Source organism: Mirounga leonina, unplaced genomic scaffold, assembly GCF_011800145.1.
Source record: "Mirounga leonina isolate KUSES-001 unplaced genomic scaffold, KU_Mleo_1.0 Mir_109, whole genome shotgun sequence".
In the NCBI taxonomy this organism is placed as follows: domain Eukaryota; kingdom Metazoa; phylum Chordata; class Mammalia; order Carnivora; family Phocidae; genus Mirounga; species Mirounga leonina.
Window position 1 is genome coordinate 29,452 of NW_023270244.1, and position 144,179 is coordinate 173,630.

General features: G+C 37.9%; 2 protein-coding genes across 4 annotated transcripts; one reads left to right on the top strand and one right to left on the bottom strand.

Moving 5' to 3' along the window:
• Positions 1-48,039: 48,039 nt before the first annotated feature.
• Positions 48,040-92,769, bottom strand: LOC118019865 (inositol polyphosphate multikinase). Of its 2 annotated transcripts, none has more exons than XM_035019466.1 (6): positions 92,260-92,769; positions 78,668-78,753; positions 72,731-72,827; positions 63,759-63,877; positions 52,263-52,344; positions 48,040-50,370 (listed from the first exon to the last, which is right to left on the bottom strand). In XM_035019466.1, exons 1-6 carry the CDS (start codon positions 92,447-92,449, stop codon positions 49,748-49,750), a joined length of 1,197 nt encoding a protein of 398 aa, XP_034875357.1. In that variant the 5' UTR covers positions 92,450-92,769; the 3' UTR covers positions 48,040-49,747. The 2 variants fall into 2 exon arrangements, with proteins under 2 accessions (XP_034875357.1, XP_034875349.1); XM_035019458.1 differs by having other exon boundaries at positions 48,042-50,370; positions 63,705-63,877.
• A 1,132-nt stretch (positions 92,770-93,901) lies between these two features.
• Positions 93,902-112,586, top strand: LOC118019873 (CDGSH iron-sulfur domain-containing protein 1). 2 transcript variants are annotated; one of them, XM_035019491.1, is made up of 3 exons: positions 93,902-94,103; positions 100,904-101,109; positions 109,961-112,586. In XM_035019491.1, exons 1-3 carry the CDS (start codon positions 94,079-94,081, stop codon positions 110,048-110,050), a joined length of 321 nt encoding a protein of 106 aa, XP_034875382.1. In that variant the 5' UTR covers positions 93,902-94,078; the 3' UTR covers positions 110,051-112,586. The 2 variants fall into 2 exon arrangements, with proteins under 2 accessions (XP_034875382.1, XP_034875372.1); XM_035019481.1 differs by lacking the exon at positions 93,902-94,103 and adding an exon at positions 99,891-99,985.
• Positions 112,587-144,179: the final 31,593 nt, after the last annotated feature.

Below are 144,179 nucleotides of genomic sequence, written 5' to 3' on the forward strand. Positions count from 1 at the left end.
ATTTAAAAACACCAGCTGCCTCTATTTAGCTGCATATAAGATAACACAAACAGGAAGAACTCAAAAGAATTGGCCAGTTTGCAATTTGAGTCATACCAGATTCAAACCTAATATTGTGTTTGATAAAACTTTTGAGGGTCCTGCGATGGGATGAGCATATGTTTCAAATGGAAGAAGCATGAATAATTCTTGTCTCTTGTGGACTTGTGGTATATTATTTTACTGACTTCAATTTTCACTCCTTCCTATAACTATGCTCTTTGTCATGCAAATTTCAGTACCTTCCCACTCTGACTCTGGGCTTGGTCATGTGACTTTCTTTGACACTATATGGTTGAAATGCCAGCATGCCAGTTCTAGCTTAGCCTTCTAAAGATTTTGTTTAATGCACTTGCTCTCCTTCAACTTTGCCATCACCACAGGAAAGTCATGCCCAGGTTAGTTCACTGGCCCCCTGAGAAGCATAAAGTCATATAGTTTAGAGCCAACATAAAAACACATAAATGAATTAGATAAACCACATGAGTGAGTGAGAAGGCCAGCCAAGATCATCCACATTTAGCCTAGATCAGCAGAACACCTCAGAAGTATGAAAAATATGTTTGTTAAATATCATTGAGATTTTGTGGTTGACTAATAGATAGCCATTTTGTAGCAATAGCTAACTGATGAAAGGAGTATCCTGAGAGTTTAGAGAAACCTTCTGTAAATTCTGAGAAACTAACCAATTGTAATGCTCCAGGCATGTGCAGTGCACAACTACCAAGTTTGTGCATTTGAAAGCAACTCCCCTTCCCTATTTTTGACTGTTGATTTGCTGATGTGCTTGAAATTTTACCATTTAGGCTAAGGCACTGCCTTCCTATAGTCTGCTACTAAAATAAAAATACCCCATGAAAATTGTAATATATTAAGCCATTATTGACAAGTACTGCACATCCATTTATCAGATAACCCAGTTGGAAGAAGGATTATACAGAGTTTGGTCATGGGCAAATGGGTAAGCCAGGAAGAGTTGGTCAGTGGTGGAGAGGTGGGCAGAAGCTAAAAATAAATACTGCTTTTCACAGTTTTGTCTTAAGAACTACCTGTCTTAGGGGGTTAATTTAATGAATCAAATAGTATTAAATATAATGATGTTTACATAATATAATTTAAAGCATTGTTATATATATTTCATTTTATAGACTATGAAACCGAGTTCTAGCAATCTATAAAGACTGGTAAGGAACAATCAAATTACTGATGCACTGGAAAGTATGATGAGTCATTGGCTTGAAAAATGATGAATTATTGAAATCTATATCTGAAACTAATGATGTATTATATGTTAGCTAATTCAATTTAAAATTTTTAAAAAAGGAATTGGTTTGGATTTGAACACAGCAACGTTGTCCCTTGTTCTCCAGGATATGGCTGCAACATAAATTTGTAGTATTTATTTTATTTTATTTTATTTTATTTTATTTTATTTCTTACTAAATTTTACTCTTCTCTTATTTTGGGGGGCACTGCCAGTGTTTTGTTTTTCTTAACTGTTCAACAATCTATTATCTGGGTGTCTGCTTATTAGCTCAGATCAGAAATGATGTTGTACTCAGTTTGCTCATGGTATGAGACATGAGGTGCTCTGACTGACCCTGCCTTACTTGATCAGTCAAATAAGATGTCATGAGAACTGTTGCCCTTCTGGTATGTCCACTGTCCAGGAGTCTTGCTATCTTAAGCCAAAGATCAAGTTAAGGTGCTCCTTGTGGTTTTCTAGATCTTTATAAGGTTATCCTTCAACCTCTCTGAGCAGAGGCAAATGACTGAGCTGTGTATAAAATAAGAATCACTGGGGTACCTTGGTGGCTCAGTTGTTAAGCGTCTGCCTTCAGCTCAGGTCATGATTCCAGGGTCCTGGGATTGAGCCCCGCATCAGGCTCCCTACTCAGAGGGAAGCCTGCTTCTCCCTTTCCTTCTGCCCTTCCCCTGCTTGAGGTCTCTGTCTGTCAAATAAATAAATAAAATCTTAATAAAATAAAATAAGAATCACAAACATTGACAAAATAGACAGTGTTTCTTCCCCCAACAAATTCTATTTTCTTTTCCTTCTAGGATAATATTAAAGAATACTTGAATTTTACCCACACTGTTTTTTCAGTCATCCACTGGTGAAGTCCCTTTCCTTGAATAATTTATACATCAGCAATAGGGACTACATTCATGGTTTGCTCATGGTTAAGCTCCATGAATATGACCTTAGATAATATTCAGAATATTCTTCATTATTTTGAGTGTGAAGGGACAGAAATAAAAAACGATATTATATCAGTGGAATTTGAGATCATTATAAGCAAGTGTTATCTGTGGATGAAGCTAGCTACAGTCTTCCCAAGGGGAAGAGTTAAGCTTTCCCATTTAACACCAATGAATTTACCATATTTTATATGGTTTTACACGCAGATGTGCATATGTACATGCAGTTTATTCAAGAGTACAATTTTGATAATTTGTCCTTGGCATCCTCCCTTTCCCCAGAATTTTCTTTCTCTAGAAGACAGTTCTGCAACCCAGCGGCCATCTGATAGTAGTAGGAATGTATTTGGGGAATAACTAATTGTGATGTTCTAGCCAAGTTTGTTTTGGATACAAAGGCATTTAACAAAATGATACAGAAATTTCATTGAAACAAAGTACCTATAGATATTTCGCACAAATTGTGACTGAAAAAGTGAGGGGATAGAGAAACATCTATCATACAAGTGGATATCAAAAGAAAGCCAGAGTAGCAATACTGATTTTGGATAAATTAAGCTTTGAAACAAAGACTGTAACAAGAAGCAAAGAAAAACAGTGTGTGATAATAAAGAGGACAATCCAAAAAGAAGATATAACAATTGTATTTGTGCACCCAACATAGGAGCACCCAAATACATAAAACAGTTAATAACTAGCATAAAGGAAACTTACTTCAATGGACAGAATACTTAAACAGAAAATCAACAAGGAAAAATTACTTTGAATGACCAACTGGAAGAGATGGATTTTACAGATATGTTCAGAACATTCCATCTTAAAAACAGCAGAATACACATTCTTTTCTTTTCTTTTTAGTTTCTTTTAAAAAAAATTTTTTTATTAATATGTTATGTTAGTCACCATACAACACATCATTGGTTTTTGATGTGGTGATCCATGATCCATTGTTTTCGTATAACACCCAGTGCTCCATACAGTACGTGCCCTTCTTAATACCCATCACCGGACTAACCAATCCCCCCCCCCCCAAAACCCTGTTTGTTTCTCAGAGTCCATAGTCTCTCATGGTTCATGCCTCCCTCCAATTCCCCCCTCCCCATTTTTTCCTTCCTTCTCCTAATGTCCTCCATGTTATTCCTTATGTTCCACAAATAAGTGAAACCATATGATAATTGACTTTCTCTGCTTGACTTATTTCACTTAGCATAATCTCCTCCAGACCCAGCCATGTTGATGTAAAAGTTGGGTATTCATCTTTTCTGATGGCTGAGTGATATTCCATTGTATATATGGACCACATCTTCTTTATCCATTCATCTGTTGAAGGGCATCGCAGCTCTTTCCACAGTTTGGCTATTGCAGACATTGCTGTTATGAACAGTGGGGTGCATATGGCCTTTCTTTTCACTACATCCATGTCTTTGGGGTAAATACCCAGGAGTGCAATTGCTGGGTCATAGGGTAGCTCTATTTTTAAATTTTTGAGGAACCTCCACACTGTTTTCCAAAGTGGCTGTACCAACTTGCATTCCCACCAACAGTGTAAGAGGGTTCCCCTTTCTCCACAACCTCTCCAACATTTGTTGTTTTTCCCCCTGTCCATTTTTGCCATTCTAACAGGTGTAAGGTGGTATCTCAGTGTGGTTTGGATTTGGATTTCCCTGATGGCTAATGATGATGAACATTTTTTCATGTGTCTGTTAGCCATTTGTATGTCTTCTTCAAAGAAGTGTCTGTTCATCTCTTCTGCCCACTTTTTGACTTGATTATTTGTTTTTTGGGTGTTGAGTTTGAGAAGTTCTTTATAGATCTTGGATACCAGCCCTTTACCTGTAGTGTCATTTACAAATATCTTCTCCCATTCTGTGGGTTGCCTCTATTGTTTTGTTGACTGTTTCCTTTGCTGTGCAGAAGCTTTTTATCTTGATGAAGTCCCAAAAGTTCATTTTTGCTTTTGTTTCACTAGCTTTTGGAGATGTATCTTGAAAGAAGTTGCTGTGGCCGATGTCAAAGAGGTTACTGCCTATGTTCTCCTCTAGGATTTTGATGGATTCCTGTCTCACATTGAGGTCTTTCATCCACTTTGAGTTTATCTTTGTGAATGGTGTTAGAGAATGGTCGAGTTTCATTCTTCTGCATGTGGCTGTCCAATTTTCCCAGCACCGTTTATTGAAGAGACTGTCTTTTTTCCATTGCATATTTTTTCCTGCTTTGTCAAAGATTATTTGACCATAGAGTTGAGGGTCCACATCTGGGCTCTCCATTCTTTTCCATTGGTCTATATGTCTGTTTTTGTGCCAGTACCATGCTGTCTTGGTGATCACTGCTTTGTATTATAGCTTGAAATCAGGCAACGTGATGCCCCCAACTTTTTCTTTTTCAACATTTCCTTGGAGATTCGGGCTCTTTTCTGATTACATACAAATTTTAGGATTGTTTGTTCCAGCACTTTGAAAAATGTCATTGGAATTTTGATCGGGATGGCATTGAAGGTATAGATTGCTCTGGGTAGCATAGACATTTTAACAATGTTTATTCTTCCGATCCATGAGTATGGAATATTTTTCCATCTTTTTGTGTCTTCTTCAATTTCTTTCGTGAGTGTTTTGTAGTTCCTAGAGTATAGATCCTTTACCTCTTTGGTTAGGTTTATTCCGAGGTATCTTATGGTTTTTGGTGTTATTGTGAATGGAATCGTTTCTCTAATTTCTCTTTCTAGAGTTGCATTGTTAGCGTATAAGAAAGCAACTGATTTCTGTGCATTGATTTTGTATCCTGCCACATTACTGAATTGCTGGATGAGTTCTAGTAATTTGGGGTGGAGTTTTTTGGGTTTTCTCCATAAAGTATCATGTCATCTGCGAAAAGAGAGAGTTTGACTTCTTCTTTGCAAATTTGAATACCTTTTATTTCTTTTTGTTGTCTGATTGCTGTTGCTAGGAATTCTAGTACTATGTTGAACAATAGTGGCGAGAGTGGGCATCCTTGACATGTTCCTGATCTTAAGGGAAAGGCTCTCAGCTTTTCCCCATTGAGGATGATATTCGCTGTGGGTTTTTTATAGATGGATTTTATGAACTTGAGGAATGTTCCCTCTATCCCTATACTCTGGAGAGCTTTAATCAGGAAAGGATGTTGTATTTTGTCAAATGCTTTTTCTGCATCAATTGAGAGTTCTTCTCCCTCCTCTTATTAATGTGTTCTATCACATTGATTGATTTGCGAATGTTGAACCACCCTTGCATCCCGGAGATAAATCCCACTTGGTCGTGGTGGATGATCCTTTTAATGTATTGTTGGATCCTATTAGCTAGGATTTTGTTGAGGATTTTGGAATCCATATTCATCAGGGATATCGGTCTGAAATATATCCTTTTTGATGGGGTCTTTGCCTGGTTTGGGGATTAAGGTAATGCTGGCCTCATAGAATGAGTTTGGAAGTTTTCCTTCTGTTTCTATTTTTTGAAACAGCTTCAGGAGAAGAGGTATTATTTCTTCTTTGAATGTTTGGTAGAATTCCCCAGGGAATCCATCAGGCCCTGGACTCTTGTGTTTTGGGAGGTTTTTGATCACTGCTTCATTCTCGTTACTGGTTATTGGCCTATTCAGGTTGTCAATTTCTTCCTGTTTCAGTCTTGGCAGCTTATAGGTTTCGAGGAAGGCCTCCATTTCATCCAGATTGCTCAGTTTATTGGCATATAGTTGTTGATAATAATTTCTAATAATTGTTTCTATTTCCTTGGTGTTAGTCGTGATCTCTCCCCTTTGATTCATAATTTTATTATTTTGGGTCCTTTCTCTTTTCTTTTGGGTAAGTCTGGCCAGTGGTTTATCGATCTTATTAATTCTTTCAAAGAACCAACTTCTAGTTTCATTGATCTGATCTACTGTGATTCTGGTTTCTAATTCATTGATTTCTGCTCTAATTTTAATTATTTCTCTTCTAATGTGTGGCTTAGGCGTCGTTTGTTGCTTTTTCTCTAGTTCTTTAAGGTGTAGAGTAAGTTGGTGAATTCGGGATTTTTCTATTTTTTTGAGTGAGGCTTGGATGGCTATGTATTTCCCCCTTAGGACCGCCTTTGCAGTATCCCATAGGTTTTGGACCGATGTGTTTTCGTTCTCATTGATTTCCATGAATTGTTTAAGTTGTTCTTTGATTTCTTGGTTGACCCAAACATTCTTGAGCAGAGTGGTCTTTAGCTTCCAAGTATTTGAATTTCTTCCAAATTTTTTCTTGTGATTGAGTTCCAGTTTTAGAGCATTGTGGTCTGAGAATATGCAGGGAATAATCTCAATCTTTTGGCATCAGTTGAGACCTGTGACCCAGTATATGGTCTATTCTGGAGAAAGTTCCATGTGCGCTCGAGAAGAATGAGTATTCTGTTGTTTTAGGGTGGAATGTTCTGTAAATATCTATGAGGTCTATCTGGTCCAATGTATCATTCAAAGCTCTTGTTTCCTTGTTGATTTTCTGCTTAGATGATCTGTCCATTGCTGAGAGTGGAGTATTGAGGTCTCCTACAATTAATGTATTGTTATCAATATGACTCTTTATTTTGGTTAACAGTTGGCTTATGTAGATGGTTGCTCCCATGTTGGGGGCATAGATATTTACAATTGTTAGATCTTCTTGTTGGATAGACCCTTTAAGAATGATATAGTGTCCTTCTGTGTCTCTTATTACAGACTTTAGTTTAAAATCTAATTTGTCTGATATAAGAATTGCTTGCTACCCCAGCTTTCTTTTGAGGTCCGCTGGCATGGAAGATGGATCTCCATCCCTTCACTTTCAGTCTGGATGTCTCTTTAGGTTCCAAATGAGTCTCTTGTAGACAGCATATGGATGGGTCCTGTCTTTTTATCCAATCTGCAACCCTGTGCCGTTTTATGGGAGCGTTTAGGCCATTCACGTTGAGAGTGATTATTGAAAGATATGAATTAATTGTCATCATGTTGCCTGTGAAGACGTTGTTTTTATAGATTGTCCCTGTAAATTTCTGTTGTAGATCACTCTTGGGGTCTTTCTCCTTTTATAGAACCCCCCTTAATATTTCTTGCAGGGCTGGCTTAGTGGTCACATATTCTTTCAACTTCTGCTGGTGGTGGAAGCTCTGCATCTCTCCATCCATTCTAAATGAAAGCCTTGCCGGATAAAGTATTCTTGGCTGCATGTTCTTCTCATTTAGTATCCTGAATATGTCTTGCCAGGCCTTTCTGGCTTGCCAGGTCTCTGTGGATAGGTCTGACGTTATTCTGATGTTCCTCCCTCTGTACGTAAGGAATCTCTTCCCCCTAACTGCCCTTAAGATGGTTGCCGTGGTTCTAAGATTTGCAAGTTTTACTATTACATGCCGGGGTGTTGGCCTGTTTTCCTTGATCTTAGGAGGGGTCCTCTCTGCCTCTAGGACTCGAATGTTTGTGTGATTCCCCAGATTAGGGAAGTTCTCAGCTACGATTTGCTCAAATACATCTTCTAGCCCTCTCTCTCTCTCCACTCCCTCTGGGATTCCAATGATTCTGACATTGGAACGCCTCATGGTGTCACTTATTTCTCTGATTCTATTTTCATGGATTCTGAGTTGTTTTTCCCTGGCCTCCTCTTTTCCCTTTTTATCTATTATACTGTCTTCCAGATCGCTTATTCTCTCTTCTGTCTCAGTTACCCTAGCTGTTAGATTATCTAGATTGGATTGGATCTCATTGATAGCATTTTTAAGTTCTGCCAATTCACCTTTTATTTCTGCCCTTAGAGACTCTATGTTGCCATTAATTGGTTTCTCCATTCTAGCCATTGTCTTCACAATTGCTAGCCTGAATTCCATCTCCGACATCTTGGTTATATCTGCATCCATTTGTAAATCTGCAGCATGTCATAATCTCTGAGTCTTTTCTGTTTTGGGGGCTCCTCCTCCTAGTCATTCTGTTGATGGGTGTTTGAGGGAATGTATAGAATCCAAATTATTGACCAGAACCCAAGCAAGATGCACCTGTTTTCTTGGGACCTTAGGGTTGCTGGCCTCTTGTTTTCCTGGCCTGTCTTCTGGGGGAGGGGCCTGCCACACTGTTACTCAGGCAACCCTGTTTGGGCGGAGTTGCCTTGCTCCCCTGTAGCGGGGGATGGGCTCAGTGGGAATCAGTTTTGGGGGCTTTTGTTCTCTGGCGCCTTTCCCTGGTGACTTTCCATGTCACTTCCATGAGTCAGAGCAGAAGAGACGGTTTCCATCCCTCTGCTTCAGAGCAAAGAGATCGCAGTCTGTTCTTCAGTGAGCTCTCCAGGCCACACCGCCTCCGTTTCTGTCCGTGCTGCTATAAACTGCATCATCCTGGGTTGTGCGCCCCTCTGCAGTGCCCCCAGTCCTGCCTCCAGGCTAGGGCACCTCTCTGCCCTTTGTGCTTCTAAAACCACCAGCCGCACCCAGGTCGCGTGCGCAACCCCACCGCTCCGGGTTTCCACCGCGGGGGCTGCAGTTTGCAGGCGCCACCCTGCTGCTCCAGGTTTCCACCCCAGGTGCTGCCCTAAAGTCCTTTCCCTGCTGCTACCGGTCTGCGAGTCTGTGCCTGTCCGCAGCGCTGGAGGCTGTCACTCACCTGTGGTGTAGGCTCCCTCCCACTGCCATTTATCCTCCGATATCTGCCCGCAGAATCACGGCTCCCCGCTTCGTACCTCAAAACCAACCGCCTGCGATATTCTGTTTGTAGAGATCCAGATCTTCTTACATCTCAGGCTGTTTTCATGGGTGTTCAGAGTGGTCTGGTAGATATCCAGCTCAATTCCGGGGACCAGTTGAAATAGGGTCCCCTACTCCTCCACCATCTTTCTCCCCCTCTACACATTCTTTTCAAGTGCACACAGAACATTCTCCAGAATAGATCACAAATTAGCCCACAAAACCAGGCTCAACAAATTCAAGATCAAAGTCAACCTATGGATCTTTTCTGACCACAACACTATGAAACTAGAAGTCAACCACATGAAAAATTCTGGAAAGACAACAAATACATGGAGCTTAAACAATATGCTACTAAAAATGAATGGCTCAGGGGTGCCTGGGTGGCTCAGTCATTGGGCGTCTGCCTTCAGCTCAGATCATCATCCTAGGGTCCTCAGATCTAGCCCTGTGTTGGGCTCCCTGCTCTGCCGGGAGCCTGCTTCTTCCTCTCCCACTCCCCCTGTTTGTGTTCCCTCTCTTGTTTTGTCTCTCTCTGTCAAATAAATAAAATCTTAAAAAAAAAGAATGGCTCAACCAGGAAATCAAACAAGGAAATAAAAAAATACATGGAGAGGAGGGAGTAAAGATGGTGAAGTAGGAGGACCCAAAGTTTGGTCCCTGGAATTCAGCTAGATAGTTATCAAATCATCCTGAATACGTGAAAAATCAATTGGAGATCTGAGAAAAGAAATACTGCAATTCTCCAAACAGAAAAGCAACCACTTTTTGGAAGGTAGCAAGTGGGGAGACTTGAATCCAGGGTGATATAACAGAGGATATGGCAGAAGGAAGGGAGCCTGCTTAAGGAGGCTCCTGCAAAGTATTATAAGCAGCAGAGTGCAGAATCAGAACTTTTAGAAGTCTGCTACAGTGGGGGGCAATCCTGGCTTAAAGGTGATCAGGTAGTGAGCTGGGTGGAATCCCAGGTGGGACAGCATGGTCTCAGGATCCCCTGGGTCATCAGAAGAATGGGGGTGCCTCAGTGTGACAAAGTTCCCAGACATAGGAGCAGGGAAGCCAGCTGAAAACAGAGAGTCTAGGTTCCGGCTTTCTGCTTGGTGTTCCCATAAACTGTGAACTGCTACAAAGTCATGCAACTGTTTTCCTGGCAAGGGTCCAATAAAAGGCAGAAGCATGTTGGGGTCCCCCTCCCTCCCTCTGGAGCAACAGTGCAGGTCTGAGCCACAGGAGTCCATAGATTTGGGAGTTTTAAAACTCATGTGCCTGAGATTAAAAACATTCAGCCACAGGCCAGGTGAATACAGAGTTCTGACAGAAACCAAGGAGATGAGTGATGGACTGCTTTTCTCTAAGGGCTCACTGAAGAGTGGGGGGTACCACCGTTCAGCTCCTGGGCTAGAGAGTAGGGTGTCGCCATTTTCATCCCACCCATACATGCTGAGAACCTTCAGAGAGCAAAACAGCACCACATAGTGGAATCCAGAGCTGCTTACACTGAACCCAGCCCCCTGGCAAGGGAGGTGCATTTCCACTAGAGCAAAGGCACCTGAGAATCAACACAACAGACCCTTCCCCCAGAAGACCAGCAGGAACAACTGACTCTCACCAAGTTTACTGATCACAGACGGCTGCAAAGCTTCAACAGCTGGGGAAAACAGTATATAGCGTTCTTTGTTTTTTATTCTTTAGTCTTTTGGTATTATTTTTTCAGTTATTTTCTTACTTTTTCAGTTCTTTTTTACTCTTTTTAAATTTTTATTTATATATACATTATATATTTTTTACATTTTGCTTCCTTTCATTGTATTTTATTTTTATGTATATATATGTATGTATATGTATATACATGTTTCTTTCTTACATTTTAGAATCTAGTTTTTTTTTAACAAGCAGACCAAAACACACCCATGATCTCGTTTTTTGTTTTGTTTTGTTTTATTTCTTGTTTATTTTTTCATGTTTTGCATTTTTTTTCTGGTTTGTTCTGTTTTTGTTTTTTTTTTTTCTGTTTTCTGTTGTCATTGTTGTTTTTACTCCTTTCTTATATTCTTTTCTGTACAAAATGACAAAATGAAGAAATTCACCCCAAAACAAAGAACAGGAGTTAGTACTCACTGACAGGGATTTCTTTTTTTTTTTTTAAATAAAGACTTATTTATTTATTTGAGAGAGAGAGAGAACACACAAGCAGGGAGGAGGGGCAGAGGGAGAGGGAGTAGACCCCCTGCCAAAGAGGGAGCCCAATGCTGGGCTCGATCCCAGGACCCTGGGATCATGACCTGAGCTAAAGGCAGATGCCCAACCGACTGGGCCACCCAGGCACCCCCACTGACAGGGATTTAATCAACACAGACATACGTAAGATGTCTGAACTAGAATTTAAAACAATGATTATAAGGATACTAGCTGGGCTTGAAAAAAAGCATAGAAGACACTAGTGAATCCCTTATTGTAGAAATAAAGGAAATAAAATATAGTCAGGTCAAAATTAAAAATGCTATTACCAAGATGCAGTCCCAAATGGAGGCTATAAAAACAAGAATAGATGAGGCAGAAGAGCCAGTGATATAGAAGATAAAATGATGAAAAATAAGGAAGCTGAAAAGAAGAGAGAAAGAGGGAGGAGGAGCAAGATGGTGGAGGAGTAGGAGACCTAAATTTCGTCTGGTCCCAGGAATTCAGCTGGATAGGGATCAAACCATTCTGACCACCTATGACAGGAGATCAAAGAAAAGAATAGCAGCAACTCTCTGAACAGAAAAGCGAACACTTTCTGGAAAGTAGGACGTGCGGAGAAGTGAATCCAAGGTGATATTCGGGAGGATAGACGGCACTGGAGGGGGCCTCCGTTGGCCGCTTCTGGCAAGTGATAGAGCCGTGGAGCACAAAATCGGAACTTTTATTTTATTTTATTTTTTTAAAAAGATTTTATTTATTTATTTGAGAGAGAGAGAATGAGAGACAGAGAACACAAGAGGGAAGAGGGTTAGAGGGAGAAGCAGACCCCCCGCTGAGCAGGGAGCCCGACGTGGGACTTGATCCCAGGACTCGAGGATCATGACCTGAGCCAAAGGCAGTTGCTTAACGAACTGAGCCACCCAGGCGCCCCACAAAATCGGAACTTTTAGAAGTCGGCTCCACTGAGGGACGTCACTCCAGTGGCTAAGCAGGGGGTGGAACACTCGCTGGGACAGTGTGGTCTCAGGACCCTCGGGGTCACAGAAAGACCTGGGGTGCCTGAGTGTGGCAGAGCTCCCAGGTATCAGAGCAGGGAAGCCGGCTGCAGAGACAGAGCCGAGGCCCGGGCTCTCAGCTAGGGGTTGCCATAAACTGTGATTCGCAGCACAGTTGGGCCACTGTTCTTCCAGCAGGGTCCCAACAAGTGGCAGATCCTGGGAGACTCCCCTCCCTCCCCCAGGAGGAGTGGTGTGGGAGTGCACCGCAGGGATCTGCTGGGTTTGGAGACTCCACACGGGGTCATGAGCCAGAGATAGAAATGCTCAGTCACAGGCTGGGTGAGCACGGAATGTGGACGGAGACTGGGGAGATGGGAGTGATTGACTGCTTTTGTCTGGGGGCTCACTGAGGAGTGGAGCCCCGAGTTCTCAGCTCCTCTGGGCAGAGATTGGGAAGCTGCCATTTTCACTCTTGTCCTCCAAAGCTGTACAGAAAGCTTGTAGGGAACAAAAGCTCCCAAGAGCAAACCCGAGCAGATTACTTAGCCCGGCCCAGCAAGGTGGGGCAATTCCGCCTCTGGCAAAGACATTTGGGAACCATGGCAACAGGCCCCTCCCCCAGAAGATCAGCGAGAACAGCCAGCCAAGACCAAATTTACTGATCAATGAGAACGGCAGAACGCCAGCACTAGGGGAATACTGCACATAAAATTCATGGCTTTCCGCCCCCCCCCCAAATCTTTAGTCCTTCTAAGTTAATTTTTTAAATTTTCTTTACTTTTTTCTTTTTCTTTTTTTTAGTTGAATTTTCTTCTTTCCTTTTTTTTAAAATTTTATTTTATTATGTTATGTTAGTCACCATACAATACATCACCAGTTTTTGATGCAGTGATTCTTTCCTTTTTCAACCAACATCTTATCAATTCCTTTTTAAAAATCTTTTTAATTTTCATTTTTACAGTCATATTCTATCCCTTCATTGTATTTAACGTTATTTTTTTTGTATATATATATAAGTTTTTCTTTCTTTAAAATTTTGGGATACAGTTTCTTTTTTTTTTTTTTTTAAAGATTTTATTTATTTATTTGACAGAGAGACACAGTGAGAGAGGGAACACAAGCAGGGGGAGTGGGAGAGGGAGAAGCAGGCTTCCCGCCGAGCAGGGAGCCCGATGTGGGGCTCGATCCCAGGACCCTGGGATCATGACCTGAGCCGAAGGCAGACGCTTAACGACTGAGCCACCCAGGCGCCCCTGGGATACAGTTTCTTCTAACAGACCAAAATATACCCTAAATCTGGTGTATGGCTTTGTTCTAGTCTCCCACCTGATCACATTCTCTCCTTTTTTTTTGTTTTTTTAATTTTTCTTCTTTCTTTTTTGACCAACTTCTTATCAATTCCTTCTTTAAAATCTTTTTAAATTTTCATTTTTACAGTCATATTCCATCCCTTCATTGTATTTACCCTTATTTTTGTATATATATAAGTTTTTCTTTAAAATTTTGGGAGGCAGTTTCTTCTAACAGACCAAAATACACCCAAAATTGAGTGTGTGGTTCTGTTCTATTCACCAGCTTGATCATACTTTTTTTTTCTTCTTTTTTCTTTCCCCCCTGGTTTCAGGTCTCTTCTGATTTGTTTAGTGTATATTTTCTGGGGTCATTGGTATCATCTTAGCATTTTGTTCTCTCATTCATCTATTCTTCTCTGGACAAAATGACAAAATGGAAAAACTCGCCTCAAAAAAAAAAAAAAAAAGAACAAGAGGCAGTACTGACTGCCAGGGACCTAATCAATACAGACATTAGTAAGATGTCACAACTAGAGTTCAGAATGACAATAATAAAGATACTAGCTGGGCTTGAAAAAAGCATAGAAGATACTAGAGAATCCCTTTCTGGAGAAATAAAATCTAACCAAGTGAAAATCAAAAAGGCTATTAATGAGGTGCACTAAAAAAATGGAGGCTCTAACTGCTAGAATAAATGAGGCAGAAGAGCCAATTAGTGATATAGAAGACCAAATGATGGAGAATAAAGAACCTGAGAAAAAGAGATAAACAACTACTGGATCATGAGGGGAGAATTCGAGAGATAAGTGATACCATAAAGTGAAAAAACATTAGAATAATTGGGATCCCAGAAGAAGAAAGGGGCAGAAGGTATATTGGAGCAAATTATAGCAGAGAACTTCCCTAATTTGGGGAAGGAAACAGGCATCAAAATCCAGGAGGCACAGAGAAAACCCCTCCAAATCAATAAAAATAAGTCAACACCCTGATATCTTACAAATCTCAGAGACAAAGAGAAAATTCTGGAAGCAGCTCAGGACAAGAGGTCTGTAACCTACATTGTTAGAAACATTAGATTGACAACAGACCTATCCACAGAGCCCTGGCAGACCAGAAAGGACTGGCATGATACATTCAGGACCCTAAACAAGAAAAATATGCAGTCAAGAATACTATATCCAGCTAGGCTGTCACTGAAAATAGAAGGAGAGATAAAAAGCTTCCAGGACATGGGGAGCCTGGGTGGCTCAGTAGTTAAGAGTATGCCTTTGGTTCAGGTCATGATCCCGGGGTCCTGGGATCGAGCCCCGCATTGGGCTCCCTCCTCCGCAGGAGGCCTGCTTCTCCATCTCCCACTCCCCCTGCTTGTGTTCCTTCTCTCGCTATCTCTCTCTCTGTCAAATAAATAAATAAAATCTTTAAAAAAAAAAAGCTTCCAGGACAAACAAAAACTAGAAGAATTTGTGATCACCAAACCAGCCCTACAAGAAATATTGAAAGGGGTCCTCTAAGCAAAGAGAGAGCCTAAAAGCAACATAGACCAGAAAGGAACACAGACAATATAGAGTAACAGTCACCTTACAGGCAATACAATGGCACTAAATTCATATCTTTCAATAGTTACCCTGAATGTAAATGGGCTAAATGCCCCAATCAAAAGACACAGGGTATCAGATTGGATAAAAAAAAAAAGACCCATCAATACGCTGTCTGCAAGAGACTCATTTTAGACCCAAAGACACCTCCAGATTGAAAGTGAGGGGGTGGAAAGCCATTTACCATGCTAATGGACATCAAAAGAAAGCTAGGGTGGCAATCCTTATATCAGACAAATTAGATTTTAAACCAAACACTATAATAAGAGATGAGGAAGGACACTATATCCTACTTAAAGGGTCTATCCCACAAGAAGATCTTACAATTTAAAATATTTATGCTCCTAACATGGGAGCAGCCAATTATATCAAAATCAAAGAAACACATAGACAATAAATCAATAATAGTAGGGGACTTTAACACCCCCCTCACTGAAATGGACAGATCATCTAAGCAGAAGATCAACAAGGAAATAGACTTTAAATGACACACTGGACCAGATGGATTTCACAGATATATTCAGAACATTCCATACCAAAGCAACAGAATACACATTCTTCTCTAGTGCCCATGGAACATTCTCCAGAATAGATCACATCCTGGATCACAAATCAGGTCTCAACTGGTACCAAAAGACGGATCATTCCCTGCATATTTTCAGACCACAATGCTTTGAAACTAGAACTCAATCACAAGAGGAAAGTCGGAAAGAACCCAAATACATGGAGGCTAAAGAGCATCCTACTAAAGAATGAATGGGTCAACCAGGAAAGTAAAGAAGAATTGAAAAAAATTCATGGAAACAAATGAAAATGAAAACACAGCTGTTCAAAATCTTTGGGAGACAGCAAAGGTTGTCCTAAGAGGAGAGTATATAGCAGTACAAGCCTTTCTCAAGAAACAAGAAAGGTCTCAAATACACAACCTAACCCTACATCAAAAGGAGCTGGAGAAAGAACAGCAAATAAAGCCTAAACCCAGCAGGAGAAGAGAAATAATAAAGATCAGAGCAGAAATCAATGAAAAGAACAGTAGAACAGAGCAACAAAACTAGGAGGTGGTTCTTTGAAAGAATTAATAAGATTGATAAACCCCTGGCCAGACTTATCAAAAAGAAAAGAGAAATGACCCAAATCAACAAAATCATGAATGAAAGAGGAGAGATCACAACCAACACCAAAGAAATACAAACAATTATAAGAACATATTATGAACAACTATATGCCAACAAATTAGACAATGTGGAAGAAATGGATGCATTCCTAGAGACGTATAAACTACCAAAACTGAACCAGGAAGAAATAGAAAACCGGAACAGACCCATAACTAGAAAAGAAATTGAAGCAGTAATAAAAAATTTCCCAACAAACAAGAGCCCAGAGCCAGATGGCCTCGAAGGGGGAATTCTACCAAACATTTAAAGAAGAATTAATACCTATTTTTCTGAAACTATTCCAAAAAACAGAATGGAAGGAAAACTTCCAAACTCATTTTATGAGGCTAGCATTACCTTGATCCCACCAGACAAAGACTCCATCAAATAGGAGAATTATAGGCCAATATCCTTGATGAACATGGATGCAAAAATTCTCACCAAAATACTAGCCAATAAGATCCAACAGTACATTAAAAGGATTATTCACCACGACCAAGTGGGATTTATTCCTGCGCTGCAAGGGTGGTTCAACATACACAAATCAATCAATGTGATACAATACATTAATAAAAGAAAGAACAAGAACCATATGATACTCTCAATAGATGCAGAAAAAAAACATTTGACAAAGTACAGCATCTTTTCTTGATTAAAACTCTTCACAGTGTAGGGATAAAGGGAACCTACCTCAATATCATAAAATCCATCTAAGAAAAACCCACAGTGAATATCATTCTCAATGGGGAAAAACTGAGAGTTTCCCCCCTAAGATCAGGAACATGGCAGGGATGTCCATTGTCACCACGGCTATTCAGCATAGTACTAGGAGTCCTAGCCTCAGCAATCAGAAAACAAAAAGAAATAAAAGGCGTCTGCATCAGCAAAGAAGTCAAACCCTCACTCTTTGCAGATGAAATGATACTTTATGTGGAAAACCCAAAAGACTCCACCTCAAAACTGCTAGAACTCATACAGGAATTCAGTAAAGTGGCAGGATATAAAATCAGTGCACAGTAATCAGTGGCACTTCTATACACCAACAACAAGACAGAAGAAAGAGAAATTAAGGAGTTGATCCCATGTACAATTGCACCCCAAACCATAAGATACCTAGGAATAAATCTAACCAAGGAAGTAGAGAATCTGTACTCAGAAAACTATAGAATACTCATGAAAGAAATTGAGGAAGATATAAAGAAATGGAAAAACATCCATGCTCATGGATTGGAAGAACAAATATTGTGAAAATGTCTATGCTACCTAGAGCAATCTACACATTAAAAGCAATCCCTACCAAAATACCATGAACTTTTTTCAAAGAAATAGAACAAATAATCCTAAAATTTGTACAGAACCAGAAAAGACCCCAAATAGCCAGAGGAATGTTGAAAAAGAAAAGCAAAGCTGGTGGCATCACAATGCTGGACTTCATGCTCTATTACAAAGCTGTAATCATGAGGATAGCATGGTACTGGCACAAAAACAGACACATAGATCAATGGAACAGAATAGAGAGCCCAGAAATGGACCCTCCACTCTATGGTCAACTAATCTTCGACAAAGCAGGAAAGAATGTCCAATGGAAAAAAGACAGCCTCTTCAACAAATGGTGTTGGGAACATTGGACAGCCACATGCAGAAGAATGAAATTGGACCATTTCCTTACACCACACACAAAAATAAACTCAAAATGGATGAAAGACCTAAATGTGAAACAAGAATCCATCAAAATCCTTGAGGAGAACACAGGCAGCAACCTCTTCGACCTGAGCCTCAGCAACTTCTTCTTAGACACATCTCCAAAGGCAAGGGAAGCAAGGGCAAAAAGGAACTATTGGGACTTCATCCAGATAAAAAGCTTTTGCACAGCAAAGGAAACAGTCAACAAAACCAAAAGACAACCAACAGGATGGGAGAAGATATTTGCAAATGACACATCAGACAAAGGGCTAGTATCCAAAATTTATAAAGAACTTATCAAACTCAACACCCAAAGAACAAATAATCCAATCAAGAAGTGGGCAGAAGACATGAACAGACATTTCTGCAAAGAAGACGTCCAAATGGCCAACAGACACATGAGAAAGTGCTCAAGGGGCACCTGCGTGGCTCAGTCGTTAAGCATCTGCCTTAGGCTCAGGTCATGGTCCCAGGGTCCTGGGATTGAGCCCCACATCAGGCTCCCTGCTCAGCGGGGAACCTGCTTCTCCCTCTCCCACTCCCCCTGCTTGTGCTCTCTCTCTCGCTCGCTGTGTCTCTCTTTGTCAAATAAATAAATAAAATCTTAAAAAAAAAAGTGTTCAACATCACTGGGCATCAGGTGAATACAAATCAAAACCTCAATGAGATACCACCTCACACCAGTCAGAATGGCTAAAATTAACAAGTCAGGATACGACAGATGTTGGCAGGGATGCGGAGAAAGGGGAACTCTCCTACACTGTTGGTGGGAATGCAAGCTGGTGCAGCCACTCTGGAAAACAGTATGGAGGTTCCTCAAAAAGTTGAAAAGAGAGCTACCCTACAACCCAGCAATTGCACTACTGGGTATTTACCCCAAAGATACAAATGTAGTGATCTGAAGGGGCACATGCACCCCAATGTTTATAGCAGCAATGTCCACAATAGCCAAACTATGGAAAGAGCCTAGATGTCCATCAACAGATGAACAGATAAAGAAGACATGGTACACACACACATACACACACACACGCACACTGGAATATTATGCAGCCATCAAAAAATGAAATCTTGCCATTTGCAATAATGTGGTTGGAACTAGAGGGTATTATGCTAAGCCAAATAAGTCAATCATAGAAAGACAATTATCATATGATCTCACTGGTACGTGGAACTTGAGAAACAAGGCAGAGGATCATAGGGGAAGTGAGGGAAAAATGAAGCAAAACGAAACCAGAGAGGGAGACAAACCATAAGAGACTCTTAATTTCAGGAAACAAAGTGAGGGTTGCTGGACTGGAGGGGGTGGGGTGGGAGGGATAGGGTGGCTGGGTGATGGACATTGGGGAGGGTATGTGCTATGGTGAGTGCTGTGAATTGTGGAGGACTGACCACAGACCTGTACCCCTGAAACAAATAATACATTATATGTTTAAAAAAAAGAAGAAGAAGAAGAGAGAAAGAAAACTACTGGATCATGAAGGGAGACTTAGAGAACTCAGCAATTCCATAAGGCAAAATAATATCTGAGCTATAGGGGTTCTAGAAGATGGAGAGTGGGGGACGGGGGAGAAGTTTTATTTGAACAAATTATAGCTGAGAACTTCCCTAATCTCGGGAAGGAAACAGGCATTCAAGTCCAGGAGGCTCAGAAAATCCCCCTCAAAATCAACAAAAATAGGTCAACACCTTGACATATAATACTTGCAAATTTCAGAGATAAAGAGAAAATTGTGAAAGCAGCTTGGGCCAAGAGGTCTTTAACCTACAAAGGTAAACAAATAAGGCTGGAGCAGACCTAGTCACAGAGACCAGGCAGGCCAGAATGGACTGGCATGATATATTCAATGTGCTAAATGGGAAAAATATGCAGCCAAGAATACTTTATCCCGCAAGGCTGTCATTCTGAATAGAAGGAGAGATAGAGTTTTCATAACAAACAAAAACTAAACAAATTTGTGGCTATTAAACCAACCCTGTAAGAAATATTAAAGGGGATCCTTTTAGCAGAGAGAGAGCCCCAAAATAACAAAGACCAGAAAGGAACAGACACAATCTACAGGAACAGTGAATTTACAGGTACTACTTGGAACTAAATTCATATCTTTCAATTAGCACTCTGAATGTAAATGGACTAAATGCTCCAGTCAAAAGACATAGGGTATCAGAATGAATAAAAAAAAAACAAGACCCATCAATATGCTGCTTACAAAAGACTTATTTTATTTTATTATTATTATTTTTTTTTTTACAAGAGATTCATTTTAGACCCAAAGACACCTCCAGATTGAAAGTGAAGGGGTAGAAAACCATTTATCATGCTAATGGACATCAAAAGAAAGCTGGGGTGGCACTCCTTACTTATATACATATATATTTTAAAAGACTTTTTTATTTGACAGAGAGAGAGAAAGTACAAGCAGGGGGAGCAGCAGGCAGAGGGAGAGGGAGAGGGAGAAGCAGGCTCCCTGCTTAGTAGGGAGCCCAATGTGGGGCTCGATCCCACAACCTTGGGATCATGACCTGAACTGAAGGCAGATGCTTAACTGACTGAGCCACCCAGGTGCCACTCAAATTATATTTTAAACCAAAGACTGTAATAAGAGATGAAGAAGGAAAGGACACTATATCAAAACGAAAAGGTCTATCCAACAAGAAGTTCTAACAATTGTAAATATTTATGCCCCTAAATTGGGAGCAGCCAAAAAATACACTAGTCAATAACAAAATTAAAGAAACACATTCATAACAATACAATTATAATGGGGGACTTTAACAACCCACTAATAGCAATAGACAGATCATTTAAGCAGAAGATCAACAAGGAAACAAGGACTTTGAATGACACACTGGACCAGATGGACTTCACAAATACATTCAGAGCATTTCATCCTAAAGCAACAGAATATACATTCTTCTTGAGTGAACATGGAACTTTCTCCAGAATAGGTCACATACTGGGTCACAAATCAGGTCTCAAGTAGTACAAAAAGATGGAGATTATACCATGAATATTTTCAGACCACAATGCTTTAAAACTTGAAGTCAACCACAAGAAAAAATTTGGAAGGACCACAAATCCACAGACATTAAAGAATATCCTATTACAGAGTGAATGGGTCAACCAGGAAATTAAAGAAGAATAAAAAAAATACATGGAAGCAAATGAAAATGAAAACATGACAGTTTTCCCTAAACTGTCTTTGGGATACAGCAAAGGCAGTCCTAAGAGGGAAATATATAGCAATACAAGCCTTTCTCAAGAAACAAGAAAAGTCTCAAATACACAAGCTAACTGTACACTTAAAGGAGCTGGAGAAAGAACAGCAAATAAAGCCTAGAACCAGCAGGATAAGAGAAATAATAAAGATAAGAGCAAAATTCAATGTTATAGAAATAAAACAGCAGCAACAACAGTAGAACAGATCAACAAAAGTAGGAGCTGGTTCTTTGACAGAATGAAAATCGAAAAACCCTTAGCCAGACTTAGCCAAAAGAAAAGAGAAAGGACCCAAATAAATAAAATCATGAATGAAAGAGGAGAGATCACAACCAACACTGAAGAAATACAAACAATTATAAAAACATATTATGGGTGACTATATGCCAACAAATTAGGCAATCTGGAAGAAATGTATGCATTCCTGGAAACTTATAAGCTACCAAAACTGAAACAAGAAGAAATACAAAACCTGAAGAGATCCATAACCAGCAAAGAAATTAAAGCAGTAATCAAAAATCTCTGAACAAAGAATAGTCCAGGGCCAGATGGCCTCCCAGCAGAATTATACCAAACATTTAAAGAATTAATACGTATTCTTCTGAAACTGTTTCAAAAAATAGACATGGATGGAAAACTTCCAAACTCATTCTATGAGGCCAGCATTACCTTGATCCTAAAGCCAGAGACCTCATCAAAAAGGAGAATTACAGACCAATATCCCTGACAAACATTAAAAGGATTACTCACCACATCCTCGGCTGCAAGGGTGGTTCAACATCTGCAAATTTATCAATGTGATACACTACATTAATAAAAGAAAGGACAAGAACCATATGATCCTCTCAATAGATGCAGAAAAAGCATTGACAAAATACAGCATTCTTTCTTGATAAAAACTCTCCACCATGTAGGGATGGAGGGAACATACCTCAATATCATAAAAGCCATATACTGAAAGCCTACAGTGAATATCATTCTCAACAGGGAAAAACTGAGAGCTTTTCCTCTAAGGTCAAGAACATGTTGTTCAACATAATACTAGAAGTCCTAGCCTCAGCAATCAGATAAAAAAAAAAGAAATAAAATGCAACCAAATTGGCAAAGAAGAAATCAAACTCACTCTTTGTGGACAACATGGTACTCTATGTAGAAAACCCAAAGACTTCAAACAAAAATTGGTAGAACTGATACAGGAATTCAGCAAAGTTGCAGGATACAAAATCAATGCACAGAAATCAGTTGTATTTCTATAGACTAACAATGAGACAGAAGAAAGAGAAATCAAGGAATCAATACCATTTACAACTGCACCAAAAACCATAAGACACCAAGGAATAAACATAACTAAAGAGGTAAAGGATCTGTACTCTGAAAACTATAAAACACTTATGAAAGAAATTGAGGAAGACACAAAGAACTGGAAAAATATTTGTGCTCATGGACTGGAAGAAATATTGTTAAAATGTCTATGCTACCCAGAGCAATCTACACATCCAATACAATCCTTATCCAAATACCATCAATATTTTTCACAGAGCTAGAACAAATAATCCTAAAATTTGTATGGAACCAGAAGAGACTAGCCAAAGGAATGTTGAAAAACAAAACCAAAGCTGGAGACATCACAATTCCATACTTCAAGCTATATTACAAAGCTGTCATCATCAAGACAGTATAGTACTGGCACAAAAACAGACAGATCAATGGAATAGAATAGAGAACCCAGAAATGGACCCTCAACTCTATAGTCAGGTAACCTTCAACAAAGCAGGAAAAATGTCTAATGGAAAAAAGACAGTGACTTCAATAAATGGTATAGGGAAAATTGGACAGCCACATGCAGCAGAACGAATGGAACCACTTTCTAACACCATACACAAAAATAAACTCAAAATGGTTGAAAGACCTCTATGTGAGACAGGAATCCATCAGAATCCTTGAGGAGAACACAGGCAGCAACTTCTTCAACCTTGATCAGATTAACTTCTTGCTAGACACATCTCCAAAGGCAAGGGAAACAAAAGCAAAAATGAACTATTGAGACTTCATCAGGATAAAAAGCTTTTGCACAGCAAAGGAAATAGTCAACAAAACTAAAAGACAACCTACAGAATGGGAGAAGATATTTGCAAATGATATATCAGATAAAGGGCTAGTATCAAAAATCTATAAAGAATTTATCAAACTCAACACCCAAAAAACAAAAAGTCCAGTCAAGAAATGCACAGAAGACATGAACAGATATTTCTTCAAATAAGACATACAAATGGCCAACAGACACATGAAAAAATGTTCAACATCATTCAGCATCAGGGAAATATAAATCAAAACCACAATGAGATACCACCTCCCACCAGTCAAAATGGCTAAAATTAACAAGACAGGAAACAACAATGTTGGCGAGGATGCAGAGAAAGGGGAACCCTCTTACACTGTTGATGGGAATACAAACTGATGCAGCCACTCTGGAGAAAAGTGTGGAGGTTCCTCAAAAAGTTAAAAATAGAGCAACCTTAGGACCTAACAATTGCACTACTAGGTATTTATCTAGAGGATATAAATATAGTGATTTGAAGGGGCACATGCACCCCAATGTTTATAGCAGTAATGTCCACAACAGCCAAAATATGGAAAGAGCCGAGATGTCTTTATCCATGTGTGTGCGCACACACACACACACACAGTGGAATATTACTTAGCCGTCAAAAAGAATGACATCTTGCCATTTGCAATGACGTGGATGGTACTAGAGGGTGTTATGCTAAGCAAAATAAGTAAATCAGAGAAAGACAAATACCATATATTTCATTCATATGTGGAATTTAAGAAACAAGGCAGATGAACATAGAGCAAGGGAAGGAAAATTAAATAAGATGAAAAGAGAGAGGCAAACAGTAAGAGACACTGAATTCTAGGAAACAAACTGAGGGTTGCTGGAGGGGAGGTGGGTGGGAGGTGGGGTAATTGGGTGATGGGCATTAAGGAGGGCACTTGATGTAATGAGCTCTGGATGTTATATGCAACTGATGATTCACTAAATTCTACCCTGGAAACTAATAATACAGTATACATTAACTAAATTGAATTTAAATAAAAATTTTGTTTAAATAAAAGTAAATAAATAAAAGAATCACCAGTATCCTGAGTTTTCCAAACAATCTTACCCTCGTGCATGATGGTGGTTTCAGAACCAAGGACAGCACCTGCACCCCACCTCTCCTATACTGTATTTTATTTTCTAATTTCCTGTCTTTTCCTGTCTATTTTCTATCTACACCTGTAGGAGCGGTGTGATCAGATTTAGCCAGCCACATATCAAGCTACACCACTCTAATAATACTACCAGTACAATAATAGTAGCAATACCTTACATTTAGAGCTTAATATATGCTATGCATATATTGTTTAATTTAATTCCCATAACAACCCTATAAGGTATTTTTATTATCCCCAGTATATAGTTGAGAAATTCAGGACAAAGATGTCAAGTGGCTTTACCAAGGTCACATGGATAGTAAAAATCAGAGCCAGAACTGGAATCTAAATTAGGTATTTATTATTATTCAATTTGACATCTCTAATTACATAACTCTTTGCCAAAACTATTGTTATCCTGAATAATTTTTTATAATAAAGCACTGTTTTCTAGTAATACTATCAGAAATATGTGCCTTTCACTATAATAACACTGATGATCATTATTTAATTAATCTTGGGACATTGAGGCCCCATGGAGTTCCCAGCAAGGAGTCATACTGAGAGGCAGTAGCAGGTGCTCCCTAGTTAGCCACTACCTTCAGTCTTAACCTGTGAGTGATGCAGTTACTGCTACCAATAGGGAGGAATTAAGAAAGGGAATAGTCATGGAAAATTACTGTTTTTCAGGGACTTTGGTCATTTTTGCAATACGTTGAAATTTGATATTCACTTTTGAAATTAGGGCTTAGTTTTTTCAACTATAAATACATACTCAAGAGAAAAATAAAATCAAAGGAAAAATTAACTCATTTTCAAATGCCTAAGTATAACCACTCTTTCTATTTTTGTGTATTTCTCTGTAGCCTTTTCTTTATAAAGTTAATTTTATCAATTCAGGGAGTAAGTGGGTTAGGATCCTGGCCCTCGACATCCCTGCTCAAACAAAACTGGTAAGGGGTACCCGGGTGGCTCAGTAGTTAGGCGTCTGCTTTCGGCTCAGGTCATGATCCCGGGGTCCTGGGATCGAGCCCTGCATTGGGCTCCCTGCTCGGCGGGAGGCCTGCTTCCCCATCTCCCACTCCCCCTGCTTGTGTTCTCTCTCTCGCTGTCTCTCTCTTCGTCAAATAAATAAATAAAATCTTAAAAAAACAAAAACAACAACAACAACAAAAAACCCAAACTGGGAAGCATTTATCAACTAAACCTACTGGGGCCCCAACTAAACTCTCATTCAAAGAAAAGATATCTCGTTAGTTTTTAAAATTAAATTTCAAAAAATTTATCTAGTAAGGATTTTAGATAAGATTATGGATATTTTGAGTTGAGTTTCAATTATAAACCACAAACATTTGTAGCTGATGTAGTAATCCCATTGAAGGAATCTCAAATCTGAGGATTTCCCGAACTTCAATATCAACTTGCTATCTACATAAACACCACTAGGTGGTACTAGGTGATTTTCCTTTTTAATTCAAGTAGTAAAGGTGTGTGTGTGTGTGTGTTCCTACCTCAGGCCTGTTAAAAACAGTGAAAAAAGTGCAAATTGGCTTGAGGAACAGTTTGGGGGTAATGGAAAATTCTAAAACTGGATTGTAGTGATGGCTCACAAATTTAAATCTCAAATTTACTAACAAGTCTTGAATTATACCTCAATAAAATGTAAAAGGATAAAAATTTTTTTCCATACATAGTATATCTTGATAGCATTCATATACATTGTCTATATATTCATGAGAAAGCTCTCTGCTTAGCAGCAAGTTAAAATTTTAAATTCATTTATATAATGTGAACATATTCCCACGATGGTACTTTTAACTCCTTTAATCTGCATCCTTTCGAAACTGCCTAACAACATCAGAAAACCATCATAATTCTGCAAATAACTAACCTGTATAATTAAATACATATTTAAAATCTCCATTCCTGTGTTATATTGTACACTAAATAGAGACTATTCAATTTTTAGTTCTGGCCTTTTAACTTCTTTGTTTCTTTTTATTTATTTATTTATTTTTAGATTTTATTTTATTTATTTTAGAGAGAGAGTATGCATGTGAGCTTTGGGTAGGGAGGAGCAGAGGGAGAGGGAGAGAAAGTGTTAAGCAGACTCCATACTGAGCGCAGAGCTGACATGGGGCTCAATCTCACAACCTGAGCCCAAACCAAGTCAGTCCCTTAAAAAACTGTGCCACTTAGGTGCCCCTCTCTATTTCTTTTTAAGTTGTATTTATTATTTTTCTTAGTAATCTCTATACCCAACCTGGGGCTCAAACTCATGACCCTGAGATCAAGAGTCCCATGTTCCTCTTACTGAGACAGCCAGTTGCCCCTGGCCTTTTAACATCTTTAACATGCAGAATATCTCCATGAAGAATAAAGTTCATGAACACACATTTTTAATTTGGACAGTATTTTCAGCATTTGATTGTAGGTGTTTTTTTTCTACAAGTCAGTACATGGTATAGCATATTCTTACTAATCCAGACATCCCTTATCAGAGAACTTAGAGATTTGGGAAGTAAGCAAATCTAGTGTGGTAGTTAAGCACCTTGGCCTCTTAGATCTAGGTTGAACTTCTTGTAATAAAATCTGAACATTGATAAGTTGCTTAACCTCTATAGGCCTTTTCCTAGTCTATAAATTTGAAATAAATTTTTGGGGGAACATGGAAAAGATGGTGGAGGAGTAGGGGACCCTATATCAACTGGCCCCCTGAATTTAGTTGGATGTCTACCAAACCATTCTGAACACCCACAAAATCAGCCTGAGACCTAAGAATTTATATCTGGATCTTTACAAGCAGAAAATCTCCGGGGGTCTCAAGGTATGAAGCAGGGAGCCATGATTCTGCATGCATGTATCCGAAGATAAACAGAAGGGGGAGGGAGCCGCCATAAGCTGGTGCCAGGAAGGTGAAATAACACAGGAGCAAAAAAGTGTCCTGCACTGGGGACCGGGCACAGACTCGCAGAACAGTAGGGGCAGGGAAAGGACTTTAGTGCAGCCCCCAGACAGGATCCAGGAGCTCTAGGTACACTCGTGCGTGGAAGCGAACTGGGGGAAGCTCGCAGTTTTAGAAGCACGATGGGCAGAGATGCCAGGCCCTGGGTTCCACCCCTGGGAGTGTTACTGTGGGGTGCACAACCGGAGAGGCTGTGGTTTTTAGCAGCACAGACAGAAATGGAGGCAGTGTGGCCTGGAGATCTCAGTGAAGAGCAGACTGCAATTTCTCTGTTCTGAGACAGAGGTTTGGATAAGGTCACTTCTGCTCTTACTCTCGAAAGAGACACAGAAAGCCACCAGGGAAAGCTGTCAGAGAATGAAAGCCCCCCAAAAATGGTTTTCACTGAGCCCACCCCCACCACAGGGGCAGGGGAACTCTGCCCAAACAGGGTTGCCTGAGTAACAGCGTGGCAGGCCCCTCCCCCAGAGGAAAGGCTGGAAGAATGAGAGGAAGACAACCTAAGGTCCCTATAAAACAGGTGCATCTTGCTTGGGTCGTGGTTAATACTTTGGAATTCTGTACATTCCCTCAACACCCCCCCCCGCCCCCGGCCCAACAGAATGACTAAGAGGAGGAACCCCAAACAAAGAAAAGAATCAGATACTGTGCCCTCTGCCACAGACCTAATGGATATAGATATAAGCAAGATGTCAGAAATGGACTTCAGAGTAACAATTATGAAGACAATATGTAGGCTTGAGAAAAATATTAGTGGCAATGTAGAATCTCTAAGGGCAGAAATGAGATCTAATCAGGCCACTTAAAAATGCTATGAATGAAATGCAGTCTAAACTGGATACTCTGACTGCCAGGGTAAACAAAACAGAAGAATGAATTAGTGAGCTAGAAAGTAAGATGATAGAAAAGAAGGAAATCGAGGAGGCATGGGAAAAACAGATTAAAGCCCAAGGGATCAGACTGGGAGAGATTAATGATGCAATGAAATGTTCCAATATCAGAATTATTGGATGCCTGAGGAGGTGGAGAGAGAGAGAGGTCTAGAAGATATATTTGAGCAAATTGTAGCTGAGAACTTCCCTAATCTAGGGAAGGAAACAAGCATTTGTGTCCAAGAGGCAGAGAGGACCCCTCCCAAGGTCAAGGAGAACAGACTGGTGCCCCGACATATAATTGCACAATTCACAAATCTTAGATCCAAGGAAACAATCTTGAAAGCAGCTAGGGGGAAGAGATTTCTTATGTACAGAGGGAGGAACATCAGAATAACATCAGACCTAGGACGCCTGGGTGGCTCAGTCAGTTAAGCGTCTACCTTCAGCTCAGGTCATGATCCCAGGGTCCTGGGATCAAGTCCCACATAGGGCTCCCTGCTCAGTGGGGAGCCTGCTTCTCCCTCTGCCTCTGCCCCTCCCCCTGCTTGTACTCGCTCACGTGCTCTCTCTCTCTCTGACAAATAAATAAATAAATAAATAAATAAATAAAATCTTAAAAAAAAAAAAAAAAGAATAACGTCAAACTTATCCACAGAGACCTGGTAAGCCAGAAAGGGTTGACAAGACATATTCAGGGTACTAAGTGAGAAGAACATGCAGCCAAGGATATCTTATCCAGCAAGGCTGTCATTCAGAATGGATGGAGAGACAAGGAGTTTCCAAGACTGGCAGAAACTGAAAGACTATGTGACCAGCAAGCTGGCCCTGCAAGAAATATTAAGGGGGGTTCTATAAAAGAAGGAAGACCCCCAAGAGTAATGTAGACCAGAAATTTACAGAGGACTTCACGGGCAACAGGATGGCAATAAAATCATGTCTTTCAATAATCACGCTCAACATGAATGGCCTAAGTGCTCCCATGAAATGGCACAGGGTTGCCGATTGGGTAAAAAGACAGGACCCATCCATATGCTGTCTACAAGTGACTCATTTTGAACCTAAAGATACATCCAGACTGAAAGTGTGGGGATGGAGAATCATTTTTCATGCCAACAGACCTCAAAAGGAAGCTGGGGTAGCAATTCTTGTATCAGACAAATTAGATTTTAAGCTAAAGACTGTAGTAAGAGATACAGAAGGACACTATATCATTCAGGAAGATCTAACAATGGTAAACATCTATGCCCCCCAACATGGGAGCAACCAACTACATAAGCCAACTGTTAACCAAAATAAAGAAACATATTGATAATAATACTTTAACAGTGGGATTTCCTCAACACTCCACTCTCAGCAACAGACAGATCATCTAAGCAGAAAATCAACAAAGAAACAAGAGCTTTGAATGACACACTGGACCAGATGGACTTCATAGATATATACAGAACATTCCACCCTAAAACAACAGAATACTCATTCTTCTCAAATGCACGTGGAACTTTCTCCAGAATAGACCACATACTGGGTCACAAATCAGGTCTCAACTGATACCAAAAGATTGAGATTATTGCCTGCATATTCTCAGACCACAATGCTTTGAAACTGGAACTCAATCACAAGAAAAAAGTTGTAAGGAATTCAAACACTTGGAAGCTAAAGACCATCCTGCTTAAGAATGTTTGGGTCAACCAGGAAATTAAAGAACTTAAACAATTCATGGTAACCAATGAGAGTGAAAACACATCGGTCCAAAACTTATGGGATACTGCAACGGCAGTCCTAGAGGGAAATACACAGCCATCCAAGCCTTACTCAAAATAATAGAAAAATCTCGAATACATAAGCTAACGTTACACCTTAAAGAACTGGAGAAAGAACAACAAATAAAGCTTAACCCAAGCAGGAAAGGAGAAATAATTAAGACTAGAGCAGAGATCAATGAATTAGAAACCAGAAATACAGTAGAGCAGATCAGTGAAACTAGAAGCTGGTTCTTTGAAAAAGTTAATAAGATTGATAAACCACTGGCCAGACTTACCCAAAAGAAAAGAGAAAGTACCCAAATTAATAAAATCATGAATGAAAGGGGAGAGATCACGACTAACACCAGGAAATAGAAACAATTATCAGAAATTATTATCAACAACTATATGCCAATAAATTAAGCAACCTGGAAGAAATGGATGCCTTCTTGGAAACCTATAAACTACCAAGACTGAAACAAGAAATTGACAATCTGAATAGACCAATAACCAGTAATGAGTTTGAAGCAGTGATCAAAAACCTCCCAAAACACAAGAGTCCAGGGCCTGATGGATTCCCTGGGGAATTCTTCCAAACATTTAAAGAAGAAATAATACCTATTCTCCTGAAGCTGTTTCAAAAACTAGAAACAGAAGGAAAACTTCCAAACTCGTTCTATGAGGCCAGCATTACCTTGACCCCCAAACCAGGCAAGGACCCCATCCAAAAGGAGAATTACAGACCAATACCCCTGATGAATATGGATGCCAAAATTCTCAACAAGATCCTGGCCAATAGGATCCAAGAGTACATTAAAAGGATTATCCATCATGACCAGGTGGGATTTATTCCTGGGATGCAAGGGTGGTTCAACATTCGCAAATCAATCAATGTGATAGAATACATTAATAAGAGAAGAGACAAGAACCATATTATCCTCTCAATTGATGCAGAAAAAGCATTTGACAAAATACAGCATCCTTTCCTGATTAAAACGCTTCTGAGTATAGGGATAGAGGGAACATTATTCACTTGAATAAAAACCATCTATGAATGAAAGAATGAAAGCCCAGAGTAAACATAATTCTCAATGGGGAAAAGCTGAGAGCCTTTCCCTTAAGATCAGGAACATGACAAGGATGCCCACTCTAGCCACTATTGTTAACATAGTACTAGAAGTCCTAGCATCAGGAACCAGACAACAAAAAGTAATAAAATGTATTCAAATTGGCAAAGAAGAAGTCAAAGTCTCTCTCTTTGCAGACGACATGATACTTTATGTGGAAAACCCAAAAGACTCCACCCCCAAATTACTAGAACTCATACAGCTATTCAGTAATGTGGCAGGATACAAAATCAATGCACAGAAATCAGTTGCTTTTCTATACAGTAACAGTGTAACTGTAGAAAGAGAAATTAGGGAATCGATTCCATTTACAACAGCACCAAAAACCATAAGATACCTAGGAATAAACCTAACCAAAGAGATAAAGGATGTATGCTCTGGAAACTACAGAACAGTCATGAAAGAAATTGAAGAAGACACAAAAAGATGGAAAAATATTCCATGTTCATGGATTGGAAGAATAAACATCATTAAAATGTCTGTGCTGCCCAGAGCAATCTATACTTTCATGCCATCCCAATCAAAATACCAATGGCATTTTTCAAAGTGCTGGAACAAACAATCCTAAAATTTGTATGGAACCAGAAAACACCCCAAATCACCAAGGAAATGTTGAAAAAGAAAAACAAAGCTGGGGGCATCACGTTGCCTGATTTTAAGCTATATTAAAAGCTGTGATCACCAAGACAGCATGGTACTGGCACAAAAACACATAGATCAAGAGCCCAGATGTGGACCCTCAACTATATGGTCAAGTAATCTTTGGTAAAGCAGGAAAAAATATCCAGTGAAAAAAAGACAGTCTCTTCAATAAATGGTGCTGGAAAAATTGGACAGCTATATACAGAAGAATGAAACTCCACCATTCTCTTATACCATACACAAAGATAAACTCAAAATGGATGAAAGATCTCAATGTGAGACAGGAATTCATCAAAATCCTAGAGGAGAACATAGGCAGTAACCTCTTTGACATCGGCCACAGCAACTTCTTTCAAGACACGTTTCCAAAGGCAAGGGAAACAGAAGCAAAAATGAACTTTTGGAACTTCATCAAGATAAAAAGCTTCTGCACAGCAAAGAAAACAGTCAACAAAACTAAGAAGCAACCCACAGAATGGGAGAAGATATTTGCAAATGACACTACAGATAAAGGGCTGATATCCAAGATCTATAAAGAACTCAAACTCAACACCCAAAAAACAAACAATCAAGTCAAAAAATGGTCAGAACACATGAACTGACACTTCTCCAAAGAAGACATACAAATGGCTAACAGACACATGAAAAAAATGTTCAACATCACTAGCCATCAGGGAAATTCAAATCAAAACCACATTGAGATAACACCTTACATCAGTTAGAATGGCAAAGATTAACAAGGCAGGAAACAACAAATGTTGGCAAGGAAGTGGAGAAAGGGGAACCCTCTTACACTGTTGGTGGGAATGCAAGTTGGTACAGCCACTTTGGAAAACAGTATGGAGGTTCCTCAAAAAGTTAAAAATAGAGCTACCCTATGACCCAGCAATTGCACTACTAGTGTTTATGCCAAAGATACAGATGTAGTGAAAAGAAGGGGCACATGCACCCAATGTCCATAGCAGTAATGTCCACATAGCTGAACTGTGGAAGGAGCTGAGATGCCCTTCAATAGATAAATGGATAAAGAAGATGTGGTCCCTATATACAATGGAATATTACTCAGCCATCAGAAAAGATGAATACCCATCATTTGCAGCGACATGAATGGAACTGGAGGGGATTATGCTAAGTGAAATAAGTCAAGCAGAGAAAGACAATTATCATATGGTTTCACTCATATGTGGAACATAAGGAATAGCATGGAGGACATTAAGAGATGGAAGGGAAAACTGAAGGGGGTTAACCAGAGAGGGAGACAAGCCGTGAGAGACTATGAACTCTGGGAAACCGACTGAGGGTTTAAGAGGGGAGGGGGGTGGGTTGGCCTGGTGATGGGTTTTGAGGGCACGTATTGCAATGAGCACTTGGGTGTTATACGCAAACGATGAATCATGGAATACTACATCAAAAACTAATGAAGTACTGTATGGTGACTAACGTAACATAATAAAAAATTAAAAGAAAGAAATTTTTCTTATAAAGATTTTGTGAGGTTTAAATAGGTTTGTCATTGCAACATAAAGGAGGAAAATGGTACTAAAATCATTTGAGTTAAACTAAATCTATGTTCTTCTATTTACAGATAGTGCTAGGAAAGAGGGAAAAAAAGACTAGTGACTATAGTAACTATTTTTATTTTTATTTTTTTATTTTTATTTTTTTTAAAGATTTTATTTATTTATTTGACAGAGAGAGAGATAGCTAGAGCAGGAACACAAGCGGGGGGAGTGGGAGAGGGAGAGGCAGGCTTCCTGCTGAGCAGGGAGCCCGATGTGGGACTCGATCCCAGGACCCCAGGATCATGACCTGAGCCGAAGGCAGACGCTTAACAACTGAGCCACCCAGGCGCCCGTAACTATTTATTTTTAATAAATTCCAGGAGATGGTGTGGAGTAAAGGGCAACTTAAGGCAGGAATATTTAATATTCTATTCTGTTTGCGTTACTGCAACGTAGCCAAGTTTTCAATTCCCCAGCCTTCCCTAGCCTGCTATACAAATGCCTTGTGTGAGTAGTTTGAGAGTAAATCAAGAAAAAAGAGCTGAGTCCCACTCCTGGCTTTGTATGGAGCAGAAAGAGCAGTTGTGGAGACAAGATGAAATACTTGGCGGAATACACACTTAGGGCTAGTTCCTATTAAGCACAAGCCCTGGAGAAGTATATTGAACTTCCTATAGGATGTGGGATAGATTGTTCTAACCAATCATGCTTAGACCCCAAACTAAAAGAATTGAGTTTAAATGGTTATAATATGTAAATTACTTAGTGCAGTGGCTGATATAAACACTCTCATTCTGTGTGTGTGTGTGTATGTATATATAAATACACACACACACAGTTGAGCATAACTATTCATGGATTCCATATTTGCAAATTCACCTACTCAGTAAAATTTACTGTAGCCTCAAATCAATATTCATGTCATTTTTGCAATCATTTGTGGACATGCAGAGTAGCAAAAAATTTGAGTTGCCTGATGCACACATTCCCAGCTGAAGTTGAACAAGGTAGTACTCTGCCTTCATTTCAGTTCTCATATTATAAATGTCTTTTTTGTATTTTATTTTGTGCTATGTCTTTGTATTTTTGTGCCTTTTTTTTGTAATATCATTGTTTAAATGGCCCTTGAGCAGGGCTGAACTGCTATCTAGTGTACCTGAGAAGAAGGCTGTGATGTGTCTGACAAAGAAAATACATGTATTAGATAAGCTTTGTTCAGGGATGAGTTATAGTGCTATTGGCCATGATTTTGATGTTAATGAATCAAATATACATATATATATATATATACACACACACATATATATTATATATATATTTAAATATATATTAAGATGTCTTTAAACAGAAACACACATTAAGATACTGCCACACAATCCTGACACTAACCACTCAGAGTTTAGCATCACACTGCACAGGTTAAAGGACAGTCACCAATAAGACCATTTTTACTTCAGACTTCAGCCACAAGTTTGAGTGCGTATACATGGATATCACCTTAAAAAACTCCACGGAGAGAGTATGACTATAAGCCAGGTCACAGTGATGCATTTGACATCACTGGAGGGCTGTGAGTAGAAGCCACAGTAAGGAGAGAGAGGGGGTACTAAACTGACAATAAAACAGCACATTCAAGTTCAAATAGTATTTTAGAATTAAGTAGCTCTTGCACCTAAAAACTGAACCGAAAGTACTAGTTCAATTAAAAAAAATAGTTTCATCAACTGGAGAACAGTATCTACAATATGTAATAGAAAGTACATGTCTTTTGCATAATTTTTATCATAGAAACATAACAGTTTATATACACTTGAAAGAAAATCAACTGACATTCAAGTCATCGCCAAGGAAGCCCATTAAGACAAGATTGCTTAGGATACCATGTGGTGTATATATACAATGGAATATTACTCAGTCATCAAAAAGAATGAAATCTTGCCATCTGCAATGACATGGACAGAGCTAGAGAGTATTATTCTAAGTGAAATAAGTCAGTCAGAGAAAACAAATATCATATGATTTCACTCATAAGTGGAATTTATTTTTTTTTAAGATTTTATTTATTTGAGAGCAGAAAGAGAGAGAGCATGAGTGGGGGGAGGGGTAGAGGGAAAGGGAGAAGCAGACGCCCTGCTCCGGGATCATGACTTGAGCCAAAGGCAGATACTTAACTAATTGAGCCACCCAGGCACCTCCATTGGTGGAATTTAAGAAACAGATGAACATAGGAGGAAAAAGGAAGTAAACCAAGAAACACTCTCCTAACTATAGAGAACAAACCAATAATTACTGGAGGTGAGATGGTTGGTAGGATGGGTTAAACAGGTGATGGGGATTAAGGAGAGCACTTGTGATGAGCACCGGGTATTGTATGTAAGTGATGAGTCACTAAATTCTCCACCTGAAACTAATATTACACTGTATGTTAATTAACTGGAATTTAAGTAAAAACTTGGAAAAAAAATAAAAGATCGCTTAAAATACCAAACCATTCCCCAAATAACATATTACTACAAATTGAGGATGGCAACACTGTGAGACTACCTAGAGGATTCTACCTAGGGGAGGTATGGGTGGAAACCTGGGTGAAATTTTTAAAAAAGGGAAAACAAATGAGATTTTAAAATTTGCACATGCTGCTTATCCTGCTGCCTCTGTTCTGATCAACAGAATTAATGCCCACATTGTACACTTGATCTGACATAGCTGACATTGATGAAAACATAGACCATGACAAGCCAAGACTCAATATTTTGGTGCCCCATATGAGTTGGTCTGAGATTGGAGCATGTGGTTGATTGCATTGTGCCCTTCCTCCGTAGCTGTCCACACTAATTGGATTTGGCAATAATAGCAAACTTGACTCAATCAGCTTGAAACCTGTTTGCATGTTTCATCATCTTCTCTTGGACCCCCACCACCACCACAAGAAAATCCTGGGCTAGCCTGCTGAAAGGATGTAAGACATGTCATCCCAGCCATCCTAGACTAGCTCACAACCCACCTCCCAGCCCCCAACTCAGCTGACCGGCCAGCTGACTGTAGAAACATGAGTAAATCTAGCCAAGATCAGCAGAATCACCCAACTGACTTGCAAATCCATACAAATAATAAAGGACAGTTGTTAAGCCACTTACATTTTAGGATGTTATGCAGCAATAATTGCTGACAGAGTGGTCAGGCTAGACCATTACTGAGATTGGTCTCTCTGTCTCTGGCATAACCTGGATGGGTTAGAGTGGACCATAATAGGGAGTGGCAAATGGAAGTTAAGACTGATGAGAACTAAAAGTTATGGTTTCTTTACAAATCCACAAAAACAAAGATATTCTTTTAACTGGATCAAAGCCCTATAAGCTATAAATTAAGCCTATTTACCACAATCTTTAAAATGTTTGAGGTGATACTGTTTATTCTTCCACAGATAACAAGTGTCCACATGATGCTTCCACATTCACCATCTTTTTTGTGCCCATCCCAAAGCACTTTGTCAAATTACATTAGTTTAACAAATAAGTTTTAAAGATCTTCCTGGACACCTGGGTGGCGCAGTCAGTTGAGCATCGGACTCTTGATATCAGCTCAGGTCATGATCTCAGGATTTTGAGACGGGCCCCACGTTGGGCTCCACCAGAGTCTGTTTAAGATTCTCTCTCCCTGGGGCACCTGGGTGGCTCAGTTGTTAAGCGTCTGCCTTCGGCTCAGGTCATGATCCCAGGGTCCTGGGATCGAGCCCCACGGGAAGCCTGCTTCTCCCTCTCCCACTCCCCCTGCTTGTGTTTCCTCTCTCGCTGTGTCTCTGTCAAATAAAATCTTAAAAAAAAAAAAAAAAAGATTCTCCCTTTCCCTCTGCCCCTACACCGCATGCTCTCTAAAAGTAAATAAATACATCTTAAAAAAAAAAAAGACTTTTTTTTTTTAAAGATTTTATTTATTTATTCGAGTGAGAGAGAATGAGAGATAGCACGAGAGGGAAGAGGGTCGGAGGCTCAGAGGGAGAAGCAGATTCCCTGCTGAGCAGGGAGCCCGACGTGGGACTCGATCCCAGGAATCCAGGATCATGACCTGAGCCGAAGGCAGTCGCTTAACCAACTGAGCCACCCAGGCGCCCCCTGAAAAAAGACTTTCTAACTTCTTTTAGAAACACATAGACTTGGGGCACCTGGGTGTCTCAGTTGTTAAGCATCTGCCTTCGGCTCAGGTCATGATCCCAGGGTCCTGGGATCAAGCCCCGCATCGGGCTCCCTGCTCAGTGGGAAGCCTGCTTCTCCCTCTCCCACTGCCCCTGCTTGTGTTCCCTCTCTCGCTGTCTCTCTCTGTCAAATAAATACAATCTTTAAAAAAAAAAAAAGGAAAAAAGAAATACATAGACTCAAAACATTTCAGAGTATCCAAACCAATTGTACCACATCATTTCTGCCTAAGGCAAGTACAATGTAATTATGCAGACTTGCAAACAAGCATATGCAGATTTGTTTTCTTCAGTTGGCAAAGTACGCATTATTCACACACACGAAAAGCTAACAGAGCAAGTAGAAAAAGATTAGTCTATTATTATAGGACCCTTAAGACCTGTAAGAGGAAAGTTTAATGGCCTGACATAGCTGATGAACCTTTCTTCCATTCAAGAATTGGCAGTATTAACTTGAGCCATTGCTGGCTGTATTTTCTTATATTCTTTCTCAGCACTCTCCCTGGCTTTCAAATAGCTCTGGTTGGTTGGATCAAAGTGATCCAAGTTCTACTGCACACTCTACACCCAATGAAGTTTTTAAAATCTTGCTACTAAAAAGTGGTCCATGGGCCAGGAGCATCACAGACCCCATCCAGGCCTGCTGAATCAGAGTCTGCATTTTTAATGAAATCCTCAAGTGATTATTTTCACTTACTTCATTTCAGCTTTTATTTAGTTCTTACAGTTAGCTATAGTGAACTAGGGGACTATGGCAATGGGATTCCATTATTCTCAGCAGTTAGGCAGCCAATCTTTTTTTTTTTTTTTTTAATTTTATTATGTTGTTAGTCACCATACAATACATCATTAGTTTTTGATGTAGTGATCCACGATCCATTGTTTTCGTATAACACCCATTGCTCCATGCAGTACGTGCCCTCCTTAATACCCATCACCGGGCTAACCAATCCCCCCTTCCCCCTCCCCTCTAAAACCCTGTTTGTTTCTCAGGTCCATAGTCTCTCATGGTTCATCTCTCCCTCCAATTCCCCCACCCGCCCCCTTTTTCCCTTCCTTCTCCTAATGTCCTCCATGTTATTCCTTATGTTCCACAAATAAGTGAAACCATATGATAATTGACTTTCTCTGCTTGACTTATTTCACTTAGCATAATCTCCTCCAGTCCCATCCATGTTGATGTAAAAGTTGGGTATTCATCTTTTCTGATGGCTGAGTAATATTCCATTGTATATACGGACCACATCTTTATCCATTCATCTGTTGAAGGGCATCTCGGCTCTTTCCACAGTTTGGCTATTGCGGACATTGCTGCTATGAACATTGGGGTGCATATGGCCCTTCTTTTCACTACATCTGTTTCTTTGGGGTAAATACCCAGGAGTGCAATTGCTGGGTCATAGGGTAGCTCTATTTTTAATTTTTTGAGGAACCTCCACACTGTTTTCCAAAGTGGCTGTACCAACTTGCATTCCCACCAACAGTGTAAGAGGGTTCCCCTTTCTCCACAACCTCTCCAACATTTGTTGTTTCTTTCCCTGTCCATTTTTGCCATTCTAACTGGTGTAAGGTGGTATCTCAGTGTGGTTTTGATTTGGATTTCCCTGATGGCTAATGATGATGAACATTTTTTCATGTATCTGTTAGCCATTTGTATGTCTTCTTCAGAGAAGTGTCCTTTCATAGCTTCTGCCCACTTTTTGACTTGATTATTTGTTTTTTGGGTGTTGAGTTTGAGAAGTTCTTTACAGATCTTGGATACCAGCCCTTTACCTGTAGTGTCATTTGCAAATATCATCTTCCATTCTGTGGGTTGCCTCTTTGTTTTGTTGACTGTTTCCTTTGCTGTGCAGAAGCTTTTTATCTTGATGAAGTCCCAAAAGTTCACTTTTGCTTTTGTTTCACTAGCTTTTGGAGATGTATCTTGAAAGAAGTTGCTGTGGCCGATGTCAAAGAGGTTACTGCCTATGTTCTCCTCTAGGATTTTGATGGATTCCTTTCTCACATTGAGGTCTTTCATCCACTTTGAGTTTATCTTTGTGAATGGTGTTAGAGAATGGTCAAGTTTCATTCTTCTGCACGTGGCTGTCCAATTTTCCCAGCACCGTTTATTGAAGAGACTGTCTTTTTCCCATTGCATATTTTTTCCTGCTTTGTCAAAGATTATTTGACCATAGAGTTGAGGGTCCATATCTGGGTTCTCTATTCTGTTCCATTGGTCTGTATGTCTGTTTTCGTGCCAGTACCATGCTGTCTTGGTGATCACAGCTTTGTAATATAGCTTGAAATCGGGCAATGTGATGCCCCCAGCTTTGTTTTTTTTTTCAACATTTCCTTGGCAATTCGGGGTCTTTTCTGGTTCCATACAAATTTTAGGATTGTTTGTTCCAGCACTTTGAAAAATGTCATTGGAATTTTGATCAGGATGGCATTGAAGGTATAGATTGCTGTGGGTAGCATAGACATTTTAACAATGTTTATTCTTCCGATCCATGAGCATGGAATATTTTTCCATCTTTTTGTGTCTTCTTCAATTTCTTTCGTGAGTGTTTTGTAGTTCCTAGAGTATAGATCCTTTACCTCTTTGGTTAGGTTTATTCCGAGGTATCTTATGGTTTTTGGTGCTATTGTGAATGGAATGATTTCTCTAATTTCTCTTTCTAGAGTTGCATTGTTAGCGTATAAGAACGCAACTGATTTCTGTGCATTGGTTTTGTATCCTGCCACATTACTGAATTGCTGGATGAGTTCCAGTAATTTCGGGGTGGAGTCTTTTGGGTTTTCCCCATAAAGTATCATGTCGTCTGCAAAAAGAGAGAGTTTGACTTCTTCTTTGCCAATTTGAATACCTTTTATTTCTTTTTGTTGTCTGATTGTTGTTGCTAGGACTTCTAGTACTATGTTGAACAACAGTGGTGAGAGTGGGCACCCTTGACGTGTTCCTGATCTTAAGGGAAAGGCTCTCAGCTTTTCCCCATTGAGGATGATATTCACTGTGGGTTTTTCATAGATGGATTTTATGAGCTTGAGGAATGTTCCCTCTATCCCTATATTCTGGAGAGTTTTAATCAGGAAAGGATGTTGTATTTTGTCAAATGCTTTTTCTGCATCAATTGAGAGGACCATATGGTTCTTCTCTTTCCTCTTATTAATGTGTTCTATCACATTGATTGATTTGCGAATGTTGAACCACCCTTGCATCCTGGGGATAAATCCCACTTGGTCGTGGTGGATGATCCTTTTAATGTATTGTTGGATCCTATTAGCTAGGATTTTGTTGAGGATTTTGGAATCCATATTCATCAGGGATATCGGTCTGAAATATATCCTCTTTGATGGGGTCTTTGCCTGGTTTGGGGATTAAGGTAATGCTGGCCTCAAAGAATGAGTTTGGAAGTTTTCCTTCTGTTTCTATTTTTTGAAACAGCTTCAGGAGAATAGGTATTATTTCTTGTTTGAGTGTTAGGTAGAATTCCCCAGGGAATCCATCAGGCCCTGGACTCTTGTGTTTTGGGAGGTTTTTGATCAGTGCTTCAATCTCGTTACTGGTTATTGGCCTATTCAGGTTGTCAATTTCTTCCTGTTTCAGTCTTGGCAGCTTATAGGTTTCCAGGAAGCCCTTCATTTCATCCAGATTGCTCAGTTTATTGGCATATAGTTGTTGATAATAATTTCTAATAATTGTTTCTATTTCCTTGGTGTTAGTTGTGATCTCTCCCCTTTCATTCATAATTTTATTAATTTGGGTCCTTTCTCTCTTGTTTTGGATAAGTCTGGCCAGTGGTTTATCAATCTTATTAGTTCTTTCAAAGAACCAACTTCTAGTTTCATTGATCTGATCTACTGTGATTCTGGTTTCTAATTCATTGATTTCTGCTCTAATTTTAATTATTTCTCTTCTAATGTGTGGCTTAGGCATCGTTTGTTGCTTTTTCTCTAGTTCTTTAAGGTGTAGAGTTAGTTGGTGAATTTGGGATTTTTCTATTTTCTTTGAGTGAGGCTTGGATGGCTATGTATTTCCCCCTTAGGACCGCCTTTGCAGTATCCCATAGGTTTTGGACCGATGTTCGTTCTCATTGATTTCCATGAATTGTTTAAGTTGTTCTTTGATTTCTTGGTTGACCCAAACATTCTTGAGCAGAGTGGTCTTTAGCTTCCAAGTGTTTGAATTTCTGCCAATTTTTTTCTTGTGATTGAGTTCCAGTTTTAGAGCATTGTGGTCTGAGAATATGCAGCGAATAATCTCAATCTTTTGGTATCGGTTGAGACCTGATTTGTGACCCAGTATATGGTCTATTCTGGAGAAAGTTCCATGTGCGCTCGAGAAGAATGAGTATTCTGTTGTTTTAGGGTGGAATGTTCTGTAAATATCTATGAGGTCCATCTGGTCCAATGTATCATTCAAAGCTCTTGTTTCCTTGTTGATTTTCTGCTTAGATGATCTGTCCATTGCTGAGAGTGGAGTATTGAGGTCTCCTACAATTAATGTATTGTTATCAATATGACTCTTTATTTTGGTTAACAGTTGGCTTATGTAGATGGCTGCTCCCATGTTGGGGGCATAGATATTTACAATTGTTAGATCTTCTTGTTGGATAGACCCTTTAAGAATGGTATAGTGTCCTTCTGTGTCACTTATTACAGACTTTAGTTTAAAATCTAATTTGTCTGATAAAAGAATTGCTACCCCAGCTTTCTCTTGAGGTCTGCTGGCATGGAAGATGGATCTCCATCCCTTCACTTTCAGTCTGGATGTATCTTTAGGTTCAAAATGAGTCTCTTGTAGGCAGCATATGGATGGGTCCTGTCTTTATCCAATCTGCAACCCTGTGCCGTTTTATGGGAGCGTTTAGGCCATTCACATTGAGAGTGATTATTGAAAGATATGAATTAATTGTCATCATGTTGCCTGTGAAGACGTTGTTTTTATAGATTGTCCCTGTAAATTTCTGTTGTAGATCACCCTTTTATAGAACCCCCCTTAATATTTCTTGCAGGGCTGGCTTAGTGGTCACATATTTTTTCAACTTCTGCTGGTGGTGGAAGCTCTGCATCTCTCCATCCATTCTAAATGAAAGCCTTGCCGGATAAAGTATTCTTGGCTGCATGTTCTTCTCATTTAGTATCCTGAATATGTCTTGCCAGGCCTTTCTGGCTTGCCAGGTCTCTGTGGATAGGTCTGACGTTATTCTGATGTTCCTCCCTCTGTACGTAAGGAATCTCTTCCCCCTAACTGCCCTTAAGATGGTTGCCTTGGTTCTAAGATTTGCAAGTTTTACTATTACATGCCGGGGTGTTGGCCTGTTTTCCTTGATCTTAGGAGGGGTCTTCTCTGCCTCTAGGACTCGAATGTTTGTTTCATTCCCTAGATTAGGGAAGTTCTCAGCTACGATTTGCTCAAATACATCTTCTAGCCCTCTCTCTCTCTCCACTCCCTCTGGGATTCCAATGATTCTGACATTGGAACGCCTCATGGTGTCACTTATTTCTCTGATTCTATTTTCATGGATTCTGAGTTGTTTTTCCCTGGCCTCCTCTTTTCCTTTTTTATCTATTATACTGTCTTCCAGATCGCTTATTCTCTCTTCTGTCTCAGTTACCCTAGCTGTTAGATTATCTAGATTGGATTGGATCTCATTGATAGCATTTTTAAGTTCTGCCAATTCACCTTTTATTTCTGCCCTTAGAGACTCTATGTTGCCATTAATTGGTTTCTCCATTCTAGCCATTGTCTTCACAATTGCTAGCCTGAATTCCATCTCCGACATCTTGGTTATATCTGCATCCATTTGTAAATCTGCAGCATAAGTCATAATCTCTGAGTCTTTTCTGTTTTGGGGGCTTCTCTTCCTAGTCATTCTGTTGATGGGTGTTTGAGGGAATGTATAGAGTCCAAATTATTGACCAGAACCCAAGCAAGATGCACCTGTTTTCTTGGGACCTTAGGGTTGTTGGCCTCTTGTTTTCCCAGCCTGTCTTCTGGGGGAGGGGCCTGCCGCGCTGTTACTCAGGCAACCCTGTTTGGGCGGAGTTGCCCTGCGCCCCTGTGGTGGGGGATGGGCTCAGCGGGAATCAGTTTTTGGGGCTTTTGTTCTCTGGCGGCTTTCCCTGGCGGCTTTCTGTGTCTCTTCCACGAGTCAGAGCAGAAGAGACCGTTTCCAACCCTCTGCCTCAGAGCAGAGAGACCGCAGTCTGTTCTTCAGTGAGCTCTCCAGGCCACACCGTCTCTGTTTCTGTCCGTGCTGCTATAGACTGCAGCGTCCTGGGTTGTGCGCCCCTCCGCAGCGCTCCCAGTCCTGCCTCCAGGTCGGGGCACGTCTCTGCCCTTTGTGCTTCTAAAACCGCCAGCTGCTCCCAGTTCGCACATGCCCGCGACTCCACCGCTTGGGGTTCTGTCCCGGGGTCTGCAGTTCATGTGTGCCCGACTCCGCCGCTGGGGGATTCCACCCCGGAGGTTGCCGGTCACCGGCGGGACCCCGGCGCACCGGGTTTCTGTCTCGGACACTGCAGTTCGCGTGCGCGCGACCGTCGCTCCGGGTTTCTATCCGGGTGCTGCAGTTCACGTGCGCACGACCCCACTGGTCCGGTTTTCCACCCCGGGGGCTGCCCTAAAGTCCTTTCCCTGCCGCTACCGGTCTGCGAGTCTGTGCCTGGACCGCAGCGCGCGAGGCTGTCACTCACCGGCGGTGTAGGATCCCCACGGCCAGGCACCCTCCCACTGCCATTTATCCTCCGATTTCTGCCCCCAGAATCACGGCTCTCCCTTTCGTACCTCAAAACCAACTGCCTGCGATATTCTGTTTGTAGAGATCCAGATCTTCTTACATATCAGGCTGGTTTCGTGGGTGCTCAAAGTGGTCTGGTAGATATCCAGCTCAATTCCGGGGACCAGTTGAAATAGGGTCCCCTACTCCTCCACCATCTTTCCCCCCTCCCTAGGCAGCCAATCTTAAGAAACTACTTCATATAGTATTGCTCCTTCCCACAGTTCACAGTAGCAGGCATAAAAGAGGAATGCCGTATAGCTTTCTGGAGCCTTGACTCACAATTGCAATGAAGCTTCCTGTTGCATTTTATCAGAACTGACTCTTCTCTTTCACAGCCCTGCTGGATATTGGTTAAGTATCAGTCATAGCCCCAATAATATTTTATCCCATATTAATAGTTTTTTTCTTTCTACCAGAGAGTACATATCTTGAGAACATGTACTGAATCTCCTATGCAACTTTTCAAAATCTCCAAAGCCAAATATGGTGCCTAATATACGGTATGTGTTTGATAGTACCCTTTTTAATTAATGAATGAAAATAATTAGGTCACTGATTAAGTAGCTGATTCATGAATCTTCAAATACAGGCAAAACTATCTTACCCACTTCTGAAGTTTTACAATTATAGTATGTATTTTCACAGCCAAGTCAATTTGACTATAAGGTTGATTCCAAAGATTTTAGTATATCTCATAGAAAAATATTCAGGCAAAAAGTTTACATACTTTTTCATTTGCAATGCATGTGTTTTTGGTTTTTTCTGTTAACAGCTTGTCTTAATCATCCTTGAATCCCTATGATTCCTGTAGTTTCTGGTACATAACATGCACTCAAATATTTGTTGAATGAGTTATTTTTAAATTACCATGAGTTTGTTAGCATATTACAATTAATGAAGAAAAGCTCCAATGCAAAACATTTTAATAGGTTGTCAAATATACAGTTATTAGAATTATCTAAATATCACTTATAAAAATCAGTATATCACATTAGATGATTCTATAAAACAAAAACACAAATCACACATTGACAATAACCCCTGCAGTCCAAGAATACCCCCATCAATACTACAAATTACAAACACATTAAAAAAAAGACATTGTATAGACATTTAAAACCAAAGTAACTTTGACTACACTAAATACATTCATTCATCAAGTACAATAAATTTAGCATAGTCACTAATACAATTTTAGGTGCAATTTCACATGCTTTCATAAATCTTCCAGTACAACTCCCTATAGTAAAGTGTCTTTGTGCACGCCAATTTCATTTATATGCAGGTGCATTACACATCATACTTGAAACTATTTCACTTCATAATTAAACTTGTTAACATATATTATAAGTGAACCCCAGGCCAAAATTTAATCCAATGATGACAAAGTTTAACAATTAAAATATAAAATTTTTCAAAGTATACTCTATTTACTCACACGATGCTATTTCCTCTTATTGACACTATCAACATAAGTAACAAGAATTAAAACATCAAGAAAACGGAGACTCCATCCCAAAATATTAGCAAGCACTTTTAGTAACAATATAGTCACTCCGTAAGTCAAAAATTTCATATTCCTTGCCAAACTTAAAATACCAGTGGTTTGAAGATGAGACTGAGGCCTAAAGTATTTGTACTAAATTGTAAAACCCAATTTTAAAAATGTGCAGTAATTTGCTTGTGAATATGTAATGGAATGTTTTTCACAGTAATGTTCTGTTAAAACACTACTCTAAAATGGACAGCCTAAAAATAAACGTACCTTTACCAGCAAGAAAAGTGAAAAATTAAGGCCTTTTTATCCTATCTATAATTACTACCTGAACTCAAGAGTCAAATAGAGGTTATAATGCTGCAAAGTATTATTTTTAACCTAACATATTGTCAGTTGCTTCATCTCAGCTCAATAATCATTTCCTTATCTTTACACAAACTCAAATGCTAGTTAACTTTATTATTGCTAAATGCATATTTTTCTGTATCTCTCCTTTAATTCGGTCCCCAAACCCACCCCATCTAGATAGAATGCAGAAAATGGTTAGGGCTTTGTCTGAACTGTATATTCAGGGGCCAAAAATGCTGGGCACATGGTAGACATCCACTAAATATTTTTGAATGAATTAAGAAGCCTGGCCTATAGGCAACTCTACTTGTCTTCCCAAAGCATTGACAGACAATTGCTATCTCTTTACATGATCAAATTAACATGTCTTTTTAAAAGAAACTGCTGTCTAGGCTATAAAAATATTATAGGATGTAGTGGAATGATAACTGAGGCTATAAACATATCAAATCAAGGTTAAAGGCACTGGATAAGGAAGATTATTACAAAGCATTGTAAACAATTTTAAGAGCAAATCAAGTTTTAAAGTATCAAATGTCTAACTGCTAAGAGAGTATTAAAATGATGACAATGTTTTAAAAACAGTGGACAAAATTTCTGTAATTTCACAAATAAAATTGTTTCATACCATTTTCTTTCATCCTGTATTTTCTACAATATTCCAAATCCTAGAAACAAATGTTTTCAGTTGCATGAAATATGAAAATTACAACTGAAATATCTCTGAAAATTAATCCTTTTAAGTTATATTATCAATTTAATAGACATGATAGAGATAATATGAACATCGTCTTAGAAATCATAAAATAATAAATTACACTCAAAACCAGAAAAAAAGTTCTTATTCAGTTGAACCCAATCTAAAGCCCCACAATAGCAAATTGTAGTGTAAAGAGGCATACTAAGTATGAACTTTCTAGACACATGAAACAAAGAATAATGAATACTGAGTTGAAAATACCACTAGCTCCATGTTAGAGCCACTTAATATACACATTTTCACAACTGTTTCTTGAAAAACTATTTAGATAAAATATTTAACATTTATCAATTTTTAATTTATTTGCATCTACACAACTTCCATCCATATTAAAATATCAATTAGTGTACTTTATTATAAAACTATTATACAATTTAAATTTTTATTAGAGAAATGTATTACTCACTATCCACAATTTCTTAAAGTCCTTTTCATGAGTGCATTCCATAAGAAATACACTAAAATCATTATTTATGTTTCCTAGGGGAAAAACACCTATGATAATCCTATTAACCCAAACTATTATCCTTATTATGCTTATTTCTTAAAGATGTACATGTTTAAATATGCTTGGTGAATAGTGATCATTCTTCCCCGCAGTGGTAAATATCAGCATAATGTTAAATGACTGGGCTAGACAGTAAAATATTCACATGTAGATTACATAAACAGATACTTATTCTGTGACATGTAAGCTTACTTATAAAGTAACATAAAATGGGCATTGGATAACAGTGATAAAAATGTAAACAAACAGAATTAAATGTTAATCCTTTCCCTGAAAAACAAAAGATAAAAGCGCTTGTTTTATTAAAACAAAACCAAAGATGATCTACTGTATCAAAAAGGTAAGACTGATTTTTACAAAACTGTATTTCCAAATATGGATAAAGAAAATCTAGAAAGCTGATTCACACTTTGAGCTAAAATGTGCAAAAAGTCCGGTAATACTTAAATTTATTAAATTCATTGTGCATAGGCTGATACCATCCCATACAAAAAAGCCTCTCGTTAAAAGACTCAAAATTGTTAATTATCTGAGCTTAAAGACTTATTGAACTACTGTCCAAATAACAACAACAACAAAAGTCTATATTGTAGGAGAAAAAAAGTAAAATTAAAAAATGTTTGACTATTAGGACTTGAAATCCATCCCCACAAAAAAAGCTACAGCCAATACCCATTTAGGCAGTAGAGAAAAATATGAAGTCTCTGTGAAAAATACTTATACTGACTCTAAATAAAATTAAAATAACAAATTTTGCTATAACAAAATGTATGTTAATTTTTTTAAAAGATTTTATTGATTTATTTGACAGAGTTATAGCAAGAGCAGGAACACAAGCAGGGGGAGGAGGAGAGGAAGAAGCAGGCTTCCCGCTGAGCAGGGAGCCCAATGCGGGGCTCAATCCCAGGACCCCAGGATTGTGACCTGAGCTGAAGGCAGACACATAATGACCGAGCCACCCAGGCACCCCAAAATGTATATGAATTTTAAAGTAATTCAGGTTTAATAATTTGCTAAGCATAGAATTCATAGAGCATTTGGTACTTCTGTCTGTGCTCAGATATTTGCAAAGTACACTTAGAGAGGTTGGGAAGGTGAATAAACATAAAATTGTGATACTTTCCTCCTCACCAAAAAAAACTGCTTAGATTTAAAACTTTAATTTGTAATTCTAGGGGGGAAAGAAGGGGGAAAAGTCCAACAGGCCACAAATCTAAAACATTTTCCAGGAATATGACAAAACTGTTAACTACTTAGATGTGTTATTAGTAAATCAAAGTGCAAGTAATGCTTTCATAAATATCTAACATATTTGTAAATTTAATTTCAAAGTTTTAAATGTTTTCAATAACTAGTTATTTTTTTTAAAAAGGTGGTAAATATGAAACACATAATACTTAAAAATCTAATTTTTCCAGGAAAAATAGCATTCCCCCACCTATCACAAAATTAAATCATAATTTCTCTCTGGAATAGGATATAAAACTGTTTTGAGTAACAGTGAAATAGAAGCATGGATTTAGATATGCGCCAAACTCATAGAGATGCACTAATTTACACGTAGTATTTTTGATAACACAATACTGGATGGTGTCCTTCACTACTTATTAGAATTCTGAGAAACACTTTTTAGCAACATATATTTATACTACTGCTGAACTAAATGGGGACATATAAATACATGAATTTTAAATGAGAAAATTCTCAAAAGCTATTTAAAGGAGAAATAAGACAAAGCTTCAATCATCTACCTTTTGAAGTTGCAGTTAAGAGGAAAAGGTATTATAGCACTTTATAGCACTTTTCACAATGTAGTAAATATAGATTCCAATTTCACATAAATGAAAGATTTTAAAAGAAAACCATTTTGTTCCTTGCAAATAACTTCTCTCTTCTAACCCTGGCAAGAATAATTAGTGACCTTAATTTCAAGATTTTTGTTGTTGTTGTTGTTCAATTATCTTTCTTATGAAGTATAATATATTGAAATATGCATATTAATGGAAATTAAAGAGAAAATCTGCTTTTGGAATGCAATAATTCTAAATCGCTTTACTAAGAAGCACCTTTTGATATGCTGGTCTGAACTTTTAATATAAAACCTGAACAGTACTTAACTGTTCTGAAGTAGAATTTTCTCCAGTTTTAGTAACTTCATACACACATAGTAATACTAAGGACATCAACCTGTGCTTTCTAGATTTTTAAAAGTGTTCTAATAATGTAATGAGTTTAGATATGGCTCATTGTCAAGGTTGGGTGGACAGAGATTTCATGACAGATTGGCTACAGAAAGCTAAATTAACTCTTAATGGCTGAATAATGGTTTGCAGTTTGCTTCAGCCAAACAGATGTTTAAGCCATGTACCACCACATTCCCTGCTTAAGATTCCTTTCTTTATTCTTCATAGTTTTCTAATGAACAAATAATTAGTTTTCCTGAGTAAGATTATAAAAAGATAACCCTTCTACCAAAAGTATAAAGACAAAATGTAGACTCACAATTTTTTTACATAGCTTTACAAGTACAGAGATACTGACTGCTGTTCTTGATTGCTCCTTCCCTTAAGAAGACTGCAGCAAAGGATTCAATTGTCTAAAATACTTTGCAGTACGGTAATTAAATGCCTCAGCCCATAAACATATCCCTCATCTATTGTGTTGCTAGGGAACACATGAGCAAAATCTATCATTCGCACTTCTGCTTCTGAAATCTCTTGGCAACCAGTGGGAAGATGATAAAAAACTTTTTCCAGTTGGGAGAGTACATTTCCATTTAAATGTTCCTGTGACATGCTTTTCCACCCATTGTCTTGCTCTGTATTTTCAACTTTCAATGAAGTCTGACTGTGATGCTTTTTTGAACACATTTTTCTGTGACGAGCATACATCTTGGACAAGCTTTTGCCTACGGAAGCATCTATTTTTCCATTCTCTGTGGAATTTAACACATGAAAGTTATTATTGTACTCCAGTACATCTGTGTCTGACAGCTGCCCTTTGGACAAAAACTTTTCTACCAAAGTTCTGTCATTCGATTTTGTAGGAGTTGGCCGAGATGAACCTTCATAAACAAACAGTAATGAACTTGCATAAAAGTTAAGTTGCTTCTGATTTTCAAACCACTGCAGAATATTCTCAATCTTCTGAATACTGGCAGCAACAGCATCTTTTCTTAAGCAGAATCCATTATGAAAAAACCTGGAGACTCCTATAAACAAGAAAATATTAGGATTATAATGAAATTATGAACTAGCTATCATGTGGGAAATAAACTCATCTTAGATACAATTCATCAATTTCTTCCCTTTACCCCTTGCAATTAGCTGAACAGGCAAAATTCTAGTCAAGACATAGAAACCTGGGCCACAACTTAATTTCTAGTGAAGATTTTTTTTTTTCTTTAAAGATTTTATTTATTTATTTTTTAGAGAGCGAGCAAGAGAGAAACAGCATGAGAGGGGAGAGGGTCAGAGGGAGAAGCAGGCTCCCCGCTGAGCCGGGAGCCCGATGTGGGACTCGATCCCAGGACCCTGGGATCATGACCTGAGCCGAAGGCAGACGCTTAACCATCTGAGCCACCCAGGTGCCCTCTAGTGAAGATTCTTTTACTAGAAAATGACACTTATGTAAAGTGAAATAAACTATTTAGATTAAAAAAATTATTACACAAAGACTGGTAGTTTAGTTCTCTCTCTATTCTCTTTAGGAATGTGATTCCAAGATTTGCTTCATTTGCCAGTGTGAGGGATTTATTTTTTACTAAGATTACTTGTTAGAAAATCACATTCAAGAGCTAATCTAAAACCTACAGTCAAATCACAACTACGTGTAATGGCATCAACAGCCCATTACCAAAATACCAAATCATAACTATAATAAATTCTTCCTGTTCTTAATATTGATTAAATCAGTCTTCGCAAAAGTTAAGCTCACTTTGGGGATCAATACTACCCCAGGTTGAATATGTTATTCAAAATTGAGACTTTTACATGTTTTAACCGATCAGATTATTAAGCCTCTTTTAAAGTTATTTATGCCTATTTTATCCTATTTGAGAATTTATGGGCATATATAATTTCATTTCTGCTCTTAAACAGTTTGCTCCCCCACTCTGGGACAGAAATCGCTAAAGATGTATATTCACATTAGCCTGCAAAATATTTTAATAAAGAGCCAATCTGAATATTACCTGCTATTGGTTAAGTAAACCAAGGCAAATACTGTTAAGATCACACTGTGTATATTTGTTTTCTATATATAAAATTAAATTTTTGGGGGGCACCTGGGTGGCTCAGTCGTTAAGTGTCTGCCTTCGGCTCAGGTCATGATCCCAGGGTCCTGGGATCGAGCCGCACATGGGGCTCCCTGCCAAGCGGGAAGCCTGCTTGTGTTCCTGCTCTTGCTCTCTCTCTCTGTCAAATAAATAAAATCTTTAAAAAAAATTAAAATTTTTCTTCAAACTATTACACTACATATAAGCTCTTTCCCATCTTAGGCAAAGCTAAGAATAAACTTCTTAATAGAATATTATTTCCAGAAATCTATTAAGGTCTCATTGCTTTTGTAATAGCTTGGCTATAACTATTTTAGAAGTATGTATGTTAACTGACTTTAAACTACTTCTAATGCCATTTATTTATTATGTAATTCTAGAAGCTTATAATATACAACTAAACTAGACATGGGAGATTTCAATAAAAATACATTACATACAACAATACATACTTTAAAGTCTCTTATGTAAAAAGCAGTTTTAATACACTATGATTTACATCCTAGGATTTGAAAGACAACCTCGAGTTTCAGGACTTGAACTATATGGCTGGTTCACAGATGTTCATTATTTTTTTAATGTATAATAATAAATAAGAAATGTGCTAAAATGTAAAAGAAGGCATTCACGGATCCCTGGTTTTGGTGTATTATAAACCAGGGATTATGAATAATTCAATTGTGTAAATTTAAGGATTTATGTTTATTTATTATGGATTGAGTCATTATACTATCATTATACCAAAGAATTAAGATTGAAATTACTTTAGAATTGTTTTGATAACTGTGCAGTAATAAAAGTATTGAAATAGGTTTTTCAATCCTTACCATCCTTTAGAGTTTCTTTTGTTAAGCTTCTTCCATAGTGCTGGTTTTGTGTCTCATAGCTGTCAGAATGAACATGGTAAACCTGCGAGAAAAAGCACTGAATATTAAAAACTAATCGTCCTTGACCATGTGGGGTTTACCCAGCAATGCAAGGATAGTTAAAGATGGGAAGATCTACTCATATTTCATTCTAATAGATTTAAGAAGAAAAAAATCATATCATATCAATGGATGCTGAAAAGGCATTTAAAAAATTTACATCCTCTATTGATGAAAACTCTTTAAAAAGACTGATGAATATTTCCAATATGAAAGAATTAGCGACATCAATCCACCAAAAGTTATCAAGTTTAAAAAGGAAATAAGGAAACATCTGTCCTAAAATACAAGAGGCTTTCAGAAAAAGTATTCTACCACAATGTTTTTTTTATCATCCATCTAATATTGTTCTGGAATTTCTAGCAAATATAAATAGACAAGAGAAAGGGTATAATAACTTGGAATGAAGGAGATAAAAATATTACTCTTTCTAGATAATGGTTGTGTATTGGAAAATCAACTGAAAAATACAAACAATAAGAACTTGAAATGGTGACCGAGTACAAATTGGTACACGGAAATAAGCTTTCATATTTACAAATAATCAGAATATGTAATGCAAGACCCCATTTACAAGTGCAACAACAAAAAAATAAAACAGAGAAATAAACTAAATAAGTGTAAGTCTATATAAAGATATCTTTAAAACATTCCTAAGAACACCCATTGTTCTCAGAGAGGAAACTCAACATCATAAAAGATATCAATTCTACTTAAATTAATCAACACCTAAAATGAGATTATAATAAAACAAATTTTTTTAATCATACAAGCTAATTCTGAAGTTCATATTAAGAAAAACAAGAACAAGCAGGAAAAATCCAAGTAAGAATAATGAGGGAATAGCCTTGCCATCCTACTAGATATTCAAACATAGTTTATTTATATTTTCCAACTTTATTGAGGCACCTATGAGAAATACAATTATATAGAGTATACAACATGATTATTTGCTATACATACATACTGTATAATGATTACTAAGATCAAGACAATTAACACATGCATTACCTCACAGTTGACTCATTTTTTGTGCATGTGTGGTGAGAAGGCTTAAGAGCTACTCTCAGCCAATTTCAAGTATACAGTACTGTATTATTAACTATAGTCACCATGCAGACTATTAACTATAGTCACCAGGTCCTCAGAACTTACTCATCCTGTAACTGAAAGTTTGTACCCTTTGACCTACATCTCCGCACTTCCCCCTCCCCAAGCTCCTAGGAGCCACCATTCTGTTTCCATGAAATTGGTTTTGTTTTTTTTTTGGTTCACATATAAGTGGTACCACACATTTGTCTTTCTTTGTCTGGTTTATTGCACTTAGCGAAATACCCTCCAGGTTCATCCATACTGTTGCACAGCAGAATTTCCTTCTTTCTTGTGGCTGAATAATATTCCATTGTGTGTGTGTGTGTGTGTGTGTAGACACAAACCACATCTTTATCTATTCATCTGTAGGTGATACTTAGATTGTTTCCATATCTTGGCTATCATTAATAATGCTGCAATAAACATAGGAGTGCAGATATCTCCAAGATATTGATTTCATTAAAACGTATCTTTAGACTCAAATACATGAGAAGTTTGTATGTGGTAACAGTATTTTAAATCAGTAGAAAAAGACAGATAATTATTAAATAGTGATAGTGTCTTTAGGTAGTGACCTGGAAAAAAGTAAGTTGTATTTATACCTTATATCAGGATAAATTCCAAATACATCAAATATCAAAATGCACAAAATGAAATGATAAAAGTGTTCCCACAAAGATGGAAGAATCCTTGAATAACTGATACTAAGGAAGGCATTTCCAACCAAAACTCAGCAATTTCCTTCATATACAATATGTTTTTAAAAATGTTCATAGTGGGCACCTGGGCAGCTCAGTCATTGGGCGTCTGCCTTCACCTCAGGTCATCATCCTAGGGTCCTCGGGATCTAGCCCTGCATTGGGCTCCCTGCTCAGAGGGAAGCCTGCTTCTCCCTCTCCCACTCCCCCTGCTTGTGTTCCCTCTGTCGCTGTGTCTCTGTCAGATAAATAAAATCTTAAAAAAAAAAAAATGTTCATAGTGTTTTTGCCAAGCAGAAATCAAAAGACAAATAGACACAGAGAAAAGGTATTCAAAATTTATATAATGAACAAAGGGCATGATTACTCTTACTGGAAAATGAATAAAGGACCTAATAGTTCACATAAATCAAACAGCTCTCAAACATACCAGGAGCATGGCCCTCCCCCAAATAGTGAAAAATCAGTGTCCCGGACTTTGCCAAATGTCTCCCTGGAACAAAACTGCCCCTGGTTCAAAACCACTGCTCTGTATCAGGCAGACTGCCAATATCTACCAAAATTATAAATGCATATAAGCCCAGCAATTCCCCTCTAGGAACTTGTCCCATAAATACACTTGCATACTGGTGAAACGAGGTAGGTCTCGTTTACTCATTTTTAACATTATTTGTAATACAAAAGACTGGAAACAATCAAAGGGAGCTGGTGAAATTGTGGTATAATAACAGTGTGCCACTGTGGAGAGATCTTTATGATATATTAAATGGGAAAAAAAAGCAAGATACAAAACTGTGTTCAAAGGAGGTTTTATGATAAAATAACACATATATGCAGTATTTGTATATGTTAAAAATATCTCTGGAAGGATACACTGGGGAAAAAATATAACATCCTGTGTGGAAGGTGAATTCTCACTGTGTATGTTTCTATACTTTCTGGAGTTTGAAGCATACAACAATGTACCTTCTCAAATTTTAATAAATTTTTTAAAGATTTATTATTCTTGAGAGAGAGAGAGCACATGAATGAGTGGGTGGAGGGGCACAGGGAGAGAATCTCAAGCAGACTCCCCGGTGAGTGCAGAGCCCCACTTGGGGCTCATTCTCATGACCCATGAGATTATGACCTGAGCCCAAACCAGAGTCACACGCTTAACCGGCTGAGCCATACAGGCACCCCTTAAATAAGTATTTTTAAGAAGCATTAAGAATATATTGATTTAGGAATTGATATTTTAAACCTTTTAGTCTGCTATAGCTAATTACCATCTATTTCAAATGCTATACTTAACTGAAAAAGTTCAGTTACAACTATGTTCTTAAACATACACATACATATTGCCTATTGAAGAAATACATTTTATCACTGGGCAAAGTGTTACTATGAATGGAAGAAGGCACTTTATAAACATCAAAAATTACATTTGGCTACAGGAAAATTATTTTTGTAAGAACAGTTAAGTATATCCAAAATGTGTTTTAAAAAAACCACTCATGTTCTCTATACACATAAATAGGTTTAAAAGAGGATTCTTGAAAAATATAAACAAATTAATTAAATAAAAGAGAATTTCCAATATGATAGAGGTGTTAGCTAACCTAATGCTAAGGTGGTAACCATACTGTAATATATAAATGTATCAAATCAACATGTTGTACACCTTAAAATTACACAATATTATATGTCAATTATATGGCAATAAAAAAGGATGAAATTGAGAAAATTAATAATCTGAATAAATTAATACAAAATATGAGAAGAATTTTCAAATACACAGTTATGTGAACACTAGAAAATGTACAAAAAAACCATCATTTTCAAAATAAAACCTATTCTACTAATTTAGGGGTGTACTTATCTGAGCTAAATTATATTTCACATATGAGAATCTAAATTTCACATACAGACTAAAGTTAAATAGTTTTAGTGGAACTCCTTTATTGATATTCTCTCTTCCTCTATTTCTACTTTACAGTTAACACTGGAATGGGAAGAGAGAGGAGAATTTCTCCATCCCTACCGACTGCCCAGTCTTGGTCAGCAGCAAAGATATTTGTAAATCAAAAGTTACACACCAACCTTGAAAACACCTAAATATGTAGCAAAAAAAAAAAAAAAGAATTTTTTTAATGGAAAGGAAAGCTGGGAGACATGAGTAGGGCAGAATAACGAGCAAAAACTGGGGAGCCTGGCTGGCTCTGTCAATGGAGCCTACTTAAAAACAAAAAACAAAAAACAAAACAACAACAAAAAACAAGCAAAAGAAGTTCTAGCACTTCCTGGATTATATCTCACCACAGGAGTTGCTCATTTTATATGAACTTACGTCTGAGGCAAACAAATACAAATATCTTTAGCAAAACACCTTTCCTATTAAGTCAATTCAAATTTGAAAGGTTACTATCATCCATTACTATAAAGAAAAAAAGATATACAGAGTCTGATCTTTAGACGATGTGATCAATAAATACCAAAAGAGAAGAATCTTTTCCCCAAGTAACTAGGAACCAGTGATTAAGAAAAGGTACTTCTCTCCAAAAAGTATGTCAAAACTTTAAGCTGTTGCCAAAAATATACTGGAACATCTGAAAATTAAATCATTTAAAGTCTTGAATTATATGTTTTATTTATTTATTTTTTTGATTTTATTTATTTATCTGACAGAGAAAGACACAGTGAGAGAGGGAACACAAGCAGAGGGGGTGGGGGAGGGAGAAGCAGGCTTCCCGCTGAGCAGGGAGCCTGAGGCGGGGCTTGATCCCAGGACACCAGGATCATGACCTGAGCCTAAGGCAGACACGTAACGACTGAGCCACCCAGGAGCCCCGAATTATGTTTTAAAGAAATTTTAGGTAAATTTCTACAAACTACATTTTAATTACGTTTAGCTCATAAATATAATAAATTCCTGTAATTACATAGCTCTTGCTTTCAGAATACAAAACTGGAAAATTAAACAAAAATGTATACAATAGTCAATCCATAAGGACACTATTTCAAAAACCAGTAAGTCCTAAAGCAGGCTGCTGATATACTAACTTCTCTTAAGTCTGATACTTTAATATACACCCCACCTACCTATATACAGTATGTTTCAGTCACCTTACCTAAACTCCTGTTTCACAATATGCTCTACTTCTCAATTTTCTACCTGTTACTTTCCCTTGTTGCCAGTTCAAAAGACAGGTATCACCTGCTTTTCAAGTTTGTGTGACGCCACTTTACTTTTACGAAAGAACTACATTAGTATCCGTTTTTGCTAACCAAAAGAGGTCCGAAGAGGATTTTCACTTCTATAAAGAAAGACAAAAAGTGAAAATAGTGTTCAGCCTTTGTTTTGTAGTAACTGTTACTTACAGAAGCAACAGGAACCCCAGCAGCAAGAACAGCACCACCAAACTGCTTCCCAGGGAACTGCACTCAGCATTCCAGCATCATGCTGCCCTACCTTTGAACTGTCTGTGAGTATCTGTGCTTTATCTTGATGAATTTTGTGCATCCATTAGCAAGATGTAGCGTAAGGTATCAGAAAAACCTGAGGGGTTATTTTTTGGGTGTGGGAACATTCAAAATTTTTCCATATAAATTATGGTAACTGAGTTTTCACTTGATGCCATTTCAGATTACAAAAAGTTTCATGGGAACACTCTACTTTCAGAGAGCAGGGAAAAACTGTACCATCTTTTTTTTTTTTAAGATTTTATTTATTTATTTGACAGAGAGATAGACAGAAGAGCACAAGCAGAGGGAGTGGCAGAGGGAGAGGGAGAAGCAGGCTCTGCACTGAGCAGGGAACCCGATGTGGGACTCGATCCCAGGACCCTGAGATCATGACCTGAGCCGAAGGCAGACGCTTAACCATCTGAGCCACCCAGGCGCCCAAAACTGTACCATCTTTTCTAAAGTCACTCTATAACCCTCCTCTCTTGACTCCCTTGCTCTTATAGGCCCCTACTCTGTTTCTATGTCTTTTGTAACACATATCTCAATAAATCTTGTTATTAAATCAATGATGAGTGTTTTATTTTTTGAAGATTTTTTTTTCATTTTTTAAGTCATCTCTACACCCAGCATGAGGCTCAAACTCACAATCCTGAAACCAAGAGTTGTATGCTCCACTAACTGAGCCAGCCAGGTGCCAGAAAATTAATCTTTTTTTTTTTTTAAAGATTTTCTTTTCTTTTTTAATTTAAATTTTAGTTAGTTAACATAAAATGCAATATTGGTTTCTGGAGTAGAATTCAGTGATTCATCACTTACATACAATACCCAGTGCTCATCACATCAAGTGCCCTCTTTAATACCCATCTAGCCCATCCCCCACCCTTCTCCCTCCATCAACCCTCAGTTTGTTCTCTACCATTAAGAGTCTCTATAGCTTCTTTCCCTCTCTCCTTTATTTCTTTTTCCTCTTCCCATATATTCATCTATTTTCTTTCTTAAATTTCATATGAATGAGCTCATATGGTATTTGTCTTTCTCTGACTTATTTCACTTAGCATACTACATTCTAACTCCATCCATGTTGTTGCAAATGGCAAGATTTCATTTTTCTTTGAGTCTTATCATCTACACCATCTTGGGGTCAATGAAATATAGTATAATTACTGAAAGTCATTAAATATAAAGAATTCCTAGAGGCACCTGGGTGGCTCAGTAGGTTAAGCATCCAACTCTTGATTTTGGTTCAGGTCATGATCTCAGGGCCGTGAGACTGAGCCCCGTGTCAGGCTTTGTGCTGGGCATGGAGCCTGCTTAAGATTCTCTCTCTCTTCCTCTGCCCCTTCCCCTGCTTGCGCACCCTCTCTCTCTCTCAAAAAAAAAAAAAATTAAGTAAGTAAATAAATATAAAAAAATAAAGAAAGATCCTAAGTCAGCACAGAGAATTGGCAAGTTATTCTACCCACAAAATCTCTTCTACTACTGGCTGAAAACAATAGAAAAATATTTAAATATATTTTAAACATTTGATATATTTGATAAACTTCAGTCTAGTCAGTGATATCAAGGGATTTTTTTTGTTTAGAGGCATGACTTTCCTGGGGGGAAATTTTAAACTTTAGAGTATTAATTCTAAAATTACCCAACTCTGGGGTGCCTGGGTGGCTCAGTCGTTAAGCGTCTGCCTTCCGCTCAGGTCATGATCCCAGGGTCCTGGGATCAAGCCCCACATCGGGCTCCCTGCTCTGCAAGGGGCCTGCTTCTCCCTCTCCCACTCCCCCTGCTTGTATTCCCTCTCTCTCTGTGTCTCTCTTTGTCAAATAAATAAATTAAAATGTTAAAAAAAAATAAGATCAAATTATCCAACTCTATTATTAGTCTATAAATCCACTGTGACTAAAGAGTTCAATGAATTTACCACCTTCCAAAGAAATAATGAAAAATTTAACCTTAACATTATTCCTATTAAAATTCAAGGTTTATCTCCTATTTTTAATATCCTAGAATTGTATAAGTAAATCTATATTCACATCATTTTCATTTATTATCTCATACTTCAATCATATCCTTTCTTAGATAATTAAACAATATGTTAACTATTGTATAAAGGAAGTTATGAGTACAAAAATAATAGGAACACAAATTGATCCAGTATGATCGCCACCAAAATCCGAACTGGCATTTTTTTGCAGGAGCTGACAATTACAACTTAATCCTAAAATTCACGTGTAAATTTAAGGAGGACCCAGAATTAGTCAAAACAATCTTGAAAAAAGGAAGAATAAAATTAGAGCTGTCACGATTTCTGATTTCAAAGCTTACTCCAAGGCTACAATAGTGTGGTTCCAAAACATATTTGCAAATCATATATTTGATAAGGGAGTAATATCTAAAATATAAAAGTACTCATACAATTTAATAGAAAAAAATCTAATTAAAAAAATGGGCAGAGGAACTAAATAGACATTTTTTCCAAGGAAAATATCCAAACAGCCAACAGGAACATCAAAAGGTTCTCAACATCACTAATCTCAGGGAAACACAAATCAAGACCACAGTGACATTACCTCACACCTGTTAGAATGGCTATCATCAAAAAGACAAGCAATAATAAGGACTGGCCAGAATATGGAAAAAGGAATTACACTTCTTCCCTGGGAATTATACTCAGCATCTCAGCATCAAGCCACCAGAGCTTTTACGGAAAACAGTATGGAGGCTCCTCAAAAAATTAAAAAACAGAACTACCACATGATCCAGCAATTCTACTTCTGGGTATATATTCAAGGAAATGAAAACAGAACTATCAGAGAGATAATTTTCATAGAACTAGGGGGAGTTGAAAGACTGGAAGAAAAAGAGGGGTGACTGCTAGTAGGTATGGCATTTCTTTTGAGGGTGATAAAAATATCCTGAAGTTGAATGTGGTGATGGTTGCCCAACTCCACAAATATACTAAAACCAATGAACCATATATTTAAATGAGTGAACTGAAGGATATGTAAATTATATCTCAATAAAGTTATTATTAAAAAAATACAAACAGAAGAACTACTTCTCTGGGTAAACCACATACCCCAAGAATGCCAAATCACACAATGTCTTATTTATCCTCTGTATATGTACCCTAAAGGTAACGGAAACCCGCTGCAGAATTTTTAAATAGGGTAATGTCCTAATTAGATATACCTTTTGCAATGTTTGATGAACAGACTGGAAGAGAGCAAAACTGAACTTGAGAGATCAGTTAAGACTAGAGTCTGGAAAGGGATAATGGGACTCAAGAGATGTTTGGGAATTAAGATCAACAGAACTGATGGATGGTTCTGAGATGTGATAGTACTACAAGTTTTCTCCTTTGTAAAACTGTATGTATGGTGATGCCATTTACTGGGATAGGGAATAATAGAGATGTTACTATTGTTGTGGTTGTTAGTTTGCAAAAAGGATGTGTGTCAGTTTTTAATATATTCATTCTAGATGTCTTTACATTATCCAAGTAAAGGTCAGATTAGGAGAGCAAAGAAAAACCAGAGGCAGAAGATACACATTTGGGTGTTACCAGTGTAAGTGAAAATGAACCAATTAAGAACAAAAGACACTGCTTAGGAAGAAACAGAAAGAAAAAAGGAGTAAAATGGAACTGAGCAGAATACCTCAACATTTAAAGAATAAACAGAAAGAAATGAGCTGGTAAAGAAGACTGCAAAGTGGTCTTAGGAAACAGCCAGGAGAGGGTGTCATGAACACTAAGAGAAAAAGTTTTAAGGAGGACTTAGCTTTGAAAGCTGCTTTTCAAAGTAAAGTGAGTAATGAAAAATGTCATTTGGACCTAGTAACAGTGAAGATTGTTAAGGTCTTTAGGGACCTTAGTAAGGAGCAAATCTGGAGGGATGATCAAACAGAAGCCAGACTGGAATAAGTTTAAGAATATTGAGTGGAGGGGTGCCTGGGTGGTTCAGTCCGTTAAGCGTCCGACTCGATTTTGGCTCAGGTCATGATCTCAGGGTCATGAGATCGAGCCTGTGTCAGGCTCCGAGTTCAGCACAGAGTCAGCTTGAGATTCTCTCTCTCCCTCTCCCCTTCCCTCTGCCCTTCCCCCCACTTGCAGGATGCACATGCGCGCTCTTTCTTTCAAATAAATAAATAAAATCTTTTTTTAAAAAAATAAAAGAATACTGAGTGGAAACGCAATAGAAATAACTAGTTCAGCTGTGAAGGGGAGGCAAGTCAAATCCACGGCTGGAGAGCAGAGCACAGTAAAGGCAGGTTTTGAGGTTTTGTTACTGAAAACATTGAGTAATTTGAACATATTCAAAACAAAGTTAAAGAGTCAGTAGATAGAGACAGAAGTTGAAGATATAAGAAAACCAAGAGAGAATCAATAGTATTAGGTTCCTGAAGAGGTGGTAGGACTGAGGTCCAGAGGACACAGGGAAGGGCTACGCTTAGACTAGAGGATGAAAAATTCTTCAATGTGACAGGAAGAAATAAGAAGGAATGAAAGTACTTGCAGGTTAGGTATGTACATCTGTTAGCAGAAAATTAAAGGAAATCCTGTCTGATAGCTTTTATTTTTTCTGAAGCGGAAGGCAAATTCATCTGCTAAGAGTGAGAAGGAAAGTGGGAGGGTGAGAGATCTGACAACAGTGAAGGTTTAAATAGTTGCCCAGTTATAGTCCTATGGGATATTTATTCCTTGTTTAACATTATTCCATTATCCTTTTTTTTCTTTACCATATACCCACAATTAATTATGGTTTTCTAAAATGAAATAACTGTACAACATTTCTTTGGTTTTATTTATAATCAGAATACCAAATTCAACTGTGCTGTTATTACCATCACATTAACAATTCATCTATAATACTTCTGTATTGCAGTTTAAAAGTCAAAAGGAACACCTATATATATCATCTTACATGATGAATTTCAAAACTGGCCATTATGCTTATATAGGTAAGCAATCATTTATCATATATACAAATTTTACCTCCATACATCTAGAAGGCATACCATTTATTCAGAGGATTTTATTCCACATTACTTAACTGTGGCATACTGTTTGCAAAGATGGCCTCAACAAGCCTTCCCATCCTTGTGTGCACTGCTATTTATATTGTGACTTCTCTATTCCCACCATCAGAAGCGGAGTCTATTTCTCTTCCCTATCAATATGGGCTGGCCCTGTGATATACTTTGTCCTACAGATGTGACATCAAATGACTTCCTAATGTAGATTTCAAGAGACCTTATAGCTCTCAATCTTGCCTTCTTGGAATATGAAGAAGCTCCAGCTAGCTTTCTGGAACATGAGAGATCACAGGGGAAAAGGCCCAGGCAACAGTACTATCTCCCAGACATGACAGTGAGGTCATTTTAGACCATCTAGCCCTAGCTGAGTCACCAAATGAGCATAGCCATATGAGGGACCCTAAGTGAGATCAGCAAATTGTCTACCTGAACCCAACTCAACTGTCAACCTACAGAATCATGAGCAAATAAAACAACTGTTTTAAAATACAGTCTGAAGAAATAACCTAATTTTAAATTTCCCTTTTCTATTTTAAAAATACAGAAAAAACTGAATATATAAACTTAATTACTTTTCTCATGGCAAATCATAAATAATATCACATTTACTTATCACATTATTTTGCACCTAAACTTAAGCTTGGGTGGCTCAGTTGGTTAAGCGACTGCCTTTGGCTCAGGTCATGATCCTGGAGTCCCTGGATCGAGTCCCGCATCGGGCTCCCTGCTCAGCAGGGAGTCTGCTTCTCCCTCTGACCCTCCCCCCTCTCATGTGCTCTCTCTCATTCTCTCTCAAATAAATAAATAAAATCTTAAAAAAAAAAAAAAAAATTACCGAAGTCACAGTCTTGTGGTTCAGCCATTCATTCATTCATTATATACTATGTGTCAGAATAACTCCAGACACTGACCATATATTAGTGAACAAAGGAAACTAAAATCCCTGCCTGCATTGGAGAGATATGGACAACCCAAATCCAAAATATATTATCTTCTAATATGTAAGTATAATTAACATCTGTATTTTTCAAGGGAGGAACATGTAAAGAGAAATGTTACCAATAATCACTCTTACCCTCATGCCAAGCACCAAGAACCCAATCTCTTCCATTAATGGGTACTTGCTGACCTGTTGCTTAATCTTCTCAGATGAGGCAAAAGGATCATAACTCTTTCGCCCTATCTTTACATCCATTATACAGGGCTTATTAAATTTATGGGTCACATCTTCCAGTTTTAAGTATAAATCTGTTATTAAAGAAAAACCTTAATTAGTAATAAGCAAACATATTACTACCCAGATAACTGCCAGGGGAAAACAATATGAGGAATCTTAAAACTTAGAAAAAAATTAAAATAAATCCAGAGTCAATAATTATTATTACTCCATCTGAAAAAAAAATGACCAACAAATTTATAACAAGTATAAATATCACAGAGAAACTCTTGCAGGAAGTGATTAAATAATATTCAATCATAAGCAAAAGGATAAGGTTTCTAAGGACATTAAAATGAGATTATTTCAAAAGCTGTTTCAGAATGCATTCCCCTTTTGAATATATTTTATGTCATCTGTGCCTTAGCAGATCTCTTAGTATTTTAATAATTCTTAAAAATCTTCATTTAAAATTAGTAATAGGAATAAATCCTTCCCACAGAGTACACAACAGAAGTATAGTTTAAGAAATGTAAATCAATCTAAATTATGGTCACTGCCAAATATATATTCTAGTCTCACTAGTCGCAAAAGAAAAATAAATATCTTGCTTAGAATATAAGCATTCATCAAAAGCTCATCTGTAAACTACTTTGGCATCCTGCATACATCTTCCCACAGAAAACTATTATAAATGGAGATTCAAGTAAAAGATTATAAAAGTTCCAGTTATTATATACTGAAGCTGAACTAATTACAGCTTAGCTTGAAAGTAAAGTCTAGGTACACTGACGGAAATTCTCTCTTTACTTGATGGAAGGAAGGAAAGGAAAGAAGGAAATTCTCTCTTTACTTGATGAAAGAATCTTCCCAAAGTTCTGATTGAGATCATAATTTTCAGTTATGAATATGTAAAGCATTTCTCTCAAAAACTTTTTCTCAAAAACAGAAAAGTTTTATCTGCTTTTTACCAAAGTAGCAAAGTTAGAGAAGGTATGTATTTTCTATGAATTAAAAAAAAGGCCACCAGAGAAAAAAGAAGACTTACCCTCTTTTCCTTTACCTTGACCCACCAAGCATAGTTATTAAATTACAACAAAGAAGTCTGGGTTGAACTAAAAGTGAGAACAAACCTGGTAGAGCTTATGAAAGTTTTAAGCCCCTCAGATTTAAGGGGCATAAATCTTTTCCTTGAGATAAGAAATAAAGAGGTAAGTTTTATTCCTTAATCAAGGAAGATGGGGGCAAGGTCATGATTTTGTAGAACTAGGTGAAGTCAAGCCCAAATATGACAAAAAACTACACCCTAAGAAACCAGCACTGGCACACAGGAAGAAGTATGACACATTTTAAAAAAGGACTCTCACAAGCAGACATGTTCAACAAGAGAAAACAAAAGGTCTGGATACAGACATAGGACTGTTGACAATGAAAGGTAATGGCACAGTGGGAATATCCTGATCAAGAAATTGGAACCCGGGCGCCTGGGTGGCTCAGTTGGTTAAGCGACTGCCTTCGGCTCAGGTCATGATCCTGGAGTCCCAGGATCGAGTCCCACATCGGGCTCCCTGCTCAGCGGGGAGTCTGCTTCTCCCTCTGACCCTCCTCCCTCTCATGCTCTCTGTCTCTCATTCTCTCTCTCTCAAATAAATAAATAAAATCCTAAAAAAAAAAAAAAGAAATTGGAACCCATCCAAGCTTCTGTGCTTTAAAAGATAACCACAGGATGGGGTGAGAAGATGGGGAAGAAAGCAGCATAGAACAGTCCCCTTCATATTCTCTCCTCCCATCTCCAGCTACCTTGAGCGAAAGTAAAGGAAACAGATCCATCATTTTCCTATAGCTGTGTAAAAATTTCAGTAACAAGGTTTATATTTCAAATATCAGAAAAGACTAATTAGAACCTAGTATGGTAAATCACTGACATTCACAAGTGTATCATTAATTTCTATAACTCAAGAGACCCCAAAAGTCTTCCTGAGGTGAGGCGATGGATGGGAGTATAAAGATAGTGAGTGAACTTAGCTAAGTATCATAGCATCTTTACCTCAGTGTAGGGTTATTATTTTCTACTTGCCAATTTGGTAGTGATTAAAAACAAACAATAAACTGTTTTTTGGTAATAAGATAGAGATGCCAGAAGTGAGAGTAGATTACAAATCTTAATATAAAATCTCTATTTCCTCCTCCCCTCTTGGGAAGAAGGAAAATACAAATGCAAATCCCATATATAGTAGGAATACAATAAATGTTTGCTGAATGAATGAATGTTTGCTTTTCTCATTTCTACTGCCCAGCGGGACTTTGGGTTTGGCCTCACTAACACTGTAAGAACTGAGTCGTTCCTTCAGTAAACAGGCCTGAGCTTCTTGGCTTTTATTTGACATTTATTTCAACTAGCCAAATGTGTTTTTCTTTACCTTACTTTCAGGTTCTTGATATGTGATATATGACTTGAATTACCAAATAACTGCTAAATTATTAACAGCTTTAAGTAAATACCCCTTAAATTAAGGCCTACTGAGTTGGCTTAGTGTTTTTCTTTTAGTCCCCTGGCCTTGATATTTTTTTTAAGTGAAATTAAGAATTTGAGACTATAATTTCTATCCTTCCCTCTAAGTTGTAAAAATAAACATCAAAACCTGCTTTAGAGATGCAGACTTTTAAGGCTATAATGTCATATATCTAGCAGTTTGCCACAAGTGCTTTTGAATGAAATAGGTAAATAGGAAAATGGGGCATGATTTGAGCACTGAAACCTTTACTGATTTTTTTTTTTTTTTACAGGTTGTTATCACTAGAGGTAAGTCTGAATACTAATTCTCTCTGAAAAATGCTATTAGCAAATTATTTCGCTAGCATAGAGCTTCATTCAAAGTAGGTCAATCTTGAGATTCAGTAATTTATTTTTTTAATTTTTTTATTTTTTTTAAATTTTATTTGAGAGAGAGAATGAGAGAGAGAGAGAAATCACATGAGAGGGGGGAGGGTCAGAGGGAGAAGCAGACTCCCTGCCGAGCAGGGAGCCCCATGCGGGACTCGATCCAGGGACTCCAGGATCATGACCTGAGCCGAAGGCAGTCGCTTAACCAACTGAGCCACCCAGGTGCCCCAAGATTCAGTAATTTAAATGCTCAAAGGCATTTTACTACAGGGGAGTTTCAATTGTAAGGCAATGCCGCAGACTGGATAACAAAGGACACTTTTTCAGCAAGGCCCCTCTGGGTATAGAATGGAGCAGTAGTTTTAATTTTCAGGTAAACAGAAAATATGTTCTAAAACTCATCCAAAAAATCAGATGGACTAAGGATAAGATAAATGTTCTATGTGGAATAGTTTTAAGTCTCTTCTGACCAAGGTCAAGGAAATAAACTACTTTAATATGATGTTTGGAAAATAATTACGATATGATTATTTAATATGATGTAACTTGCAAGATATGATTTTGAATGAAGAGAGGTGATTTTTACATATATATGCATATACATGTGTATATTTGTATGTTGTATACATCATAAATATTGAAAGAATAATAACTAGATTTACTTTTTTAAATTCTGAAAAGCTCTATTTAGGATAACAGATTCTGATAAAGCCAGTCTGCTAGAGGTCAAAGGACTGGCATTTGTGAAACTCAGATCTAAGGAGATATTCTGTAAAGGCTACTCTTGGTTTTTGTATAATAAATAAAAGGACATCTACTTTTTATAAATACGGGGAGCTCATTACAAGAGGTCACACTGACTAGACACATAGTTAAGTTTAAGAGGCTTTGGCTATAAATCTATTGTTTATTAATTTATGAGAAGTCTACACAGAATTTCTATATTTCATTAATTTTTTGAGGTAAAGATCATGAAAATAACTACCAGGTATTCAGAAATACACCACTTCATGCTGTTCTAAGCAGATTACTAAGTAAGATTTCTCAGTGGCTTTACCAATGACATGGTTAGCGTGCTCAAAATATTTATATACTTCATGCTGTTGATGACCGTGTAAGATTACCCAAGGTTACTATGGCTGAAGGAAGCTTCCTATTTTAAATATATTTTCTAATTAAATATGTATAATTAAATATAATTACCTTTAATATAAATTAAATATAATACTTACATTGTTTTGTAATACATTAAGCACAAAAAATTCCTATAGCAAATTTTCTACTGCTGGAATATATTCCTGGCACTCTAAGAAAGAGGCGGAAAATTCCCAGTATCAAAAGAGAAAAAAATAGAAACATTTGAAATACTGTGGAAAAACTGAAAGACCTACATATAACTAAACAGTAAAGATAATTAGTTCCTTAGACTTATTTAGATGCTCTTACTGAATATTACTGATTGTATAAATTATGAGACTATAGGTTCCAAGTTTCATCAAATTCTTCGTCACCATCTCTAGAAAGTCTACTAGGTATTGATTACCGTCTTCATTTCTGAACCTCTCAAAAAGGAGAAAAGGCCAGATGAGGAGCCCAATTCCAACTATGAAGCCATATGGAAAAACAGACAAGGCCTTGCTTCTGCTTTCCACTGCAATCATCGGTCATTTCTAAAAGCAAGATAAACTCAAAGTAGAAAGAATTATAGGCAGAGACCTTGAGCCTCCAAATTTGACATAAGTGTGAAGGAGAGAACAGACATGTATGACAGCTTATTTCAGTGCATGCTTCCTAAAATTTGACTAGTAGCTAGATCCAGAAACCTAACAATTAACAGGCTGCCGGAGATTACATTTAAAAACTCTAAATTTGCTCAAACCCACTTGAAGATATACTTTTCTATCTCCCTAAATAACTATCAATAAAAGGCTTTTGATAGTACATGTACTAGGCATCTATGTTTATACAGATACAGATGAGATTTAATATATATAACTAACTCAAAATCTTCAAAGATAATTCACAAATGTTTTAACTTAAAAAAAAAATCCATTGGTCATGTTCTAAAATTAGTTAATAGTGATGATTGTACAACTCTATGAATATACTAAAAACTACTGAATTGTATACTTTAAATGAGTGGCTTTTATGATACATCACATAACTTAATAAAGCTATCATAAAAAAATCAAAAGAAAAAAACCTTATCGGTCAGCACATTCTTATGCTTCACTGAAGTTACAATAATTTGCTAAGCAAATTTGCAGTACTTTCTACACTTTACTATTCTGGGTTACAAGAACTATGTCAAGCTTTATAAAACTACTGTGAGCACCTAAAAAACATGCTCGGGGTGGGGGTCGGGGGGAAGGCCAGTTATTCCTATGTAAAATACAGTAATGCAAATCACAGTGTTCTAAAATCTAAGAAAATATTTGGTTTCATGATATATTTATATTTATTTCATTATCAAAAGGATAAAAATAGAAAAATGATCCCATGAATTCTCTAGTAAAATCAAAGCTAAACACGTGCATAGTGCAACAATTTTTGTCTAATTTCCTCCAGAGCTAAAAAATTGAAAAGGAATTAGGAAATCCCCTGAGGCAATTGTTGGTATTACTGAACCATTCTGTACACATATACTTTTTTATTCCTGTCCTTTTCCCCCTTTTATTTACATTTTCTCCTCTCTCCTCTCATTTTCCTCACTTCATCTTCTTATCCCAGTAGCACCAATTTCTCCATTTATAGTCAAATAAGAATATTAGAATTTTCAAGGCCTTCTTACGTAACATGCATCCTCTCAAATCTATATGGTATTATTTTCAATTTTTGGAAGAAAAGGTAGAGCTCAAGAAGGTTAATGAGTTAACCAACTTCACAAAATTCGGAAAAAAATCAAGGTAAAAAGCAAGTCTTTTGACTTCAAACTTACTGCTCTTTCTGTTTTAGCATAGATGTCCCTCTATTTAGTACTGAAAACCAAAAAGGTTGTCGATTGCTAGCAAGTCCTTGATTTTTAAATCATATGCTAGTAATTCCAAACTATAAAATGTTATTTTTAATTGGAATACTTCTCTCACCTAGATTCTTTCTGTATACTCTACTTTTCAAAATAATGATGCTGTTTGAGTATGGAGGTTCCTCAGAAAGTTGAAAATAGAGCTACCCTACGACCCAGCAATTGCCCTACTGGATATTTACCCCAAAGATACAAATGTAGGGATCCGAAGGGGCATATGCACCCCAATGTTTATAGCAGCGATGTCCACAATAGCCAAACTATGGAAAGAGCCTAGATGTCCATCAACAGATGAATGGATAAAGAAGATGTGGTATATATATACAATGGAATAAAATCTTGCCATTTGCAACGACATGGATGGAACTAGAGAGTATATGCTAAGCGAAATAAGTCAATCAGAGAAAGATAAGTATCATATGATCTCACTGAAACGAAGAATTTGAGAAACAAGACAGAAGATAATAGGGGAAGGGAGGGAAAAATGAAACAAGATGAAACCAGAGAGGAAGACAAACCATAAGAGACTCAATCTCAGGAAACAAACTGAGGGTTGCTGGAGTGGAGGGGGGTGGGAGGGATGGGGTGGTTGGGTGATGGACATTGGGGAGGGTATGTGCTATGGTGAGCGCTGTGAATTGTGTAAGACTGTTGAATCACAGACCTGTACCCCTGAAACAAATAATACATTATATGTTAATAAAAAAAATTAAAAGAAAAATAATGATGCTGTTTGCTTCGTTATTCTACCCCTTCCTAACAATGTTTTTAAACTGAGTATTTACTTATCTAGATGTCCAATCTAGTACCATCCTCAGCAACCTTCATTAATCTTTCACTGTCACTTTACTGATAAGTATTGATTTGCTCAAAATTAAACAGCAACCAGTAGCAAAATTTAATGGAATCCAGTTATCTTATGTTACAATGGAAACCTCTACAAAGTAAAGGTGATCATAAAGATTTGTGAAATAATTTAAGTAATGTGCTGATCTGAATCAGGGATATACTGTACATTTGGGATGAAAAGACAAAGAAAGAAAAGAAGGAAGGAGGAAGAAAAGAGAAAAGCTCTTTTTTTTTTTTTTTTTTTCATATTACTGAAATACAGAAGAATCCTAAATACCCGGGGAATCATAGATTTACTATTACCTAACTGAGGATACTCAGGGAGATACCATGATTCCATACAAATGACATTTCCACACCTAGTAAATGAGTATTAGAAAAACAACTGATGAACAAGCCCAAGCTGGAGCCCCTTCTCTCCCTGTTCTCAAAATGCAGTTCAAGTACTATCTACAGCAAAAAAAGTGTAGCTTTTTTTTTTAACAAGCAAATCACTAAACTCCAACATTGATCTGCATAATAAAAAAACTGGGAGTTGAGCCTAATAATTTACATTTTAACAAGCCTCTGGGTTATTCTCAAACTCAGTCAAGTTTGAAACTCTTCACCCATTCATCAACCTTCTTCAATCATTAAGTAGTCATGCTACTTGTTTACTTAATCCTGTCTGCTCTGTCAAAGGCTTTGAAAAGGCAAATACTCCTTCAAGTATTCATTAAGAAAGAGATGCTGTGCCCTTACATAGATCATTTTGTCCTTTAACCATGAAACTTAGCGGTATTTTTTTAAAAGATTGCAATTTTTTTTTAAGGGGGAGGGGAGCAGAGGCAGAAGGAGAGAGAATCTTAACCAACTGAGCCACCCAGGCATCCCCAGGAGAGAGAATCTTAAGCAGGCTCCAAGCCCAGCATGGAGCTCAATCTCACAACCCTGAGATCATGACCTGAAATCAAGAGTCAGATGCTTAACCAACTGAACCACCCAGACACCCCTAAAAGATTGCAATTTAAAGCCTAGAACGAGATACAGAGGGAGTTACATAAAGAAAATATTTTTCTTGATTTTCCTACTCAAAATGGAAAAAGAAATTACCCAATAAATTAGGGAAAAAGAACATCTATAAATTAACACAGTATTAAGTACATAGATTTTTGTATTCAATTATAACAAATTGGTCATTAATTTTTTTTAAGACATTTATTTTAAAGAGAGAGAAAGAGTGTGCACATGTGAATGGAGGATGGGGGGAAAGGGCAGAGGGAGAGGAAGGGAGAGAGGGAGAGAAGCAGACTTCCTGCTGACCACAGAGCCAACAGGGGGCCAGATCTCATGACCCTGAGATCATGACCTAAGCCCATATCAAGAGTTGGACGCTCAACTGACTGAGCCACCCAGGTGCTCCGTTGGTCATTAATGTTATACACCATTTAAGAAACTGGGTATGAAAAGCAAAAGTAGGGATGCCTGGGTGGCTCGGCCAGTTAAACATCTGCCTTCAGCTCAGGTCATGATCTCAGGTGTCTGGGATGGAGCTCCCTGCTCAATAGGGAGTCTGCTTCTCCCTCTCCCACTGCTGCCCCCTCCAACCGCTCATGCTTGCTCTCTCACTTTCTCTCTCTCTCAAATAAAATCTTTAAAAAAAAAAGTATTAGTAAGATTTCCTTAATGAAGTAGAGAAAAGACTAGAAAGAAAAACACATATATTCTGTCTGTATAAAACTAGGCTTAATTTTATATAAAGCCTTTTAAAGATTTTATTTATTTATTTGAGAGAGAGAGAATGAGAGAGAGAGCACATAAGAGGGGGCAGGGTCAGAGGGAGAAGCAGACTCCCTGCTGAGCAGGGAGCCCGATGCGGGACTTGATCCAGGGACTCCAGGATCATGACCTGAGCCGAAGGCAGTTGCTTAACAAACTGAGCCACCCAGGGGCCCTATATAAAATAAAGCCTTTTAAACAGGCACTGTCAGGTCATGATCTCAGGGTCCTGGAATCGAGTCCCGCGTCAGGCTCCCCTGCTCAGTGGGGAGTCTGTTTCTCCCTTTGCCTGCCACTTCCCCTGCTTGTGCACTGTCTCTCTCTCAAAAAAAAAATAAGTAAATAAAATCTTAAAAAAAGTAAAAAAATAAAATAAAAAGCCACTCTCATGAATTAATAGTAAAGGATGAATTTTTAAGAAAAGATTACCGTTCGGTGCAGTGGGAGGCGACCAAATGCCATAATATTTTGGCAAATATTTTCGTAGCTCTAAAAGAATTCCATCAGTACAGTCAGCAGCATAAACCTGAAACAAAGAGAAATATAACATTTGCATGATAGTTTCTTATAATGCTTTACAATTGCCCTACACATTTCTCAAGTAAAACAATACTGTTGAATCATAATTTATCTCGTGTGAGTTTCAATTGGAAATACATTTGGAAGCAAAAAAAAAGATTATTGTGTGTCTCCAACAAAAAAGTATGTATTGTTTAGAGCACATTTTTCTTGGTTATCTAATTCTAGGCTTTCACTGTCCTTGAACTATTTTACAACTAAGTAAGTTGTAGATAAAACTTTCAGCAAATGCAAAATAACTCTTGTCCATAGAAATGTAAATAAATTCTGTCCAGAAGAGGTTCAACTCACTTCCTTCCACCTTCCACCACCCCTCATGGGAGGGCAGATATATATATTTATTTCAACTTCCCTTTATTCCTTATAAATTTGTGCTTCTTTGGCTTCTCTTTTGAACCCGTTTCAATATCTGCTTGGTTCCCTCATTATACAATGAGTTTAACAAAATCTTTAACATATATTTATTTTATATCTGTAAGGGAGTTATGATTTTTTTTAAAGATTTTATTTATTTGACAGAGAGAGAGAGCACAAGTAGGGGGGGTAGCAGAGGGAGAGGGAGAAGCAGGCTCCCTGCTGAGCAGGAAGCCCAATGCGGGGCTCGATCTCAGGACCCTAGGATCACGACCTGAGCTGAAAGCAGATGCTTAACCAACTGAGCCACCTAGGCACTTGGGAGTTAGGATTTTACCTTTAAAAAACTATCCTTTAACTCAATGTAAGTCTAATTATTGCTCATTTAATTCCTTGATTTATAACCAGTAATAATTCTAGAAAATACTAGAAATGTTCACATATCCTGAACTAGATTCTTAGTTTTTTTCCTAGAAGAGGGCAAGAAAATATTTTTGGTTTAAAAACAACTTGTAAGGCATGTTATCCAATGAATTCTCACAATATGGTCTACCTAATTATCCAAAATCATTAAAGTTCACTAGTATAAAATGCTTATGAAATCTTAGTGTTACAATTCTATTTGTCAAGCCATATTCATGTCAAGTAGTTACACATAAAACAGAATTCTACAGAATAAACTCAAGTGTGACAGAATCTATGTGATACACTGTATTTCCCAGCTTTCACTATTGAAATGTGAGCAGAAGTGATATTTATTAGTCACTTCTAGACCAAGGTAATTAAGAGAAGGGTATACCTTATCATCCCTTTGTTCCTGGCATAACATCAGTGACGGCAGAGTGTTCATGATGACATAAGAACAGGATGGAGGAAGCAAGTATATCTCTATGTACTTGAAGTCCATGATATATTTGTAAGTAAAAAAGATAAAAGAACCAGAAGAGTATATATAAGAGGGGAACTTTCTCTTCTTACTTTAAATATTTTTTTGGGGGGGGTGATAAAAAAAAACCTTTCTAACTAGAGAAATGTAGGATAAAATATAATAAACATTTTCTTAAATGCTTAGCTGAGCTCCCAAGGAAGAGAAAAGGAAACTCATAGGGTTCTAAAATAAAGAGGGAACCAAAAGAGTTAAACTGAGCAGTGAAGTCTGGGCTTCATAAAGGTCCACTCTGAAGACTTGAACCAAAGGATCTCTGAATTTAGGGACTCAGCATAGATAAAGACAGAGTTACTATACTGAAACAGGGAGAGTAAATGAAAATCTAACTCCTGAAAAGTAAAAACACTGTCATCCTCTCCCTTCCCCTACCATTACACTCTAAAAAATGCTGGGGGCCAAATTGATCAAGAAAAAGATAGAAGCAGCAAATAAACAATTAATATTAGGAATATAAAAGAAGTCATATATAATCCAACTATATTTTATTATCACATTGACAAAAGATATTAAAAAACTGAATCAGTGGTTAAAAATATATCCCTTCCCAGGGGCACACCGGTAGCTCAGTAGGTTAAGCATCTGACTCTTAGATTCAGCTCAGGTCCTGATCTCATGCCTCATGAGATCAAGCCCTGTGTCCGGCTCCATGCTCAGCAGGAGTCTGCTTTGATAGTCTTTCCCTCTGCCCCTTCTCCTGCTCACACTTTCTCTCTCTCTCAGATAAATAAATAAATCTTAAGAAAAAAATCCTTTTCCAGGAAAGAAGGAACGAAATGAAAAAAAAAAAAGGATAGGGTAGAAGACATGAACAGACTTCTCAAAAGAAGACATACAAATGGCTAACAGACACATGAAAAAATGTTCATCATCATTAGCCATCAGGGAAATCCAAATCAAAACCACATTGAGATACCACCTTACACCAGTTAGAACGGCAAAAATTGACAAGGCAAGAAATAACAAATGTTGGAGAGGTTGTGGAGAAAGGGGAACCCTCTTACACTGTTGGTGGGAATGCAAGTTGGTACAGCCACTTTGGAAAACAGTGTGGAGGTTCCTCAAAAAATTAAAAATAGAGCTACCCTATGACCCAGCAATTGCACTACTGGGTATTTACCCCAAAGACACAGAGGTAAGAAGGGCCATATGCACCCCAATGTTCATAGCAGCAATGTCCACAATAGCCAAACTGTGGAAAGAGCCAAGATGCCCTTCAACAGACAAATGGATAAAGATGTGGCCCATATATAAAATGGAGTATTACTCAGCCATCAGAAAGAATGAATACCCAACTTTTGCATCAACATGGATGGGACTGGAAGAGATCATGTTAAGTGAAATAAGTCAAGCAGAGAAGAGTCAATTATCATATGGTTTCACTTATTTGTGGCATATAAGGAATAGCATGGAGGACATTAGGAGAAGGAAGGGAAAAATGAAGGGGGGGAATCGGAGGGGGAGACAAACCATGAGAGACTATGGATCCAAGAAACAAATTGAGGGTTTTAGAGGGGAGGGGGTGAGGGGGTGGGTTAGCCTGGTGATGGGTATTAGGGAGGGCATGTATTGCGTGGAGCACGGGGTATTATACACAAACAATGAATTATGGAACACTACATAAAAAACTAATGATGTACTGTATGGTGACTAACATAACATAATAAAAAAAGAAAAAAGGAAAGGAAAAAAGACAGACAGCTGGCTACACTGATGATTTACAGTTAAGTTCTATCAAGCCCTTAAGGAACAAATCCTTATCTGATACAAATTCTTCCACGAAATAGAAAAAGAAATGCCCCTTGGCTCATTTTATGAAGATATAAGAAACCTGATATCAAAACCAGACAAGGGAAATATGTGAAGAAAATAATAATTCAATCTCATTTTTGAGAATAGGTGGAAAAAATATTAAATAAAACACTAGCAAACAAAATTCAGTAATGCATATTATTAAAAAATTAGGGGCGCCTTGGTGGCTCAGTCATTAAGCGTCTGCCTTTGGCTCAGGTCATGATCCCAGAGTCCTGGGATCCAGCCTCACGTCGGGCTCTCTGCTCAGTGGAAAGCCTGCTTCTCCCTCTCCCACTCCCCCTGCCTGTGTTCCCTCTCTCACTGTGTCTCTCTCTGTCAAATAAATAAATAAAATCTTTAAAAAAAAAAAAAAATTAAAAGGACATGTAAAAGTAGGTTTTACTCCAAAAATGAAAGGTGATAATAGATTAGAAATCTATTATGGTATTTATATCAACAGATTAAAAGAGGAAACTCATAAAATTATTTCAACAGATACAGAAAAGGTAGCCGAAAAATATTCAATACCCATTCATGTCTTAAAAAGTTTCTTGAAATAAAAATAGAAAGGCTGCTGTGTATCTTTCCCTTTTTCCAAGAAGCTAACTTCAATCAACTGCATCAGTGGTCGTCTCTTGTCCTCCTGCCATTGTCTCTTAATGGTACAAGACAGTGGAGGGTAGGAAAAGGGTTAAGGTCAGGTTATTTACTTCTCTAATTCCCTCCTTCTCAGTTCATACCTTCTTGTAAAGTTACCTTCCCTGAGTTCTAGTTACCACTCCCTTTCTTTGCCCTTTCAGGCCCAGGGATGGTATAGCATTATCTCTTGCAGGTGGCCTTAAACTGTGACCACACCTTTGTAAACAGTCCTTTTATTAAACTGACACAGGGCACCATTTGTTTCTTGACAGAGTCTTGACTCACAAAGAAGGCAATTTCTTTAACCTGGGAAGAAGTATCTATCAAAGAAACAAGAGAGAAAGCCATACTTAAAAGGAGAAATATTAGAAGCACTTCCGTGAAATGAGAGGAAGATACCCTCCCTCCCATCATTGCTTCTATTCATCAATGAACTGGAAGTACTTGAAAGAAATATATGGATTCAAAAGGAACAACAACAACAAAATACCCTTCCAATCACAGTAGCTTTAACTGTCTACATAGGAAACAATTAGAACTGGTAGAGTTCAATAAGATAAAAGAAATACAAATATCTATTTCATTCCTGTATATTAGCAATCATTGGGAAACTTAATTCAAAAAAATATTATTTACAATAGAAACAAAAAATGAGGTACCAAGAATAAATTGAACAAATTACGTACAAGGCTTTTACAGAATATAAAATACATTCTTCAAAAAAGAGGCTATGTGTAGCAGTTAAAAGCACATATTCAAGAGCTAGACTGCATACATTCAAATCCAGGGACCATCATTAACTATTTGAATGGATCTTGATCAAATTATTTCAACTAATCATGCCTTCATATGCACATATATAAAATGAGGATAATATAGTACCTAACTCACAGGTTTTTGTGAGGATCAAACAAGTTAATACTGGAAAAGCATTTATAGTAGTACTTGTTTTTTGTTTTGGCTTGTACTTGTTGCCTCTAAAATAAGTAAATAAATCTTTAAAAGAAAAAAGAACATTATGCTAAACAAAACAAGCTAGACACGTATTATATAACTCCATTTATACAAAATATCCTGAATAGGTAAATCCATAGAAAGCAGATTAATGGTTGCCAGGGATGGCTTAATAGGTACAAGGTTTTCTTTTGTGTGATGAAAATGTTTTGTAACTAGACAGAGTTGATGGGTTGAAAACACTGTGAATGTACTAAAAAGTATTCCTAGTCATAGAGTTAATTAGATGTTAAGTATGCCCTTTCCCCCTCCCCAAATTTGGAGTTTCACAGTACACATTAGCATATTTAAGGTTCTAAAACAATCCTGTAGTAAAAATAAAAACACTTATTTAAACTCAGCACTTCTGAGAAATACAAATGGGCTCTCAGATAAGGGGTTTTTAAACTGTAGGTCAAAATCCATTAATTAAAATCATTTTAGCAGCTCAGAATAAGGATCTTTCAAAAATGAAGTAGAGGGGTGCCTGGGTGGCTCAGTCGTTAAGCGTCTGCCTTCAGCTCAGGTCATGATCCCGGGGTCCTGGGATCAAGCCCTGCATCAGGCTCCCTGCTCTGCGGGAGGCCTGCTTCTCCCTCTCCCACTCCCCTAGCTTGTGTTCCCTCTCTTGCTGTGTCTCTGTCAAATAAATAATAATAATAATAAAAAAAATGAAGTAGAGTAGCGGCACCTGGATGGCTCAGTCAGTTGGGCTGCTAACTCTTGATTTCAGCTTAGGTCGTGATCTCAGGGTCATGATGGAGCCCCACGTTGGGCTCCTCACTCAGCACGGGAGTCTGTTAGAGATCCTCTCCCTCTGCCCTTCCCCCTCCCCCTGCTCATGTGCACGTGCTCTCTAAAATAAATAAAATTTTAAAAATGAAGTACAGTGGGAAAATACTAGACTGTATCAATAAAGATAAGCATTGTATTTCATAAAGCTTTTGTTTCAGTCACATAAACAATACACCAGGACATGCTGTCAAATGTATTTCTTACCTACTCATCAGAAACTATGAAAAACTCTTTGAATACAATGAAACAAATCTTACCTTACTTACCATATTATAGAATTCCAGCTCCCTTGGACCCCTTGGAGGTGGCTGTAACTGTTTCAAAACTGTGCCATCTGGATGTTGCAGGATACCTACAAAACAAAAATCAGCTATTTTTTAATGCGTTGATAATAGTATACCTTGCATCACAGGGTTAGATGTGTTCCTAAAGTTACAGATAAACCACTTTCATAAAAATTTTAACATTTAACCAATACATTTCAGTGCTTGTTATACACAAAGCACCAGAAAACAAATCCTGAAGTGTGGTTTTATTGTCTCAAACTACTATTCCCCTTAGAGCCCGCTCAGACTTTCTAATAAATTTAGAATGTATTTCTAAATTTTATAGAAATTCTTCAGTAATGGTCTTCAGGGAGAAAGTAATTTATAGTTAAACAAGAAGTTAAAAGCAGTAGTGTAAACTGAATCCACTCTTGTAAACAGAAAAAAACATACATGTTAAAAGTGGTATTATATGGACTTCCTATTTTGTAACTTTTTTATAAGTTTCTCTCATTTATCACAAGAAAGCAACTATAAAATTTTTCCTGGTTCAAATGCATAGCCACTGGGAAAAGTGGGGACTGAAATCAGACACCAAGCCTGAAGCAGGAAGGGGCAACTTCTCATAATCAGCCCACTCAAAGGAGGAGCCTTTTCCTAAAGCCATCACATATGTACTACCACTGGCTGTGTCCCTACACCATGAAGACTGATTACCAAATTTATATGCTAAAACCTTAAATTTTCAAATACTGAGATTTCACAAAATCATGTGTTAGAACACAATAGGACTCAAATAAGTATCATAAGGAGAAAAGAGAATAGGTCAGAAAAAATTTCTGGACTTCTACTTTCACCTAAGATACAGAAACCTAAAAACCCCATCCTAAGACTCAGGGTCATAGGGCCTACCTAATATTGAAGCTGGACCAAGACAACAAGAAACACCTCCTACAGCCTTGCATCAGGCTAGTAATCACCAAGTAATAAGCAACAGTAATCTACATTTGGAGAAAAGGCATGAACATGGAGAAAAACTATCTCTGAAGCATGAGTGCACGAGGAAGACATAAAGCAGAGGGTTAAACAGGAATGTTGAGAAAAATCCTCTGGCAAATCAACCCCACTCTAAACAAAAGATTACAGAAGAAAAATTTCAAGCCTGTGGTGCACTGAAGGTGTTATTAGTCTGCTCCAGCTTCCATAACAAAATACTGTAGACTAAGTGGCTTAAATAACAAAAATTTATTTTCTCACAATTCTAGAAGTTAGAAGTCACAGATCAAGATGACAGCCTGTTCATATTCAGCTCCTGGTGCAAGTTTTCTTCCGGGCTTGTAGACAGCTGCCTTCTCATTTTGTCCACACATGGTGGAGACAGTGAAAGAGAAAAGATATTCTCTCATGTCTCATATTTTATAAGGACACTTATCCTTTTGGATCAGGCCCACCCTTATGCCCTCATTAATCTTAATTACTTCCATAAAGACCCTCTCCAAATACAATCATATTGAAGGTTGTTCTTTCAGTGTATGAATTTGGGGCAACACAACATACAGTTTGTAACAGAAAGTAAGTATAACAACAAAATTCAAACCTGGCTCTATTCCTGACTAGATTGGCTCAATCACCAACACTAACTGCCTAGCAGAAGAGTGCATTCATTTTGGTCATAAATACTGTTTGCCTTCAGTCTCACATGTGATGTCCCCAGAATTTAATAAAAAATTACAAGACATATGAAAAGGCAAGGGAAAAAAACACTACCAAAAGAAGATGCAACATACAGAACAGTTTCAGAGATGACACAAATGTCAAAATTATCAAAGGAACTTAAAATAACCACAACTAACATGTTAAAGATTATAATAGAAAAGGTAAATAACATACAAGCAATGATGGGGAATTTTAGCACAGAAATTATAAGGGTCAAACGGAATGTTAGAAGTGAAAAAGGGAGTGGCACCTGGGTGGCTTAGTCCGTTAAGTGTTTGCCTTCCGCTCAGGTCATGATCCCAGGGTCCTGGGATCCAGTCCCACATCAGGCTCCCTGCTCAGTGGGGAGTCTGCTCCCCTCTCTCCCTCTGCCCCTCCCCCGGCTTGTGCTCTGTCCTCTCTTGCTCACTCTCTCTAATAAATAAATAAATTAAATTTTAAAAAAAGAAATGAAAAAGAAAGTTAAGAGACAAAAACATGCTTTCTATGGGCTCATCAGTAGACAAAATATAGAAGAGGAAGGAATCAGGGAATTTGATGACAGGTCAACAGAAATTACCCAAACTGAAACACAAACAGGAAAAAAAAAAAAAAGAGTGGAAAAAATTAGAAGAGAGCATCTAAGATCTGTGGAATAATATCAAACAGTTTAAGATAACTATTAGAATCCTAGAAAAAATAAAAGGCACACTCATGTTCACTGCAGCCATTATTCACAATAGCTAATAAGTGGAAGTAACCTAAATGTCCATCAACAGATGAAAGATTAAAAAAATGTAGTATATACATATAATGGAATATTTTTCAGCCTTAAAAAAAATTCTTCATTCGGAACCTTGAGGGCATATGTTACGTGAAATGAGACAGTCACAGAAGTACAAATACTGCATGATTCCACTTATATAAGGTATCTAAAGTAGTCAAACTCTTAGAAACAGCAATTACAATGCTGGTTTCCAGGTCCTACAGGGAGGGAGAGGGGGATTTGTTGTTCAAGAAATATAGAGTTTCACTTTTGCAAGATGAAAAAGTTCTAAGAGATACGTTGCACAAAAATGTTTGTATAGTTAACACTACTACAAAGTATACTTAAAATGATTACTATGGTAAATTTAATGTTGTGTGTTTTACCACAATGAAAAAATTATGTAGTTAGTGGGACTACAACTATGTAAAATAAATCATGTTAAAATTTCTATCTGTGGTTTGAACATTCTAGGTAATTTTTACTTCTTTTGTAACTTTGTCCAGAAGTTTCTATGATAAACACACTGCTTTTACTATTAGAAAAAATATATGACATGAGAAATTCAAATATGTTAAAATGATTACATATTCTATATAATCTCAATTATATAAACAAGTTATTGAAAAAGATGAAGGGAAAAAAATTTTAAATGACAGAAAGGGTAGGAGGAAATACTTGACAACACAATATCTAAAATGTTCTAAAACTAATGAAAAACCTAAAAACACAGAGCCAGGGAATTCTAAATAGGATAGAAAATACAAACTCCTAGACATTTTAAATATAAAGACACAGATGAGTTAAAAATAAAAGGATGGGAAAAAAGACTACACTAGCAAGTACCATTCATAAGAAAGTTAACATATTATCATATATCAGACTATGTTAATAATAGACATAGAACTCAAGAAAAAGGAATGTTATCTTACGTAAAAAGGGACATTTCATAATGATGAGTCAATTCATTTAGACACAACAATCCTAAATGTGTGTACCTAATAAGAACTGCAAAATACATGAAATAAAAACTGACAGAACTGAGAAGATAGACAAACCCGCACTCTCTCAATAATTGATAAAACAAGCATACAAAACATTAATAGTGACACATACAACCAAACAACAGTATCAAACAACTTAACCACACTGACACTTACAGAATGCTCTAACAGAATATACATTTTTTCATGTACAAATGGAACATTTACCAAGATTGACCATGTACTGAATAAATTTAAAAGGATTGAATATTCTCTGCCCATAATGGAAATAACAAGATATTTGGGAAAATACCAAATAGATGAGAAGTAAACACACTTGTAATTAATCCATGGATCAAAATTCACAAGGGAAATTAAAAAATAGTTTTAACTAAATGATAATGAAAACTAACATAACAAAATTTGTGAAATGCACCTGAAGTACTGCTTAGTACTTACAGGAAAATGAGTAGTTTTAAATGCTTGTATTAGAAAAAAGAAAAAAAAAAAAAAGGTTCTAACTTATGATGCTAGGAAAAAGTAATATATTAACCCAAAATAAGTGGAAAGACAGGAACGAATAAAAACAAAAACAGTAAGAATGGACACCAGAAAAAAAAAAAAATCAATGAAAAAGATTCTCTGAGATCAATAAAACTGATAAAACTCCAGCTAGATGGATCAAGAAAAAAAATAAATTCATTATTAAGAATAAATGAAAGATGGGATATCCCTATAAATGCTATAATAAGCATTAAAGGCATAAGACAATTATGAACTTCATACCAATAAATCCAACTTAAATAAAACGAATACATTCCTTTACACATAAATTATTAAAACACAAGAAGTAGAAAATCTGAGTTGCCCTATGTCCATGAAGAACACTAAATTCATAATTTTAAATATCTTGAGATAATTGTAGACCAAAATGGGTTCAATAGTAAATTCTATGAAACATTTACAGAAAAAGGTACCAGCACTCTTACCAAATTTTTTCAGAAAACAGGAAAGTGGGTAACATTTCCCCACTAATTTTATGAAACCAGCATATTTTTTTAAAAACCCCAACAAAGACTTAAACAAAAATTATAGACAATTATCTCAAATGAACATAGTCATAAAAATATTTAATGAAACATCAGTAAACCTAATCCAGCAATATATACAGGATAATTTATCATGACCATGGGGACTAATTCCAGGAATGCAAAGTTGGTTTAAATATTTCAATATGAGTAAATATATTGATGTTTTGGGTAAGACAGAATTCTCAATGAGAAAGAAGAGATATATAAATATAGAACAGGGGAAGGTAAAGAACAACCCTGTGGTATTAGGTTTAAATTATAGGTATAAGTATGAACCCAACTTTTAAAAAATGTGAAATTCTGTATTTTTTTTTTTAGATTTTATTTATTTCTCAGAGAGATAGAGAGAGCACAAGCAGGGGGAGCGGCAGGCAGAGGAAGAGGGAGAAGCAGGCTCCCCACTGAGCAGGGAGCCCGATGTGGGACTCGATCCCAGGACCCTGAGATCATGACCTGAGCCTAAGGTAGACACTTAACCAACTGAGCCACCCAGGTGTCCCTGAAATTACAGATTTCTTAGTCTAATCTGCTGAAAGGACAAACAGCAACCACACCCAAGGAGCAATGAGTATACCTGGTGCCCATACTTTGGTTTTTAAATACCATTTATCCCTAAAGGAACCAGGTTCTTGAAGAAAAATAAGCTTGTTCCAGGGCTGGAACAGAGAAAGTACAAGATAAACACAGAACATCTTTTTATGCTGAAACTGAGAAAACGCTTTAAAAGAAAAATGGGAAATGCTGAAAAGATCAAGGAGCCAGCTTAAAGAAGCTCCCACTGCCCAAATTTGGGACAATCTGAGCATCAAAATAAGCAGTAACAATAATGGGTAAGATCCATCAACTGAAGTCTTCAAAATCCTTATGATGAAAGAAAGCAAGAGAGAGAAGGGAAACCTACAATTCCCTAAAGTAGAATGCCAACTAACAAATTTAACAGGAATGACAGAGTTAGAAATCAGTAGTTTCAATTCATAGAGTGAACTGAACTACCATTTTGCAACTACCATAGTAGTAGGTTGGTCAAATACTGTCAATGGATGTTTGTAATGCTGGGTGAAAACTCTGATGAGGAACAGGATTTTAACAGTGTCAAATAGTCTCTTTATTCCTCTCAAATTACTTAATTATAATAGGAAAAATGAAAACTTTACAGTGGAAAACTTGGAACGTATCACCTAACCAGGTGATCAAAGTCATGTAACCAGTAATGCAACGGACATCCTGTGCTTAATGATATGATGCTTCAAGAACACAATACAACGCACATAGTATTCTGACCAAAAATGCATTAATCTGAATCTAATCATAGGAATCTGACAAATATAAAAGATATTCTAAAAAAGCCATGCTTATACTCTTCAAATATTTCATAGTTATGAAATATAAAGAAAAAAATGAAAAACTGCTCCAAATGACAGGTAACTAAAGAGTCCTAATAACTAAATGCAGTGTGCAGTCTTGGATGGGGGGGGGGTATTGCTATGAAGGATATTACAGAAAAAAATAACAAAAGCCTAATGTTAAATATTCTCAATTTGATCATTTTACCATGGTTAGGTAAGAAAATATTCTCATTGGAGCGCCTGGGTGGCTCAGTCGTTAAGTGTCTGCCTTCGGCTCAGGTCATGGTCCCGGGGTCCTGGGATCGAGCCCCGCATCAGGCTCCCTGCTCTGCGGGGAGCCTGCTTCTCCCTCTCCCACTCCCCCTGCTTGTGTTCCCTCATTCGCTGTGTCTCTCTCTGTCAAATAAATAAATAAAATCTTTAAAAAAAAAGAAAATGTTCTCATTTTTAGGAGTTACTTAATTATTTAGAGGAAAAGGGGTCAGGATATCTGCAATTTAATCTTAAGTGGTTCTGCAAAATCATTATCAAGTATAGAGAGTGATAAAGCAAATGTGGCAAAATATTAATAACAGGTAAACCTGGGTGAATGGTGTACATTAGTTGATTATACTATTCTTGCAACTTATAAGTTTGAAATTTTTCCAAAATAAAATAAAAATTCTTTAAAAAAAGGCAGTACAATTTACAGTAGCATCAAATACTTAGGGAAAATCTAGTGATTGCTGTGTAAGATCTCTACACTGAAAACTATGACTAAGAGAAATTTAAGAAGGCCTAAATAAATGGAAAGATCTACTAGGTTCATGTATTGGAAGACACAAGTATTATAGAGAAATCAATTTTCACCAAAGCACCCCATAGACTCAAAGCAGACACAAAAATCTTAATTTTCTTGGGAAAAATTACAAGTTGATTTAAAATCTATATGGAAATGCAAAGGACCAGAAATCATCTCAAAAAAGAAAACAGGATGCTTACATTACCATACATCAAGATTCAAGTCCTCACTGAATTAAGACAATGAGATATTACTGCTATGATAAACAAATCAATGAAAATAAATACAAGTCCAAAAGCAAATCCAGAAAACTGAAAAAACTGGGGTATATATGCACATTGGAGTACAACTGAGCTGTTAAAAAGGATGAGGAAGCACTCTATGAATTGAAACCACTGATTTCTTTTTTTTTTTTATTCTTATGTTAATCCCCATACATTACATCATTAGTTTTAGATGAAGTGTTCCATGATTCATTGTTTGTGCATAACACCCAGGGCTCCATGCAGAATGTGCCCTCCTCAATACTCACCACCAGGCTAACCCATCCTCCCCCCCCCCCAGAACCCTGTTTGTTTTTCAGAGTCCATCGTCTCTCATGGTTCGTCTACCCCTCCGATTTCCCCCGCTTCATTCTTCCCCTCCTGCTACCTTCTTCTTCTTATTATTTTTCTTAACATATATTGCATTATTTGTTTCAGAGGTACAGATCTGAGATTCAACAGTCTTGCACAATTCACAGCGCTTACCAGAGCACATACCCTCCCCAGTGTCTATCACCCAGTCACCCCATCCCTCCCACCCCACCCCCCACTCCAGCAACCCTCAGTTTGTTTCCTACAATTAAGAATTCCTCATATCAGTGAGATCATATGATACATGTCTTTCTCTGTTTGACTTATTTCACTCAACATAATACCCTCCAGTTCCATTCACGTCGTTGCAAATGGCAAGATCTCATTCCTTTTGATGGCTGCATAATATTCCATTGTATATATATACCACCTCTTCTTTATCCATTCATCTGTCGATGGACATCTTGGCTCTTTCCACAGTTTGGCTATTGTGGACATTGCTGCTATAAACATCGGGGTGCACGTACCCCTTCGGATCCCTACTTTTGTATCTTTGGGGTAAATACCCAGTAGTGCAATTGCTGGATCATAGGGTAGCTCTATTTTCAACTTTTTGAGGAACCTCCATACAGTTTTCCAGAGTGGCTGCACCAGCTTGCATTCCCACCAACAGTGTAGGAGGGTTCCCCTTTCTGTGCATCCCCGCCAACATCTGTCGTTTCCTGACTTGTTAATTTTAGCCATTCTGACTGGTGTGAGGTGGTATCTCATTGAGGTTTTGATTTGGATTTCCCTGATGCCGAGCGATATTGAGCACTTTTTCATGTGTCTGTTGGCCATTTGGATGTCTTCTTTGGAAAAATGTCTGTTCATGTCTTCTGCCCATTTCTTGATTGGATTCTTTGTTCTTCGGGTGTTGAGTTTGATGAGTTCTTTATAGATTTTGGATACTAGCCCTTTATCTGATATGTCATTTGCAAATATCTTCTCCCATTCTGTTGGCTGTCTTTTGGTTTTGTTGACTGTTTCCTTTGCTTTGCAAAAGCTTTTCATCTTGATGAAGTCCCAATAGTTCATTTTTGCCCTTGCTTCCCTTGCCTTTGGTGATGTTTCTAGGAAGAAGTTGCTTCGGCTGAGGTCAAAGAGGTTGCTGCCTGTGTTCTCCTTTAGGATTTTGATGGACTCCTGTCTCTAAGATATATTAAGTTTAAAATGTGAAGTGCAAAACAGTATATATAGCATACTACTTTTTGTGTTAGAAAGAAAGAAAAATTTGAAAATTTATTTAGATCTGCTTATTTTTGCAACAAGTAACTTAGCAAGGAAAAATCAGAAAACAATGAAATTGGTTACCTACAGGGGATGTTGAGAAATGGGTGAAGTGACAGAGAATGGCATGACACTTCGATACACCTCTCTGTAAAGTTTTGAGTTTTGGAAGCATGTTAATTTTATAAGCATTCAAAAATATATAATTAAATAAAAATGAAGGGAGGGAACTGAACTTAAACACAAATGAATCCAACTGCTTTTCAAATAAATAATATTACCTTAGAGAAGAGGGGGTAAAAATAACCAAACCAAACCAAACCAACCAAAATCCAAAAAACCGTAATCCAATAGCTTTTGAAGAGTTCCCAACCACATACCCTTAGTATAAGGGAATCTCTCTTGAATTCTTTATTCTAGGTTTGTTTTCTGCAGTAGCACGGGTATAGAAATTCTGAAAATTACAGGAACAAGCAAAACAAACAAGCAAACCAAAAAACCCACACACACAAAAAACATTAACAATGTTGGGAGCCAGGGTTCTCACTGAGGTAGACGGGAAATACAAATTTAGAATCAGGAAAGGAAAGGAAAGGAAGAACTCTGTGGTGCTGGAATGAAATCGGAAATATCAGTATGAAATTATGATTTCTAAATATTTATACATTCTTCTCAGTTATGTTCTTTGAAAAGGCCAGGAAGCAATAACACTCCAATGGTAATAAGCACATCTAGCACCCAGATCTTGGTTTCAAAATACCATTTTCCACTGAAAATGAACCAGGGCTTCTGGGAGCAATTGCTGGTTTAGAATTGGGAAAGGAAAGCATAAGTCTAAAATAACTTGTGACAGAAAGGAAGGAAGTGTTCCCACTCACCAAATCTGGGACAATTTGAACACCAAAATAAATATGTTCTATAATGGGTCATAACACTTTATAAAATAAGAATCCATGGGTCCAAACTATAAATAAAAAAGGAAATATATAGGAGTAAAGGGAGGGCTATTTCTTAGAATGCTGACTGTTAAATAGAGGTAGTGATAGAACTGGGGAGAAAAATCACAATTTTTCAACTTTCAGAGTAAAGACTGCTTCAGGCAAAAATTATCAATAGATGCCAAATCTAGGGGTAAAGTGTGATGAGGATCTGGATATATCCATGATCTCAGAGTGTCTCTCCACAAACAGCTTATTAGTTGCAAAGTGAAAAATATTAACTACATACTGGAGAAGCCAGGCCACAACTGGACCAGATGATCAAAATTAATTATCACTAATAATGGGCAGAAGGACACTGTAGGCCTCCAGATGTGATACCTTGAGGAGAACACACTTGTGTAATAATCCAGTCAGAAATGCATCACCCGAATCTTACCATAACAACCCATCAGAAATCCAAATTAAAGAATATTTCATAAAATAACTAGCCTGTACTCTTAAAAAATGACAATGTCATAGAAGATAAAGGCTGAGGAGCTGTTACAAATTAAAGGATTCTAAGAGACATGACAACTAAATGCAATAAATGATCCTGAACTAAATCCTGGACTGAGAAAAACAAATATGACAAAAGCCATTATCGGAATAGCTGACAAAATTAGAATATGGATTATAGATTAGATAAAAGCATTGTATCACTGTTAAATTTCCTATATTTGATAAATGTGCCATAGTTACAGAAATACACACTGACGTATTACTGTGTAAAGGGACAAGATATATGCAACCTATCCTCAAATAGTTCCCCCCAAATAAATAATATGCATAGAGAAAGAAATTCCACAAAATGTTAAGTTCTCTGTATTGCCCTTGCAACTTTTCTGTAAGTCTGAAATTATTTTAACTCAATTAGTTTCAGAACATATTTAATAAAATAGACCACAGCCAAAATAGACAACACCAGTTTATATCCTTCTTTTACCCAGACTACCTCATTTCTATATCCTTAGTTAGATCAGGAAACACACACCAGATTCCAACTATTTGTTTGAAACTTAAGGAATCTTGAAAGAAATTAATGGTACATGTTAAATAATAAAACAAAAAAAGGATTTCATGCTAACTTTGGTGAGCTTTGGGAATTTAAATTGACAGCAACCACACTTTTGTGAAACCTCCCTATAGAAAATGTTGCACAATGTGTAAGGTATACTATAATGTAAAAAAATGTTTAATACATTATTTATAATAGCAAAAAAATAGTGAAAATATAAAAATCTACCACTAGAGGAACAGTTAAATTGTGACAGATTCACACTATGGAATACAACAGTTTTTTAAAAAATGAAGTGTATTGTGAATACAAAAATATGGATATACTACATAATATAGATTGAAAACAAAAAGTTGCTGATATACCTATTTGTACAAAAAATTAGAGTTCTGTTATATGTGCCCAGAAACAAAAACCTGAGAGGATGCACCAGGAATAGTTACCAGTGACTATCTTTGGGAGAGGGAGAGTAGGTGGATGGGTACTATTATACTGTTTGAATTTTTTTCCTAAAAGATTAGGTACTACTTTTACAATTTAAAAAAAAAAACCAAACTTTGTATTCTTAGAACTAAAACTGAAATCATATTTCAGTGAAGAAAACAAAATATAACACTCATAGCAGAATATTCTTATTACTCAACTATAACAAGATCTATTTTTATGTTCAAGCACCTTTGTGCAATTGGTTCCATGTTTTTAATTTTTAATTTAACAAAGCCAACAACTCCTTTTTGGAAACAGGTATGATAGATATCAATCCGAAATTGAAAAATTCTTACTTAATGACAGTAAGAAAAATTTTAAAAAGCACAACAAATAACCACACAATGTCTCTAAGAAAATTTATTCTGAGAATTTCAGTTGACAGCCAAACCAAAGTATATTCTACATAATGTACTTTACAACTGTAAGTGATTTATGATAGACATAATAAATTTCTGAACTTTGAATTACTGACCATCTTGTTATCCATTTCATGAATAGGTAAGATTATCATCATTCAGGTGTCCTTTCATTAACAATATATGCTAGGTTGTGTAAATAACTATGAATTAAATTCAACAAAATATGTATTAGGTTGCTAGCACAATATGTTTGAGGAATTGTGCAGTAGTGATACAAAGACAATCCCTAGTCAAGAGTATTTTACAAAATTTTTTTAAAAAGCTTATTTTAAATTGAATGCAATAATAAATAAAATTAAGGACTTTGTTTAGAATCTCAACTACTCCTTCAATTAGGTAATTTGGGTGAGAAATTAACACTTTCAGCCACTGTTGCAATGTGGTATAGTCACATTAGAGTACATTTGTGAATAGGCTCACTATTACATACTTTGATAAGCAGTGGTTACACTCTCAAATGTAACAAATGACAATCACCATTGAGATTGTGTTTATGCTGGGATTTTTTGTTTATGAGTTGATTTCTAGGGACCCTTAGGGAAACTTTTATTTAAGCTTCTAAAATATTATTAGGAATATTATCATTACAATTCATTAAAATAAATCAATAGGTATGCAATATAAATCTACTAACAGTAAGTCCACTACTCTCTCCAACTTTCATTACCAGAAGAGACACACACAAGAATGTGTCTATGCTAAGCATCTTAAGAACGTTGGTTCCTTACATCTAGGCTAAGCACCTTGAGAACTATATTTGTTTCCTTGCCTGTGCGTACTGAAAGAACTGTCAATTTTCACTCTTTCAACATTTCCCAATTTAACTAAGCCCCACCCCCTGTACAAGGCTATGAGGATAAACAGATTTGGTCTCTAACTTAAAGGAATTCACAATTCGGTAGGGACAAAGGCACACAGTCTTCATGACATCATCATTAACACCTAACTTTCACCATGAGAAAAGAAAGGTAGGTAAAGATAAAAGCAGTGAGAAATGTTGCTCTTTGAGAAATAACATACACACACAGATTCAAACAAATACTCAACCATTTTGAAAAATCCTTGTTCGATGAGTTATCTGCAAGAACAATACACGGTGGAAAAATACAGTGGTCTGAGGCAGGACCCTTGGTTTCCTGATTCTAACACAGTAGCGGTGGGAGCTCAGGCTTGTCACTTTAACCAGGCTTGGCCTCAGTTACTCTTCTAAAAATACCAGTATTATCTTACTACCCTAAGCCCGAATCATTTTACTAGCATAAGTCAAACTGTATCTAGTGGTTCCAAGTCTAAGATCTGTACTACTCACATACTCGTACATCAGATTCCCCAAGTAAAAATCATGGCCCGGAGAACCAGTGTGAGTAAGCTAGGTGAATTACGGTTCCTAAACTCAACTTTCACATCACCAAGAGAATCAACTGCGATAGGTCCTGTATTGTGCTTTGAACGTGGTAGGCTCCCAAAGTGTGTTACACAGGCCATGACACAGTCTTAAAAAGATAATCAAGAATAACTGAATGTCTTAACCGTGTACCTTCCTAGTATAACAGCAGGGTATATTTCCTACCATGAATTCGAGTTTCTGCACTACCGGAACCACGCCTCCTGAAAAACCCAGGAGATACCAGAAAAACCTCTCAAGGGAATAGGGAGAAAGATCCTGGATAAGCCAAGACCAGCGTTCCCAATAAATAAATAAGTGAAATAAGCCCTATGTCTTTTCTTCCCCTCCAGCTATGCAGCTGCACACAGAAGAGAAGCACTAGATTAGCATCATCTGCATTTCATTCCTTTCCTTGTGCAATAGCTACCCGCCTATAATAAACAGACCTTGTGCTCAAGGGAGAATTTACTTCCCCGTCCAGTAAGTTCCTATTTTTCACTAACAACGCAGTCTGCAATCAACAACCACTCTCCTGGGGAGACCAGGCACTCCTCTCCCCGCCACCTCCTGCTGCTGGCCTGACGCCCCCCACCCTAGAAATCTCCCCCCTTTCGAGCCTCTGCTGCATGGGTCGCGAGGCTCTGGGGGACAGCGGAAGAGGCCTGGGGTGCTGTGCGCAGACCGGAGGGGAGTCCAGCCCAGCCCAGCCCAGCCCGTGAGCGCCAAGCTGCCTCGGCCGGCCGGGGGCTCCCAGAGGCGGAAGGGGAGCCGCGAGCCCCACGCCACCCCCACTTACCCACTTTGTCCTTCCCGTACATGTGCCCGGCCACCTGATGCGAGAGGGGCACGCAGCCGTTGAGGAAGCAGAGCCTGCCGCCTGCCGGCTTCGGGGTGCCCTCGGGGGGGGCTTCGCTCACCGGTGGGGTCCGCATTTCTGGGGGCCCGGGCGCCTCGAGTCGGAGGGGGGATGGCGGCTCCGTTGCCATAACGGAGAGCTGAAGCTGAAGCTGTAGCCGCAGCGAGAGCAGGAAAAAAATAAGGCGGAGGGAGGGGGAGCCGGAGAACCCGAGGGTCGCTCAGGCTCGGCCGCAAGGAGGCCCGGGGGTTCCCGCGGCTGGTGCCCGTTGAGGCCCGGGAAGGGGGCCCATGACGCCGCGGAGGCGCGGGCGCTCCCCTACCCAACTCTCGGCGGAGCGCGGCTCCCGACTCCCGCTGCTCTGCCGAGGCGGCTACCGTTGCCGGCGCAGCCCTGGAGACGGAACCGAGCCGAGGAGCGGCGGCGGCGGCGCCCCGCGCTCCCAGGGGCCCTGACGGCGACGGCGGCCCCACCTCCTGCGCCCCCGCCCCCTCCCGCCGTCCTCCAGTCCCCTCAGCTGCCGGGCGCGTTAGCGCCGCCTGCACCGCCGCAGCAGCCGCGAGCTTCCGACTGCGCGACCCACAGCCGCCGCGCTACTGAGCATGCCCAGAGGCTGCCCGACGGGACCCCCTGCAGCGGGGCGGGAGCTTGGCGCAGCCAGCGGGAGCTGAGGGCTAGCGGATGGGGCAAGCGCACTCGCGGCCTTTCTCACCCCAGCCCTGAGCTGGCTTTACAATGCCAGCAGGGCTGTTGTAGCTTCATTCATTCAGAGGGCGTTTCAGCTCTTCCTGGGGTGCGGCTCAGAGACTCCAGGGGCTTCCAGTTGTGAGGAGCAATCAGTCACGTGTTGAGCGTTGGGAGGCCGTAGCATGGCTTGGGAGGCTACCCTGCAATCAACTCCCTCCAACTCCCACCCCGCATAGAAACACTAAGAGTAAAAATAAGAAGCTTCTTAGAAAATACACCTTCCAAAACACCCTTTGAGTTAATTCTAACCCCCCTCCCCAAATTCGGGCCCCTAAACCGCTTTTATAAAATATTTTGTAACTGACACTAATTTCAGACTGTAGAAGATAGAGAATAATCTTAGTATCTTTTTTGAGTACATTTTGAGCCGTTTGTTTCTCTCTCCTACTCAGCCCTTAGCGCAGGTTCCAGGGTCCTTAGTAGATAACTGGCTCAAAAGCAGAAGAAAGTGACGTACACCGAGGGCGAGGTGAGGTTCTGAAATAGGACTCCACAATTGATACCTGTGTGTCTGCCACTGGCATTTTATATGAAAACTGGACGTGGCCTTGCAGGTGCCGAACTGAACAAGAAAACTGTAGATAAAATCTTAGATACCTGATTATGTCAAGTGTTATACCAGCACCTGTCCTTTGCCCTGTGAAGCCCGCACACCTGGAAAAGACTTAAATCTGGCCTGGAATCTCTATTCTCAAAGCCCTGCCCCAGGCTCCAGGACTCCGCCCCTTACGACTGCGCACACTCAGTTGCTACCTTTCTAGGTCTCTTCCTCCTCCCCGCTTTTCCGGCTGTCAAAATCCCGACTCAAGACTTTAGACTGGGACGCAGCTCCGCGCATGCTCAGCATTAACTAGGGTGGCAGTACACACGTGCTTACGGCCAGCCGCGGCGCCTGCGCCGTAGCGGCCTGGAGTCGGTACGCGTAGACGTTTCTCGCACCTTGACTCCGGCCCTCCGCAAGAGCCTCTTTGTGCTTAGTGTCCTGTGCACACGCCTTGCAAGCGACGGCGCCATGAGTCTGACTTCCAGCGTACGAGGTGAAGTGGGGCCTGGGAGCGGGTGAGGTTGGAGGCCTGCGCACCGGTTGCAGCTTCCTCTGCTCCTCTCTGGGCTGTTAGTTACCGCTGCCCTGCGAACCCGCCAGTCCTGTAACCTTGAGATGTAGAAGGGCAAGCGCAGGGCTGGCCTGCGGGCTCCCTGGGCCAAACGGGGAAGGGGGGCGATGTCCGTATGGATTGGTGATCTCTCCAGGCATAAGTGGCATGGGGGCTATGGAGGCATTCACCCAAGTCTGGATCACGTTTTCCTTAACCAGCCATGACCTAAAACCTAATGATTCCGTCGCTAGCTTTTTTTCTTGTTCTCCCCTGAGGCACCTCTGTGTTGTCACACAGCTTGGAAAAGAGGAAAGATTAAAAAAAAAAAAAAGAACTGCTCCGCCTTCTCAAGTTTAAATCACCGTGGAGACAGACCATCAATTTCCTGCAACTCTGAAGCAGTGCGTGACTAATCACATCTCAGTTTTGCACATTTTTTTAAAGGAACGAACCCAATCCGAGATCTTCAGTTTTCCCAGGGTTTTTTTGTTTTGTTTTGTTTTGTTTTGTTTTTAATCCCTCTGGCATCTGGAACTCCGTGGCAGTGGTCCAGGAGAGAGGATAGAAAACGGAGCTCTTTGAGCTCTCCGCTTTCTCAGCCTTGCTTCCTTTGCGCTAGTCTGGCGTTTGGAAACAGGTCCAATTAAAATTAAGAGATTTTCTAGAATTCGATTAATGTAGAGCTTCACATTATAACAGTTCTTGGTGGTGGTGTAACTGTTAATATAATACTGTGCATCAGCTACGTGACACATGCGATCTCTCTGCCCAGGTATAAAACGCCACACCTCCTGGTTTGGTTACCTGTAACAGTAGTTAAGTAAAAGTAAAGAGATTGTCCAGAAGTTAATTAAAAAGAGCCCTATTGATTAATTTAGTAAATACTGAGCAACTAGAGTGCCAGGTTCTGTAAAAGCTCCCTGTTAACATGAGATCTAATTTTGTAATCCATTCTTTAAATTGGAGAATTCCACGTCTGTTGCCAAAAGTTACCTGGCAGAGTTGGGCGGGGGGATAACCCATGACTTTTTTAGTTACTAATGAAGTATATAGGAGGTGATTATTTATAAAACTTATTTCAAAGGATGCTCATCTTGAGAGTGCTTTAAATAGAGGTACCTTGGGGCACTTAAAATACAGAGCGATTTTTGTTTCAGTTTTTTAAAAAACCTAAACCTGTATTTTCTCAGGAATAAGACTGTTGTGTAAAATCAGATACTCATATGACTTGAGCCACTGATAATTTTATAGAAAGACAGTTTGCACTTTTGTGATATGGGCTGAAAGATTCCAACACGTGTTTTTAAAATGTGGAGTCATTTTGTGTGTTTTGAACCTAGGGTTTAGTGCCCATTGAAATGTGAAGTAGGTGAACCCTGGGACTTCTTAGCATTACCTGCTGGCTAATCTTTCTTGCAATCAAGATAAGTTTGTGTGTGTGTTTTTGTTTTTGTTTTAATCTAACCATAGGGGAGTCCAAAGGTGACGTCCCCATTAGCTTGCTGTTTTCTAAGGGATAGGAAATTGTTTGGTGAAGAGGGTTATCAGCTTAAACTTGAAGTACTCAACTTTGTTATGAGATGTAACTACTTTTTATTTCACCTAAAAGTGTAAAGGTTGTTATGAGGACTATGGGAAAAGGTCCAAAACCCTTGTAAATCTCTTCATCCAGCACCTTCTTACTTTCTTCTTCAAACATTGTAGTGTGGCTGGGAAGGGACAGATAATGTATTGAGAATCCACCTTGTAATGTTTAGACCTCAAATTGTTCTCAATTTTTAAACCACACTAAAAAATCTATATTTTTGATTTTTGAATTTGGGGAAGATGAATTGAGATGTCTCTTCTCAACTAAGATTAATAATTATAAAGGGCTTAAAATAGTATGCACTTTGTAAGTATATGTTAAATAAAAAATAAAAGGGTATGTCTATACATGCAAAATTCTTGTTTATATTCAGAAAAAAAATAATGGGTTGTGGGTTATAAATAAAATTAATGGGGATCAGGCCAGGACATGAATCTGGGAGAGGCAATAAGGATAAATGATTGGAATCCAGAGACCCTATTCAGTGAGATGGTTCTTGATACCCTTTGGGTGGGTGATACCAACCTTTTTTTTTTCCCTTATTGAGGTATAATCAACATACTTATGCCGAACTTATTTTTATTTAATTCTAGTTTATTATAATTTCTAACATTAAGCATCTTTCACTACTATGGAGTCCCCCATCTTTAGTGACTCCTCCTCATACCCAGTATATGACTTTCAGGAAGTTTACTATATGTCTTGCTCCTTGATACCTCCAAAACTCATTGAATCTGCTCTTTAGATTATAAACAATAAGTAAATATTGGGGGGCATTAGGGATTATAGATGAAACAGGATTGGCAGTGAGTTGATCCTTGTTGGAGCTGAGTGAGGGTGAATGGGAGTTCATTATAGTAATCCCTGTATATGTCTGAAGTGTTCCATACTAAAGTTTTATTTTTTTTTTAAGATTTTATTTATTTAGTTGTCAGAGAGCGCGAGCACACAAGCAGAGGGAGTGGCAGGCAGAGGGAGAAGCAGGCTCCCCGCTGAGCAAGGAACCTGATGCAGGGCTCCATCCCAGGACCTGAGCCGAAGGCAGATACTTAACTCACTGGGTGACCCAGGCATTCCTAAAAATTTTTTTTTGAATCTGAAGAAATGTTTTAAGTCCCACACTTGATACAGTAGATTAAGATGAGGCCAAAGATAAGTCATTTGGTATAAGAGCAATGTGATGGTAAAATGGACAGATGGAGTTGCAAATTCAAATTAGTAATCTGTTATTTCTTTATACTCAGCTAACATTGAACACTACCTGTATGCCAGGCCTTTTTTTTTTTTTTTTAAGATTTTATTTATTTATTTGACAGAGAGAGAGCAAGAGAGGGAACACAAGCAGGGGGAGTGGGAGAGGGAGAAGCAGGCTTCCCGCAGAGCAGGGAGCCCGCTGTGGGCTCGATCCCAGGGCCCTGGGATCATGACCTGAGCCAAAGACAGACGCTTAATGACTGAGCCACCCAGGCGCCCCTGTATGCCAGGCCTTAAGAAAAAAACATTACGAGACACAGCCTGCCAATCTGGGGGAACGACCTAAGGGAGGGAAAGATTTAAACATAGCTCCCCTCCCCCTCTCCTGAGAAGAAAAGAACATTCTGATTCTGTGGCAGTTGACACTGGGCAGGAGAGGACCGTTTTAGGCAGAAAAGGGACTAAAGGAACAGAAACGGTGAGATTTCTGTCTAGGTTGAAACAAAATAATTCCCACAGTAGAGAAAAGCTGAGGAATGGGTTATAAACAACAGATTGTTTTCAATCTCTGAATAATTCTGAGAGAAAACCAGTATTATGTTATACAAACCAATATTATACAATAGTAGACCAAGGGAAGAGTAAGAATGGGAAGGATTATTTAGAAATGTATTTTCTGTATTTTCTTTATATTGGTTTATTCATTGTATTTGTATAGATAGAAAGCACTGTTAAGCAAGATTGGGCAGGGTGGGATTTCATCTAACTGTAAGAATACTACTGTGCCTTGAGAAATGTCTATAGAGAAGGGAAGTGAGGATAAAACCATAAGAGTCAGAAGTAGTGCTCAGGGTTTTTCTGGACCCCAGTTATGAAAGAGTATCTGAAAGGTGCCAACTGAAATGTCTTTAAAAATGGGTTTTGGTAAAGTCTCTTTTTGCCTCTGAGACTGTGTTTATTCTTAATAGAATATATCCACTGTCAAGAACTAAATAGTTACTTAGGTTTTATTGTTTTTGTTTGTCTTGGGTTTTCAATTCTTTCTCTATTCTAATTGTTGACTTTCAATCCATCATCATTCTTGCCTATCTCGACACAGTTTCCTTTTCCTTCTTTTCCCTAGAGTTGCCAGTGGCATCCACAGCTTTTTGCCAGAAAAAAACTGATTCAGGCTGCAATAATGAAATGATAAAACAGCAACATATTTCTTATTCTGGGAACTTTTACATTTGTGTCTAATAAGATTAGGGAATTAGGTTTTGGGAAGAGGGGAAAGTGGAAATTCTAAAGAATTTGTCTAGCTCTGTGATTCTAAAAAACCCATTGGAGCACATGCGAAGCCATTTTCCCAGCACACACATGGTCCTATGACATTTATATAGGGTCATAAGTGACCTTTGTTAGGGGGTAGGGTAGCAGTGCATGTTTTGATTCCCCATGGGGCAGCTACTTTTCAGTAGTATCCAGAGTCAGTTCCCATTTCTTTCATTTGCTTTTGCCTTTGTGTGTCAGTTATTCTGTCATTTATTCCGCTGTCAAAAATTCCAGGGAGGTAAAGGTTTAAAAAAAAAAAAAAGTCACCATATGGATTCAGTGGCTAATATGAGAAAAGAGAATAGAAGACTGTTTTGATGACTAAGAAAGATTCTTTTGGCCTATCATGAGTTTCAGGTAGGATTCCCTTTTTATGTTGTGAGACAAATTAATCTTAACCAATTTTAGTAGTTATTTGGGTTTCGGGCCTTTTTGATATAAGTAGGCACTATTAAATCTGCTAGAGATTACTTCATAATTCACCTAAAAAGTAGGATGTAACTAAGATTAACAGTTTCTACTGTGTTAATTTATTCTTTTGGGATATTTCATCATTTTAAGTTTATACTAAAGGTAATATTTAGCAAACATAATTGAACATATACTATGCAAAGCAATATTTTAGCCCATTTTGTGATAGGTACATTAGCTATTCAGAGTGGCTTTCCATTAGCTTAGAAGCGGATTGCTATAGCTCCTGACACAGAGAGTCCTTTCTCAAGGGAGTTCCATGGTAAATAATACATCAAAAAGGAATATCATGAACCCAGCTAGAAATCAGAGCAAAGTTTCAGCCCTACTTGGGATTGCTACAGGATAATATCATGAAGCTGCACTAAAATTCAAGACAAATCTACACAAAATGTGAAGTTAAAAACATTCTTCAATGAGTCCAAAGGTTTGAAGCTGTCAAATAACTTATTAACTTGTCTCAGTCATGCAGCACCTGGGAAGGACATAAGGTTAATGTTTATTTTAGAGGATTTTAGCAAGGAGGAATGGAAATGTGGGAAGGAAACTGTTTTGTAGAGAAAAATACTGTGGTTGAAAATAGAATCCAAGGAATGAGTTAAAAGAGAAGACCCAAGATAAAAGGAACTAAGTGTGAGAATGATTGTTCCTTCCCATTATAGTTTTGTAAGAATGACCTCCAATGTAATGTAGGGCACTATTAGGAAGGGTGATTAATCACATTAGTGCAATAAGAAATTTGGCTCAAGGGGCGCCTGGGTGGCTCAGTTGGTTAAGCGACTGCCTTCGGCTCAGGTCATGATCCTAGAGTCCCAGGATCGAGTCCCGCATCGGGCTCCCTGCTCAGCAGGGAGTCTGCTTCTCCCTCCGACCCTCGCCCCTCTCGTGCTCTCTCTCTCTCTCATTCTCTCTCTCAAATAAATAAATAAAATCTAAAAAAAAAAAAGAAATTTGAGTCAATAGTGCAAATAAGCCATACAGTTAATTATTCAATATATGTTTTTATTTGTCCTTGGATTGTATTTTTTGTACTTATCTCTCTAGGGCTTTATTTGATAGTCTGGGAACTTATTTCAAAAAAATGTGAAGATCTGACTGAGGAAGTGCTGGGAAGCAGTCCAGTGTGTTTATCCTGACCCCTGTTCAACTTCTTCCTGCAGTTCACTCCATGCTGGGAATAGACAACTCACCTCTGAGGCTGAGGCTAACCAGACTATGCAGAACTTTCTTCTCTCCAACATTCTGTGGAACTGGGGTAGTTAAGTGCTTGGGTTTCTAAGGACTCCTTGAAAAGCTACATGAAAAGAATAAATAGATGGTCTGTTAGTCAAGCAAATAATTGAGTAGAAAAATGTCATTAAATTTAAAATGAAGTTTGTAGGGAATTCAAATCATCATCCACTGGTGGATAATGGAAATTTAGAATTTATTGAGACTATAACTGTAATTATATTCATGTTTTCTATGAAATAAGAAATTAATACATTCTGATTTTTATTCTAATGAGAAAGCACTTTGAAATTTAAAAAACAAAAACAAAAACTTTTGGATGACTTTGAAGCCCAGAATCCTGCTGGATATATTTCTTTGAGTGTTTAGTATTAAGGGTACTAAACTGTTTTATTTGTCCTTTTTTTGTTTTTTTCTTCGGATACCAATTCTCTTTGTGGTTATGCACTTTAAAATCACTAAAGGACCTACTATTTAAATGAACTCTGATGAGTCAGTTTGTTTACATAATCACCTCCTGATTTTTTGGGTGGGGGTAGTCTTTATAATCTGAATTTTTTTATGTATCGGATTTTTTTTAAACAATAGGTATCAGCAGGCTTACATGTTCTTTTAAATCTATTTATGAACACTTTAAGAATTATTAAACATTGTTTTTCCTTCTCCATGTATAAAATAATTTTTAAGTTTTCCTCTGTCTCAATTTAGCTATCATCATTCAGTAGAAAATATGCAATCGCCTCAGTAAACGCTGGGGAAAGTCTTAACAAGAACTGTTACACCATTGTGTTGTAATTATTTTGTTAACAGTAAAAACTTTTGACTATTCGAATGCTTAAAACTCAAAAACTGGATTTCCTGAACATTAATGTTAGTAAAAATACACATTATTAGTGTATATTTTGGTTTTGATGATTATTCCTGTTTTCCTTCCCTGCTCTAGTTGAATGGATCGCAGCAGTTACTATTGCTGCTGGGACAGCTGCAGTTGGTTATCTAGCTTACAAAAGATTTTATGTTAAAGATCATCGCAACAAATCTATGGTAAATCTTCACATCCAGAAAGACAACCCCAAGATAGTACATGCTTATGACATGGAGGATTTGGGAGATAAAGCTGTGTACTGCCGTTGTTGGAGGTCCAAAAAGGTGAGAAAAACGAGTCTTTTATGTTAATACCATCTTTAATGTAACAGTTCTTTTTAAACTGTTCTATCAAACATGTATCACCAGATATTATTAGGATATCTCTTCTTCTTCTTCTTTTTTTTTTTTTAAGTAATCTCTGTGTCCAATATGGGGCTTAAACTCACAACCCTGAGCTCAAGAGTCACATGCTCCACTGACTGAGCCAGCCAGGCTCCCCTTTTCTTTCTTTCCTTTTTAATGCATCCTGTTCTTCTCTGTTTTCCATGTACTCTCCAGGATTATATTTCCTAAAATGTGTACCTACTATGCAGTAAAATTCCATTATTCCCTTATTGAGTTCAGGTGAATGTAACTATATTCTTGACCAAGAAGAGAAAAAAATCCCTTTATTCTTAGGATTTCCTCCCCAAGTGGATCTTTGCCTCCACTATCCCAGGAAAGAGAGTGTGCAGCCTAAAACACAAAGAGGAACAGAAAGGGTAGATTCTTTTCTTGAACTTTCAAGCTCCTGGATTCTAGGACAAGTTTTAGAAAATTCAGGAGAAACTTGGAAAACTACCCTTGAAAATTTCTTATCTGGTAAATATATTGACCCTGTATCTAAGCTTTCTTTAAGCTATAACTCCTATAGTTAAATACCTAACAGGATTTTTTTTTTTTTTTAAAGATTTTATTTATTTATTTGAGACAGAGAGAATGAGAGAGAGAGGGCACATGAGAGGGGGGAGGGTCAGAAGCAGAAGCAGGCTCCCTGCTGAGCAGGGAGCCCGATGTGGGACTCGATCCAGGGACTCCAGGATCATGACCTGAGCCGAAGGCAGTCGCTTAACCAACTGAGCCACCCAGGCGCCCTACCTAACAGGATTTTTAAAATCTTCTTTTGTGATAATTACATTTCATCAAGTTCCATTTGGAACTCTCATCTGTGATACCTGCAGCTTTTAGACAGTGATGACAGCTAGTGACCTAAAGATGGTAAATCCTTTCCTAAGGTCATCTTGAAAAGCTTCATACATTGAATGTGATGTATTGTGAGGAATATGGTGAGTGTACCGCCACCATTAGCATTTAAATAAGATGGATTTCACTAAAGATGACACTATAACACATAAGAAAATAGACAATAAAAATGATTTATCTGTTTCTGAAAGCACATGTCAGGCACCACCTCTTCCCACAGTGGAAAGCCATTATCGCAAATCGCGTATCACAAATAAGGAAGAAGTCACATACTAGGTACTGGAAAGTGTATTCTAACTCTTTTCCCCGATACAATCTGAAACTGCTTGATGAACATACGGAATGGGAATCAAAATAATAGTCAGTTGTACCTTAAAAAGAACACTGTTCATTTGGTATGTGGGATTATTTGTAAGTACTAGTAAGGTTGCTAGAAAATAATCCTAAATAATATTCTGTAGACCAGACCTGGTTTGTTTTTTAAGAATTATGCCCATGATAAGTTTTATTCTCCTGTTGCTCACCAAAATATGCAAAACAATACCTTTAGAAATTCAAGAATTTCTAAGTCAGTGTAGTAGTTCTTTAGTCAATAATCATTTAATGTCTATATATGCATGAAAAAGTTAAATAGTAAAACAGCAGGTATCATAGATGTGTACAGTAGACTTAATACAGGTGCTTTAAATAAAAGAAAGAGGGGTGCCTGGGTGGCTCAGTTGGTTAAGCGACTGCCTTCTGCTCAGGTCATGATCCTGGAGTCCCTGGATCGAGTCCCGCATCGGGCTCCCTGCTGGGCAGGGAGTCTGTTTCTCCTTCTGACCCTCCCCCCTCTCTCTCATTCTCTGTCTCTCAAATAAATAAATAAATAAATAAATAAATAAATAAATAAATAAATAAAAGAGCTTACACTGTAGGCTAGAATTTTCTGGGAAAGCATAGTGATATACATGGGAGTTAAATTGCCCCTGGAAAGTTTGGTGGTATTTGAATAAACTAGCAGTTTTGGGGGACTCTTTCTTAAAATCTGTAGGAAAGAACTCAGGTGAGCAAAGGTGGTGGGATCAATGAAGAATCTAGTCTGGTCATTGCATTTCCATCCCCCCCAGGAATAAGTCCAGATTGAGGAGAGTCTTCAGTACCTGTTTGAGGAGTCTGTGCCTGCAGACATGGGCAGCTTCTTGTCAGGAATTTCCAGATAAAGTTATGATACGTATACCAGAGTGATAGCTCTAGGAATGGAGAAAAATGAACAGGTACAGGGGACATTTTGAGGGAAGGATAAGCCAAATGCACTGACTGATTTGTAAGGGAGATTGGTGGAGAAAAACGGAAACTCATTAGTCTCTACACCTGTAGTATTAGAAGAGATGGTGCTGCCAAAAGAAATAGGACTTCCAAGAAGAAAAGCTGATTTTCTGGAATGGTGACAAGGAATTTAATTCCAAAGTGAATTTTGAGGTGACATTTGAATGGAAATGTCCAGCAGATAATCTGAAATGTGGGTCTAAGGCTGAGACATCAGGATTGGAGATAGAAATCAGCAAAACTGATGAGTCAAACATAAGAATACAACAGATCCTTGATGCAGGTAAAAATCAAGGGCTAAGTATGAAATCTTAGGGAATTTTTTGCATTTTGGAAAGAAGAAGAAGAGCCAAAAAGATGAAATGGGCCAGAGTTAGAAGAAAACTAAGAATATCATGGCTTCACAGTGGAAAGGAGAAAGTTTCAAAGATTTGGCTGTGAACATTGGCTTGTGCAAAGACGGCTAGGTGAATATTATAGTATGAGTTGCATTAAACAGTCAGGCAATTAACCTTTTGGTGTCATTTCAACAGAATAATTAGAATAGAAGCTGTGTCTAAGTGGGTTAAAGAGTGAATTACTAATAAAGAAATGCTAGAAGTCTTAGTATATGTCAAAACTTCAGTATATGTGACAGTGAATGGAAAGGAAAAGAAAGATGACTGCTTGAGTGAACTCTAAAGCATAGATTTGGGGTCAAGTAAAGGGTATTTGCTTTGGTTGGTTTTTCCCAGGGGGTAAAGAAAGGGTCAATAAAGCAAATAGGAACTTATAAGGACTAAGATCTTAAATATTTCAGGAAGAATCATAAATGGATACAAGCTAGTGGTTTAAACGGTTTATTAGACTTTATAATTCAACAAAACATTCTGGGATTATTTTTTCATCACACAGTTTAGAGTTTCCAGATGGTTAAACTAGAGATGGTCATTTCCCATAGGTAGACTTTAAGGAGAGGAATGCCAGACCAGTCATTTTATTTCCCATTTTCTCTTTTTTTAAGCTTATCTTTTATGCTGTTAGTGATCCTCTTTGCATCTAGGATTTGTCAGTTCTGAATTTTCACTGAATCTTGGGAACTTTTTATTCCCACGTGAATCAATTAAGAGTTCACTTTGAATATTATTCTTGTTAATGGATGTTCTTATTCTTCAAATAGCTTTGGAAACTCCCCACATTCCTGAGGTACCTCAGGTTATCACAGAGGTGCCAACTCACACATTTACCTGCCAGTGCACAGAAAACTTGTAATTAATACCTTTGGCTCTATTGAGTTCATAGTCAATAATTTTTTTCCTCATATAAACCAGTTGTGTTTATAACAAAATGAAAACACCTTTCTACTTATCTCAAAAAAGTTACATGTGATAGAAAGTTTAATTCTGTTCTAATTCATTCTTAAGTTACAATCACTAGTAGCCCATTGTGTGGGTCTAACATTTTTGAGTGGTTTTCCCAGGCCTAATGAATCATCTCTTAGCAGTGTGCAGAAATTACATTTTTAAATATGCCTCATTTAACAGGCCTATTTCATAGTATTTCACAAAAGGGCTATCCGTATGTGACAGGAGAAAGAAAGGAGGCAATAGAGAAGTGACTGCAGGGAAAAATACTATTTGAGACAGCGCTGTCTTGAAAGAGGTGGAAGGAAATGAGAGTGGGAGCACAAATGTGAGGAAGGAAGGGAGAGCCTTATTTTCGAAATAAAGTGAGCGAACTTTGATTTCAGAGGAAAGAGTATGCAACATAGTCTTACTTGCCAGATTGCCACCCTACCCCCACTCCCTGAGTTGTATTTTGGCCATCTAGGAGGCAGGAGAGAGTTTGAACAAGATAGTAGAAGGATGCACACACACTAAGAAATAAGAATAGAGGAAAAGCGTGCTCATTACTGTCAGGAGCTCAACTGAAGTTGAATGCAACTGAACATACTATGTAGAATCATTTTGTTCATTTACAACTTCAGGATTTGAATTGGGTTTTTTGTTAGTGGTGTGCTTGTTTCTGTTTTAGGGTGTGTGTGTGTGTGTGTGTGTGTGTGTGTGTGTGTGTTACAGAAGTCTCCATCCTATTAATGGTTTGGAGGTGGGTGCATGGAGTCCATCTCTTCATAGAAACAAAATTCTGTATGTTGGTTACATAGCTTGTCCAATCCACATAAGGAGAGTCTTATAAAATCCTAATTTCTCTTAATATATTTTGCTTCTATCTTACATTTTTTTTTTTAAGATTTTATTTATTTATTTGACAAAGAGAGACACAGCCAGGGAGGGAACACAAGCAGGGGGAGTGGGAGAGGGAGAAGCAGGCTTCCCGCCAAGCAGGGAGCCTGATGCGGGGCCTGATCCCAGGATCCTGGGATCATGACCCGAGCCGAAGGCAGACGCTCCACAACTGAGCCACCCAGGCGCCCCTCTATCTTACATTTTACTAAAGCAAGTACCTAAGAATGGAATAAAATGTCATATCTTCTCAGGTAATGTCAGATCTTACTGCTTCTCTTTCTCAACCAAAGCAAGACTTTCTCAGAGCAGTTTATTATAGTGAGTCAAAATGGCCCCATGCAACTTCCTTGGGAAATAGAATCCAAACTCATTAAAAATACAAAGTTTAGAGAAGGAAGATAATTCTTTTTTTAAATTGTTGCAGATACAGGAGATAAGGAGCATTTATGGGCACCTGGGTGGCTCAGTCGTTAAGCGTCTGCCTTCAGCTCAGGTCATGATCCCAGGGTCCCGGGATCGAGTCCCACATCGGGCTCCCTGCTCCGCGGGAAGCCTGCTTCTCCCTCTCCCACTACCCCTGCTTGTGTTCCCTCTCTCACTGTCTCTCTCTCTGTTGAAAAATAAATAAAATCTTTAAAAAAAGAAGGAGCATTTATTTATTTTTATCTTGAAATACCCAAAAAACAGAAACATCATTAACTTGAGATTAGAGCCATTAAAAAGAAACAAATCTTGTGTATTTTATGAAGACCAATGATGTTGCTATCTTTCCAAATGAAAAGCAAGAATCTCTAGGGTTGTTTTTTTTTCAATCCTAATCATTTATTAAGCCTCTGCTCTAAACCCTCTCTTCTCTAATTTTAGAAATATGTAGGATTTCTAGTTTACTAATTGGGTTAACAAACATACGATATTTTCTGGACATACAGGAAATTCAGCCAATTCAGTTTGCAAGCTTTTCTCCAGAATTTGTTAATAACAAACACTGGCGTGTTAGAACAGATTTTAAAATCACTTAAAAGCTAAACTTTTTTCCATCAGTTATTTGATCCTTTAGGTTTTACTTTTAAATATTGATAACTATATGAATTAAATTAAATATACCCTTTGTGGGTTTTTTTGTAATTTCAGCTCTTTGCTTGACAATTTAACACATTTCAAAATCTTCAATGAAAGAGGGTAATTTTTGTTTTTGACATATAATGGCATTATTAATACAAAGACTACTTCCTAGATTACATTTGAAAGTATACACACATTTTCTTTCTCTTGCATAGAAAAGTTGAAAAATTGAACAAGACACTTCCTGAAAAACATAAGTATTATTTATGTTTTTGAATTTCAATGCCAAGTAATTGACATTCATTCATTTATATTATATTGAGAATCATGAATTAATTTCAATAAATATATCCCATGAATATGTACAGTGTAGTCTTAAGGAATTGCTAATCCAATCCAAATAGAAATAACTCATCTTGGTCCTTGTTGGGAAAAAAAAAGTTTTGTTTTTTCATTAACTTAAAGTGAGAACTCTAATGAATAAATATAATGAGAATACCTAATCTTCACATGAAGTTTGGGAGAGGATTCTGCCTTAAGTCAGTAATTCCTGGGATTAATAAAGTACTATTAAAAGATATCTGTGTGCCTGAACAAAATGATTTTTAATGCTTCGTTTACATTTTAAAGTCATAAAAGCTTTACATATTATGAAAACATGAAAATTTATTAAACAAATAGGATCTACTATTTGCTGCTTTTTAAAGAAATATTTTTTCTTTTAAAACAGGAAACAGGCAAATTTCTGTTTTTAGGCAGACCTAGATTATCATATAAAAAGTATATTCTCATTTTAGATGTATGGCTTTCTTAATCTTTTTATAAGATGTTCTTTGTATATTTCTCTATAGATTTCTTCTCTTGATTCTATATATAGAGGGAAATAATTTTTAAAAATGTATTATTTTTCTAGTATTTTTAAAATGAGATTTAAGAAGAAAAGTTAAACATGCTATTTCAGTAAGTTATTTAAAGCTTTTTAATTTATAAATACTTCACATTTTAGAAATACATTTTATAACCTATATCTTAAAACTGTACAGTAACATGTTTTGTGTCTGCTATTTATAAAAAATGGAGTCTTTTGCAATGTAAATTTGTATTCTCACTGTAAAATCATCTGTTTGTTTATTAAACATATGTCACCTTGATATGCTGTTCTTTGATATGGGGTACATTTTAGTTTGATTTTGTGGATTGTTATAGCCTCTTTCTTATCCATGCCAAGAAAAAACTGAAAGCTTAGGTTGATGTTTTTGTTGTAAAAACTTGTTGTTGTTGTTTTTTAAAGATTTTATTTATTTATTTGAGAGAGAGAATGAGACAGAGAGAGAGCATGAGATGGAGGATCAGAGGGAGAAGCAGACTCCCTGCTGAGCAGGGAGCCCGATGCGGGACTCGATCCCGGGACTCCAGGATCATGACCTGAGCCGAAGGCAGTCGCTTAACCAACTGAGCCACCCAGGCGTCCCTAAAAACTTGTTTTTAACATGAATATACTGTGTACCATATCTTATTGGGGGAAAAAAAAAAAAGAAAGCTTTATATACATTGCATTGACGTTGCCATCTACCCCAAGGTAGAATTTTTACTTTGAAATATTAGATATGCTGGTACCTTGACTTTTTCTGTAATTTTTAACTAATTTACTGTATCTTGGAATTATATACAAATAGTAAAATTAAAATTAAGTTTCTTTAACATCAACCAAGTATTATTTTAATCTTAGACACTTCTAATGTCATAGTTTAAAGATTTATACCCTTACTGTCTATTTTCAGGTATCTAAAATTATATTGCCTTCACTGTGAGTAATGAAGCAATTATAATCTTAAGGCTAAGATTCCTGTTACTTTACCCTTCTAAATAGGCCTCTTCAATGCAATAGTGTACCTTATACCAAACAGTGACTCTAGATTCTAGAGTGTTAGGTACATTTCAGACATCAAGAATAAAATGAAGATGCTATCATCGTTTGACGTGAAATAGAAATAAAAGTTATAAATATAGAAAGAAAGAAAAAAGATAATTTACTAGTAATTGGACCTTCTAAATGTAAAACCCTGAGGACACAAGTAAAACATTGTAGAATTCCTATCTTTATCATTTAACAGTAGGAAGGCTATACTTGCAAAAACCATTGATAATATATAGGATAAGTAGTTAGGTATGAAAATATACCTAATTATGATAACTATAAAACATATAAGGCAGAAATAATGTTTTCAGAGTATGCATGAGACCTGAAGATGAGGATTTCAAGAGAAATTTAAAAATTCTCATTTATCTGGAAGAATAAATAGGTAAAGTTTAATAAAGGTAGGTAGAGAATAAATAGGAAAAGTCTAACAAGAATAATGTGACAGAAACCTAGCTCTACCAAATATTGAAGCATATTTTAAACCTTGTTATTATCTCAGCAGAGTAGGTTGGTGAATATGATAATGTAAAACCTGTAAATAGGCATTTTTATAGGTAGAACTTTATAAAATTAGGAATAAAGGTATAGCAATTTGGAAAAGTGTCACAGTTCAGTCAGCCTGGTAAATTTTGAGTTAAAATAGCATTTTTTAATAGCAGGACTTCTTTTAAATAATAATGTATGCTACAAATCAAGAGAATTATGTGATATGTTTTTAAAACATAATGAAACCAAATCAGAACATCTTTTGGGACTTCTTTGGAGTACACTGTGACAAGCACTGTTAGAAATTTACTTCTGTCACTTCTTCTACCACTGAACCCAAAATGTCAGTTATATTTAAAATGTGAAATCATGGAAAGTAATAAATATTTACCACATCCCTAGGAGAAAGATGTCTCCATGAAGAATGTTAAAAAGGGAAATACTGGCATGCTTGTATGAAACGAATATAAAAAAATTAGCAAAATAAAAAGGTTTGGGAAAAATTGCTACAAAGCTGATCAACAAAGGGATAATACACAAATTGATTTTAAACAAATGGACTTAGGCTCTAAATGGACATAGATCACTAGAAGGGAAATGTAACTGTAACTAGCATATAAACATGGAAAAGAATTTCAGCATCCACAATCAAATATCACAAATGGAAATGCAGTTAATCATTGTGTATTATCCACAAGTTGATTTCTTCCTTCTACTTGCTGTTTATACTTCAAATATGCTCTTTAAGAACACCTATATAAGGTAGTCTAAGAAAATCTTTTTATTAAGAGTTATCGTGTGTGTTATATATGTAAATTAAGCATCACCCCCACTCTGCCAGGCTAATACTGATTTTGCAGTTAGACATTGACATTCTCTCTTTTCCTAGTTCCCATTCTGTGATGGATCTCACACAAAACACAATGAAGAGACTGGAGACAACGTGGGACCTCTGATCATTAAGAGAAAGGAAACTTAGACAGTTTTGATACTGCAAACCAACTTGTCATGATGTTATCTGATTGTTTAATTAGAATGACTACGACTTCTGTCTAATTCACCTCCCCTGGGTTCTAGATGTGGTATATTGGAAACTGCAGCTTTCATACTCACGGCATTTGCCTTACTTGTTGAACCATCGTGGTGCACATTTGTTTAAACAAAAAAGGAAAAAGTAAAAACCAACTTCATGGCCTATGGGTTATTTTGGTCTTGTAAGGATCCGTTTCTTTACGTTTAAAATAATTATATTAAGATATAGTTGTATGTTAAAGTTAACATTAAATTATTCTCAAAATCCTGTATATGCAGGTTGTACTTGTAAGTTTCAAAGAAAATTGTCACCTTTTAATATTACTTAGTTAACCTAGAAAGTAAATTGGGTGTGATCAAGCTATATTAATCTCTTAATTTAGGAAAAACCTGTGATGACCTTGATTCTCTTCTTGACCTAGGTGATGACACTGAGAAAATATAGCTTCTATGTTTTCATAGTTTTCAATCAAAATGAACTTGGAATGTTATTCTGCTTAATTATAAGTGGGCCAGGTCTAAAATAAAAGGGCACGGTAGCTTCTTTATTCATTTTCATGGGTATGTAATTGACCCATTAAAGGAACCAACACTGGAAATTTGGATCAAAGTGATATTAAAGTAGTCATGAAGAAAGTCTTAAAATGGTAATGTTCCAGAATTCTATTCCAAGAAGTGGCAAGCACTTGAAGCGGGAACACTGAAGGAATTGGAGCACATGATGTCAGGCCTCTTGGACAGAAAGCCGTACATCCATGACAGGAATAGTAGTCACAGAGCTAGATGAAAGGCACAGGAGGATTTTATTTCCCACCCTTGATCATCAGGCACATGGCTATTTCTATTAAAGAAACTATTTGAGGGAGAAAAATAATTAAATTTTTAAAGAGAGATTAGTTCTTTGGGCTTTATGGGTTAGAAGGAAAAGTCGGGACAGAATATATACAATTGTAATACAAACAATTTGACATAGGTCACAAAAATATTCTCATTTCTTTTAGTATACTTGAATTCTCAGTAGTAGTGAATAACAAGTTTCTATGTGCTAAAATCCAGGATTACCATGGAAGTCACAGGAATCAAACCAAATATCAGCATTCCTGTATTATGTACGATCACTGATATTTTTTAAATGTACAATTTTGTGTATTACAGTAGGGAAAGTTTATACCAAAATTGTGTATACTGGTTTTAAGCAGCCTATGTGACTTATTTGGATATGTCTTTGAGGCATATCTTCAATACAAAATCTAAAATACTACAAACCCTGATTCTACCTATCAGTTTCTTAAGGTGAATTTCTTTCTGTGCCTCTGCCTTCTGTTTTAAGTAAGTGTGGGTGGGTCTGCAAAAGAAGCATCATGCTTTTAAAGGTTAATTGTTTTAAGGAAAAATGAATCCATGAACTCCCAGTTTCTGATAAAGGGACATCCTTTTAACAGACTAAACTGTATTCTTATTTTGAATTTGAAATTAGACTATTGGTCATGCATTTTTATAGCTAGTGGAAAGGGGGGAAGAAATTACTGCCAATTGTCAAAACTATTTTTCAAAGGAATAAGATTATGTGTATGTTTATCGTGGAATTAGAAGTGATTGCCTAATTGAAATGCAGATCTACTGTAGCATTTTGTTAGTCCAAAATAATTAGATAAATATATCCTCAGGGTCATGTTAAAATTTTGTTACATGCTCTTCAACTAGAATCCCTTTAGGATATTAAACCTTTCATGTTACTTACCTAAAAAAGTTAAGTGGGTGTGGTTAAATTAATGTGATGTTTTTACACAAAAATCATTGTGTGCAAATACTGTTCTCATTTAAGCACCCCGAAGCATCTGATTGCTTTTTCATTTGAGAAATCAGGCAAATTGGGTTCCCCCACACCACCACTATCTTTTTTCTCTATACATTAATGTTCCAGTGATTTCCAAAATAGGATTTTGTGCTAGGTTGAGAGTTTCTAATGTCAGGAAGAAACTTGTTTTGCAGTGATTGAAAGTGACATTCCTCTGTTAGTACAACAGACATTTATTAAGCATTTTCCACAGACCATGTAATTGAGACTGAAACATTTTGGAGAATTAAAAGCTCACAGATAAGATTATATCATTTATGATGTAGGTTACATAATTATGATAATTTATGATTTGGGGTTGTTTTCCTTAAATTATAATAGGTACAGTTGTGTATACAACAAAGTAAGTGGATTTATTTGATTTTTCATTAGTTATGAAGGATTTGGGTTTGGTAAGGTTTTAAGATAAACATTGATTAAGGTTCCTAATTAGCAACATATTTAGTGATTGTGTTTCTGTGAGTGTGTATTATCTACTAGTTGTCAGGAGCTATGCTTTCTTTCTGAGTTTAACACAAGTTGATTTCAGGCAAAGCCACTCACCTCTCAGCCTCTATTTAAAATGGTTGGAGAAAATGGCATTTTAGGCAATTTATTTGCAAATTCTAGGCCAACCCTAAATTTTCAGCATCCCAAAAGGGAAAAAAGTAAAAGACTGATAGGTAATCAGCTTGAATTTAATTTTTATTATAAGATTATTCCAACTTTTGTGGTATTGAAGTATCCTTTTATGAAATGTTGATAGTATTATCAGTTGCTTTAAGTATCCTTACTTGGCAAAATAAAAAGTTGACAGTTCTGTACTGGTCCCCACTTTTTTTTTTTTTTTTAACTACTCCATGAAATCTAAAAGCCTGGGAACCACTAAGCCAAGGTCCTATGTAAAGTTCTGGGACTTACTATTTTATTAAGATATTAAAACAATACAGTTTTATTCATTTTGATACTTAGTTTGTACATATGAAATTTTTCACATATTACCATGTATTGAGGTTTCATGCAAAGTTATTAATGTATAAGAAATCATTTTTATTTCCATTCAAATGTACTGTCATGGAATGGATCCAAACTAAGAGTAATGGCTATCCAACCTAATCCTTTATTTAAAGCATTAAATAAAATACACAACACACAGGTTTAGAAAGGTTAATTAGGTATATACCTTTCCTGAGAAAAGTCTATATTTTTGTGGACTTAAGTATTTCATAAACAAAAGAATTGCATAAGTTAACTAAAGTTGCCAGGAATTAGGACAAAGGGGAAAGAATGGGAATAAGATTTTATCAAATTGGTGAATATAGTTAGGATTATAGATTAGGGGTATCGATATGGTATTACCCCCAAAATCTGAATAACAAGCAGTACAACCTCAAACATGAACAGTAGAATGCCAAGCTGAGAATGTCAGATAGACATTGTATAAACTAGATGTTCGTCTCTTTCAGTCGCACCTATTATCTGTGAGAATAGACTCTTTCTTTTTAGTTCTTTCAGCCTTTCTCTTTCAGATCAGTGGAAGTCAATTTCTGTTAAGACCTGGTTCTCCTGGGGTGCCTGGGTGGTTCAGATGGTTAAGCGGCTGCCTTCAGCTCAGCTCAGGGCATGATCTCAGGGTCCTGGGATCAAGCCCCATATCAGGCTCCTGGCTCAGCGAGGAGTCTGCTTCTACCTCTCCCTCTCCCTCTGCCTCTCCCCCCTACTCATATTCCCTCTCTCTCTCTCTCTCTTTCTCTCTCTGTCACATGAATTCAAAACAAAACAAAACCTGGTTCTCCCGAGTGCTAGTTCAAAAGTTGTTTTCATTTGTAAGTACACAGAGTCTTATAGATTCCCAGCCTTATGTTTAAAATAATTGTGGATATTGCCCACCTGCCTACATGCTTATGACTGTGGGATAAATTATTTCTTCTGCTGATAATACTGCCTACTAACATTTTCATTATTGGGTTAGGCAATGAGTGGCTGATCTAACTCCATATTCAAGATAGACATGAGAGATTATGTCTCTTACAGCCCTATTATCCATTACAAAAAATCTGTTATATTTCAAAATCTCCCAAGCATGAAAAGGTAGAGTTCCGTTTATGTACTCCATCTGCACAGAAATCCTTTTTCTTTATCCTAAACTTTCTTGATACAGGCTTCCTTCATTCTAGACAAGAAGGCTGTGTATTCACTTTAATACCATTATTTTATTCTTTAAAAATTCCTCAGCCTTCATCTTTCCAACTTGTAGTCTGCCCTATAGCCATCACATGAACCTTTTCCTGATCTCTTCACCTCTACGTCCCTTCCAGTGGAGAGCATTTTGATCATCACTTAAAGCAACCAATTCACTTTTAATACTATTTCTTTTAGGATCCACTGGGAAGCTGCTTCTAGCACAGAAGCTTAAATACATTGGCTTTCCATTGCTGGTTACTGCTTCTATTCTGACCCTGGATGCCACCTAGTGTAGACTCTGAAGTAAAAATATTAAACCATAAATTACATTTAATTTAACATTGCCATCCAGCATATGAACTTGAGTTAAGTCCCTGTTCCTCTAGTACCTTTGTACCCCCAAAAGTCTGGTCACTTGTAGCAGTTTGCAGTTTATGGCTTTGTTAAACCTTTATGCTTTTGGCATCTTGTTTCCCAAAGTCCTTGGTCATGCTACATATTCACTTTTTTTTGAACCCCTGAGAAAGAAAAATCTCAGATTTTATCATTACAATATACCCAGTGCCCAAAACAATTACAAGCACATAGCAGGTACTCAATAAAAACTTGTTTTCATTAGTAAGAGATTTGAATGTAATTTTTAAAGGATACAATGGTAATCCCCCAAAAGTCAATATTTCTGTCTTATTCTACCCCCAAGTCCTGGTTATCTTTCTTTTTTTCAAATTTGCTCCTTTATATCCAGTATTATAAACATTTGAACATGCTTATTAGGAAAATTTACTAAGTAGATATCTTACCCTGACAAGATTGGCTATAATTTAGTCTAATCAATACTTCTGTGCCTAAACTTCTAGTATAAAAACCAACAAATACTATTACCCAAATCAGCTTGTTTTAGGACAGTATGCACATAATGCATTATAATTGGGGAAAAATTACGGTACTTGGAATACTTAAAATCTGTGGACATTGCTTTGGGAATATGCTTTTTTGACAAAGCTGCTATGAAAAAGACCAAAAGTTTTGGAGTTTGTCAACCTGGAAGGCTTTCTAATTGTATTTATTACCTCTTTGGAGGTAGCACCTCTTTGCACTGGTGCAACAATTACAGCCCTCTAAATCAGACATATTTAAATCCCTGCTCTGCCACTTGAAGAAATAATTTTCTGTGGGCCTCTGTGATGGTTAGTTTTATATGTCAACTTGACCAGACCACAGACTGCCCAGATACTGGGTCAAATGTTATCTAATTGTTTCCATGAGGGTGTTTTTGGATGAGATCAACATTTAATTCGATAAACTAAAGCAGATTGTCCTCCCTAATGTGAGTGGGCCTCATCCAACCAGCTGAAGGCTTGAATAGAACAAAAAACCTGACCCTCCCCAGAGGAAAAATTCTTCCTGCCTGACTGCCTTTGAACTGAAACATCTGCTCTTCCTGAGTCTCCAAAGCCTGCCAGTCTTTGGACTGAAATTACACCATTGGATCTCCGAGGTCTCCAGCTTGCTGACTCACCCTGCAGATCTTGGGACTTGTCAGCAGCCTTCACAATCTGATGAGCCAATTCCTTCTAATCACATAATACAAACTGTATTGGCTTCCTTACCATAAAATCATGCCCCTTGCTAAAAGTAGTACAAAAAGATTCAGAGCTGTTTTCTACACAAATAATACCGAGAAATGATTGAATATTGGCATACTTTTGTTAACATTCCCAGGACATTTTTCTAAAATGGTCCCCGGTTTTTCTGCATAAGGGGGAAAAAGCAGTTGTTAATTATAAGGTCTTTCTATAGCAATTTCTACAAATTATTACTCAGCACTGTTTGCCAGCTGTAGGTAACAAGACTCAATCCCTGCCCTTACAGTTTATCAGCCCCCAACTCTTAGGAGGGGTGAAGGGTGGTATTACAACAGGCCGTTATTAATATGATTAGAGAGATGAGTTGAAGGAGATAAGTACAAACACTGCAGGAGTACAAGGGGCAAAAATACAGAACCAGGTTAGGGTAGTAAGGGCTAAAGAATGAGTGTTTGAAGGGGAAGAGGGGCAAGCAAGTTTCAAGTCTGGAAGACCAGAGACCACGTTACCCTCTCACCCAACATGGCCCTGATTGGTTCTACCACTTATGTCAGCAGTGGTACTGCTGTCACAGCAACTTCCTGTGGAATGATTATATTAATGGTATTTTTTTCCTAATTTTTAATGTGCAAGATAAAATCCAGTTGTCATCCCTGACTAACCAGATGAAAGCAGACAAAGCATTAAACCCAGGTAGAAGAGGAGGTTGGCCCTTATTGCTTTAGCTAAAACTTAAAAGGTCATGTATTCAACATTGATCATATCACCAGAGAGACCAGGAAGTTAAATCAATGTTGTTCTATATTGTTCTTCATTGTATAATGAAGAAATACCTGATCTGAATAGAAAGGTTTCATAATCTCAGTACCAATAGTGATGTTTTAAATTAAGCTATACCATCATGTAATTTTGAAGAGGAAAATTAGGTGGGAGTTTATACCAAAACCATTCTTAGTATTCACTAACCATCAGTGAGTACCCTGGAAGGTTCCTAACAAAGCCAAGAGCTAAAGACTCTACCTTTTCCACTGTGTGACTTTAGTCTGATCAATTAACCTATTTGAGCCCCTGTAAACAGGGATAATAGGACTATCACAGCACTGTCATGAAGATGAATGCATATGAAAGGCAAGAAGATGAATGCATATAAAATGCATATGAAGTCTTTTATATAGTTCCCAACACCTGGTAAATATGCTCAATTGTTCACTACTGTCAATTGTTGTTCAGCTGTTTAACAGCATATCAGATGTTGTATGAGTCACTACTACTACATTACCATGACCATTTTAATTCAAAGAAACCTTTTTCTTGATCAAAAACTATAGTTTGTTTGAGTATAAGGTTGGTTTGATTAATATACCCTTTGATAGATACGGTCTAAAGACCAAGAACAAGAAACTAAAAAAGAACAAAAGCGATAAACACACCACACAAAGTTGATGAGATTGGAAATTTAAACTGAGAAAAGTAATCCAAACATTCCTAAATGTTATCCTTCCCCTTTCTTCCTTTGGCCTCTTCTATTAGTATCCACTCCATAGAACGAAAGCCTAGTGAGAAATGCAAAATTCTAGATTCCCATGTAGGTCCCTGGTTATTATGACCACCAGGGGGAGTACTGGGCACGCCTTTCTTTCTTTCTTTCTTTCTTTCTTTTTTTTTTTTTAAAAAGATTTTATTTATTTATTTGACAGCGAGAGACAATGAGAACAGGAACACAAGCAGGGGAGCAGGAGAGGGAGAAGCAGGCTTCCCACTGAGCAGGAAGCCTGATGCGGGGCTCGAACCCAGGACCCTGGGATCATGACCTGAGCAGAAGGCAGATGCTTAAGGACATAGCCACCCAGGCACCGCCTGGGCATACCTTTCTATCACAAGATAATAGGGTGGAGAAAAGTCTCTTTTATTATAAAAGTTTCTCATTAACAGTCAAGATTAGGAAAACCTAGTACTGTTGACTAGAGGGAGTGTGCCACTTGATTTCAAAGAAGCCATTCCAACCAGCTGAATTTTTATTAGTGTCCTAAGAAAAAAGAGGAGAATGTAAACCCTGAGGGCAGAATCAAACTGCAGATAGTAAGCAGATCAAAGCAAGCAGGTGATCTCAGACTGTTCTTTATCCTAGCAGGCACAGAAAAAAAGAGCTCTAAGAAACTTCATGTGTAATATCAAATAAAATTTCTAATCTCCCATTGCCTTCAAATATATTTTAAACAATAGGAAACGTTTATAATAATATATTTCTTGAGTGAACATTTCTCTAACCTTAATCCAATTTTTCTGAAGAGTTTGAGATTTTTTTTTTCCTTCTCAGTAAGGATTCCATATATTCATAATTCTGTGAGAGGGTAAAATGAAGAGTCAACTACCAAAGTATATCTATCTATATTCATGTATGTGGTAAATATGATGTCTTACAATATCAACCACATGCCAAAAAAAGTCATTTTATAGATATAAATCAAAGTATAAAGTATGCAATTACAAAAGAAGTAATCATGCCTACAGGCGTTATAATTTGTATTGGAAAATGTAGCAGCAGAAAGTCCAGAGGGATTTGGAAAAGATAAAGGAACCCCTAGGGTTTCAATAATTGGAAAAGACTGCATGGAGAAAGTCAAACATAACCTGGGTATTAAAATACACACAGTAAGGAAAGAAAGACCTGTCATAGTTGTCTGTTCAACTGCACTAGCATAAATAAATACCTTCACCTCTTCAGAAATATATGAACATAGGTCAAAGCAGTGGAAGAATTCAGTGTGAAATGGAATTTCATGACAGCCTTCCTTTTAGGCAAATGCCATCAAAATTTCTTTATCCTCACTAATCACTTGGGCAGTCATTTCAACCCAAATGATTTAATAAGAAATATCTTTGCTCCTGGGGCACCTGGGTGGCTCAGTTGGTTAAGCATCCAACTCTTGATTTCAGCTCAGGTCATGATTTCAGGGTCATGGTGTCAAGCCCTGGGTCAGGCTCGCCGCTCAGCTCAGAGTCTGCTTGTCCCTCTCCCTCTGTTCCTCCCCCAACTCATGCTCTCTCTTGCTCTCTAAAATAAATAAAATCTTTAAAAAGAAAAAAGAAATGTCTTTGCTCCTATTCCATTTGCATGATATGCCCTCCCCCACTCCTGTGTGTGTGTGTGTCTAATGTTACTTATTCTCAACATCCACCTAAAATGCTATTTCCTCTGAGAAGCTGATGACAATCTATTCATTCAAGGAACAAATATAAAATATCTTACGGATGCTTTGGATATCAAGATGAACTTAAAAACAGTAACTTTAAAAACATAAAATGATTCCAGCCTAGCTGAAAAACTAAGAATAAATGTAAAACAAAATAATTAGAGCTAAAATATAAGTCTGTGCAAAGTACAGTGGTTCAATCAATTCAAATTCTGTTCATAAGGGTTAGAGGGAGGTTGAGACCATCTCTCCAGAAAAACTGACATTTGAACTGGTACATGAAGGGTAAGTGAGATTTTCCCAATCAGAGAATTAGAAGAAAGAAATTACAGACCAGGGGAGAAAATCTGTTTGGAAAAAAAGAGGCATTAGTTTGCATTGTGTGCTGGTCTCACATGAACTTACTCAATGTAGTTCTTCTTGACCAACTCTGACTACACTCTGGCACCATCATTCATAATTCCCACCAATGCTCTGGAATGAGCTATTCCAGTCTCATTCAGCTCCCATACCAAACTGCTTTCTCTTCTTGGAATGCCTCCCCACCCTTTTTTCTTTTTTCTGGATTTTCTTCAAGAATCAAAGAATTATTTTAGATATTGCCTCCCTGGCCGGGGGGTGGAGGGGAGGAGATTGTGAATCTCTACCCCTTCATTTAGGATTAGATGCCCCTTCTTTGCAGCCCACAGGACTATGCTTATTTTTTGTCGAAGTCCTTATACTTATTATAAACCTTTTCATTTAGGCTATAAAGTCTTTTCTGTTTCTCTGCTATCTAACATTTGTTGACTGAGTATATGAATCAACAAATAAATGCATGACACCATTAAGTACCAGAAACTATGGTAGACAGGGGGAAGTGGAGAGGGATGTAATAAGAAGGGATGCTCTTAAGGAGTTCACAGTCCAGGTAAGTCATAAGTGGCATTATCAGTGGCTGAGGATGAAGGGAAAAGAGTAGGGGGAACTGAACTGTAGGAATCATTGGTTGATGCTGGAGGGAGGAGACAATAAGGGAAATATCTTGGTTGTCCCCAATACCTACTAACACAAAGACTGAATGCTGGTAGACCCACAGCCAAAAGAACAACAGGTAGTTTTTGTTTGTTTCTTCAAGCTAACACTGAAAAATCAGAAGATTTTATATAATAAGATGGATTTCTGCTTCATTTGAATAATTTGGTAACAGGGAACCACATTTTCAGATGCGAGGAACAGCTGCCTTTTTTTTTTTTTTTGGTAGGGTATTAACTCTCTCATTTAACATTTTTATATTAAATAAACTTATTTCAGTTAAGAAATGTGTGATTGGCAGGGGGTAGCTAAGATGTTGGCATAGTAGGAGGACTCTAGACTGGCCTTCTCCCTCGAACACAGCTAGAATAACTATCAAATCATTCTGAATATCCAAGAAATTGACCTGAGGACTGACAAAACATACTGCACAAGTAGATGGAGAAAAGAGGCCACATCAAAGAAGGTAGGAATTGTGGAGACACGGTTTGGGGGAGAAACAGATCTCGGGTGCTGTGGAAGGGATGGAGTCCTGGTCACAGAGAAAGGTAAGAGAGTAGAAAGCGCAGGGATATGCACAAAGAGAACACTCCCCCAAAGCCACTAGCTGGGAAATCAAGAGGGGCTGATTTTTGTGAGTTTTTGCAACCACCTGGGTTCAGAGATGAGATTTAGAGGTCAGGGGTTTGGCTGGGATAGAGCCCTGAGGGTACTGTCCTGCTCCTGGAGAGAAGGCACACAAGCAACCCTGGAGCAGATGGCACTATCTGAAAATAGCCTAAGACATGAGGGGAGAGACTATTAGCTCTTCTTGGAGCACATCTGTGAGATGTGCCAGTCACAAATATACTCTCCTGGAACAAAAGAGCCAGAGAGTGCCATATCCCTCCTCTGTCCCTCAGCATGGGCACAAAAACACCTGCTAAGGGCAGCTAACCTGGACACCGGTTGTTTAGCCTGCTTTGCTCCATATCACACACTCCTACATCCTGGTGCCACTCCCCTTCTTGGTCAAACCTGCATCAGTTCCAGTGTGGCAAGACCATCCACCAGAAGACCAGCACAAGACGTTGACTACACCACATCCCTAAAGACTGGGGTTATGAAAGTCAGCAGGCTTGGCTGGGATAGAGCCCAAAGTGCACTGTGCTGCTCCAGGCAGACCAGCAACCCAGAGACAGACAGCATGAAAACAGTGATCAAAAAAGTACTTGGGACACACAAGGGGAAATTATTTGTCCCTCTGGGAGTGCTTCCCTGAAAGCAGCAAGCACAAGGTGCCCTTTGTGGGGAAAAAGGAGCTGGCTGGTACCATTTCCCTCCCCACCCCTCAGCATAAACCAACTTCAATAAACAGCACAGCACCAATACTGGCTGCCTAACCTGCTTACACCAAGTCCCAACTGCCCCTGTGCTCTCCTAATACTGCTTTTCTCAGGCAAGTGTGTCTAAGGACCAGCATAGCAGGATCATTCCCCAGGAGACCAGCACAAACCCCTACATACATCATGTCTACCAACCATAGAGCTTCGGTTCTAGTGGAAGTAGCATCAGGTCTCATTTAACAAGCAAAACAGAGCACACTTATTTAAAACTCACCACACTCTAGCCAAGGTCCAAACACTGCCTTCTGCAGGCAAGGAGAACCTCTGCAGATGACTGATATGAGGGATATAGCAGCCAAAACACAGCACACACCAGAGACACTCCCTGAAATGCCAGGCCCTGGACATTATATGACCTCTTCTTCACAAAGCCATTACTTTCCGGAGTAGGAAACATAACAAGCTTCTCCAATACACAGAAGAAGACAGAGACCTAGACAAAATGCAAAGACAGAGGAATTCATCCAAAAAGAGCAAGAAAAGATCACAGCCAGAGATCTAATCAAAACAGATATAATTAATATGCCTGATGGAGAATTTAAAGCAACCATTGTAAGGATACTCACTAGGCTTGAGAAAAGCATGGAAGATATCAGGGAGACCCTTACTTTGGAGACAAAAGAGTTAAAAAACCAATCAGGCCCAAATGAAAAATGTAATAACTGAAATTCAAAACAGACTGGATGCAATGACCACAAGCATGGAAGAAGTAGAGGAACGAATAAGTGATGTAGAAGATAGAATTATGGAAAATAATGAAGCTGAACAAAGGAGAGAAATAATTATGGATCATGAGAGTAAACATAGGGGACTCAATGATTCCACTAAACATAATAACATTCATATCATAGGAGTCCCAGAAGAAGAAGAGAGAAGGGAGCAGAAGGTTTATTTCAGAGATAATAGCTGAAAACTTCTCTAATCTGGGGAAGAAAACAGGCATATAAATCCAGGAGGTGCAGAGAACTCCCACAAAAATCAATAAAGCATACCAACACCAAGACATATAGTAGTTAAATTTGCAAAATATAGTGATAAAGAAAAAAATCCTAAAAGCAGCAAGACAAAAGTCCCTACTTATAAGAGAAAACCATAAGGCAAGCTGCAGATCTCTCCACAGAAACTAGGCAAGCTGGAAAAAAGTGGCATGATATATTCAATGTGCTGAATGGGGAAAATCTGCAGCCAAGAATATTCTATCCAGCAAGGCTAATCATTCAGAATATGAGGAGAGATAAAGAATTTCCCAGACAAACAAAAGCTAAAAGAGTTCACAACCACTAAACCAGCCCTGCAAGAAAAATTAAAGGGGACTCTTTGAGTGGGGAAAAGAGACCAAAAGAGACAAAGACTACAAAGGAACAAGGAAATCTCCAGAAACAATGATTTTTTTTTTTTTTTGTGGCAGAAACAATGATTTAACAGTAATAAAATGACATTAAATACATATCTATCAATAATTATTCAAATGTAGATGGTGACAAAGTGACAAAGACTAGAAAGGAACAGAGAAAATCTCCAGAAACAATGACTTAACAATTAATAAAATTAATTGCACTAAATACATACCTATCAATAATTACTGTGAATGTAAATGGACTAAATGCTCAAATCAAAAGACACAGAGTGTCAGATTGGATTAAGAACAAAACCCATCTGTAGTCTGCCTACAAGGGACTCCGATTCAGACTCAGACCCTACAGATTGAAAGTAAGGTATGGCGAATCATTTATGAAGCAAATGGACGTCAAAAGAAAGCCAGAGTAGCAATAGGTATATCTGACAAACTAGATCTTATTATTTTTTAAAAATTTTTTATTAACATATAATGTATTATTTGTTTCAGGGGTACAGGCCTGTGATTCATCAGTCTTACACAATTCACAGCCCTCATCATAGTACATAACCTCCCCAGGGACCATCACCCATCCCTCCCCGCCCCCCCGCCTCCACTCCAACAACCCTGTTTGTTTCCTGAGATTAAGAGTCTCTTATGGTTTGTCTCTCTCTCTGGTTTTGTATTGTTTCATTTTTCCCCTCCCTTCCCCTATGATCCTCTGTCTTGTTTCTCAAAATCCTCATATCTGTGAGATCATATGATAATTGTCTTTCTATGATTGACCTATCTCGCTTAGCCTAATACCCTCTACTTCCAGCCACATTGCTGTAAATGGCAAGATTTCATTTTTTGATAGTTGCATAATATTCCATTGTATATATATACCACGTCTTCTTTATCCGTTCATCTGTTGATAGATATCTAGGCTCTTTTCATAGTTTGGCTATTGTGGACATTGCTGCTATAAACATTGGGGTGCCCCTTCAGATCACTACATTTGTATCTTTGGGGTAAATGTCCAGTAGTGCAATTGTTGGGTCATAGGGTAGCTCTATTTTTAACTTTTTGAGGAACCTCCATACTGTTTTCCAGAGTGGATGCACCAGCTTGCATTCCCACCAGCAGGGTAGGAGGGTTCCCCTTTCTCCACATCCTCGCCAACATCTGTCGTTTCCTGACTTGTTAATTTTAGCCACTCTAATTGGTGTGAGGTGATATCTCATTGAGGTTTTGATTTGGATTTCACTGACACCGAGTGATGTTGAGCACTTTTTCATGTGTCTGTTGGCCATTTGGATGTCTTCTTTGCAGAAATGTCTGTTCATGTCTTCTGCCCACTTCTTGATTGGATTATTTGTTCTTTGGGTGTTGAGTTTGATAAGTTCTTTATAGATTTGGGATTCTAGCCCTTTATCTGATATGTCATTTGCAAATATCTTCTCCCATTCTGTTGGTTGTCTTTTGGTTTTGTTGACTGTTTCTCTCTCTATATATATATGTATATATATGCAAAAGCTTTTCATCTTGATGAAGTCCCAATAGTTCATTTTTGCCCTTGCTTCCCTTGCCTTTGGTGATGTTTCTCGGAAGAAGTTGCTATGGCTGAGGTCAAAGAGGCTGCTGCCTGTGTTCTCAAGGATTTCGTTGGATTCTTGTCTCACATTTAGGTCTTTCATCCATTTTCAGTTTATTTTTGTGTGTGGTGTAAGGAAATGGTCCAGTTTCATTCTTATGCATGTGGCTATCCAGTTTTCCCAACACCATTTCTTGAAGAGACTGTCTTTTTTCCATTGGACATTCTTTCCTGCTTTGTCAAAGATTAGTTGACCATAGAGTGGAGGGTCCATTTCTGGGCTCTCTATTCTGTTCCATTGATCTATGTGTCTGTTTTTGTGCCAGTACCATGCTATCCTCATGATTACAGCTTTGTAATAGAGCTTGAATTCCGGAATTGTGATGCCACCAGCTTTGCTTTTCTTTTTCAACATTCCTCTGGCTATTTGGGGTCTTTTCTAGTTCTGTACAAATTTTAGGATTATTTGTTCTATTTCTTTGAAAAAAGTTGGTGGTATTTTGATAGGGATTGCATTAAATGTGTAGATAGCTCTAGATAGGATAGACATTTTCACAATATTTGTTCTTCCAATCCATGTGCATGGAATGTTTTTCCATTTCTTTGTGTCTTCCTCAATTTCTTTCAAGAGTATTCTATAGTTTTCTGAGTACAGATTCTTTGCCTCTTTGGTTAGATTTATTCCTAGGTATCTTATGGTTTTGGGTGCAATTGTAAATGGGATTGACTGCTTAATTTCTCTTTCTTCTGTCTTGTTGGTGTATAGGAATGCCACTGATTTCTGTGCATTGATTTTATATCCTGCCACTTTACTGAATTCCTGTATGAGTTCTAGCAGTTTTGGGTGGAGTCTTTTGGGTTTTCCACATAAAGTATCATATCATATGCAAAGAGTGAGAGTTTGACTTCTTCTTTGCTGATTCGGATGCCTTTTATTTCTTTTTGTTGTCTGATTGCTGAGGCTAGGACTTCTAGTACTATGTTGAACAAAAGTGGTGAAAGTGGACATCCCTGTCGTGTTCCTGACCTTAGGGGAAAAGCTCTCAGTTTTTGAGATATTGAAGTATGTTCCCTCCATCCCTATATGGTGGAGAGTTTTGATCAAGAAAGGATGCTGTACTTTGTCAAATCCTTTTTTTGCATCCATTGAGAGGATCATATGATTCTTGTCCTTTCTTTATTAATGGGGTGTATTACATTGATTGATTTGCAGATGTTGAACCATGCTTGCAGCCCAGAAATAAATCCCACTTGGTTGTGGTGAATATCCTTCCAATGTACTGTTGCATCCTATTGGCTAGTATCTTTGTGAGATTTTAACATCCTTGTTCATCAGGGATATTGGTCTGTAATTCTCCTTTTTGATGGGGTCTTTGTCTGGTTTTGGGATCAAGGTAATGCTGGCCTCATGAAATGAGTTTGAAAGTTTTCGTTCCATTTCTATTTTTTGGAACAATTTCAGAAGAATAGGTATTAATTCTTCTTTAAATTTTGGTAGAATTCCCCTGGGAAGCCATCTGGCCCTGGGCTCTTGTTTGTTGGGAGATTTTTGATTATTGCTTCAATTTCTTTCTGGTGTGGGTCTGTTCAGGTTTTCTATTTCTTCCTGGTTCAGTTTTGGTAGTTTATACGTCTCTAGGAATGCATCCATTTCTTCCACATTGTCTAATTTGCTGGGATATAGTTGCTCATAATATGTTCTTATAATTGTTTGTATTTCTTTGGTGTTGGTTGTGATCTCTCCTCTTTCATTCACTTTTTGATAAGTCTGGCCAGGGATTTATCAATCTTGTTAATTCTTTCAAAGAACCAGCTCCTAGTTTTGTTGATCCGTTCTACTGTTCTTTTGGTTTCTATTTCATTGATTTCTGCGATCTTTATTATTTCTCTTCTCCTGCTGGGTTTAGGCTTTATTTGCTGTTCTTTCTCCAGCTCCTTTAGATGTAGGGTTAGGTTGTGTATTTGAGACCTTTCTTGTTTCTTTTTTTTTTTTTTAAAGATTTTATTTATTTATTTATTTGAGAGCGAGAATGAGATAGAGAGAACATGAGAGGGGGGAGGGTCAGAGGGAGAAGCAGACTCCCTGCTGAGCAGGGAGCCTGATGCGGGACTCGATCCTGGGACTCCAGGATCATGACCTGAGCCGAAGGCAGTCGCTTAACCAACTGAGCCACCCAGGTGCCCCGAGACCTTCCTTATTTCTTGAGAAAGGGTTGTACTGCTATATACTCTCCTCTTAGGACCACCTTTGCTGTATCCCAATGATTTTGAACAGCTGTGTTTTCATTTTCATTTGTTTCCATGAATTTTTTTCAATTCTTCTTTAATTTCCTGGTTGACCCATTCATTCTTTAGTAGGATGCTCTTTAACCTCCATGTATTTCGGTTCTTTCCAACTTTCCTCTTGTGATTGAGTTCTAGTTTCAAAGCATTGTGGTCCAAAAATATGCAGGGAATAATCCCAGACTTTTGGTACTGGTTGAGACCTGATTTATGACCTAGGATGTGATCTATTCTGGAGAATGTTCCATGGGCACTAGAGAAGAATGTGTATTCTGTTGCTTTGGGATGGAATGTTCTGAATATATCTGTGAAGTCCATCTGGTCCAGTGTGTCATTTAAAGTCTTTATTTCCTTGTTGATCTTCTGCTTAGATGATCTGTCCATTTCAGTGAGGGGGGTGTTAAACTCCCCTACTATTATTGATTTATTGTTTATGTGTTTCTTTGATTTTGTTATTAATTGGCTTATATAATTGGCTGCTCCCATGTTAGGGGCATAGATATTTAAAATTGTAAGATCTTCTTGTTGGATAGACCCTTTAAGTAGGATATACTGTCCTTCCTCATCTCTTATTACAGTCTTTGGTTTAAAATCTAATTTGTCTGATATAAGGATTGCCACCCCAGCTTTCTTTTGATGTCCATTAGCATGGTAAATGGTTTTCCACCCCCTCACTTTAAATCTGTAGATGTCTTTGCATCTAAAATGAGTCTCTTGCAGACAGCATATTGATGGGTCTTATTTTTTTATCCAGTCTGATACCCTGTGTCTTTTGATTGGGGCATTTAGCCCATTTACATTCAGGGTAACAATTGAAAGATACGAATTTAGTGCCAACGTGTTGCCTGTAAGGTGACTGTTACTGTATATCAACAAACTAGATTTTAAACCAAAGGCTCTAATAAGAGATGAAGAATGGCCCTGTATTATAATAAAAGGGACTATCCAACAAGAAGATCTAACAATTATAAATATTTATGCCTCCAACATGGGATTACCCAGGTATATAAAACAATTAATAACAAACATAAAGGAACTCATTGATAATAATACAATAATAGTAGGGGACTTCAACATGCCATGTACAAAAATGGACAGATCATCTAAGCAGAAAATCAATAAGGAAACAATGGTTTTGAATGACACACTGGATCAGATGGACTTAACAGTTATATTCAGAATATGTCATCCTAAAGCAACAGAACACACATTCTTTTCAAGTGCACATGGGAAATTCTCCAGAATAGACCACATACCAGGTCACAAATCATGCCTCAACAAGTACAAAAAAGTTGAGATCATACCATGCATATTTTCAGACCACAATGCTATGAAACTTGAAGTTAACCACAAGAAAAAATTTGGAAAGACCACAAATACATGGAGGTTAAACAGCATGCTACTAAAGAATAATGGGTCATCCAGGAACTCAATGAAGAAATAAAAAAATACATGGACACCAATGAAAATGAAAACAAGATTGTCCAAAACCTTTGGGATGCAGCAAAAGTGGTCATAAGAGGGAAGTATATAGCAATACAGGTCTACCTCAAGAAACAATAAAAATCTCAAATACACAACCTAACCTTACACCTAGGAGCTGGAAAAAAAACAACAAATGAAGCCAAAAGGCAGCAGAAGAAGGGAAATAAAGATTAGAGCAGAAATAAATGATATAGAAACTAAAAACAAAACAAAACAGTAGAACAGATCAATGAAACCAGGAGCTGGTTCTTTGAAAAAATTAATAAAATTTATAAACCCCTAGCTAGAGTTATCAAAAAGAAAAGAGAAAGGACCCAAATAAATAAAATCACAAACAAGAGAAGAGAAATAACAACACTTAGAAACAGAAAAATAATAAGAGAATACTATGAAAAATTATATGCCAACAAATTGAGCAATCTAGAAGAAATGGATAAATTCCTAGAAACATATAGACTACCAAAACAGAAACAGGAAGAAATAGAAACCTTGAACAGTCTGATAACCAACAAAGAAATTGAATGAGTAATAAAAAAATCTCCCAGCAAATGAAAGTACAGGGCCAGACAACTTCACAGGGGAGTTCTACCAAACATTTATTGTTTTTTTCTTAAGGATTTATTTATTTGAGAGAGAGAGTGAGAGAGCACACCTGCATGTGTGCAAGTGCAGGGTGGGGGGAGGTGCAGACGGAGAGGGAGAGAGAATCTTTTAAGCAGAATCCCCACTGAGTGTGGAGCTCGATGAGGGGCTCAATCTTAGAACCCTGAGATCACCACCTGAGCCAAAACCAAGAGTCGGCCACTTAGTCCATATATCACCAAGGCACCCCTCTACCAAACATTTAAAGAAGAGTTAATACCTATTTTCTCAAACTATTCCAAAAAATAGAAATGGAAGGAAAACTTCCAGACTCATTCTATGAGTCCAGCATTACCCTGATTCCGAAACCAAAGACTCCACTAAAAAAGTGAACTACAGGCCAATATCCTTGAGGAACATGGATACAAAAATTCTCAACAAAATACTAGCAAATCGAATTCAATAGTACATTAAAAGAATCATCCACCATGACCAAGTGGGATTCATTCCTGGGCTGCAAGTGTGGTTCAATATTCACAAATCAACATGATACACCACATTAATAAAATAAAGATAAGATAAGAACTATATAATCCTCTCAATGGATGCAGAAAAAGCATTTGACAAAGTACAACTTCCATTCATGATTTAAAAAAAACAAAAACAAAACCCTAACAAAGAAGATTTAGAAGGAACATACCTCAACATAATAAAGGCCATAAACAAGAAACCCACAGCTAATAACAGCCTCAATGGGGAAAAATTAAGAGCTTTTCCTCCATGGTCAGGAACAAGACAGAGATGTCTACTCTTACCACTGTTATAGTACTGGAAGTCCTAACCTCAGCAATCAGACAACAAAAAGAAATAAAAGGCATCCAAATCAGTAAGGAAGAGGTAAAACTTTCACTATTTGCAGATGACATGATACTCTGTATAGAAAACCCAAAAGACTCTACCAAAATATTGCTAGAACTGATACAGAAATTCAGCAAAGTGGCAGGATATAAAATCAATGTCCAGACATCTGTTGCATTTCTATACATCAATAATGAAACTGCAGAAAGAGAAATCAAGAACTCAATTCCATTTACAACTGCATCAAAAACCATAAGATACTAGGAATAAACCTAACCAAAGAGGTAGAAGATCTGTACTCTGAAAACTATAAAACACTGAAGAAAGAAATTGAAAATGACACAAAGAAATGGAAGACATTTTATGCTCATAGATGGGAAGAAAAAAAAATATAGTTAAGGGGCACCTGGGTGGCTCAGTTGTTAAGCATCTGCCTTCGGCTCAGGTCATGATCCCAGGATCCTGGGATCAAGCCCTGTGTTGGGCTCCCTGCTCAGTGGGAAGCCTGTTTCTCCCTCTCCCTCTCCCCCTGCTTGTGATCCTGCTCTCGCTGTGTCTCTCTCTGTCAGATAAATAAATAAAATCTTAAAAAAAAAAGAAAAAATATAGTTAAAATGTCTATACTACCCAAAGCAATCTACACATTTAATGCAATCCCTATCAAAATACCAACAGCATTTTTCACAGAGCTAGAACAAACAATCCTAAAATTTGTATGGAACCACAAAAGACCCAGAATAGCCACTGGCACAAAAGCAGACACATAGACCAACAGGACAGAGGAGAAAACCCAGAAATGTACCCACAACTATAATCTTTGACAAAGAAGAAAAGAATATCCAATTGAAAAAAGTCTCTTAAACAAATGGTGTTGGGAAAACTGGACAGCAATAAGCAAAAGAATGAAACTGGACTACTTTCTTATGCCATACACAAAAATAAATTCAAAATGGATGAAAGACCTAAATGTGAGACAGGAATCCATCAAAATCCTGGAGGAGAACACAGGCAGTAACCTCTCTGACACTGGCCATAGCAACTTCTTGCTACGTATGTCTCTTGTGGCAAAGGAAACAAAGCAAAAATAAACTATTGGAACTTCATCAAGATAAACAGCTTCTGCGCAGTGAAGGAAACAACAAAACTAAAAGGCAACCTTCAGAATAGGAGAAGATATTTGCAAATGACATATCTGATAAAGGGTTAGTATCCAAAATCTATAAAGAACTTATCAAACTCAACACCCAAAGAACAAATAATCCAATCAAGAAATGGGCAGAAGCCATGAATAGACATTTTTCCAAAGAAGACATACAGATGGCTAACAGACACATGAAAAGATGCTCAACATCACTCATCGGGGAAATACAAATCAAAACTACAATGAGATATCACCTCACACCTGTCAGAATGGCTAAAATTAACAACACAAGAAACAACAGATGTTGGTGAGTATGTGGGGAAAGGGAAACCCTCTTACACTGTTCGTGGGAATGAAAACTGGTGCAGCCACTCTGGAAAACAGTATGGAGATTCCTCAGAAAGTTAAAAATAGAACTACCCTATAATCCAGCAATTGCACTACTACTTAGGTATTTACCTAAAGGATACAAAAATACAGATTCGAAGGGATACATGCACCCAATGTTTATAGCAGTATTATCAACAAACAATAGCCAGATTAGGGAAGGAGCCCTAATGTGATGAATGAATAAAGAAGAGATGGTATATATACATACAATGAATAAAATCTTGCCATTTGCAATGACTTGGATGGAAGTAGAGGGTATTATGCTAAGCGAGATAAATCAGTCAGAAAAAGATACATACCATATGACTTCACTCATATGTGTAATTTAAGAAACGAAACAGATGAACATAGGAGGGGAAAAAAGAGAGGCAAACCAGGAAACAGATTCTTAATGATAGAGAACAAACTGAGGGTTACTGGAGGGTAGGTAGGTGGCAGGATGGGTGAAATAGGTGATTGGTATTTTTTTTTAGGATTTTATTTATTTATTTGACAGAGAGAGAGCACAAGCATGCCAGGCAGAGGGAGAGGGAAAAGGAGGGGGAGAAGCAGGCTCAATGCCGATGCTGGGCTCAATCTCAGGACCCTGGGATCATGACCTGAGCCAAAGACAGATGCTTAACCAACAGCCATCCAGGCACCCCTAGGTGATTGGTATTAAGGAGTGCATTTGTTGTGATGAGCACCAGGTGATGTATGGAAGTGTTAAATCACTAAATTCTCCACCTGAAACTAATATTACATGGTATGTTAACTAACTGGAACTTAAGTAAAAACTTGAAAAAAAAAGGAAATGTGCCATTTTAAAGAAAATCATGGTAAATAACTAGACAGGTAATACTTGGATGTGACCTAAAAAGCAGAGTTGACACTTAAATGATGGTTCAAGGCCACAGAAGACCTGCCAGATTTTCTACCACTGCCCACTCCCAGCCTTACCTGCAACTTCCAACAATTTGGGTCAAATTGTACATATAAGTTGGGCATATCATAAAACCTTCATTGTATATTGCACTCTTTATAAAGTGTCATTTTGTAATTATTTTCCAGAATTTAATCTCATCTGATATTAATATTGCAACCCCTCTTTCTTGTATATGTATTTTCATAGACTATAAAGATAGTCATCCTTTTATTTTCACATTTTCTGAGCAATTTTAATTTAGTGTTTTCTCTATGTACAGAATGTACAATATAGAATGTTCTTTGTTTTATAATTCAACCGGTCTTTTTTAAATAGGTATGTTTTAGCATATTTATATCTATGGATATAATAGGTGGGTATTAGTTCTACCATTTTTTTATGACTTCTTTCTTATTTTTAGCCTTTTAAATATAATTTTCACTGTATGTTCTGTGTGTGTTTTGTGTTGGTATGTGTATTCTGACAATTTGGGAAGTTTGTATTTTGCTTTTGCTGTTAGCTTTATTATGAAATATACTCTATCTTCTGTTTGTTTAGTGTCTAGCTGCCCTATTCAGAAATTATAACAGAATATCTGAATTTCTTTCTCTCTTCCCTCTTCGCCACCAACCGAAATAGATTTCCAAAGGAAGTAAGTTCCAGGTAGCAGATGAGCAAGTGTAAAGGCCTGGGTAAATTATGCTAAGTGTTTTTGTTTATGTATTTGAAGAATAGCAGGGAGGGCCCTGGCACTGGAGAGAGTGGGAGGTGAGGAAGTCAAAGAAGTCACTAGGGCTCTGTGGGTATTTGTTTTTTACTCTGAGTAAACTCAAATGCTACCAGAGGGTTTTTGAGCAGGAAGCTGACATCGATTTACATGTAGTCCACACTTTTGTATGGAGATGAACTGTAGGGACTACAGGCCCAGAGGCAAGGAAAGCATTTGGGAGGCTACTGCAATAATCCAGATGAGAGAAATGAAGGCAGTTTTCAATAGGATGGAGCAGTAGAGAAGGGATCAGGTTCAGGATATGTTTTGAAGGTAGACTGGATCAGATTAGCTGATGGATTGGGTATAGAATGTGAGAGAAAGAGGAAGGGTCATGGTGAGGACTTAACCTAAGCATTACTGAGATGTTTTCCAGAGTGCTAGCAGTGGGGTAGCAAAAACTACTATTAAACCCCAAGTTAGCAATCTTAGATTGTCCAATCTATTATTAAACTACAATAATAATTGAAATGGTGTGATAATGGAGCATGAATTTACATTAAAAAAAAACTATGAAAAAGAATAGAAGTTTAGGAAGGACCTTAATTCAAATTAGGATTTAAAATAAAAGTGACATTTCTAATCATTAAAAAAAGGATAAATAATTCAAAGGATTGTGCTGAAACAATTAATAGCCAACTGGAAGAAAGAATAATGTTAGATACCTGCTACTACCTGGTATCTTACAATAATTGATAATTGTCCCCCCAAAATGTAAAGACTTGGAGAGACTATAAGGTTCTGAAAGAAAGGAGAACAATATTTTTCAACTCTTGAAGTAGAAAAACTTTTGTAAGTATAACACAAAACACAGAAGGCATAACTTCTTTTTTTTTTTATTTTTTTTTTAAGATTTTATGTATTTGCGAGAGACAGAATGAGAGACAGAGAGCATGAGAGGGAGGAGGGTCAGAGGGAGAAGCAGACTCCCTGCCCAGCAGGGAGCCTGACGTGGGACTCGATCCCGGGACTCCGGGATCATGACCTGAGCCGAAGGCAGTCGCTTAACCAACTGAGCCACCCAGGCGCCCCCAGAAGGCATAACTTCTGAGTTCATTTTTAAAAACAAAAATAAAATATTCTGCATGACAAATACCCAATAAATAAAATCAAAAGAAACAAGAAACTGGTGGAAGGGATCTATATTTGCAAGAATCATAGACATATATGCTGTTATTTGTCAAATGTCTATATTAATAAAAAAGTTTTGTTTTTAAAATCTCATATTAAAAATATTAAGAAGAAAAACAGTTCTACAGAGATTCAGGAATTGGGCTAACTGTGAACATGGGAAAGGGGTATGGCACTGAAAACCAGAGGATATATTAAATATCTGATTAGGGGCTATAAACACCCCCCCACACACACACCAAATTCCCTGTCAGGCCCACATAGGCAGTTAACTGCCCCTTTGCTCCACTCTCTGAAAGATGACTTGACCTTACTCTGGGGAAAGGCTGTCATGGGTGGCACTGGACTTCAGGACTCTAGAATTAGTAAGGGGCTGGATTAAAAACAGGAGGGCTAAGTTAAAAATCTGTATAGCAAGACCTGCAGCCCCTTTTCCTAATGGGTTGCTTATAACTCTTCTCTACATCCCCTCCCCACCTTATTTAGTTCAGGCTACTGTAACAAGAACAACCATTAGCTGGGTGGCTTAAATAACAAACATTTATTTTTCACACTCCTGGAGGCTGAGAAGTCCAAGATCAAGTTGCTCAACAGATCCTGTGTCTTGTAAGAGCCCGCTTCCTGGTTTGCAGATGGACATCTCCACATGCTTTCCTTACATGGCAGAGGGCTGACTCTCTTACTCTACTTATAAGGACATTAATCCCATCATGTGGCCTCCATCTTCCATCTTCATGAATGAATTATCTCCCAAAGGCCCCACTTTCAAGGGCCATCTCATTAGGGCTTCAACATAGGAATTTAGGTAGAGACACAAATATTCGGTCCCTAGCACCACCCCAGCCTAAGAGAATAGCCAAGGGAGCATATTGACATTTGCAACTTAAATAGATAGCCAGCAGATAGTCAGCAAACCTGACTTACTCATGCAGAGACTGAAGCCAGGTTTTTAAGTGCCTCCTCTTAAAAGTGAACTGATAGACAATGATCACTAGGCCTGCGAGGTAAACCTCTAACATGAAAAACAGAAGCAAATAAACAACAGAGAATTTGGGAATTAATAGGTGCATTATAAACTCCAAGACAAGTAAATGTGATACAAGAAAAGAAAAAGTCTTGTGTAGCTGTGCTGTGAATAATATTTAGCTGGTTATGATAATTAAACCATTAGTTTTGATTTTATCAAAACTGGATAGGTAGGAAAGGACAGCTGTTTTCTCTTCAAGGCCTTGTTGTACTACTTGGCTATTAAAACTATGTTCAGGTGAAAGTCCTAGTCAGTTTAAGAGGTGATGGGGAAAAGAGGGAGAATAAGATACTTAAATAAGAGACAAAGAGTTTGAAAAGAACAAACACAATTCTAAGTGGTCTATTTGTTCTTTGGTAATTTTCAGTCTTAACTATGACTTTGTAATTAGTCTTGACTTTGGGATATAATTTGATGTATACTTTGACTTTGATACCCTAAAGATAGTCAACATGAAAATCTTGGAACAATTAGAACCTTTAAGATCATGATACCAAAATCAATCATATTCTTATAAACTAGCAACAAATAATTACAAAAATGCCAAGAAATTAATTTAACAAAAAACACAAAGATCTTTATGGAAAAAAGTATACCAAATTCAGTAAAAAAAACACTTAAGAAGACCTAAGTAAATGAAGACCATAGCATGATCAAGAAAGTTAAGGATCACCATCACAATGAGACCGATTAATCTTTACATTTAATGCAATTACAGTTGAAATCCCTACATGGTTTTCCATGGACTTTGATGGGCTGATCCTAAAATTCATATGAAAAGGTAAAGAATGGGCAACTTAGTTTTCAAGGCAAATAAGAAAAGGGCGCTTGTCCTACAGGAAAGCAAAACTCATTATAAAGCTAGTAATTGAAAAAAATGTGGTTTGATATGAGACAAAAATACCAGTGAAAAAGAACAGAAAGCCCATACCAGATCTACTTATGTATGAACAGTAGCAGAGCAATTGTCTAACCAGTGGAGAAAGATAAAATTAGATTCCTGTATCCTTCTACTCCAGGTTATTTGAAGAACTAAATATAAAGTGCAAATTTTAAAATGTTTAGAAAAAAATGTGGCAGACCATTTTAATGACACTGAAATAGGAGAGATTTCTTACACAAGACCCCCAAAGCATGAACTCTGAAGGGGAAGATCTGATTATATAGACCACATAGATATTTGATGACACAGATATTTAAAACTTCCATTTGACAACAAAAAAAAAAAACAACCCATCTGGTATCCAGAATATATAAAGAACTTCTAAAAACTCATAAAGAAAGAAAAGAGAAAAATTGACAAAAGATGTAAAAAGGCAATTTATAGACAAGGACACCCAAATGGTCAGTAATCAGGTAGAAGATGCTCAATCTCTAGAGTAATCAGAGAAATTCAGATTTTAAAATAATAATAACTTGACATTCATCTGATTATCAAAAAAGACTGGCAATACTAAATGTTGGGAGAGAATGAGGGAGTGAAAGTTGGCATAAGAGTTTAGAAAGCAATTTGGCAATATTGAGTCAAGTTAAAGATGTGTCTACTCTATGACCCAACAATTTCACTTCTAGAATTTAACCTAGAAAAACTGCTTAATTGTAAGATCCAAAAAGCAATAGCTATTAGGGACGCATTATTAGTAATAGCAAAAAATTGAAACAATCTAAATGTCCACTGACGTGCTAATGGATAAGTTGTGGTATATTTATACATAATATATAGTAGTTAAAATTATTTAAACTGTATATGCATCAAAATGAATAAAACTCAAAAACATTTTTCTTGAGCAAAGAAAATTATAGATTGATAAAGTGTGATACCATTCATGTACTATTTTAAGACACAAATATGATATACAAATCAATATTATACATAACTAATACTTTAATATCTATATAGCTATATATCTAATATTATATATAGCTATATATTCGTAAATGTGTGACCAAGTTGTAAAAACATGCAACAGAGTCACACAAAACTTCAAAATAGGAGCCACCTCTCTAGAAAGAAGTAGGGGAATGAAATGTCTAACTTTATCTTTAATAGTAAATATTGCAAAATATAAATATTCATTATATCTGGGTGGTGGGCATAGGAGTTGGGGGTCTTTACATAATTTTGACCTTTTCTATATGTGTAAGGTATGCCATAATTTAAAGAGAGAAAGAGGAGCAGACAAGCCTAATCTAGTACCAAAGACTTAGTCATCACTGGGAAGGAATACTTTTAAGTAACACATGATTTTTCTACTCATATTCTTTATTGAGCCAAGTCTCCACTCTCCCCATGTGCTCACTCCCAAAATTTGCTCGAGAAAACTGGAGGTGAGGAGAGGGAGAGGGAGGAAAATGCTTCAAATGTAAACTGAAAGTATATTTTCCTTAAAATTCTAGAAGACATAGTGGTGCAAGGCATGGTAGGGTAAACTTTTCTCACACATTTCCCTTTTGAATCCTGGTATGTACTAGGGCTGTGAAAACAGAGAGAAGCCCTGGTAATGTAATTAAAAGCCAAGGAGATGGACAGGAGGCTATTTTTTTTTTTTTTTTGAGTATAGTTGATATACAATGTTACATTAGTTTCAGGTGTACAACATAGTGATTCCACAACTCTATGCTATGCTATTTATGCTATGCTCACTACAAATGTAGCTACTATTTGTCACCATATAACTTGATAGGACGCTAATTTTAACAGTGCAAAAAGTTAACTTTCTTTTAGGTACTCCACCCTAAGACCAGAGTACTGAGTGGGCCTCTTCCCCATTACTTGTCCTGCCCTCAGAATCTGAAAATCCCTGGCCATCTGATAACCCCAGCAATAAGAACAATTTAAACCCTGGGAATGAGGGATTTAAAAAGACTGAAAAGATTAAGAGAAGGAAGGAGATAGAGTGAGCCAAGTTTGGGGGCAATGATGGAGAGATCGGTCATGCAGAAGGCCCCAAGATCTGGGAACTAAGACCATGTCTTAACTGTTTGTTTATTATTTATTTATTTATTAAATTTTATTTTATTTTATTATGTTATGTTAGTCGCCATACAGTACATCATGAGTTTTTGATGTAGTGTTCCATGATTCATTGTTTGCGTGTAACACCCAGTGTTCCATGCAGTACGTGCCCTCCTGAGCTGTTTGGAAAAGAGGCAGAAATACTCCACAGTCTCTTGCACCAAGCACAGCAAGCACAGTGTGACATGAGGACACAGGGCTGCAGAGAGCACAGTGCCCCTTAAGTGATATAGAGATCCAGGATATGATGGTTCTTCCTTTTGGGAAGTCTGGTGAAAGCAGCTAGTAGGGCTCACCGCACATAACAAGTGCCCTGTGGAAGCAACTCTCCTGTGGGCACTGAATGCAGCAGCAGGATGGCACCAAGCCCACTGACAACACTGGAGTCAGGGACACACCCAGTACACATACTAATGGAGGGTTACGAATAGAGGCGTACAGAGGAGCCCTTGGGATACTATGGTCTGGAGTTGGGTGACTTCCATGCTCTTATCTATGATGAGTCTATGCTCCCAAAAGAGTACTGGTTTTTTCCTTTGTTAGAGATAGGGTGTCTTTGCTTCTGGAGTTTGTAAATTTGAGATGGTCCTTGTGAGATTTTGATATGAGGTGGGGAGACTGTGAAACACTGATCAAAATTCATCACATAGCAATTTCCTTTAAAACGTGTGTGTGTGTGTGTATGTGTGTGTTGTTTGAAAGGAAAAGTAGTGATAACATTTAAGTACTTCTTTCCAGGCAGCCCAAAAAAGAAGAGAAGACTGAAGAAGGAAATTTGACCCAATGAACCCCCTTATCCCAGTAGTAAGAACCTGAGGCGGCTCCTGGGTGGACACTGGTAGGGCTGATGTTCAGCCCGGGAAACCATCAGGGTGGCCATTCCAGATGTTAAATTATTGAAATTCCTCTGAACCAGTTGGTGAGTGCCCACTGCCCAGAGATGACCCCTTCAAGTGCTGCCCCAGCTTTTCTGGGTCTTCTTCCAAACTCTGCTCTCCCACCCAGTTCCCTATGATCTAATAACTAAAGGCCTCCACAATCCTGTTCCAATATTACAGTCCAAAGGAATGACCATAAAAAGGTCTCTACTATTTCTACTTTAGCTTTTTTATCTTTTCTTTAAAAAAAAAAAAAGATTTTATGTGTTTATTTGACAGAGAGAGCACGAGAGAGGGAACACAAGCAGGGGGAGTGGGAGAAGCAGGTTTCCCGCGGAGCAGGGAGCCCGATGTGGGGCTCGATCCCAGGACTCTGGATCATGACCTGAGCCGAAGGCAGAGGCTTAATGACTGAGCCACCCAGGCACCCAGCTTTTGCATCTTTTCACAAAACTTATTACACCATCTCCTACTGGATAAATGCCTTTTTTACCCCCTCCCTTTTCTACTACCCATGTCTAGCTAGCACTTACTTTTTTCTCTATACTTACCTCCACCAGGCCCATTTTTTCAAGATCACCTTTGTAAGACTAAGAGCTAGGAACCACTGATGCCAGCCCTGGGATCTCCCATGAGAGAAATGCCCAGCACATAGACTTCATCCAGTTTCTAGGTGGCCTTTGATCAGCTTATGCAGGCCTTGAGAGTGATTGAGTAAAGAAAGGAAGGTGAAGTTTCTTCAAAAATACATTTCTCTTGGGACGCCTGGGTGGCTCAGTTGTTAAGCGTCTGCCTTTGGCTGGGGTCATGATCCCGGGGTCCTGGGATCGAGCCCCGCATTGGGCTCCCTGCACCAAGTGGGAAGCCTGCTTCTTCCTCTCCCACTCCCCCTGCTTGTGTTCCCTCTCTTGCTGTGTCTCTGTCAAAAAATAAATAAAATCTTTAAAAAAAAAATACATTTCTCTTAACCTCCTTATTTCCTTTCCTCTCATTTCTGACTTATTTTCTTTACCAGGTATTTTATTCCTTGGTTTCTCTCCACTAGTCGGGAACAGGGACTGTCAGGCCCTGGTGTGTAGACTTGGATACACTGGGACACCTGGCTTTTAAATTGATCTTTCATCTCCTGGTGTGCATCTTTTGGGAGCAGGAATACAGCCAGTTTGTGTTCTGTTTTCTCTTCTCTTTTTAAAAAGTATGAGGAATGTTTTTCCCCTAACTTATTCAGATACTTTCCTCTACAAAATATTTTCTCATTTCTAGAACAGGTGAATTTTTTCAATGTGTTTGTCCATAATAGACAATAGGAATATTCTTTGAGTGGTTCAATCAGAGCCTGCTAAAATGGGGTCAATTCTCTGTTTAAAGCAATATAAAGGTCAAATAAAAGCAAAATTGAAATCTCCCATTATTTCAATAGGTTGATGAAATAATTAAAATCTTCTCCTACCTCAAATAAATATCTAAGTAAATTTTCTTTTTTTTTTTTTAAAGATTTTATTTATTTATTCATGAGAGACCGAGAGAGAGAGAGAGAGAGAGAGGCAGAGGGAGAAGCAGGCTCCCAAGGAGCAGGGAGCCCGATGTGGGACTCGATCCCAGGACCCTGGGATCATGACCTGAGCCGAAGGCAGACGCTTAACCATCTGAGCCACCCAGGCGCCCCTCTAAGTAAATTTTCTTATAAGAACTAGGGGTGCCTGATCAAAAACTAATGATGTAATGTATGGTGATTAACATAACAATAAAAATTAACAAAACAAAACAAAAAAATTAACTAGGGGTGCCTGGGTGGCTCAGTCGTTAAGCATCTGCCTTTGGCTCAGGTCATGATCTCAGGGTCCTGGGATCGAGCCCCGTAGTGGGCTCCCTGCTCGGCGAGAGGCCTGCTTCTCTCTCTCTCCCACTCCCCCTGCTTGTGTTCTCTCTCTTGCTGTCTCTCTCTGGCAAATAAATAAATAAAATCTTAAAAAAAAAAAAAAAAGAACTAACCAGGAATTTAAATTTAATACCTAATGGTATTTTCCCCAGATGACATAGAGTGAATGGCTCCTTTAGAATCAGGGCGCTTTTTTGGGGCGCCTGGGTGGCTCAGTTGGTTAAGCGACTGCCTTCGGCTCAGGTCATGATCCTGGAGTCCCAGGATCGAGTCCCAGGATCGAGTCCCAGGATCGAGTCCCAGGATCGAGTCCCAGGATCGAGTCCCGCATCGGGCTCCCTGCTCGGTGTGGAGTCTGCTTCTCCCTCTGACCCTCCCGACCCTCCCCCCTCTCATGCTCTCTCCCTCTCAGTCTCTCTCTCTCAAATAAATAAATAAAAATCTTTTTAAAAAAATAGAATCAGGGCGCTTTTTAATATTTACACTATTTAACATCAGCTGTCATTGCTAGAGAGATTAGCCACTGATCCTGCCTCTACTCAGTTGAGAGCACAGCATTTAGAGTTGCCTGTAGAAGAAGCAGCTTAATTACAAGCAAACTCCTGAAATTTATAGCTTCCATTTGGGTCCATTACTTTTGTACACATTTCACTCACTGGAAGCAAGGCTCAGAGAGGCTGAATACCTTGTCCACATTCACATAATCAGGTCAGGATTCAAACCCAAGTCTCTTTGACTCTAAAAATCCAAGCGGTTGCACACAATTCCATTTATCACTCAATCCCAGACAAAGAGAAATGCTAAAGTTATTACTTGTTGTATTTCAAGAGGAGAGAGACCATTCTGGACAAAGCCTGGCAGAAAAGTCAGCTTAGTTCCTATCTACAACAGAGGGAAGAGAAAGGAAAGAAGATACCTCAAAATAAAGAAGATAAAAGAAAGGGAAAACACGAATAGGAAGAGAAAAGACATAAGGGGTGTGTATTAGTTATCTGTTGCTGCTTAAAAATATTACCAGAAATTTAGCAGCTTAAATGTTTATTCTCTCACAATTCTGTGGGCCAGGAATCCAGACATGGCTATACTTCAGGGTCTCATGAGGCTGAAATCAAGGTTTGACCAGGCTGTGGTCTCATCTCATGATTTGACTGGGGAAGGATCTGTTCCAAACTCAGAGGATTGTTAGCAGAAATCAGTTCTTGTGGCCTGTGGACTGAGAGCCTCAGTTTCTAGCTGTCAGCAGAGGCTATCTTCGGTTCCTGGATAGTCGTTGGCAGGAAACCCTCAGTTCCTTGTCACATGGCTGTCACCAACATGACCTTTGTTTCATCAATGCCAGCAAGATGGGTGTTACACCTCATGTAATATAAATTACATAAGGGACATGCTGTCACCTTTGCAGTATTCTATTGATTAGAAGCAAGTCACCGGCTCTGCCCACAATCAAGGGGAAGGGGTTTCACAGAAGCATAAGTACTAGGAGATGGGGATCTTTGGGAGCCATTATAAGTCTGTCCACCACAGAGTGCAAGGAATTTTAGACCTCCAGACAAATTTGCCTTTCTCTAAGTCCCCCCAAAATCCCTGAAACCAAAACCTCCTCAAATTCCCTTCCCATTTCTTCACTTGCCAAATATATAATCATCCTTCAAAACACAGATCAAATATTTAACTGTGAATGTGGGTGCTACATTGTGGTCCCACATTAGCACATTACATTACTCCCTCCTCTGTCGTCCGATAGTGTTTTGTTCAAGCCTCTAATAGAGATTCTAACGGAGTTTCTTGTTACACAGGTCAGTGGCTTGGGGACTCCTGTATTTGTTGAAATGTGAGACAAAGTGATCCCTGACATCTTTTCCAAACTTCCAGTCCATCACTTTATAAAGCTACTGCATTTTTGGTTCCATCTGGCATCCCATCTGTATTTTCTTCTTGAGTTTGATATATAAGGGGAATTTTTTCTTGTGGGACATGATAAAGGAATTGGAATTAGAAAGAGCTCAGTGTTTGTTTTTATTCAGCAAAGCAAACCTTAGTCTGCATCTGGATGATGGATTTACCCTACATAATACATTCTGTCTTTTGAGGTGGGAAAGGGATGAAGGAATAAGAATTATGGTTCAAAAATGAGGTAGCTATCGGGGCGCCTGGGTGGCTCAGTCGTTAAGCGTCTGCCTTCGGCTCAGGTCATGATCCCAGGGTCCTGGGATCGAGCCCCACATCGGGCTCCCTGCTCTGCAGGAAGTCTGCTTCTCCCTCTCCCACTCCCCCTGCTTGTGTTCCCTCTCTCACTGTGTCTCTCTCTGTCAAATAAATAAATAAAATCTTTAAAAAAAAAAAATGAGGTAGCTATCTGTCCAGGTTTGTACTAACCATTTCTGCAGAAAAAGAAAGAGGTGAGAAGAACAGAGCAGACATCACAGTGGAAATGAAATAGGGATGATGTGAGTCTAGGTGTTAGGGACCCATTAAAATGGTTTTCAACAATCAAAACTTGAGAGAGATAATGACAGGAAAGAAACTATAATGAATCTTTTCAACAAACTTCATCTCTGCTCCTTGCCCCCCAAATACTTTTTCCTGTATAAACTACTGCCCTTTTCCTGGCCCCTAAAGTGCCCTTTTCCCCAAGGTATTTTCCCTCTATCCCCCAAGGAGCCCAGCCCTTCTTGGTTCCTGGTTCTCCTCCGAGGCCTTTGCTCTCCTCTCCATCTCCAGCCACCCAAACTTTGTCTTAGCTAATCACCTTGGTTGTGTTCATTTTTCCAGTGAACTTACCCAAGCTTGACTTCTGTTACTGGAGTCTTCTGCCTATCTGAAGACTGGGACAGTCAAGACTCTGATCTTCCTGTCCCAGACTTCTCGAGGTTTTGAGAGGGGCCTAGGGAAGAACACAAAAGGCCTCCTTTCAAGACTTCCCTGCACTTTCCACCTATGTGAAAGTGGGTCTTTTGGTGCAGTAGGATTTTTTTCTTCTCTAGTGTTTGCAGAGTATCTCCAATTCTCCCTCTCACTGTCCATTTTCTTGCTCACTATTTCAAGTTATGCTTTGTACATAGCACAGGCTCCAGCAATATGGGATGCAATGAATCGAATGAACTTTTTAAAAAAGATCTTATTTATTTATTTGACAGAGAGAGACACAGCAAGAGAGGGAACACAAGCAGGGGGAGTGGGAGAGGGAGAAGCAGGCTTCCCGCCGAACAGGGAGCCCAATGCGGGATTCGATCCCAGGACCTTGGGATCATGACCTGATCCGAAGGCAGACGCTTAACCTACTGAGCCACCCAGGTGCCCTGCGAATGTACTTTTATGGTGAGCTGTTTTGTTGGAATCAGAAGGTAGTACAAGCATTAATGGATCAATCTTTTGTTTCTGCAAGAAAACAATTTGGTTCCAGTTACACTGAAAACCATCAGTGTCAATCTCTATGAAGGAGATTTTGGCACTGTCTTTAAAAATTAAAAATTAATATACCATTTGACCCAGAATTCCCATTTCTAGGAATTTATCCTATAGATTTATTCACACATAATCAAAGGGTATAGTTTTAAGGTTACTATATGATGCACTGCTTGTAATAGCAAACCAAAACGAACAACTGAAGGTTAAAAAATA

Coding starts and splice junctions, on each gene's coding strand:
- LOC118019873 (XM_035019481.1), top strand. CDS start 99,946: ATGCAGAACTTTCTTCTCTCCAACATTCTGTGGAACTGGG. Junction 99,986..100,903: donor CAACATTCTGTGGAACTGGG/GTAGTTAAGTGC, acceptor TCCCTGCTCTAG/TTGAATGGATCGCAGCAGTT. Junction 101,110..109,960: donor GTTGTTGGAGGTCCAAAAAG/GTGAGAAAAACG, acceptor CTCTTTTCCTAG/TTCCCATTCTGTGATGGATC.
- LOC118019865 (XM_035019458.1), bottom strand. CDS start 92,449: ATGGCAACGGAGCCGCCATCCCCCCTCCGACTCGAGGCGCCCGGGCCC. Junction 72,828..78,667: donor AGCTGGAATTCTATAATATG/GTAAGTAAGGTA, acceptor TCTTTGTTTCAG/GTTTATGCTGCTGACTGTAC. Junction 50,371..52,262: donor AAAAGAAACTCTAAAGGATG/GTAAGGATTGAA, acceptor TCTTGTTTATAG/GAGTCTCCAGGTTTTTTCAT.